A 144,179-nucleotide genomic window follows, 5' to 3' on the forward strand; every position below is an offset into this window, starting at 1 on the left:
TGATAGCAAAGATTGACGAATATCATTTTTGGGTTTCTTAAACGTTACCGACTTTGGAACTTCATGTTTTAAACCCTTTTTGTTTTTATAAAATTCAAGATTTGTAGAATTAGAAGAATTTTCCAATCCTGAAGATTTGACAAATTTAATGTGTTTGAAAACATTAATTTGAGATTTCACTTGAACATTAGCAGATTTTGATTGAAAGAATTTTTGTTCAAGTTCGGTAACTTTTGAAGTATCATCTTGATATAGACTTTCAATCATTTCAGGTTTAAGAAGGTTCAAAGGAATTTCCTTGTCTGAGAACACTTTTGATAATCCCTTTAATTTAAAAATCTTTCCACTTGAAGATTTCGGTTTAGGATTAATGAATCTCATTAACTCCTCATCAGACACCGAAGGCTTGTCTGATTGAGATACATTAGATGTTACCTTAGAAATTACCTTAGGTATTTCTGAAGGGTTTGATGAAACACCCAAGAACTTTGAATCATACACTGCTTGTTCAAAATCTTCGGGTTCACACAGAATGTGATTGTCAACTGGTATATCTTTGTTTTTGACAATCTCATTTGGTTCAGTCAACTCCTCGATTGAACCATCCAATTCAGTTTTGGTGAAAACATTTTTACTTTTGACATGAATTGGTTCACGAGTAGTGTCAGTTGTATCAACATTCTCAGATTTAACAGTAGACATATCTAAACATTTTTCCACATCGGGAATGCTAATGTAGTCATGCTTAAAAGGAGGTGGAATTTCGACATATCCCAAACCTTGTTTTCCATTTTTCTTATGTGAATGGTTAACTTCGATTATTTCATTCAAAAGAAATGAAGAATCTCTGAATTTTCCAAGCTTATTTTTAAGTTCCATTACTTCATTTTCGAGATTGGAAATACAAGTTCGGAGTCGAAGAATCTCCTTAAAATGTTGATCAACTTCGATGATCTTACACTGAACCTTAGCTTTAAGATCATGATTGCTTTCAGACATTTTTTGAATTTTAAGAGTTGATTGCTCTAGCAATTTTGTTTTTTGTTTGTAGCATTCATTGATCATAAAGTGATCTTTTGTGAGAGTATTGTTTTGTTTTAATGCTGTTTCAAGTTTAACTTTCAAAATAACACACTCAGCACAAACAACCACTTCAAATGAAGGTTCAGATACATTAGTCTGGGATTGAACACATACCTCATCAATCTTAGCCATGCATGCATAAGATTCAATTTGATCAGGGATTGATTTAGTTTGAGAAGACAGGCTTTGATCAGTATCAGTCTTAGAATCAGATGAATCAGTTCCCTCAGATACATTATCATTGCTAGCATCTTCGAATTTCTCTACTGGTACAACAATTGCCACATTTGTTTGATTTCCCAACAACCGTTGAGACCAATCAACAACTTCATTAACCACCAGAGCTTGAGTAGCATGAGACTTATCTTGTTCACCACTAGATACAGTCATTATACTCTTATCCCCACCAGATGAATTTTTTCCTGAAGATCTTTCTGAATTGCGTGGCCCAGACTATTCTTTTCTTGGCTTATCACATTCCTTGGCAAAATGGCCAAAGTCCCCGTAATTGTAACATTTCACATTCAGTTTATCAAATCCGACCCTTTTATTCAAAGCAGGAAGATCTTTCCCAGTACGCTGCATGAATCTCTTTACCTTTCTAATGATCATAGCCATGTTCCACTTGAGATCCATTAATTCAAGATCATCCGGGTCAATTTGATCATAATCTTCATCTGTTAATTCACTCGTAGCAATCTTGCTTCCAACAAGCTGTTCATATGAAGTCATGAAAGCACATAAAAATAAAAACTGTTTTTCAGCCTCTTGAAGATTTACTTTAGGCAAGCTTGATGATGGAGCACTTGTGTTTGCATTAGTTCCATTTTCCATAAAGCATACATTAGGAGAACAGTTTACATTAGGAATTTCTTCTTGAGATTGAGCAAAGAAAGCATTGATTGGTACAGAACTTGAAGAATGATTAGCTGGCAAGGCACCTCCATAGAGTGAAGGGTTTTGAGTTGAAGATTGCTGATTTTGATTTTCTTTCAACGAGTTTTGACATTTAATATCAAATTCCCTTTCTTCAATCTTGTTGATGAATTGCACAGCTGTGAGCTCGGTGCTTCGAAAGAAACCGTTTTCTTTCAACACAAACAGAAAAGTTGAATATGAAGGAGGTAAGGCATTCTTCTGTGTATCAATCTTATCTGTTTCAGTTGGTTCAAGATTGACACTTGACATCTCCACAATCAAATGACTAAATCGGTTAATCATCTCTTCAACTGTCTCATTTTTCATCAAAATAAAATTTCTAAATTGAAATTTTACGAGCGTCTTCTTACTGTCAAGTGTGTTCCCCAAACTTCTTGTTTTCAAAGTTGTGAACAAAGAAGCACAAATCTTAATTGTACTGTATTGATGAAAATTTGTTCTGGTAATGCCATAGTAAGAGTTGAGTAGGCTTTAGTTTCACTTTCAAAATCTTTCAATTCTTGAGTTTCATACTCATTGAATTCATTTGGTGTCCATCCTATGTTGTCACTACCTACCAAAGTTGTCGCTTTGTTAGGTAGTGACAACATAGGTGCTTCTACTTTTACGGATCATGCTTTGATGTGGTGGAACACTACGGTGCAGATAAAAGGTCAAGATACGGTGAATCGCATGACATGGGCTGAACTCAAAACACTGATGCTGGAACATTTCTGCCCAAAGAACGAGATACAAAGGTTAGAACATGGAACTCTGGAGTTTGGAGATGAAAGGAGCGGATCATTTGGGATACACGAACCGCTTCAATGAATTGGCCCGCTTAGTACCATGGTTAGTAACTCCTGAAAATAAAAGAGTTGAACGTTATATTTGGGGTTTAGCCCCGAAAGTGAGGAGTTTGGTGAACTCTGTGGGTCACACTTCGTTCGAGAATGCCGTGACTCAAGCCGGCATTGTGACTTTTGACTTGGTAAGAAGTGGAGTGTTGAGAATGGCCGGGGAATCATCAGGTATGAAGCGAACCAATTATGGATCAGGATCACAAGGAAGGCCAGCAAATAAACGTGCACGCCCAACAATACAAAATTATGTCATGAGTAGTTCTGAGGTGAAACGAGACAGATACAGGGGACCGTGGCCAAAATGTGATAAATGTAATTTTCATCATGTGGGTGAGTGTAGACCGATAATATGTCAATGGTGGTCCCAATTGCCGAATCGGTATGGAGATTGTAAACCGACTAGCCCCGACAACCCAACCCCGTCATCCCCAACTACCGAGACCACAACCAATTCGTCAGCATCTAGCTCAACAAAACTCAACTGTAGTGAATCGCCGTGCTTGTTTTGAATGTGGGAGCACGGAGCACTTTAGAAGGGACTGCCCCAAACTGAATCGAGGAGCAGTCACCGGTCGAAACCAAGCATCGACTTCAAGTGCGTCTCGGGTATGCGCGTTCGTTATTCGGTCTGGAGAAGCACGACAAGACCCGATCGTAGTAACAGGTACATTTGCTGTTTCTGATCAATATGCTTCTGTGTTATTTGATACTGGTGCCGATAGAAGCTTTGTTTCCTCTAGTTTTGTGTCCCTGGGTAACATGCCAGTTAGTGAACTAACAAATCCCTATACTATAGAGCTCGCTAACGGTAACTCTATAACTGTCAACCAAATAATCCAAAACTGTTCCATTATTCTTAATGACCACCCATTCCTTATTGACCTACTCCCGGTAGAGTTAGGATGTTTTGATGTAATCGTTGGCATGGACTGGTTAACCAAGTATAAGGCAGAGATTGTGTGTAACGACAAAACGGTTAAAATTCCACTTCCGAATGGTGAAACGATTATGGTACAAGGAGAGAAGTCTGGTTCGATTTTACCTCTCGTGTCTCATCTCAAAGTGTTGAAATGTTTACGCCAAGGTTGTATAGAATTCTTGGCAAACGTGACTATAAAGAATCCTGATGAGAAACGCATAGAAGAGATTCTCGTTGTACGTGAATACACCGATGTCTTTCCTGAAGATTTACCCGGATTACCACCGAACCGACAGGTTGAATTCCGCATAGACTTAATTCCAGGATCAGCCCCTATTGCTAAGGCACCTTATCGATTGGCACCCTCTAAAATGCAAGAACTATCCAACCAGTTACAGGAATTGTTAGATTAGGGTTTCATTCATCCTAGTTATTCTCCTTGGGGAGCACCGGTATTGTTCGTAAAGAAGAAAGATGGAAGTTTTAGCATGTGCATTGACTACCGGGAATTAAACAAAGTTACCATCAAGAACCGATACCCTCTTCCACGAATAGATGATTTGTTTGATCAACTCCTAGGGGCAAATTATTTCTCAAAAATTGACCTTCGATCCGGTTACCATCAAGTTAAAATCCAAGAGGAAGACGTGTCTAAAACGGCGTTCCGAACTCGTTATGGCCACTACGAATTCTTAGTTATGCCGTTCGAACTGACTAATGCTCCCGCAGTTTTCATGGATCTTATGAATCGAGTTTGTAAAACGTATCTTGACAAATTCGTTATCGTGTTTATTGATGACATTTTGATATATTCGAAAACCAAGGAGGAACACGAGCAACATTTACGAACTATTTTGGAGCTATTGAGGCAGGAAAAGTTGTATGGCAAGCTGTCAAAATGTGAATTTTGGCTACAAGAAGTACAATTTCTATGGCATGTTGTTAACCGACACGGTATTCATGTAGACCCGAGCAAGATTGAGGCCATCAAAAATTGGCAAGCCCCAAAGTCACCGAAAGAAATTCACCAATTTTTGGGTTTAGCTGGGTATTATCGGCGTTTTATTGCTAACTTTTCCAGCATAGCCCAACCTTTAGGTCTTTTGACTCAAAAAGATCGTGCTTATGTTTGGGGAGAAGAACAAGAAGCGGCTTTTCAATTGCTGAAACAGAAACTATGCCAAGCCCCGATACTGAGTCTTCCAGAGGGAACTAATGATCTGGTAGTTTATTGTGATGCGTCCCAGAAAGGTTTAGGGTGCGTACTTATGCAAAGAAACAAAGTCATAGCATACGCTTCTCGACAATTAAAGGTGCACGAGAAGAATTATACCACCCATGATTTGGAACTAGGCGCGGAAATTTTCACACTCAAGATCTGGAGGCACTATTTGTATGGCACCAAGTGTACCGTATATACCGACCACAAAAGCCTACAACATATTTTCGACCAGAAAGAACTAAATATGAGGCACAGAAGATGGGTAGAATTGTTGAATGATTACGACTGTGAGATTCGATACCATCCGGGCAAGGCTAATATAGTAGCAGATGCTTTGAGTAGAAAAGACAGGATCAAACCACTACGGGTCCGAGCACTTGGAATGATCGTCCAAACCAGCCTCACCAAGCAAATTCGTATTGCTCAGAACGAAGCTCTGAAAGGAGATCACTTGGAAAATGAAAACTTGCAAGGAACCGAACAAAACTTTGAAGAAAGAACTGACGAAATTCTATACTACAAAAATCGAGTTTGGATTCCCACTTTCAGCAATCTGCGGGATTTGATCATGGACGAAGCCCACAAGTCCAAATACTCCATTCACCCTGGAACAGATAAGATGTACAAGGACTTGAAGGAGTATTATTAGTGGCCCGGTATGAAGAAGGATATAGCCACATACGTCAGTAAATGTTTAACGTGTGCGAGAGTTAAGGCTGAATATAAAAAACCTTCGGGAATGCTGCACCAACCGGAAATACCACAATGGAAATGGGAACAAATTACCATGGATTTTGTAACACATCTCCCAAAAACCTCCCGAGGAAACGATGCAATATGGGTGATAGTTGACCGATTAACCAAGTCTGCACACTTCCTTCCAATCCGAACCACGTTCACAACCTAAAAACTTGCTCACATCTACATCAATGAAATCGTATCCCGACACGCGTACCCATTTCAATTATTTCTGATCGCGATAGCCATTTCACCTCTCATTTCTGGCAAGCAGTACAAGAAGCTTTGGGCGAATTGACCTAAGTACCGCCTACCATCCCCAAACCGACGGTCAATCTGAACGAACCATTCAAACCTTAGAAGATTTGCTTCGCGCTTGTGCACTAGACTTCGGTGGAAACTGGGATCAACATCTTCCACTGGTCGAATTTTCGTACAACAATAGCTATCACAGTAGCATTCAAGCGGCACCGTATGAAGCGCTGTACAGACGGAAATGTAGATCACCCTTGTGTTGGACTGAGGTTGGAGATACCCAAATTACACGATCTGACTTGATTCAAGAAACCACCGAAAAAATCCGTACAATCACAAGCAAATTGAAAATCACCCGAGATCGACATAAAAGCTATGCTGATGTTCGTAGAAAGCCGTTATCCTTTGAAATAGGCGACAGAGTTTTTCTGACAGTATCCCCATGGAAAGGCGTCATTCGATTCGGAAAAACCGGTAAACTAGCCCCGCGATACATTGGGCCATATGAAGTCATTTCTAAGATAGGTCCGGTAGCTTACCGACTGAAACTTCCTGTGGAGTTGAGCTCTATTCACGATGTCTTTCATGTTTCGAACCTGAAAAAGTGTCTTACTGACGAAACCGAAATCGTGCCATTAAAAGACTTAAACATAAACGAAAAACTGAATTTCGTTGAAGAACCGGTGGAAATATTAGAGGGAAAAATAAAACAATTAAGACACAACAAAATCTCTCTAGTAAAAGTTCGGTGGAATTCACAAAGGGGACCCGAATTCACGTGGGAGCGGAAATCCGAATTCAAAAAGAAATACCGCACCTGTTTCCAAACAAAGAAAAAGTTGAATAATCAAATTGCGGGGACGAAATTTTCTAATGGGGGGAGAATGTGACATTTGAGCCAAAACAAGGTACACCTCAGTATGTATTTACCGATTAAGCAAATAAACGCCTTTTGCGTAACAAACGAACGATCAACCGAACGGGTCGGGTTATAACCCAGATATCTCGGGGAGCCATTTATAAGTGATATACGATCTATACAAGCTAAAATGTTAGAAATATGGTCTTTGTTTGATAGCAAACAAATTAAACAAAAACATGCTCGTTTAACCACCCGCTATAGATTTAAACGCGAAAGATAGTTACAAACCAAGCATTGTATCATCCATTAAGCCGAAAAAGACTTACTAAACACTTATTTGAAATTTTTTAAGCGATCCATGAAAATATTTTTGATTTTTACAAACATATAGTATGTTTTTATAATTTTACACAAAACTAGCCGAAAAACACTCGTTTTCGCGTTGTTTAACGCACCCGATAAGTTTTTCGCGCCAAAAACCGAACCCGAACTAAATTTGGACCGGGCTTTTCGTATTGGGATTGAGAAAACAGATTGTTGGGCCAAAATGGGCCCAAGGGGGCCCAAACCATCCTTCCGATCGGACCAGCCCACCCCACCCCCCATTTTTTTTATATAACTTGTTTAGGAAGCTTGTTTATCCAATTTGGTTTATAAAATCTGAGGTCCAAGCAGCTGCATCCTAAAATTACAGAAAATCTCCAAACCCTAAGGTAAAGGGCTTAAATAAGTAGCTTTTGAACTTGTTTAAACTTGTTTAATACCATAAAAACATGTCTTGGTTACTAAAAATCATTCCTAAACGTGTAAAATCCTAAAAATGGTCCATAAACATGTTTTGATCATACACATGGTAAGGAACCTGTTTTGATAGTTTTTTTGGCCATAAACACGGATTAAAGGGTTGAAACGACGTTTTTACCGTTCAAAAGTTCGTTTTTGTACACTAGCCGAAACCCTAACTTAAGGGCTGTTATTTTGATGAAATATTGCTTGGTTTGGGATATAGGACTTGTACCTAGCTTTCTTAGAAGCACAAGAACCTGAAAACTTGATTAAAAGGTCGGAAACGAGCCAAACCCGCTAAGGTAATGCCGAAACACTCGCTTACGGGCTATTTTAGGTTAAGGTTGTGATATGCATATTTTTATGACTTGAAATTTTTTAGGGACATCAGGGACCATGTAAATAAGTCCCTGTTCAAATTTGGTAATTTTTAGACCATCCGAGAATATTTGGCGAATTTATTACTGAATTGGGATGTTTATTTGGGAAAAATAGCTAAAATACTTCAAAAGTTATGAATTTTTTCTGGGAACTCATATTTGATGTATTTTGATCACATATGAATTTTGGGATCATTTGGAGAAGTTTTAAGGTGTTTTGTTTATTTGCGTTCGTGTGAGTTTTTACAGCCGATTTTGGGCCGAAAAGAATATTGCACGAGCTTTTTACATTCTAGAATTGATACAGGTTGTTTTGGGACATTATTTGAGTATTCAGGAATTTTTGTGGAATTTTTGGAAATTGTTTGGGGTAAACGGACGATTTTCAGGCGAAATATAGCTGATAAAATGAATTTTTATAAATTAATAAATCAGTAAATAAATTCCAGAAATATTTTTATAAAAATATAAATATTTTAATTGATAAGTGGTTAAATTTTCAAAATTTATTGATTAACGGTTAATTAGTTATGCTAATCTGAATATTAAACAAATTCAGTTTTTATAAAAACCGGCAAGTTCGCGACTAGTGAATTTGCGGGAATATCAAAACACCAAGAGTGATCAAAAATCATATTTTTGAGCTAATTAAGTAAAAATGAACTTTTCTATGAGAAACCTAGACAATCTGGGTGGATTGTGCGCGTTTCTTCTCAAATCAAACTGTATAAACGGAAACGGGCCCCGTGGCTAATCCGGGACCCCAGTATGTGATCTTTCTTTATAACTTAATCATTTTATTAACCAATACATTTACCCAAGCTTATTTTCCCATAACTGTTTTCTGAACGCGTAAACGAACAACTTGGCCCAGCTGGGAAAACGGGAACCTGAGCCAAGTTCAGTTTTAAGTATTAGACATTGAACAACATCACAACCTAAGCCGATTGCCACTTTCTGGGCGTTCCAACTACACCCAGATTAGTTATACAGCCCAGATTAGTATTGAGATTATAATAATATTAAAATATTAATATTATTATAATACTGATTATAGGAACTACTGATAGCAGACCGAGCAAACCACGAGCTGATACAGTACTGAATATCTACTAAACCGTGAGTTTCATGACCCCGCTATTAAACTGTTTTACGAACTTTTGGGGTGAAAAGCATGTTTGCTTATATCTATGTACTTATCTGAAACATGTGGTGATGTGAATTATCTAAGTGCTAACACACGAAAGTCCCCACGATCACAGTGATTAACTTCGAGCCGGTGGCTTGTGAATAGTACTATTGGTTTGACAAACCCAAACGGAGCCGACACTGTTTGCCGAGACACCAAAACCGTTTGCACCTGACCATAATTTTTACGAACCAGCTATGTAGTGTTAGACATAGCTACCGGGGCATGTTGTGGGCGGAAAGGGGCCACAGTGGTTAATTGAGCGTGGGAAATGGAGGCACGCAGCACGAACAGTCCAGGCTTCACTGTAGCTTAGCATAATTACATCACATACATCATTTACATACATACATACTTATTTCATGATTACAAGTGTTGACTTGTGAATACTCATTACTGATTTCTTGAAACTCGTGAAACTCACCAACTCTAGTAGTTGACCCATTTTAAACTGCTTTTCAGGTGTACCTAAATCGGAGTAATTTGATGATCTGTTACTTACCTGAAGTGTGTGGTTGATGCTATGTTAATAGAGGCAAGGATGTTAGTAGTAAGAATGTATAGTTAATGAACTAGTTTTGTTTATATCACCTAGACTGGAAAACAACGATAGAACAAAGAAATGTAATATATTGTAAATTAGTTTGTAATGTTTCTTTATAAACAATGTGTTGATATCAGAGGTGTCTGTTACATTCCCGTTTTACGCTTCCGCATTGTGCTAGTCGGGGTGTGACACGTCGTCTAGAAAACGCACACTACTTGGATGCACGGATCCCAAGTGAGCACGGAACCTCGGTTCCCAGAGAGCAAAGTCTGACAATTTCAACAATTTGGGACATTTGTTGTGACTTCCAACTTCATTATCCATGGTTAGCATCTGCTACAGTAATACATTCTAAGAGGCTAATGCATAGTAAGACATGTTTTGCGAAGTCATGATGGAACACTGGTTAAACTTCAAGGACTAAACTTGTAAAACTTTAAACTTAGACTTACTGTTCACACGAATGTGATCACAGTAACGAATGAGATGATTAACGAATGAATAGATATTCGTTAATACCTTACCCTGAGTAACGAATGGAAGATTAACGAATGAGTGATATTCGTTAAATGAGAGTTACGTTAACGAATGAGTGATATTCGTTAAATGAGAGTAACTTTAACGAATGAGTGATATTCGTTAAAGATTTTCACAAATGAATGGCTTAACGAATGGATCAAAATTCGTTTAGTGAATGAGGTTGAACGAATGAGCAGTTAAGTATGAACGAATGGGCAGTTAGGTATGAACGAATGGACAATTATCTTAACGAATCAGTCTTCATCATAACAAATGAGTGTTCAAATCTTCATCCAATCTGAAAATCAATTCAAACACAAATCCGTCCAAATCAAGCTTAAATCACCCTAAAACTTTAACAAACTTGTTCCCAAACCAAATCCGAACCTCACTGAACTAGTCTGAACTCACAAACAACTATCAATCCAATCAACTAAACACTCTGAATTTACCAAACCATTTCGAACTCAAGCCATACTATCAATACCTCAATTAAACCTCAATTCCGATCAATTCATCATGAATTGAATTTAATACACAATGAATTATACGATTAGCATCAAGAGAATCATTGAAGATTAGGTCACAAGCTCTTATACCACTTGTGAGATCATATGACGGATCTAGACCTCGTTGATTATCCATACGATTAGGTAATATTACTTTAGTGTATGTTGTGTGTGTGTTGAGAGGAAAAATGAACAGAGTAACGAGAGAGAATAAAGGATAAATCAGAACTGTTATAGATAAAATAGATTACAGGGGTATATATAGGAAGATGACGCTATTCGTTAAACTGAACTTAACGAATAGGTCATTCGTTACAAAAACTTTAACGAATAAACAAGCTTACTCGTTAATACATTAAGTGATAGCGAATGGCCCTCATTCGTTATCTTATTCGATAAACAGGGTTAACGAATGAGCTTACATTCGTTACGGGGTAACGAATGTAACTTACAATAGAGAGAATGGCCTTTTAACCATATTTACATGAACACCCCTATACATTAATCTATTACATTAAAAACCCTGATAAAGATCGAGACGTACAAAACATGTATTAACAGTATTTTAGTTATATTAGTTTTTGATGTGTGTCTAATAACCCTATAATAATGACCCTCACAACTAAGCTTTAAAAACGAAAATCCTAAAACCACACACAACCGGCAAGTGTACCGATCGCAAGTAGTATAGAACTAGGAAGTCCCAGTATCGAACACGCGGACACGTTAGAACGTTAAAGATCACTAACCCTAGACAAGACCTACCTTAGAATAATGTTTAATTGATTTTTGATTTTTAATTACTTAACTGAACTAACTAGACTGACTGACAAAACTTACAAAAAATAGAAAACTTAACGGAAAACTAACTGAGTTGACTTCGGATGGAGAAAAACGTCTACCTAGGTCTGAATCAAATTGTAGGCCTAACAAGCTAATGGATTGAATGATATCTAGACACCGGTCCCTAAAGATGACACGACTAAGGATCGCTCGGGCTCACTGGATTACCTCTCGGTCTCACACAACAAACCCTAACTAGTCAAAATCGCCTAAAACGACCAAACCGGGAAACAATTGCTAACGTGTTCTGTAACGATTCCGACGAAACCCGGTATACCCTAACCGGTGGACAATAGTTACGTCATATTTAATGTCGGGTACATGAGTTACCATAGTAATTATACGAGAATACATGGTTCACTGTATTGATTGTACGTGAATATATAATTCATCGTATTGAATATGCGATCAATCGATCGATAGTTATTGAAACCCGAACGAATCGAGGGTTCAATTATAGACGATATCTATAATATTTAGTGATGTTTAGGAAGTATTAAAGCTTCGGGATAAGTGAATTAAAGCACAGAAAAAGAATTTTTGATTTAATGTACGTCGGTACGTTAAACGAAACCTTTAATACCAAACCGAGCAAGAGACGATCGATCAAGCCGAAAAAGATGCGCGATAATTAATAATATGATGTTTTAAGTTAATAAATGTCATGGTTTAAGTTTTTAAAGTTTTTAAATCGGTTTTATATAAATTTCATTTTTAAGCCGAAAAACGACCGTTTTAGCCTCGTTTTAAGCCGAATTAAACATTTAACCGAAAAACGAACTGAACCAGATTATCCAAAACATTATCCGGATTACGAGAATCCAAGTGTGTGGATAGAAATGGAGAGGTGGGTCCCACCCCACCCCCCTTGATTCCGATCGGAAATAAGGAACAACCCCAAGACCTTTATTTCTTTTTTCATCAAACCATTTCAACAATCTTCATCTTCTCTCAACATTATGATCCAAAAACCGAGATTTTAGCAAGAAAACCGAGGTAAAAAGTCGAGTTATTTACGTTTCCATCTTAGTTTCTTGAGTTCATTTGCAAGAAAATGAGGTTTCAAAGATGAAAACCGATTCTTGCATGATCAAGTGATGTATACGGGTTATACAAGGGATCTTGGTCCAAGAAAGGAGTTACACGAACCAAAAACGAATTTTTACGGTTTAAACTTTAGTTTTGAAACAATAACCGAAACTATAGTGTAAGAGGCTTGATCGTGAGTGTAACTTGCTTGGTATTGTGGTATGTTGGTTGTAGGTTCTGTGTTTAGTGGTAGATAAGGCGGAAAGACGAGTTTGTAGCTTGTAGTGGCGGAAAACGAAAGGTATATTCGGTTTATGTTCGGTTTTGGAGATTTGGACAGATTGTTGATGGTTTAGAGTTAGGTCATGAAATTTGACAGAGGTGTTAAACACATGAAAATAAGAGTTCTGTGAATTTTTGGTAATTTTTGGACAAAGGATGAATATTTGGTGAATTTAATGCTCGGTTTTGGCTAAAAATGGTGAAAAATAGTTAAATATCATGAAAAATTCTGGAAAATTGCAGATAAGCTTTTTATATCATGTATATGTCACACAAAAAAGTTTAGGTCAGTTGGAGAAGTCTAAGTAGGCTTTCGGTTAAACGAGTTCTAGGGCTTTCTAGCTCGGTTTTAGTGAAAATGGCATGTAAAAAGAGATTTTGGTTCTGGAAAAATTACAGGGGACTATGTGGATGGCAGGGGACATCCAGGAAAAATTTGGGATTTTTCTAAGATCGTTTGGTATTTACGACATATTTAGTGTTTAAATGGTGATTAAAAATAGATAAATAAATTTTAAATATAAAAATTAATTCTGGAAATTTTTTTATAAAATTCCCCACTGTCAAAAAGTGATTTGGGCAAAATTTCAAGATCCGAGACAAAACGGATAATTAATTGTGCAAAAACAAGCTTTTAAAGTTTAAAACGCGTAAACCGGTAAAGTTCGCCTAAGCGAACTGACTGGTGTATAAAAACCCTAAAAATGAACTATTTTCATATAATTGAGTTAAACAAGTAAAAATGAATCATCCGAAAATAATTTGGATGATTTGGGTATTTTTAACCGATTTAACAGTTTCCGGTACGCCAAATACGGAAACAGGTCCCGCGGCCAATCGGGGCGTCTAAACCGAGCTCTAAATTCACATCTTTAATTAAATTATCAGTCAACAACCATTTTCGGGTCGTGTTTGACCAAACTCATTTTTGGAACGTAAAAACGGATAACCGTGCTAGGCACGCAAAACGAGAAAAAAACGACTAATAGTAATTGTGACCATGGAACTCTAAACGATATCACAATCTGACTCCGGAGAAGTGTTTCTGGGTTAACATTACCCCCGGAACGGTTACAGTACTGGGTTAACAGTGTCCCCAGATGTACCGGTTGATACGGTTAAGGATTATATAAACAATAATTGTATAATAACGATCGTAGGGATCATATTACAGATTGGACGTGTTAACTGATAATGATTGTCGTTACCTGCTTGCATGTGCTAAGGTGAGTTTCACGAGCCCCTTTTTCTGAACTGTTTTCGAATATTTTCTCGGGGCGGAAGCATGTTACTACTGAAATGTTTAAGTACATACTGAACGCATGGAATTGCGTGGATTTATATATATTTTATTGTACGGGAATCGTACGGAAATGTAAAAAGATGGTAATTGTTTGAGTTGCTAACATTCTAAGGCCCCGGAACACGAGTGATTAACTGAAAGCCGGTAGAGTGTGGATAGTACTATTGGTTCGACAAACCCAACTGGTCCGGCATGGATTTGCTGATGTTTCTCAGCCAGTTGCACATGTGTATTTTGTTGTTGATATATATTTTGCTATGTAATGTTAGACATAGCGGTTTGGGGCAGGTCCGTGGGCGGGGAATATGCCACGGGGGTTGTGTGTGATAGTCAGAGGTTTCACTTGTGGGCTCAGCATAATTACATCGTGTTTCTGGGTTAACATTGCCCCCGGAATGAGTACGGTACTGGGTTAACAGTGTCCCCAGATAATATTATTTTATGATAATGATTTATCATGGTTTACTCGAATTGTGAAACTCACCAACTATTCGTAGTTGACCCGTTTTCTCACATGCTTTTCAGGTCAACTAAGATGAAGTGATTGCTTACGTGCTAAGTGCTTGATGTGTGTAAGATTTGCGTGCTGGATGTTAGGATACATTATAATAAATAGAATTATGTATCGTATTGTATGTTGTGTGTATCACCTAGACGGTAATGAAATAAGAGATAATGTAATTTGAAGTATATTAATGTATTCAGTTTTCTTTATAAACAATGTGGTTGATATCAGAGGTGTCTGTCGCATCCCGTTTACGTTTCCGCTGCGGTTTTGGGGTGTTACAGAACTTGGTATCAGAGCCATTGGTTATAAAGAATTAGGATGTCTTTAAAAGATACGTAAAATATAACCACTAGCTCAAGTATTATAGGATCTGAATATCAACTAATAATATATAGTGACGAGATCTGGATGAACTTGGATGGACAAGTGAGTTATTATGGTCCGGAACATAATAACAGACTTGTCCGCACGAGGGAACTCAGGGGAAGTCATGGGGAACATTAATAGGTAAAAATGGCCACATATGTGTAAAGTATATAATATTACTTATGCGTGCTAATGTGTATATATATATGTGCGTATCTTGTGGGTACATGTGTTGAGAAATAGGACCCGGATAAGGAACCGGGGGATGAAATAATAAAAGTACCGAGGATGCTGAGATTTCTAGAGCATCGGTTGATGATGAGTCAGACTTATCGGGCTATAGTTATGATAGTACCAAGTTAGATCTCCTGTTTGACATTAACCAGAAATATCTAGTAACCGTCACTCCCAACCAAAATTGATAAATCCCTTACCCTACCAACACCGGTACCGTATATCCTAATAACCCCATATGTTCACCCGAACCGACGACCCTCACGTACGGACGGATCTGTACCTGAACCCATTCTTATTCCATTGAGGTAGAAAATAAATAAATAAATAAAATAAAGTAAATAATAATAATAATAATAATAAATTTGATAATAAATGAGCAGATAAAAATAATATAAAGAAATATATATATGTATTTCTCACTCTCAAACATATGAGTCATACCACCTCCAAATCGAGAATTACTGATTTTAGCAAACCTAGAACGCCTGAGGACATTGACTGAGCAAGTGATAGAGTTTCCCATAATAGTAATTAATAATATTTGAAGGCAACCCATGTTGCGCGATTACCTTGAACCTTGCAACTCCCTATGTTAACCTTACATCCGTTAGATGCCTATACCCATGTATACTCGAATAGAATGATTACCCATACACAAAGAGGTGTTGGAATCATTATAGCCTAGTTGGTTGTTCGTTCGTAGGTGGTATACCGTATATGCCGGATATACGAATAGACACGGATATTATAACTCCGTGGTACGTAATCGTTTGGTGCTCACGGTGAGCATGTATCGGTTATGCTGACATGCAGAAGGATATTGAAATCAAGCATATTAAACATTGATCTTTGTTGAGAAAGATCTATATGTCAGTTGGTGACAAGGGTTATGAAACATATTTAAACGTTAACCGACGTCAGGTTAAGTCCGTATGTTATTATATTGTGGGATATATATATATGCTAGATACTGGTATGTGTAATTTGTATGATAATATTTGGTGTGTATGTGTACCTGCCGTTATGATTGAGCTGGTAACGAGTTATACGGTGAGATTAGTATTGATTACTGCGTACGGGATGAGTACGGCAGAATGACATAAAAAGAGTAACTCCAATGATGGAGATTGATATGATTCAGTTAATTGCTCAAAGATAGCAGATGATGATACCGAATGTCGTATCACAGATCACTGCTAGTGTTGATGCAAATGTGATCGTAGAATTATGGATCGAGCAATCACATGAATATGAATATTTCAATTCTTAGTGGTATTACTAAGAGTGATAATGTCCCACCGAATACTATTATGACTACAAGTATTAGTTATAAACTAAACATGAATAGTAGTCGTAATGAATTAGATCCGGTATGAAGGCTATGTTTGTTGGTTGTGTTAAGGAAATTATTAATAGTTTACTGATGGTAAAGGGAGGAATAGATTAGCGAGTGGGTAGAAAAGATTGAAACGGTTAAGGATATTGGTAAGAGTCCGGAACATTGTGTAGTGAAATATGCTACAGATATGTTGGTAGATTATGTTGTATCGTGATGGAACACGATGGTACAAAATTATAGTTAGAAAATTTTTACTCAGATGATATGGTCGGAATTTAAAATTCTTGGGCTAGAGCACTTTTATTCGAGTAATTAAACTCAGAAATTGGAAACTGAGCTATGAAAGATAGAAATGTTGTGTGCTGATCACTTAGAACACGCTAATCGTTTGAAGGAATTGTCATGTCTGGTAACATGGCTAATTACTCCTGAAACTAAGCGAAGTGAGCGCTATATTGGGGACTAACTCCATCGATAAGGAGTATAGTCAACCCTGTAAAATATACAACCTTTGGAAGGGTTGTGTCACAAGCCAGCATTGATATATTTGACTTTATGGGAAGCGGAATGGAAGGACGTTAGGTGAGACGTCGAGTGTTAAAGAAGAGAAATGATAAAGGTATAGTGCAAGATAGGCTTTTGACTAAGTAGGTATGTCCTACAACCCAGAATTATACAAAGACTAGTTCTGGTGTGAAAGCATGAACCGCATGAAGGGTCCTTCCCTAAATGTGGAAAATATGGTTATCGGCAGGAAGAAGAATGTCGAGTGATAGTAGGCCACAGGTGTGGTAAAGATGGACGTAATGCCCTAATTGTAGAACCAATTGAAGCCATGTGAACCGACAACCCCAACCCATTCGTGTACAACCACTCCGAACCCAACAACTTCAATAACAATCCATCCAAAGAAATCAAATTATGCCAAACAGTTGTACTTGCTATGAATGTGGCAGTACAGAACGTTTCAAGAGAAATTGCCCAAAGTTGAACCAAGGTGTCGTTGGAAGATGAACCTCATGACAAGCATCAACCTCTGATCAAGCAAGGAGCCGTGCTTTTGTGAGTAATTCAAATAAAGCACGTCATGATCCAAAGGTGGTATTAAGTATGATGTAGTTTTAAATCAATAGGCTTCAGTGATGTTTTTACGGTCGTCGATAGAAGTTAGTTCCTGTTAACCTCCAATCATTTGGAAAGATACCGATTAGTGAAGCTATAGAACCCTATACTGTAGAATCGCTAACGGTAAACCCCTAATGGTTAACTAAATTGTTCGGAATTGTCCTATTATTCTGAACGATTAACCTTTCCTTATTGACCTACGACCAGTAGAGTTAAGAAGTTTGACGTAATAGCTAACATGGATTGGCTAACTCGACATGAAGCTGAAATCAAATATGAAAAGTAGACGATTAGAAGCTCTCTTTCGGACGATGAAGCGATTAGATACAGAGAAAAGTGTACGGTATTATGTTACCACTCTAATCTCATCTTGAGATGTTATAATATTTACGACAAGAAGACGTGGTGTATTTAACAAACGCGATTGCCAAAGTATTTAAAGGAAAACATATAGAAGATATCCCGATGGTACGCGAATTTCCACAAGTTTTCCCAGAAGAACTTCCTGGATTACCGCCAACTCGACGGGTTGAATTCAGAATCGATTTAATACCTCAAGCTGGCCCTGTTGCTAAGGCACCCTACCGACTTGCACCGTCCGAGATGCAAAAATTATCCAATAAGTTACAAGAATTGTTGGATAAGGTTTTATACGACCTAGTTAGTCACCATGGAGTGCACCAGTGTTATTTGGGAAATGAAGGACGGAAGTGTTAGGATATGCATTGATTAGAGAGAATTGCATAAAGTGACGATCAAGTATAGGTATTCACTTCTTCGAAGTGAATGATCTGTTTAACCAACTGGAAGGGGCGATTTATTTTTAGAAAATTGATCTTAGATATAGTTATCACCAAATGAAAATCCAAGAGGAGGACGTTGCAACAACAGCGTTTCGGACTCGCTACGGCCATTACGAGTTCTTAGTTATGCCTTTCGGGCTAACCAATGCGCCGGCAGTGTTCATGGAACTCATGAACCGAGTCTGTAAACTTTATTTTGACAAATTTGACAAATTTACCACTTTACCAATTTCATTATGGTTTTACCGGGCCGAGCCACCCCAACTTGACTTAAACCTATTGCCACATGATTAAAACATTTCGACTCATATACAACCTATAAACTCTAGCTTGGTCAAGATCGACCGACAGTAGTTTCCTTCATGGTGGTTTTAATTTAAAATGTATTATTATATTTTTTTTTCTGCCTTTGGGCTTTTTTTTTTTTTTAATATACCATGTTGGACGAAACTACAGAAATGCATTAAGGCTCAGGTCTGCGCCACCGCGCAACAGAGGGCCGAGCAAAACTGTCTTCTGCTAGCATCAACATTCAGGTCTGCGCCACCGCGCAACAAAGTACGGAGCTTCACAGGAATGGACACATATACAAAAGATTATAATATACAGACGATCATGCGACTCGAGGCTTGAGTATGACCCGACTTTTCATTCCAGTCCTGTCACGAGCTTAGTTAAACAAACAAAACCCATAAGATGTTTCCCACTAAAGTCAGGCCATTTAAAAGGTACAATTAGGTCAACAACCAAACTGCCCTTTCATTCTTAAAGGCTGAGCTTACCGACACACGGTTACTGAGTCTAAACCGTTCGGTTACCATACATTACGTGCGGGTTTAATGGGCGCTATTCTTATTTATTATATATATATTTTTGAACCCATCAAGAATTTATAAAATAACCACTACTCGGTAATAATATCATTTCCTGTTTAACATAGAGAAAACAAATTTCAAGGGACTATTTTTTTAATTTTTCAAATTTTTATTTTTTTATTTTTTTTATTTTTTTTTTCAAAAATTTTTCTACAACTAAGTAAAATAAACCACATCCCCACAGTTAGAACGAAATCGTCCTCGATGAGTATAAGGAAAAGAAATAAAATAAAATAAAAATAAAACAGAAAATAAAAATAAAGTATACAAGAGCAAAAACAAAGAACGGGTTACTCCCCTGGTTTGTGTGCAGAATCTTCAACAGCTGAGTTGTATCCAAACGACCGTATAGCATTTCATTCGCGGCCGCAACCTCGAGAGAACCTGTTCCACAATGCCACCATAGCTACCATGCGGTGTAGCACGGTGCTCAAGAAGCACAGTGCTCTAACTCAACAGGCAGGTGGCAGGCCTTCCCATAAATCATCCAAAACGGTGTGGAACCGGTCGGAGTCTTATAAGCTGTACGGAAGGCCCACAACGCGTCATCCAGCTTGTCGGACCAATCCCGACGATTCGAACCAACCGTTTTCTCAAGAATACGTTTGATCCCCCGGTTACTCACTTCTACCTGCCCACTAGTCTGTGGGTGGTAGGCGGTTGCAAGCCGATGGGTGACCCCATAGCGACGCACGCCTTCTCCATCTGCGCATTGCAGAAGTGAGTTCCTCTATCACTGATCAACGCCTTCGGGACACCAAAACGAGCAAAAAGGCTCTTGAGAAAACAGAGTACAACTCGGGTATCATTAGTGGGTAAGGCCTTGGCCTCAACCCACTTCGAGACATAATCAACCGCCACGAGTATATACTTGTTCCCACGCGAAGATGGAAACGGTCCCATGAAATCAATGCCCAAACATCAAAAGCCTCACAAACCTGAATTGCATTCTGGGGCATTTAATTTCCGGAAGAAATGTTGCCGACCCGCTGGCAACGATCACAACTCCTCACAAACGCGTGCGCATCCTTAAAAATCGAAGGCCAATAAAATCCACAATCAAACACCTTCGTTGCCGTCAAACTCGCACCATGGTGATCTCCTGTCGGTCCAACATGGCAATGGCTCAGAATCTGCCATCCCTCCTTAACGTCAACACACCTCCTGATCAACTGGTCAGCACCTATACGAAAAAGATACGGGTCGTCCCACAGGTAAAACTTGCCATCAGAAAAGAATTTCTTCTTTTGCTGGTAAAACATCTTTGGGTAGTACCCGTCAGCAAGATAGTTCGCAAAGTCGGCGAACCATGGGAAACCCTCATCCTGAGCCGAAACAAACATAAGACTCTCTGTCGGAAAGTGGTCATTAATCCTGACCCCCGGCTCTCCTAACTCAGCTCCCTCAAGACGCGAAAGATGATCGGCCGCCACATTCTCGGCCCCCTTCTTATCACGGATTTCAATATCAAACTCTTGAAGCAAAAGGATCCAACGGATAAGACGTGGCTTAGCATCCTGTTTGCTAAAGAGATAACGAATGGCAGAATGATCCGTGTACACAATCGTCTTGGACAGAACAAGATAGGACCTGAATTTGTCGAATGCAAACACCACAGCTAAAAGCTCTTTCTCGGTGGTGGTGTAACTCTCCTGTGCACCATTCAGGGTCCGACTCGCATAGTAAATCGGATGGAAGTGTTTATCCTTCCGCTGTACAAAAACCGCTCCGACTGCGAAGTCGCTCGCATCACACATCAACTCAAAGGGAAGCGACCAGTCATGAGCAATCATGATCGGGGCGTTAACGAGTTTGTCTTTTAAAAGATCAAACGCCTCGATACACTACTCAGAAAACACGAATGGGGCATCCTTCTGCAAGAGTTTAGTCATGGGTCTCGCAATCTTAGAAAAATCTTTAATGAACCGGCGATAGAACCCAGCATGACCCAGAAAACTATGGATGGATCTCACGGAAGTGGGCGGGGGAAGATTAGAGATGGTATCGACCTTCGCTCGGTCGACCTCTATCCCCGCACTCGAAATACGATGCCCCAAAATGATGCCCTCGCGTACCATGAAGTGACACTTCTCCCAGTTAAGAACTAGGTTCGTGTCAACGCATCGGGCCAACATCCTCTCAAGGTTGGAGAGACACCGATCGAAAGAGCTCCCAAATACAGAAAAATCGTCCATGAACACCTCCATGGAGTCCTCGATCATGTCATGAAATATAGCCACCATGCACCTTTGAAATGTGGCTGGAGCATTACAAAGTCCGAACAGCATAGGTCGATAGGCAAACGTACCGTATGGGCAGGTAAACGTGGTTTTCTCCTGGTCATCGGGAGCAATAGGAATCTGAAAGTACCCGGAGATACCATCTAAGAAGCAGTAGTACTACTGTCCTGCCAAATGCTCCAACATCTGATCAATGAAAGGTAGAGGAAAGTGGTCTTTCCTCGTGGCATCATTCAGTCTGCGGTAGTCGATGCAGACTCTCCAACCGGTCACAGTCCTAGTGGGAATGAGCTCGTTCCTCTCAATGGTGACGACAGTCATGCCACCCTTTTTGGGAACCACTTGGACTGGACTAACCCACGAACTATCGGAAATGGGGAAAATGATCCCCACATCAAGGAGTTTTATGATCTCCTTCTTCACGACCTCTTGCATCTTCGGATTAAGCCGCCGCTGTGGCTGAACGACAGTCCTATAATTATCCTCCATGAGGATTTTATGCGTGCAAAACGAAGGGTTGATACCCTTGATGTCGATAATCTTCCATTCAATGGCCTCCTTGTGCTCTCGAAGCACCCTCAACAATCTTTCTCTCTCGACCTCCATCAAAGCAGATGTGACAATAACCGGCAGCTTCCTCTCTTCATCCAAAAACGCGTACTCCAGATGTGCAGGTAACTCCTTAAGCTGTAAGGAAGGTGGGGGGCTCTCGACAGAAGGTCGGTCCATCGGATCGTCACGTACGATCTCAGCAGACACTTCAGACTCAGGGTGATGTGACTCGGCGTCATCTTCCGTTGACTGATCGGTCATGGAAACCATCTCAATCTCTGGAATGTCCCTATCCAGAATTTGAGTGTCAGAGGCAGATCCTCCACAGATCTCGCTGAAAAACTCCCCAACATGCTCCATGATGGTGTCAATAAAGTACAAGGAGTCATCAGCAGATTTCGGGTGTTTCAGTGACTGTCTAACGTCAAAGGTGATGTTCTCATCCCCAACTCTCAAAATCAACTTACCCTCGCAGACGTCGATCAACGCCTGTGCAGTGGCAAGAAATGGTCGGCCTAAAATCAGTGGTACGCTATCATCGTCGTTCATGTCCAGAATGACAAATTCCACCGGGAAGATGAACTTGTCGACACGAACCAGCATGTTCTCGACCACCCCTCGAGGGTATTTCACAGAACGATCAGCAAGCTGGATACTCATCCTGGTAGGCCTCGGTTCACCTAAACCCAACTTGCGATACACAGAATACGGCATGAGATTAATGCTGGCACCGAGATCGGCCAGCACATGAATAACCGTATCATCACTCAAGATGCAGGGAATGGTGAAACTCCCTGGATCGGCCATCTTTTCCGGTAATTTCCGTTGTAAGACAGCAGAACAGCTAGCACTCAATGGGATGGAAGCAACCTCAGCAAGTTTTTCCTTATTCGAAAGGATATCCTTGAGGAACTTCGTGTGTTTAGGCATCTGAGTTAGTGCCTCAAGGAATGGAATGTTAAGGTGAAGCTGCTTCAAAAGATCAAGAAATATGGAACTCTGCTCCTCATCGCTGTCTCGGCGGAGTCTTCCGGGGTATGGTACTCTGGGCTTGTAGACTCTCGGCGGCTCGCTCGGTAGCTGCTGTCTCTCGGCCTGTGCTGAACTCCCTGGGCTGCTTCTCCGATGCACCTGGGCCGGTGGAGACTCCATCTAAATCTCCTCATCCACCTGCTCCTCTACAACTACTGCAGGCTCCTCGACGACTCCTCTCTGCTGACTCCCTGGCTCCTCTCGTGCCCCTGCACCGCTCCTCGTTGTCACAGCTTTAGCGAATCCCTTTGGATTCACCTACTCGCTATCTCTCCCATCTACCGCTCGAGACTCTGAATTGACGCTCCTTGATTCCTCATGAACTGCTCGTGCTCGCGAAACTTCTCCTGCGTCTCCTTGTGTCGGGATTCCTCTCGTGACATAAGCTGTGACAGCATCTGTGTTTGTTGCGCCATCATCTCCTCCAAAGTAGGCTTCTTCTCCCCACTGCTCGCTCCCTCACCGGCATCCTGAAATAGGCTCTGACGCTGCTGAAAACCGGACTGGTCGCCGCTCCTCCAGTTGGAGTTCTGATTGCCTCTCCATCCCGAATTATAAGAATTGAAAGAATTTGGATTTCGGTTTGGATTTCCTACGAAGTCTACGGCCTCCTCTTGGAAACTGACTGGGCATTGAACGGTATCATGCCCACCTCTGCAGATCTCACACAACTTGCTCTTCGTCTGCATGTCCTTTACCATCTTCGCCAACGCCTCGACCTGTGCCGTCAGTGCGGTGGTGGTGTCCACCGAATGCATGCCTCTTGAGATGGAATCGACGGTCTTACCTCCTCTGGCGGGTGGTCTCTGGTACCCACTCATAGCTAACCCATTGAATAAAGCGATACACTAATCGGGGTCCTTGGTTGTCAACAGATTTCCTCCCGCCGCCGTGTCGAGCATACTCTGCGTCGCGTATGTCACTCCATTATAAAATTTCTCGACGACCGCCCAATCTTGCAAGCCGTGGTTCGGGCACAATGCTAGTAGATTCTTGAATCGCTCCCAGGTATCATAAAAGCTCTCTGTGTCCTCCATCTGGAAAGAATGTATCTGGTTACGCAAGCGAGCGGCCTTAGCCGGAGGATCGTATTTTTCAAGAAATTGGGTCTGCATGGCAGCCCAAGTAGCTATAGAGCCCTTTGGGAGGGACTCGAGCCACAGACTCGCTTGATCAGTGAGAGAAAATGGAAAGACGCGAAGCTTAACGGTGTCTTCGGAAACGCCCGCAAGATGGAAAGTGTCGCAGATACGCACGTTGCGGGTGAGATGAGAGTGCGGGTTCTCATGAAGCAACCCGTGAAACTGAGCAGAATGAGCAATGGTATTTAGAATTTTCGACGGGATCTGCCAGTTCGTCGCAACTCCAATGGCGGGTGATGCGATGCTGGATCTCGCGCCAGCATTGGCTGGTCGGGCCCGGTCCGCAACTATCCTCCTCTGTGGTGGAATGTCGCCCATGATCATCTCCCTATCGTCGGGGTCAACGGATGAAGAAGTGGATGAATGTGAAACGGGACGACGTCTCTCACGAAACTCTCTCTCTGGCTTGGGAAATGCTTCCGTGTCGGGTGGTCCTAGAGATCGAGTCTGTCGCATAGAACTATAATTAGGAATAATATTATCTAAACTATTCTAACAAATAAGCAAAATAAAACAAAAATAATTACAAGTAACACAAAAGGTAAGTCCTAACTCGGATTGCTCTCAAAACGCCTAAAACCGTGTCCCCGGCAACGACGCCAAAAACTTGATGTGTGTCTAATAACCCTAAAATAATGACGCTCACAACTAAGCTTTAAAAACGAAAATCCTTAAACCACACACAACCGGCAAGTGTACCGATCGCAAGTAGTATAGAACTAGGAAGTCCCGGTATCGAACACGCGGACACGTTAGAATGTTAAAGATCACTAACCCTAGACAAGACCTACCTTAGAATAATGTTTAATTGATTTTTTATTTTTAATTACTTAACTGAACTAACTAGACTGACTGACAAAACTTACCAAAAATAGAAAACTTAACGGAAAACTAACTGAGTTGACTTCGGATGGAGAAAACGTCTACCTAGGTCTAAATCAAATTGTAGGCCTAACAAGCTAATGGATTGAATGATATCTAGACACCGGTCCCTAAAGATGACACGACTAAGGATCGCTCGGGCTCACTGGATTACCTCTCGGTCTCACACAACAAACCCTAACTAGTCAAAATCGCCTAAAACGACCAAACCGGGAAACAATTGCTAACGTGTTCTAATGAAGGATCACCTCTCAGTCTCACCAACACTCGACCCTAATGGCAATGAATACTACACAACCAAGGATAGAGGAACAATTCAACTTAAACCAAAATAGATCAACTAGTCGCTCAAAACACCTAAACCTGACAAGAAACAAACTCGCTCTCGCGCAATCCTTATTCTAGCATGCAAAGGCAATGAGACAACCCTAACTTCCTATCACCTCTCGGTCTCAAGGAAGGTGTTTAACCGCTGTACTTATTCCAATAAATCATGCAACAAAACCCTACGGTTGTTCCTACCGCAAACAAACCCTAAACACCAAGTCTAGAATCAAACAATACACCGATCAATCAATACAAAACTAATCAATCAACACACGGGGTTTATGCAATAATTCACCAAAATTTCCAGCCCTTAAACACAACCTATTTCATGTCTAAATCAAACTTTAAAATAACAATTAAAGTCTATTAATCAAACAATCCAACAAGCTCATCAAACACTAACAAGAATCATCATTCCTAGGTAGAACTAACAAGATTAGCCTAGCATATTAATTGGACAGCCATGAACATTGAATAAAACCATTAATAAACTCATACCAATCATCTTAACAATTTTCCAATGATCAACAATAATCATAAACACTTCAATCTCTAACACAATTGCAAAACAAATTAACAATTAAGCAAGAAACTAAAAGTGTATGAACAATGAAAAAGATGTAAGGATATGGATGTTTCCGGGGCTGCTCCTTGCTGTAAAATCTGATGATAATCGATCCCGAGGCTTGGTTCTTGCTTGTTCTTCCTTCCTTAGCCGTCACAAGCTCCAAACCCTAGCACACAAAACCTTTTTTTCTTTTCTTTCTTCCTGCTGAAGTCCGATCGGACTGTTGCTGCTAGTCTAGGGTTTTTTATTTTTTTTTATGTTATAATATAATATGGTCTTGGGCCTCCATGATGCATACGGATTGGGCATTGAGCTTTGTCTTGAACTTGTATACGTAAAAAGGCTCGTAGAATGCTCGAAAAGTCCCGGTTTTCTTCTTTCTTTCACCCAAAACCTACAAGATTAATAAATGTATGTAAAACCTATCTAAAACGAGTTAAAACATATAAAATATAATATAATACGTAGATAAAACGTGCAGAAAATACGAGTGTTTTACAACACAACAGTTTTCTTGGAGCTTAATTCACCCAATTTATGCCTAAAATAAGTGATTTGGATGCTAAAAACGAATTAGGAAACAAAATAATCAATTAATAACAAAATCGAACAAATTAATAATAAAAATTCGTTTTTAATATTTACGATAAGAAAATTGACATGTTATAATATTATATAACTTATCTTGGGTCATAAGTTTCGAGATTTGGGTCAAAAATAGTCCCTGTACTTTTATAAATGCGACTTTTAGCCGTTTTAACTGATTTTAAGGGTTTTTAAGAGCTATTTGGCATAAATGAAAGTTATGAAATTACAAAATAAGTTAAACCAAGTTAAATACCAATAAAATACAAATTTTAAATAGTTCGAAAGATCCAAATTACGTTCCCGAATCGGTTTAAACTTAAACGAATACAAATACGAAAAATCCGAGATGTTACACCCCTGCACAAACAACAAACGGTTTAGTGATACAAGGAAACCCAAGTCTTCTTAGTCTTGGGCTGTTTAAACTTCTTAGACAACATTTTCACATCTTCTATATCTGATTCACTACACAACAAATCACTACTTGATAAATGTGAATTAGATATATATTTCTTGTCTTCTTTAAAACTTGGTGGATTTTCATTAGACACGGTTTTGGCCACCCAGTTCTGACCGACATTTTGTTTCTTGAGATAAAAAGTGGATGGTGTAGACTTAGAACTATCAATTTATCACACCAACTTTTTACATTCTCTTCATGTTTCAAAATCCTAACAGGCTCGGATTTCAAAACAACCGATGGTTTCTCAACATGCCCTAATCCTACTTTTCTAGAAACAACTTTCTGAGGCTGAACGTGATCATGCTTCAACCTGTTTGGACAAGCATAGAATACATGCCCAATCTCATTGTAGTTGAAACATCTCCTCCGATCAACAAATTTTGTGACATGAGGTGCTGCTTCAACACGTTCCCGCTCGGCTATTAACCGAAAGAATTCTTAATTTGATTGGTTTCTAAAAATAGCCTCCTTTTTGGACTCAGAAGCTTTTCCATGAACAAACACAATCTTTTTAACCGGTGTTGGTTTTTTAACTCTATGAGATTTCTTATGATAAAAACTTGTTTTAGAATAAGGAAAATTCTCATTTTCCGACACATGAACTTTAACAAGTTCCTCGGTTAAAACGGATTCAGCAACTTTTATCCCGGTTGAACCATCACAACTAGAACTTTCATGCTCCACATTCTCAGAAGCAATGATACTATCATTAACAGACATGGTGGAATCATTGAGTGGAGTTTTGACTACCACGTTCAACGCCTTTTTAAAACCTTTCGGTTTCTTAGGAATATAAGCATTCCACATTGGTGGCAGAACAGCATGATAATCCACTGATGAGTTTATGTTCTCAGTCACATCATCCTCAGATTTTCAAGATTTTCTAGGCATGATATGATCGAGAACATATGAAGAGGCAGCATAACTAACTAATTTCAAATTTACTCTTTCAGTCTCAATCTTGAGTGTTTCCAACTCAAGTTTGAGGGCTGAATTCTCATCAACATGTCTATTAATGGCAATTTTCTTATCTTCAACCGTGTGTTTAAGCATTAGTCATCTTGTAGGATTTTCTCCCACACCTTCTTTTCACAGGTTTGTAGTTTAGCATATGCTTCGTTTACATATTTTAAATCTAACAATGTATTATCATAGTGTTTTCTAAGTTCTCTGATTTCTAGATCTTTGAAGTCACACTCATCACATGGTAACTCATATTTTTCACAAACATTAGAGTTTAGTGTTACCTGGTTAGCCATGAGTGCATGCTCTGTTGGTAAGCTTTCATCAGTCGAGACCTTAGAATCTTCATCAGTTAGATCTTCAATATTCCTTCAACTTGTTCCTCTTGAACATTCTCCTTAGCTGATTCCTCAATATCCTTTGATTCCTCCACAGCCTCTGATTCCTCCACCACAGCTGGTTCCTCCTCATCGTCTTCTCCAAAATCAATTTTGCTGAATGGTACTTCCTCACCATTGAACCACCCTGCAAAACTTTCAACTATGTCAGGGGGGAAATAAAGAAGTAAGGTAATTAGATGGAACCGGATGAATCTTATCATAGGTTCGTTGTAGCTCATCGTTTGATTCATCAACTGGATCAACAACTTGATCAACATCCCTCTCATTCTGTTCATTCCCAGTAACAAACACCTTATCATTTTCATCACATAAACTCTTATCACCCTTACCAACCATACCTTGTCCTCATTTATACCCAAATCAAACATGACCTTTTCCTCTACCATATCGACATTCTCAACCTTGTCCTTTTCTTCACAATCCACACCAACTACTTCAGCCACGTTTGTTTGAAATACAACGTTCCAGTTGAAACCTTCATCCATTTGTGTCGTAGCTGCTTTTGCTGTGACGTGGATGCTTCAGTAGGTTTCTTTCCTTTGGATGATTTAGCTTCGCTATGTGTGGGACGATGGTATATGGCCTGTTGGTAATAGTCTCTACCAGAAGGATTCACCTATCACCCACTATCTTGCTAGTGCACTCCCGCATGAAATGACCTTTCTCTTTACATCTGAAACATCTAACCTTTGACTTATCAAAGCCAAGCTTTGATGGTGACCCTTCTAGCACATTTTTACCAGTAATCTCCTTAAAGCATTGAGCTCTTCGGATAACACTTTCCATACACCACCTGATGTTGATCATCTCCATTTCTTCATGATAAATTTGATCATAGTCTTCCTTTGTTATATTGTAGTTGCGAATCCTCCCGGCAACTAAGCACTCATACGATTCTAAGACTGATCCCAGAAATGCCATGTGTTCATTGATGGATTATGTAGTTAGGCCACCTGAATTCTGTAAGTTCACCGCTATGTTGCATTGGAGAACTTCGGGATTAGATGCTTGTGTGTTTGAAGTTGATGCTTGAGATACAGGAACAGTGCCTGAAAAGCTACTACTGTATTGTGGTGTAGTAGGTACATTGGTCACAAAGGCATGTCCTGTCGGTTCGGCACTGAAAGCGGTTTGTATCTTTGGACTGGAAGACACTACAGATTGTGAACTTCTGTAGTAGAGTCTTATATCTTGAGATACGGCTGTAGTCTTCATCTTCTGTTTCTTTCCTAATTCCAGTTCATGTGCTTCAAGCTTTTCAATAAACCTTGCTAGATTTAGTCAGGCATAAGCAACCGGATTAGTTTGTTGTATCATGATGAATGTGCTCCATTCTTCGGGTAAAGCATTAGCAAGTTTATCGACGTATTCGTACTCCGACTTATCAATCCCAAGTCTTTTCATCTCATTAACAAGATGGCAGTAACATTCTTCGAGTTAAGCAAATGGTTCTCCCTTCACCTGTGTGAATATATTAAACTCCTTTTTGAGCAACACCATCTTTCTCTTTCTCATGTCGGGATTACCTCTGTCCTTTTTTAACAGAGCCTGCCAGATTGAGTAGCACAATCCATTATGTTGTAGAAGCTGGAAGATCTCAGTTTTGATAGCTTGCTGAAAAAGATTCAACATTTTCTTCTCTTTTAAGAATGAAGCCTTGTCACGTTCCTCGATTTTTGATAATCGATAGTTTCTTCCATTCTCATTTTTAGGAATAATGTATTCCTCCTCCACCGTAGTCCAAGTTTCATACTTCAATGCTTGGACGTATGTTTCGAACTTGTCTGCCCACGATGGGTAATCTTCCATTCTGAGAAGCTTCGGGGGTTTGTTGGAAGTCCCCATCCCATTTTCCAAGTTGATATTTTGAAGTAGAGTAGAAGGTTGAGACACGTAGGCACTTAGATTATCCATGATTGCAAAATCAAGGGTAGAACAAGATACAAGACAACGAATATGTTTGTGAATAGGTCAACGGATATGTTCAGAAATGGTAAACATATATGTCTTGTGAGTAGGTCAACGGATATGTTTGTGATTGGTCAACGTATAAGTCAAACGGATAAGTTGTGAATGATCAACGAATATGTCTTAAAGTCAACAAACAGTCAACGTATATGTCCTTCAGCGGATATGTTTTCAACGTGTAACATATACGGCGTATATGTTAGGCACCGTATATGTTATGCGTTCAAAACATATGCGTTGAACAACATATGCGTCCAGAATGATCTATGATGATTTTTGACAATTTGAATCTGAAAATGATGATGAAATGGAATGAGTTTTTGAAGGATTTGACATGGATGTATAAGGAACACTTGATGAAATTTGTAGGAAATTGAACGGTCAAAACTAAAGGTAGAAAGAAATGAGTAGAAATATTGTGTTTTCCAAGCGAATAATGAGCCCTAAGGCTCTGATACCACTTGAGATGTTATCCCTTATACCTTGAGGTGCGAAATACAACAAGGTCGGAACAACGCAAGTAACATTAAGTCCATTCTCATTATAATAATCAAAGGATTACAAAGATATGACATTTTAAAAGCACTGTCTCTCTCTTGTTTCTCTCTCTAAGATCTGACACTAATGACCAAAAGCTTTTGAATCACGCATTAGTACACCTATATATAGGTTTGACATTGTAGTACACTCGGGCGTATATGTTACACGGCGTGCCACATAACATATCCGTCCAAGGATACTTATGCGCTATCAGTTACAAAACAATCAAATACAACTAACATTCAAGTTATACAATCAAAATTAAGACCCTAGCAATATGCACTATGCTCTTACAGAGCGCAATTGGTGTTTCGTATATTATAATAAGATTATTTAATTCTGTCAAGTAATTGTAATTATCCTATTTTTTTATTATTGTTATCCACTCATGGCATTTTGCTCCCTCGCGTTTCTTTCTTTTCAGAAGGTTATCAGGGATGAAGGGGCTAGGTGTTACAGTTATGGTATCAGAGCTACGGCTCTTTCTTGTAAAAAACTTTAACTAAAAACAAACCTGTGGGTTAATGGGTAGATACTGGGATAGGTAATCTAATCTTGGGCTTTTCAATATCGATATTCTTATATGTTCTTTCCTTACAGATGCCTCGTTTAAGACCCACTCGTCGGAAATCAAGTCACTCTAAACGACGTAAGTTTGATGACACGGTGCAACGCTCTTTCGAAAGAATACTGCCTAATATTCTACAAACTGTCGACCAACATATACATGCACCGGTTAATAACATGATTCCTCCACCACCTCCACCTCCACATCTTACGCCTCCTCCGTCTCCACCTAGAAATGACAAAGTAGAAAACCATGATGCTAAACAGTTTAAAGGGATTCATATTTGGAACAAGAGATTCCAAAAGCAAAAACCAAGAACATTTAGCAATGCAGCTACAATAGTGGATGCTAGCAACTGGACATCACACATAGAGAAGATATTTGAATTCCTGAGAGTAGATGATATCTTTAAAACAAGGTTAGCATCTTACAAATTGGAAGATGACGCTCATATATGGTGGGAAGGAATTAAACTTGCTAATGGGGGAAATGGCTATGCTGCTACTCTTCCTTGGACTTGTTTTCGCATAATCTTTCTCAAGCAGTACTTCTCTGAAGTAGAGAAAAACGAATATGCCTGAGAATATGCATCTATCGAACAGCGCAATAACGAACCATGGTCAGAATCCATGGCTAGATTCTGTAGTCTGGCTAGTTTCTTCTAGCCAACTGCTGGAACCCCAAAAGTTCAGGCAGAAAAGATGAAATTGACAGTTTGTAAAAAGAACAGAAGAACAGAATATGCCTGAGAATATGCATCTATCGAACAGCGCGATAACGAACCATGGTCAGAATTCATGGCTAGATTCTGTAGTCTGGCTAGTTTCCTCTAGCCAGCTGCTGGAACCCCAGAAGTTCAGGCAGAAAAGATGAAATTGACAGTTTGTAAAAAGAACAGAAGATGATTAATCACACAGAAGTTCAGCAACACTACAAAGGTTGCAGAAGCGGTAAAAACACTAGAAATTGAAAATAAGAAAAGGTTGACTAAATCTGAAGAAAACTGCAAGAGAAACCAAGATGACAACAACATGCCTACTGCGTAATCGTCCACCCAATACCACTACACCAGAGATCGAAGAAATCAATTCAAATGCAACAATAACCACCAAATTAATCAATGGCAACCAAGGAACCAAACTTTTACTCCTGTTTACCAACAACCCCAAAGTTATCCAACTCCTAACAGGAATCCCTCTATCAATCGTTAAATTTATTAAAACTAAAACCAAATCCTGATTTGCAGTATATGTGGAAAATATCACCAGGGCGTATGTCTCCTAGCATTGGGAGCTTGCTTTAGATGTGGGGAGACTGATCACATGCTTAAAGAGTAACCAAAGCCTGAGTGTAAACGAACCAATGTTGGGAATGTTGCTCGACCCACTCTTGGAGGACGACTGTTTGCTCTGAATTCCACGGATAATGCCGCAGACACTGTGGATGCACCAGGTACAGTTTCTGGCACTCTTCGTTTGGGCTTACATGATGTTGAAGTTTTATTTGATATGAGAGCAACTCATTCTATAATCTCATAGTCTGTCATTAAAAATCTCACCACTAAACCTACATTATTAGAAAACACTCTTACTATTTCAACATCGGAAGGGCATTCCGTCGCGATTTCTCATGTCTTTAAAGACTATCCTATACAAGTTAAATCTCTTGTACGTAAAGTTGATTTGTCCCCCATGAAAATGGGAGATTTTGACGTCATATTAGGACTAGATTGGCTGTCTAAACACATCGTCACCGTCGAATGTTGAACTTGGCATATAATTTTCGGAGACCCTCAATCTACCGAACTCGTTTACCAGGGTACTCAACCTCGGAAAGTCTTCAAAATTATCTCTGCTATCAAAGCCCAGAAATTTCTATCGCATGGTTGTGCAGGATTTTTGGCATCCTTTAAATCTATTTCATCTGAAGAACTAACCATTGATAGCCATCCGGTTGTTCATGAGTATCCTGATGTATTTCCAAAAGAATTACCTGGACTTCCGCCAGATTGTGAAGTGGTGGTCACCATTGATCTTATTTTTGGAGCAGAACCAATTTCAAAATCGTATGCTCTCCTAGAATTAAAAGGATTCAAGGAACAATTGCAAGAGTTGCTAAATCTAGGATTAATTCGAAAAAGTGTCTCACCCTGGGTTGCGCCAGTCTTATTCGTGAAGAAAAGGACGGGAGTATGAGATTATGCATAGATTATCGAGAATTAAACAAAATCACAACCCGAAATCGTTATCCTTTACCTAGGATTGATGATCTTTTTGTCCAACTCCAAGGAGCCAAATTATTCTCAAAAATTGATCTAAGATCTTGTTATCACTAACTAAAAATCAAAGATTCTGATGTTTCTAAAACCGCTTTTCGAACTTGATACGACCATTATGAATTTCTAGTTATGCCATTTGGGCTAACTAATGCTCCAGCCGTATTTATGGATCTAATGAATCGTGTCTTTCATTAATTCCTAGATAAATTTGTCATAGTTTTTATCGACGATATTCTAGTTTACTGTAAAAGAAAGGAAGAACACGAGACACATCTACGAGCAGTTCTGGAGGCCCTGAGACAATAGAAACTATACGCAAAGTTTTCCAAGTGTGACTTTTGGTTAAACTAAGTTGTATTATTAAGTCGCGTTATATCCACAGATGGTATAATGATGGACCATGCAAAAGTCGAAGCTATTACCAAATGGCCTAGACCTACATCGGTTGCTGAGAATCGAAGCTTCCTAGGTCTAGTAAGCTATTACATACATTTTGTTGAAGGATTCTCTATATTTGCTTTACCTATTATGCAACTTCTAAGAAAAAGGTTAAATATACTCGGAACGATGAGCAGCAAAAGAGCTTTAAAGAATTAAAGAAACGACTTGTATCTACTCCTATACTCACTCTTCCATCAGGCTCTGGCGGATACCAAGTTTATAGTGACGCCTCAAAGAAAGGCCTTGGGTGTGTGCTCATGCAACACGGGAAGTTATTGCATATGCCTCACGACAACTTAAGCCCTATGAAGTTAACTATTCAACACACGATCTTGAATTAGCAGCTGTAGTTTTTGCTCTTAAAATCTGGAGGCATTACTTATATGGAGAAACGTGTGACATTTTCACCGACCATAAAGGTATCATGTACATTTTTCTCAAAAGGAGATTAATATGAGACAAATAAGATGGTTGGAACTTCTGAAAGATTACGATCTCAACATTCAATATCACCCAAGCAAGGCCAATGTCGTAGCAGATGCATTGAGTAGAAAAAGTTTAGGAACGGTAGCATGCGTCACTATTCAACCGAAGATTGCCATGGATTTAGATAAGATGGGAATTGGCATTCAGATTGGAAAGTCCAATGGTTGTTTCGCTAGAATGAAAATCGAGCCTAATCTTATCTTAAGAATTAAGGAAGCTCCGAAGGAAGATGGAGAAATAAGGGCAATATCACAAAATCATGAAATAGGCAAGCAATCAGAATTTCAGATAGACACAGAAGGTGTCATTTGGTGTGGAAAGCGATTGTGTGTCCCGGCTGATTCCACCCTTCGTGAGTGATTATTATTAGAGGCACATAGTTCACTGTTTTCTATTCATCCAGGATTAACAAAAATGAATCGTGATTTGAAGCAAAATTGTTCGTGGAATGGCATGAAAGAAGATGTCGCCCAGTTTGTGGCAAAGTTCCTTACCTGCCAACAGGTGAAGATCGAACATAAAAAGGGCTAGTGGTTTATTGCACCCTCTTGATATACTTGTTTGGAAGTGGGATGAAATTACTATAGATTTTGTGATATGCCTACGAAAGACCTTTAAAAAAAATTATGCTATATGGGTCGTGGTTGATAGATTTACAAAGTCAGCCCATTTCATACCTATTCAACAAGGTTACTTTATTAGTAAGTTGTCAGAAATATTTCATCAAGAAATTATTCGTTTACACGGCACAATATCATCCATCGTGTCATATAGAGATCCAAGATTGACATCACGGTTTTGAAAAAGTTTTCAAAATGCTTGGGGCACATGTTTGAAGTTCAGTACTGCATTTCACCCTCAAACAGATAGGCAATCTGAAAGAACCATCCAGACCTTAGAAGATATGCTTAGAGCATGTGCTTTAGACCAGAGTGGCAATTGGGATGAATACTTGTGTCTGGCCGAATTTGCATATAATAGAAGTTGGCAAGTAAGTATAGGTATACCTCCATTCGAATTATTATACGGTCGTAAAAGCCGAGCACCGATCTGTTGGGAAGAAGTCGGGGTAAAGATTATTGAAGGGCCAAAACTCGTTTATAATACAAATGAAAAAGTCACCACCGCTCGAGAACGATTGAAACAAGCGCAAATACGACAGAAAAGTTACGCAGATCAAAACCGCCGTTCGTTAGAATTTAAAATTGGAGATCACGTCTTTCTTAAAGTATCACCTTGTTGCGGTTTTCCTAGATTCAGAATTAAAGGAAAACTAAGTCCTCGTTATATTGGTCCATTTGAAATTCTTGAAAGAATCGGTGAAGTTTCTTATCGTCTTGCTCTACTGACACAACTTTCTCATGCACATAATGTATTCCATTTATGTTTACTATGAGGATACAACTATCACCCCATTCAAGTTATCAATTATCCAATGTACATTATTCAAGAAAATCTGACCTATGACGAAGAACCTGAGGCTATCCTTGACCGTCAGGATCGCGTGACAAGGCAAAAGACAATACATTTCGTTAAAATTCTATGGAAGAATCACTTTGAACAAGAAGCAACATGGGAAATTGAGGATTCAATCCGTTCTCAATATCCTAATTTATTTAAAAGTTAGTATTCCGAAACTCTTAACTGCATTTCTGTTCAGTTCAACGTAAATATGAAATTAAATGCTATTACTACTCCTTATGTTAGGTTCGTTAGTTAGGTTTGCCTAAGAAATTTCAAGGACCAGATTTATTTTAAGGGGGGTATAAATGAAATATAATAATAATAATAATAATAATAATAATAATAATAACGGAGATCCTGTGAAAAAATGTAACTAATAGTTGGCATATGCATCATTTAGGGTGTTCACTAAATAATTATGGTAAATAAATAAAAAGCAGAGCAAGAAATAAAGTAACACTAGTAAACAAATTAAATAAAACTAATAAATAAATAAACAACTATGCATGCACATGCAAGAAGGAAATAAATAATATATATTTTTTTAAAAGAGTAGATAACACTTTAGAATATATCTTGAAATATAATTCATCAAAATACATGCATAATTTCAAATTTTCTTAACTCTGAACCAATAACCACGACCACCGTCCACCCCTTTTATCATCTCCGCTCATTGTTTTTCTGACCGAAATAATTTCCGGCAACATCGTAACGTACCACCAAAAATCACGAACCAAAATTCTGTTAACATCTCTTTTAATAGTCTCCTAGGTTAGCGCTAACCACTTCTCTAAATCCTTTTTGTCAAACAAACCGAAACAACTTTCCGGCAAATCATAAACGGAAGGATTTCGTTTTCCGGCACAACTTCGTAGCATATATTAAGTTCGTTTTACTTCAGAAAGGTATAAAAATAATAAGCACTCATAATACCTACCTATATTATAACTAGTGTATACATTAAAAACATAATCGATGAACTTTCTGATGAACTGTATAGGAACAAAGATGGTGATGGGCAAAATTGTTGATTTAATATCCAAATAAATAAATAACTAGTTTAAGTAGGGTAGTGGGAAATTATTAATTGAAAATGAACGATTAATTTTTTTTCATTTTAATGTTTTTAAATGATAAATTTGTTTTACTTTAAATTATTGTTAGCACCTTAGTTAGAAACAAGTGCATGCGTATAATGGAAATTACTTTAGAGAAATAACATATTACAAAAAAAAAAAGGTTACGAATAAATAACTATCTACATACAAGTTAACGGAAACTTTTACTTATGTGAATATTCATTTTGATCATTTCTTTTTCAAAATATTCATAAGCAATTAATAACTATACTAATTAAAATCCCATCAAATATGTATAGGTTCTTACAGACGTTCGTAACGAGTATCTATTTGGAATATCACGATCAAAAAATGTGCGAATATCTTCCTTTACTATTTGCATAGTATAGGCTTTTTAACTTCATTCGTTAATCCTCTTTTACAAGTTATTATCTCACACCATATACTCGTTCATGTCGTATTCTTATTCGGACATTTGTCTGTCTCCATCTGTTTAACTCTGAAAATAAAATTAGAACTATATTACATGCGATATTATTTTAAATTAAATTGTATTCATTATCGCATTCTGGTATAAAATAAGATTGGCCATACACATTGAATTATGTCTGTTAATATATTTAAAAACAACATATATATATATATATATATATATATATATATATATATGTTAATAGTGTTTAGTCTTGTACTCTGATACCCGAGCGCACCCCTACTTGTGGGGGTGATCACAAGCATGTCATTGCGGCATCGGCGGCGTGGCACCGACTATGACGGTGAGCCTAAATCACAGTGTCTCACCTGCTTAATTTAAACTGTAAGGAGTGTCGGTTATATGTTTCGAGCGTATGGATCGATCCTAGGATATTATTATTTCTGGTGAATGGTTTGTATGTATGCCCATACAGCATTAAACATAGGTTATCAGGCTAGCTACCCGGTTCCTCCTGTTCTGTTATATTATGTATTGGGCTCAATGGGTATTTCGTATATAATAATTGATGGGTTTCATAGGCCTTTTGGTGTACGCTCGGTTTATTAAATGAAGTCAAAAGAGAAGACGGGTGCGGGCGGTCGGGCGCAAGCCCAGCGCGGTTTAGATTTTATTGCTTAATAATTTATTAACCATACTTCAATCTCTATTTAAACCACATTATGTATTATGTACTTGTAATCGTTGTCACTTAATAAAGAATACCTAGTTTCCACCCGTGGACGTAACTCAGTTTAGACCGAACCACGCTAAAACCTCATGTTCGTTTATTGCTTTCGCGTTTGTGTTTAGTTTCGTGTATGCATTTAATCCAAACAAGTGGTATCTAGAGCTTAGGTTCTGCATCACACGAAGAACACGTTGAACCGGTTCCGCTCATCGCCGCTGCACCGGAAATCGAAACTAGGGTTCCATAAGTTTCTGTATGCCGCTGTCACAGTCGTTTAGGGATTTTCCCAGCCACCGACGTTCGTTTTTAGGAGGTTCTGTTTCGAAAGCCGAAGAAGCCAGCTATCTCCACCGCCGCCGTGTAGGGTTCCGCCGTGATGGAATCCTGTTTAATACCAATCGTGTGCCACCGCTCAGCCGTAAAGAGTGCAGAAGTGAAAGGTCGGGCGAGTTCCTTTTTTTGGATCGTCGGATTGCTGAAGAACGAACAGAAATATTAAAGTTTTCATTGGTGGTTGCATTTGACCAGAAAGATGAAGAAGAAAGAAGATTAATTATTTCCTTCTTTGTCTTGGAGTTCACATCAAGAAAAATAAAAAGCATTCTTTATTTTATTTGTTTGGTGTGTTGGTTCTTTAACCAAAACTTGACTATTTTGTTGTACCCCACTGAAGAAGAAAAAAAGCGAAGCAATAGCTTTTTTCTTTAGTTTTGTCTTCTTTTGGGTCTTTAAATTAAAGATGGATTTAGGGCATATTGCGTTTTTTGGCAGTTTAGCCTAGAAATAAATAGTTGGATTGAGATCCTTTTCTGCAAAGTACAAGCCAAGAACCGTTGAATCAAGATCTTATTTTTGTTGAAGAATCGTTGTTAATCAGAAGAAGCGTTAAAGCAACCAAAAAAAAAGAACCAGTGCCATCCGCGTTTGTCAGGTTTTATCGTTTCAGTTTAAAAGTTTCCATTTCTAGTTTTTAGTTCGTTATTCAGTTGCGTTTAAATAGGTTGATTGTTTAACAGATTTTAGAAGAATAACCGTTAAGTTCAGGCCTGTCCCATTGCCGTGTCTGCCTCTGTTTTTATCCACGTTTTCGTTTTCGTCATTGTAATGGCAGAAGACGGAAAGTTAAACAGCTCGCATCTAATGAAGTTAAGCTGAAATCAGCAGCCTTATCAGTCTTCTTAGGTGAAACGTGTGGTTCTTGTGCTGGTGGTGTCGGCTGTACAACAAGAGCCTTCAAAGTATTGTCATCTCCTCCCAAATCAACAACCGGTTCATCAACTATAAACTCTGGATTTATAGGAGTTTCATAAATCTCTGGTTGCTCAACATCGGGCTCATCGATTAACTTTAACTTTGGAGAAGCAACCTTCCTAGAGTTCTTCTTGATTCGTATAGCCTTCTTCTTGACAGGCTTATCTGCTATCACCTTAGGAATATACGACTCGTCATGATCGTCAGTCGATTTCCTCTTCTTTGAACTAACAGCCTTTTCCTCAAAACGGGCTCGTGGATTAGCCAGAGCTATACATCTACCCTCAGAATCCGACTCCGTTTCTTCCTGATCCTTATCCGTTGTGGCAGAATAAACTTCCTCCTGTGTGACTAGAGTTACCACCTCTTTCTTTACAATCTTCCTCTTTTTCTTCATAGGAGCAACTGGTTCGTTATCTGATTCTGGCTCGATCTTAATGAAACATTTACCTCCTCCCACAGGCTTATAATCAAGCATCATCCTATACCCTATTTCTTGATCAGAATCGCTCCTGTAGTTCCTCCATTTATTATATGTAGGAGCCACATAGTTAGGATTTGACAGATGTCCAAAAAAGCCCCTAAACTTCGGTATATCCTCTTCTTTGACATTATTCTAAGATACCAACTTCGCCAAACTATTACCAGCCATATGACTTTTGGTTAAATCAAGTTGCATTTTTATGTCGCGTTATATCCATAGATGGTATAATGATGGACCCTGCAAAAGTCGAAGCTATTACAAAATGGCCTAGACCTACATCGGTTGCCGAGATTCGAAGTTTCCTAGGTCTAGCAAACTATTACCGGCGTTTTTTTTTGAAGGATTCTCTATATTTACTTTACATCTTATGAAACTTATAAGAAAAGGGGTAAATATACTTGGAACGATGAGCGGCAAAAGAGCTTTGAAGAATTAAAGAAACCACTTGTATCTGCTCCTATACTCACCCTTCCATCAGGCTCTAGCGAATACCAAGTTTATAGTGACACCTCAAAGAAAGGCCTTGGGTGTGTTCTCATGCAACACGAGAAAGTTATTACATATGCCTCACGACAACTTAAGCCCTATGAAGTTAACTATCCAACACACGACCTTGAATTAGCAGCTGCAGTTTTTGCTCTTAAAATCTGGAGGCATTACATATATGGAGAAACGTGTGACATTTTCACCGGCCATAAAAGTCTTAACATTTTTACTCAGAAGGAGATTAATATGAGACAAATAAGATGGTTGGAACTTCTAAAAGACTACGATCTCAACATTCAATATCACCCAGGCAAGGCGAATGTCGTAGCAGATGCATTAAGTAGAAAAAGTTTAGGAATGGTAGCAAGCCTCATATTCATCCGAAGATTGTCATGGATTTAGATAAGATGGGAATTGGCATTCAGATTGGGAAGTCCAATGGTTATTTGGATATAATGAAAATCGAGCCAAATCTTATCTCAAGAATAAAGGAAACTCAGAAGGAAAATGGAGAAATATGGGCAATATCACAAAATCATTAAATAGGCAAGCAATCAGAATTTCAGATTGACAAACAAGGTGTCATTTGGTGGGGAAAGTGATTGTGTGTCCCAGCTGATTCCACCCTTCGTGAGTCATTATTATCGGAGTCACATAGTTCACTTTTTTCTATTCATCCAGGATTAACAAAAATGTATCGTGATTTGAAGCATAATATTTGGTGGAATGGGATGAAAGAAGATGTCGCCCAATTTGTGGCAAAGTGCCTTTCCTGTCAACAGGTGAAGATCGAACATAAAAAGGGCTAGTGGTTTATTGCAGCCTCTTGATATCCCTGTTTGGAAGTGGGATGAAATTACTATGAATTTCGTGATATGCCTACTAAAGACCTTTAAAAAGAATGATGTTATATGCGTCGTAGTTGATAGATTAACCAAGTCTTCCTATTTCATACCTATTCAACAAGGGTACTCTATAAGTAATTTGTCAGAAATATTTCTTCAAGAAATTATTCGTTTACATGGCACACTATCATCCATCGTGTCATATAGAGATCCAAGATTTACATCACGATTTTGAAAAAGTTTTCGAAATGCTTGGGGCACACGTCTGAAGTTCAGTACTGCATTTCACCCTCAAACAGATAGGAAATCTGAAAGAACCATCCAGACCTTAGAAGATATGCTTAGAGCATGTGCTTTAGACCAGAGTGGCAATTGGGATGAATACTTGTGTCTGGTTGAATTTGCGTATAATAACAGTTGGCAAGTGTAACGATTCCGACGAAACCCGGTATACCCTAACCGGTAGACAATAGTTACGTCATATTTAATGTCGGATACATGAATTACCATAGTAATTATACGAGTATACATGGTTCACTGTATTGATTGTACGTGAATATATAATATATCGTATTGAATATGCGATCAATCGATCGATAGTTATTGAAACCCGAACGAATCGAGGGTTCAATTATAGACGATATATATGATATTTAGTGATGTTTACGAAGTATTAAAGCTTCGGGATAAGTGAATTAAAGCTCAGAAAAAGAATTTTCGATTTAATGGTACGTCGGTATATTAAACGAAACCTTTAATACCAAACCAAGCAAGAGACGATCGATCAAGCCGAAAAAGACGCGCAATTATTAATAATATGATGTTTTGAGTTAATGAAAGTCATGGTTTAAGTTTTTTAAAGTTTTTAAATCGGTTTTATATAAATTTCATTTTTAAGCCGAAAACGACCGTTTTAGCCTCGTTTTAAGCCGAATTAGACATTTAACCGAAAAACGAACTGAACCAGATTATCCAAAACATTATCCGGATTTCAAGAATCCAAACATGTGGCTAAGAATGGAGAAGTGGGTCCCACCCCACTCCCCCCTTTACACCGATCGGACCCAAAGGTCTAACCCCATTCCCTCATTTCTTTTTTTTACACAAACACTTCAACAATCTTCAATCCTCTCCATTTCATGATCCAAAAACCCGGAATTGTAGCAAGAAAACCGAGGTAAAAGTCGAGTTATTTACGTTTCCATCTTCGTTTCTTGAGTTTATTTGCAAGAAAATGAGGTTTCAAAGATGAAAACCGATTCTTGCATGATCAAGTGATGTATACGGGTTATACAAGGGATCTTGGTCCAAGAAAGGAGTTAAACGAACCAAAAACGATTTTTTACGGTTTAAACTTTAGTTTTGAAACAATAACCGAAACTATAGTGTAAGAGGCTTGATTGTGAGTTTAACTTGCTTGGTATTGTGGTATGTTGGTTGTAGGCTCTGTATGTAGTGGTAGATAAGGCGGAAAGATGAGTTTGTAGCTTGTAGTGGCGGAAAACGAAAGGTATATTCGGTTATGGATTTTTGGACAGATTGTGGATGGTTTAGAGTTAGGTAATGAAATTTTACAGAGGTGTTAGATATATGCAAAATATGAGTTCTGTGAAATTTTGGTAATTTTTGGACAAAGGATGAATATTTGGTGAATTTAATGCTCGGTTTTGGCCAAAAATGGTGAAAAATAGTTAAATATCATGAAAAATTCTGGAAAATTCCAGATAAGCTTTTTATAACATGTATAAGTCACACACAAAATTTTAGGTCAGTTGGAGAAGTCTAAGTAGGCTTTTAGGTTAAACGAGTTCTAGGGTTTTCTAGCTCGGTTTTAGTGAAATGGCATGTAAAAAGAGATTTTGGTTCTGGAAAAATTACAGGGGACTATGTGGATGGCAGGGGACATCCAGGAAAAAGTTGGGATTTTTCTAAGGTCGTTGGGTATTTACGACATATTTAGTGTTTAAATGGTGTTTAAAAATAGATAAATAAATTTTAAATATAAAAATTAATTCTGTTAATATTTTTATAAATTTCCCCACTGTCAAAATGTTATTTGTGCAAAATCTCAAGATCCGAGGATGAACGGATATTTATTTGGAATAAAAGTGAACTTTTATAATATAAAAAGCGTAAACCAGCAAAGTTCGGGTAGACGAGCTGACTGGTGAATAAAAACCCTAAAAATGAGCTATTTTCATATAACTGAGTTAAACTAGTAAAAATAAATTATCCGAAAATAATTCGGATGATTTGGGTAATTTTAAACAATAAAACAGTTTCCGGTGCACTAAAGACGGAAACGGGTCCCGCGGCCAATCGGGGCGTCCAAACCGAGCTCTAATTTCACATCTTTAATTAAATTATCAGTCAACCACTATTTTCGGGACGTGTGTGACCAAACTCATTTTTGAAACGTAAAAACGGATAACCGTGCTTGGCACGCAAAACGGGGAAAACAAACTAATAGTAAATTGACTATAGAACTCTAAACGATATCACAATCTGAGTCCGTAGAAGTGTTTCTGGGTTAACATTGCCCCCGGAATGGGTACAGTACTGGGTTAACAGTGTCCCCAGATGTCCCTAGAAGTGTTTCTGGGTTAACATTGCCCCCGGAATGGGTACAGTACTGGGTTAACAGTGTCCCCAGATGTACCGGTTGATACGGTTAAAGATTATATAAACTATAATTGTATAATAACGATCGTAGGGATCATATTACAGATTGGACGTGTTAACTAATAATGACTGTTGTACCTGCCTGCATGTGCTAAGGTGAGTTTCACGAGCCCCTTTTTCTGAATTGTTTTTAAATATTTTCTCGGGGCGGAAGCATGTTACTACTGAAATGTTTAAGTACATACTGAACGCATGGATTTGCGTGGATTTATATATTTTTTATTGTACGGGAATCGTACGGAAATGTACTAAGATGGTAATTGTCTGAGTTGCTAACATTCTAAGGCCCCGGAACACGAGTGATTAACTGAAAGCCGGTAGAGTGTGGATAGTACTATTGGTCTGACAAACCCAACTGGTCCGGCATGGATTTGCTGATGTTTCCCAGCCAGTTGCACATGTCTATTTTGTTGTTATTTATTTTGCTATGTAATGTTAGACATAGCGGTTTGGGGCAGGTCCGTGGGCGGGGGATATGCCACGGGGATTGTGTGTGATAGTCAGAGGTTTCACTTGTGGGCTCAGCATAATTACATCGATCATATTATATTTTGATAATGATTTATCATGGTTTACCCGAAGTGTGAAACTCACCAACTATTCGTAGTTGACCCGTTTTCTCACATGCTTTTCAGGTACAATTAAGATGAAGTGATTGCTTACGTGCTAAGTGCTTGATGTGTGTAAGATTTGCGTGCGGGATGTTAGGATACATTATAATAAATAGAATTATGTATCGTATTGTATGATGTGTGTATCACCTAGACGGTAATGAAATATGAGATAATGTAATTTGAAGTATATTAATGTAATCAGTTTTCTTTATAAACAATGTGGTTGATATCAGAGGTGTCTGTTGCATCCCGTTTACGTTTCCGCTGCGGTTACGGGGTGTTACAGAAGTTGGTATTAGAGCCATTGGTTATAAAGATTTAGGATGTCTTTAAAAGATATCTAAAATATAACAAGTAGCTCAAGTATTATAGGATTTGAATATCAACTAATAATATATAGTGACGAGATCTGGATGGACAAGTGAGTTATTATGGTCCGGAACATAATAACAGACTTGTCCGCACGAGGGAGTTCAGGGGAAGTCACGGGGTACATTAATAGGTAAAAATGGCAACATATGTGTAAAGTGTATAATATTATTTATACGTGCTAATGTGTATATATATATGTACATATCTTGTGGGTACGTGTATTGAGAAATAGGACCCGGATAAGGAACCGGGGGATAAAATAATAAAAGTACCGAAGATGCTGAAATTTCTAGAGCATCGGTTGATGGTAAGTCTGACTTATCGGGCCATAGTTATGATAGTACCAAGTTAGATCTCCCGTTTGACATTAACAGAAATAACTAGTAACCGTCACTCCCAACCGGAATTAATAAATCCCTTACCCTACCAACACCAGTACCGTATATCTTAATAACCCCCTATGTTCACCCGAACCGCCGACCCTCACGTACGGACGGACCTGTACCTGAACCCATTCTTATTCCATTAAGATAAATAAATAAATAAATAAAATAAATAATAATAATAATAAATTTAATAATAAATGAGCAGATAAAAATAATATATAGAAATATATATGTGTATTTCTCACTCTCAAACATATGAGACATACCACCTCCAGGTCGAGAATTACCGATTTTAGCGAACCTAGAACGCCTGAGGACATTGACTGAGCAAGTGATAGAGTTTCCCATAATAGTAATTGATAATATTTGAAGGCAACATGGGGTGCGCGATTACCTTGAACCTTGCAACTCCCTATGTTACCCTTACATCCGTTAGATGCCTATACCCATGTATACTCGAATAGAATGATTACCCATACACAAAGAGGTGTTGGAATCACTATAGCATAGTTGGTTGTTCGTTCGTAGGTGGTATACCGTGTATGCCGGATATACAAATAGACACGGATATTATAACTCCGTGGTACGTAATCGTTTGGTGCTCACGGTGAGCATGTATCGGTTATGCTGACATGCAGAAGGATATTGAAATCAAGCATATTAAACATTAATCTTTGTTGAGAAAGATCTATATGTCAGTGGTGACAAGGGTTATGCAACATATTTAAACGTTAACCGACGTCAGGTTAAGTCCATATGTTATTATATTTGTGGGACATAGATACTAGATACTGGTATGTGTAATATGTATGATAATATTTGGTGTGAATGTGTACCTGCTGTTATGATTGAGCTGGTAACGAGTTATACGGTGAGATTAGTATTGATTACTGCGTACGGGATGGTACGGCAGAATGACATAAAAAGAGTAACTCCAATGATGGAGATTGATATGATTCAGTTGATTGCTCAAAGATAGCAGATGATGATACCGAATGTCGTATCACAGATCAATGCTAGTGTTGATGCAAATGTGATCGCAGAATTATAGATCGAGCAATCACATGAATATGAATATTTCAATTCTTAGTGGTATTACTAAGAATGATAATGTCCCACCGAATACTATTATGACTACAAGTATTAGTTATAAACTAAACATGAATAGTAGTCGTAATGAATTAGATCCGGTATAAAGGATATGTTTGTTGGTTGTGTTAAGGAAATTATTAATAGATTACTGATGGTAAAGGGAGGAATAGATTAGCGAGTGAATGGAAAAGATCGAAATGGTTAAGGATATTGGTAAGAGTCCAGAACATGGTGTAGTGAAATATGCTACAGATATGTTGGTAGATTATGTTGAATCGTGATGGAACACGATGGTACAAAATTATAGTTAGAAAATTTTTACTCAGATGATATGGTCAGAATTTAAAATTCTTGTGCTAGAGCACTTTATTCGAGTAATTAAGTTCAGAGATTGGAAACTGAGCTATGGAAGATAGAAATGTTGTGTGCTGATCACTTAGAACACGCTAATCGTTTGAAGGAATTGTCATGTCTGGAAACATGGCTAATTACTCCTGAAACTAAGCGAAGTGAGCGCTATATTGGGAACTAACTCCATCGATAAGGAGTATAGTCAATCCTGTAAAATATACAACCTTTGGAAGGGTTGTGTCACAAGCCAGCATTGATATATCTGACGCTATGGGAAGCGGAATGGAAGGACGTTAGGTGAGACGTCGAGTGTTAAAAAAAGAGAAATGATAAAGGTATAGTGCAAGATAGGCTTTTGAATAAGTAGGTATGTCCTACAACCCAGAATTATACTAAGACTAGTTCTGGTGTGAAAACATGAGCCGCATGAAGGGTCCTTCCCTAAATGTGGAAAATATGGTTATCGGCAGGAAGAAGAATGTCGAGTGATAGTAGGCCACATGTGTGGTAAAGATGGACGTAATGCCCCAATTGTAGAACCAATTGAAGCCATGTGAACCGGCAACCGCAACCCATTCGTGTACAACCACTCCAAACCCAACAACTTCAATAACAATCCATCCAAAAAAATCAAATTATGCCAAACAGTTGTACTTGCTATGAATGTGGCAGTACAGAACGTTTCAAGAGAAATTGCCCAAAGTTGAACCAAGGTGTCGTTGGAAGACAAACCTCATGACAAGCATCAACCTCTGATCAAGCAAGGAGCCATGCTTTTGTGAGTAATTCGAATAAAGCACATCGTGATCCAAAGGTGGTATTAAGTATGTCGTAGTTTTAAATCAATAGACTTCAGTGATATTTTTACGGTCGCCGATAGAAGTTAGTTCCTGTTAACCTCCTACCAATTGGAAGGATACCGATTAGTGAAACTATAGAACCCTATACTGTAGAATCGCTAACGGTAAATCCCTAATGGTTAACTAAATTGTTCGGAATTGTCCTATTATTCTGAACGATTAACCTTTCCTTATTGATCTACGACCAGTAAAGTTAAGAAGTTTTGACGTAATAGTTAACATGGATTGGCTAACTCAACATGAAGCTGAAATCAAATATGAAAAGAGGATGATTAGAAGCTCTCTTTCGGACGATGAAGCGATTAGATACAGAGAAAAGTATTTAAAAGAAAACATATAGAAGATGTTTCGGTGATACGTAAATATCCAGAAGTTTTCCCAGAAGAACTTCCTGGATTACCGCCAACCCGACGGGTCGAATTCAGAATCGATTTAATGCCTCAAGCTGGCCCTGTTGCTAAAGCACCCTACCGACTTGCACCAACTGAAATGCAAGAATTATTGGATAAGGTTTTATACGACCTAGTTAGTCACCATGGGGTGCACCGGTGTTAGTTGGGAAATGAAGGACGGAAGTGTTAGGATATGTATTGATTAGGGAGAATTGAATAAAGTGACGATCAAGAATAGGTATTCACTTCTTCGAAGTAAATGATCTGTTTAACCAACTGCAAGGGGCGATTTATTTTTAGAAAATTGATCTTAGATATAGTTATCACCAAATGAAAAATCCAAGAGGAGGACGTTGCAACAACGGCGTTCCGGACTCGCTACGGCCATTATGAATTCTTATTCATGCCGTTCGGGTTAACAAATGCGCAGGCAGTATTCATGGAACTCATGAACCGAGTCTGTAAACCTTACTTTGACAAACTTGTCATAGCATTCATTGATGATATTTTGATATATTTGCAACGTAAAGAAGAGCACGAAAGACGGTTAAGGAAAATTGTGGAAGTGTTAAAGCAAGAGGAGTTGTACGCGAAGTTTTCGAAATGTGATTTTGAATACAGAAAGCATAATCCCTTGGTCATGTTGTAAAGCAACAAGGATTTCACATAGACCCAATTAAGATAGAAACCATTAAAATTGGCAGTCACCCAAGGCGCCAAAGGAAATGCGCCAATTTTAGGACTAGCCGGAGACTATCAGCGGTTTATTGAAGAATTTTTAGCATTACCCAACTCATAATCCTTTGTACGACGCAAATGTACAAATTTTATAGATGATAAGAGACCGCAGTCTCATATTCATCGAAGATGGGTCGAGTTGTTAAGCGATTATGACTATGACATCCGTTATCACCCCGGCAAGGCTAACGTCGTAGCCGATGCCTTGAGTAGGAAAGATCGGGTTAAGCCATTGCGAGTGCGAACACCGGGGATGATAGTCCAGTCGAACCTTTCTGACCTGATTCGAGTCGCTCAACGTGAGGCGTTGAAAGAGGAACAATTGGAAAAGGAGGAACTTTACGACAATGAGAAGAATTTCGAACAGCGCGTGGACGAAATTCTCTACTTCAAAAATCGGGTTTGGATCCCGACCCTCCATGACCTTCGTGATTTAATCATGGACGAACCGCATAGATCGAAATATTCCATACATCCGGGATCGGATTGGACTATTGATGATACGAATACCTGAAAGGATTTTATTAATGGCCAAGTTTGGAGAAAGATATGGTTACGTATGTTGGTGAATATTTAAGTTATGCAAGAGATAAGGCTGCACACCGAAAACCCTATGGAACGCCACAACGACAGAAAATTCGCCAATGATAGTGGGAATAAATTACAATGGATTTCGGGACACAAATTCCCAAGGTATATCAAAGGCATGATGTAAATTGGGTAATCGCGGATCGATTAACCAATCCTCACATTTTATCCCAATCCATGACGATTACCACAATGAATTCTCGCCCAAATTCATGATGGTGAAATGGTATCTCGTCGTGGAGTACCATTTTCAATTATCTCAGATTGAAATAGTCATCCTACTTCCATTATTGGAAGGCGGGGAAGGAAGCATCGAGAGCTTGAAGCTTTCTATGGGTGAAGTAATTATCACCAATTTGGTAAATTGAAAATGGACGTCAATCAAGCCATAAGATTTGAATTGATTCGAGAAACAACCAATTGGATTTATAATATTTAAGATGAGTTGAAAGCAGCGCGAGATTGGCAAAGGATTTATGCCAACATTCAAAGGAAACCATTGTCACTGGAAAGTGGTGACAAGGCATTTTTAAGGCATCACCTTAGAGATGTGATATGAGGTTTGGCAAAACCGAAAATAGCTCCTTAATATATTGGACCTCATGAGACTATCTCCATGATTGGTCATTTAATTTATCGATTAAAGTACTCCAGGGGCTAAGTACTATACGTAATGTTTTGCCATGTATACGAATTGAAAAGTACCTAAGCGATGAGGCAACGAGAGTACTAGTAATGGAGGTACTCATAGAAGACATGCTTGATATCATAAATAATTACGTAGAGTTAGTAGACGGGAAAACTAAACGGTTTGGACACACCAAGCTTTATTGATTAAGATTAAGTGGAATTCATAGCGAGGACCAGATTATACCTGGTAACGCGAGGGTGAATTCTGAAGGGAAAACCCCCACCTTTCTCTCGGAAGGGGATAGTGGGCGTGTAAAATTTCGAGGACGAAATTTCTTAACGGGGGGAGAATGTAACGATTCCGACGAAACCCGGTATACCCTAACCGGTAGACAATAGTTACGTCATATTTAATGTCGGATACATGAATTACCATAGTAATTATACGAGAATACATGGTTCACTGTATTGATTGTACGTGAATATATAATTCATCGTATTGAATATGCGATCAATCGATCGATAGTTATTGAAACCCGAACGAATCGAGGGTTCAATTATAGACGATATATATGATATTTAGTGATGTTTACGAAGTATTAAAGCTTCGGGATAAGTGAATTAAAGCTCAGAAAAAGAATTTTCGATTTAATGGTACGTCGGTACATTAAACGAAACCTTTAATACCAAACCAAGCAAGAGACGATCGATCAAGCCGAAAAAGACGCGCAATTATTAATAATATGATGTTTTGAGTTAATGAAAGTCATGGTTTAAGTTTTTTAAAGTTTTTAAATCGGTTTTATATAAATTTCATTTTTAAGCCGAAAACGACCGTTTTAGCCTCGTTTTAAGCCGAATTAGACATTTAACCGAAAAACGAACTGAACTAGATTATCCAAAACATTATCCGGATTTCAAGAATCCAAACATGTGGCTAAGAATGGAGAAGTGGGTCCCACCCCACTCCCCCCTTTACACCGATCGGACCCAAAGGTCTAACCCCATTCCCTCATTTCTTTTTTTACACAAACACTTCAACAATCTTCAATCCTCTCCATTTCATGATCCAAAAACCCGGAATTGTAGCAAGAAAACCGAGGTAAAAGTCGAGTTATTTACGTTTCCATCTTCGTTTCTTGAGTTTATTTGCAAGAAAATGAGGTTTCAAAGATGAAAACCGATTCTTGCATGATCAAGTGATGTATACGGGTTATACAAGGGATCTTGGTCCAAGAAAGGAGTTAAACGAACCAAAAACGATTTTTTACGGTTTAAACTTTAGTTTTGAAACAATAACCGAAACTATAGTGTAAGAGGCTTGATTGTGAGTTTATCTTGCTTGGTATTGTGGTATGTTGGTTGTAGGCTCTGTATGTAGTGGTAGATAAGGCGGAAAGACGAGTTTGTAGCTTGTAGTGGCGGAAAACGAAAGGTATATTCGGTTTATGTTCGGTTATGGATTTTTGGACAGATTGTGGATGGTTTAGAGTTAGGTCATGAAATTTTACAGAGGTGTTAGATATATGAAAATATGAGTTCTGTGAAATTTTGGTAATTTTTGGACAAAGGATGAATATTTGGTGAATTTAATGCTCGGTTTTGGCCAAAAATGGTGAAAAATAGTTAAATATCATGAAAATTTCTGGAAAATTCCTGATATGCTTTTTATAACATGTATAAGTCACACACAAAATTTTAGATCAGTTGGAGAAGTCTAAGTAGGCTTTTCGGTTAAACGAGTTCTAGGGTTTTCTAGCTCGGTTTTAGTGAAAATGGCATGTAAAAAGAGATTTTGGTTCTGGAAAAATTACAGGGGACTATGTGGATGGCAGGGGACATCCAGGAAAAATTTGGGATTTTTTAAGGTCGTTGGGTATTTACGACATATTTAGTGTTTAAATGGTGTTTAAAAATAGATAAATAAATTTTAAATATAAAAATTAATTCTGGAAATATTTTTATAAATTTCCCCACTGTCAAAATGTTATTTGTACAAAATCTCAAGATCCGAGGATTAACGGATATTTATTTGGAATAAAAGTGAACTTTTATAATATAAAACGCGTAAAGCAGCAAAGTTCGGGTAGACGAGCTGACTGGTGTATAAAAACCCTAAAAATGAGTCACTTCTTTAATTAAATTATCAGTCAACCACTATTTTCGGGATGTGTGTGACCAAACTCATTTTTGAAACGTAAAAACGGATAACCGTGCTAGGCACGCAAAACGGGGAAAACAAACTAATAGTAAATTGACTATAGAACTCTAAACGATATCACAATCTGAGTCCGTAGAAGTGTTTCTGGGTTAACATTGCCCCCGGAATGGGTACAGTACTGGGTTAACAGTGTCCCCAGATGTCCCTAGAAGTGTTTCTGGGTTAATATTGCCCCCGGAATGGGTACAGTACTGGGTTAACAGTGTCCCCAGATGTACCGGTTGATACGGTTAAAGATTATATAAACTAAAATTGTATAATAACGATCGTAGGGATCATATTACAGATTGGACGTGTTAACTAATAATGACTGTTGTACCTGCTTGCATGTGCTAAGGTGAGTTTCACGAGCCCCTTTTTCTGAATTGTTTTTAAATATTTTCTCGGGGCGGAAGCATGTTACTACTGAAATGTTTAAGTACATACTGAACGCATGGATTTGCGTGGATTTATATATTTTTTATTGTACGGGAATCGTACGGAAATGTACTAAGATGGTAATTGTCTGAGTTGCTAACATTCTAAGGCCCCGGAACACGAGTGATTAACTGAAAGCCGGTAGAGTGTGGATAGTACTATTGGTCTGACAAACCCAACTGGTCCGGCATGGATTTGCTGATGTTTCCCAGCCAGTTGCACATGTCTATTTTGTTGTTATTTATTTTGCTATGTAATGTTAGACATAGCGGTTTGGGGCAGGTCCGTGGGCGGGGGATATGCCACGGGGATTGTGTGTGATAGTCAGAGGTTTCACTTGTGGGCTCAGCATAATTACATCGATAATATTATATTTTGATAATGATTTATCATGGTTTACCCGAAGTGTGAAACTCACCAACTATTCGTAGTTGACCCGTTTTCTCACATGCTTTTCAGGTACAATTAAGATGAAGTGATTGCTTACGTGCTAAGTGCTTGATGTGTGTAAGATTTGCGTGCGGGATGTTAGAATACATTATAATAAATAGAATTATGTAACGTATTGTATGATGTGTGTATCACCTAGACGGTAATGAAATATGAGATAATGTAATTTGAAGTATATTAATGTAATCAGTTTTCTTTATAAAAATGTGGTTGATATCAGAGGTGTCTGTTGCATCCCGTTTACGTTTCCGCTGCGGTTACGGGGTGTTACAGCAAGCAAGTATTGGTATACCTCCATTCGAATTATTATACGGTCGTAAATTCCGAGCACCGATCTGTTGGGAAGAAGTCGGGGAAAAGATTATTGAAGGGTCAGAACTCGTTCAGATTACAAATGAAAAAGTCACCACTGCTCGAGAACGATTGAAACAAGTGCAAAGATGACAGAAAAGTTGCACTGATCAAATCCGTCGTTCATTAGAATTTAAAATAGGAGATCACGTCTTTCTTAAAGTTATCACCTGGTCGCGGTTTTCTTAGATTCGGAATTAATGGAAAACTAAGTCCTTGTTATATTGGTCCATTTGAAATTCTTGAAAGAATAGGTGAAGTTTCTTATCGTCTTTCTCTACCGACACAACTTTCTCATGCCCATAATGTATTCTATTTATCTTTACTACGAGGATACAACTATCACCCCATTCGTGCTATCAATTATACAATGGAAATTTGAGGCTATCCTTGACCGTCAGGATCACGTGACGAGGCGAAAGACAATATATTTTGTTAAAATTCGGTGGAAAAATCACTCTGAACAAGAAGCGACATGGGAAAACTGAGGATTCAATCCGTTCTCAACATCTTAATTTATTTAAAAGTTAGTACTCTGAAACTCTTAACTGCATTTCTGTTCAGTTCAACGTAAATATGAAAGTAAACGCTCTTACTACTCCATATTATCGTTATCTTCGTTAGTTAGGTTTGCCTTAGAAATTTCGAGGACCTGATATATTTTAAGGGGGATATAAATGAAATACCCATAATAATGATGATGATGATGATGATGATGATGATGATGATGACGACGATGACGATGACATAACGGAGATCCTGTGACAAAATGTAACTAATACTTGGCATATGCATCATTTAGAGTGTTCAATAAATAATTATGGTAAATAAATAAAAAGCAGAGCAACAAGAAATAAAGTAACACTAGTAAAAATTAAATTAAATAAAACTAATAAATAAATTAACAACTATGCATGCATATATGAGAAGGAAATAAATAACATTATTTTTAAAAAGAGTAGATAATTACAAGGTGGAGTTACAGAGTACATTGAGTCATGAACATGCATCTTTATCTCAAGGTATGCATCTCTATCTCAAATTGTTTTCCTTTTCTACAAAGCAAATAGAAAGGCATGGCTATATAACACTTTAAAATATATCTTGAAATATAATCCATCAAAATACATGTATAATTTCAAACTTCCTTAACTGTAAACCAATAACCACGACCACCGTCCACCCCTTTTATCATCTCTGCTCTTTGTTTTTCCGACCCGAAATAATTTTCGGCAACATTGTAACGTACCACCAAAAATCACGAACCAAAATTCTGTTCACATCTCTTTTAATAATCTCCTAGGTTAGCGCTAATCAATTCTATAAATCATTTTTGTCAAACAAACCAAAACAACTTTCTGGCAAATCATAAACCGAAGGATTCCGTTTTCTGGCATAACTTCGTAGCATATCTTAAGTTCGTTTTAATTCAGAAAGGTATAAAACTAATAAGCACTCATATTACCTACCTATATGATAACTTGTGTATATAATAAAAACATAATCGATGAACTTTTCGATGAACTGTTTAGGAACAAAGATGGTGATGGGCAAAATTATTGATTTAATATACAAATAAATAAATAAATAAATAGTTTAAGTAGGTTAGTGGGAAATTATTAATTGAAAATAAACCATTAATTTTGTTTGATTTTAATGTTTTTAAATGACAAATCTGTTTTACTTAAAATATTATTAACACCTTAGTTAGAAACAAATGCATGCATATAACGGAAATTACTTTAGAGAAATAATATATTACAAAAAAAAAAAGATTACGAATAAATAACTATCTACATACATACAAGTTAACGAAAATTTTACTTATGTGAATATTTATTTTGATCATTTTTTTTTCCAGAATATTCTTAAGCAAAAAATAATTATTCTAATTAAAATCCCACCAAATATATATAGGTTCTTACAGACGTTCGTAAACGAGTATCTATTTGGAATATCACGATCAATAAAGGTGCGAATATCTTCTTTTACTATTTACATAGTATAGGCTTTTAACTTCATTCGCTAATCCTCTATTACAAGTTATTATCTCACATCATATACTCGTTCATGCCGTATTCTTATTTGGACATTTGTCAGTCTCTATATGTTTGACTCTGAAAATAAATTTAGAACCATATTACATGCGATAATATTTTACATTAAATTGTATTCAATATCGGATTTTGGTGTAAAATAAGTTTGGGCAGACACACTGAATTATGTCCGTTAATATATTTAAGAACTATATATACATAGTTAGAGCATAATGTCTATTGCTAGGCTCTTAGATGTATTAGATACGATTGTATAAGGCTAAAAATGTCAAATGTATACTTTGTATGTGGTAGTCAACGCATAAGTCTTCAAGTCAACACATATCTTATGTGGCGTATATGATATACGCTGTATATCATATACGGACTTGATGAGCTTATGGATGTTTCCTATAAATAGGGGACTTATGCGTTTCTACTTAGACTTTTGGTGATTTGTCAGAGTGAGAGACTAGAGAGAGAAAGTGTGCAAAGTGTCATATCTTGTAATCTTTCATGATATATATGAGAATGAGCTTAATGTTTACTTGTGTGTGTTCAATCTCAACGGATTCCGCACTTTAAGATTCAAGCTGTAACTTTCAAAGATCCTAATTGTAATCTACTCAAGATCACAGGTCATTTCAAGTAGTATCAGAGCAGTATCGCTCGTTACTAGCTTGAACACTTCAAGTTTTCTAAGTTTTTCTCTCTACATTCAAATTTCACCGTCAAAAGTTCTCCAAAATCTCACACATTGTTCCTTACCTATCCGTGACAAACCCTACCAAAATTCATTCAATTCCTACATCATTTGCACATTTAAACTTCAAAATTACCAAAATGGAGATCTTCACCGTATATGTCATGACAGCGTATATGTTCTTCACGTATAACATATACGGCGTATAACATATACGACACATATGTTATAAGATGAAATCCACAGCGTATCACAAGATATGGGTTTGTATTACAAGGGTTCTAATTCAAGTATTACTCCAAATCCGAAGATTCACATTGCATTTTGTGCTAAGTCAATCAGTCAAGCTTGTGTTACAAATGTCACTCCTCAGTACAGTAGTAGTTATTCAGGAACAATTCCGAATGCTTAAGCTTCTAGTTCAAAGGAATCTGATGTTATTCACTGCAACATAGCAGTAAATCTGAAGAATATGGGAAACATGACCATTGACACTATCAAGGAACACATGGCTTTTCTAGGATTTGTTCTAGAGTCATATGAGTGTTTGGTGGCGGGTCGCATTGAAAATAATAATATGACTAAAGAAGATTATGATCAGATTGATCCAGAGGAAATGGAGATGATTGACATAAAATGGTGCATGGCTAGTGTGATAAGAAGAGCACAAAGATTCAAAGAAATAACTAGTCGGAATGTGCTGGATGGTACAACTTCTAAGTTAGGCTTTGACAAGTCTAAAGTTAGATGTTTTCGTTGCAAAGAGAAAGGACATTTCAAGAGGGAATGTACTAGTAAAAGTGTAGATGACAATGCTGCTAATCCTTTTGGACGAGATTACTATAAACAGGCTATATATCATCATCCAAAGGGAGAATCATCAAAGGGGAAGAAAACTTCTGAAGCATCAACCTCGTAGCAAAAGGTAGCTACAGCCCAATGAAGGTTTTAATTGGAATTCAGTACTCCAAGCTAATGTGGCTCAAGTGGTTGATGAAGACAAACAGGAGGTTAATGATGAGAATGTGGTTAAAATGGTTGTTGGGATTGAAGATAAGGATGGTAATGAGGTTGAGTCTAAGATTCAAGAGTATGAGGAAAAGGTGAAAAGTGAGATTGAGATTGAAGTTGTCAAGGATGAGGACTTGAACAAGAATGTGAATGAAGATAACAACAATGAAGTTGATCGTGATACTTCCGATGACGAACTTCCTCAAACATATGATAAAATTCATGAGGTTCCTTCTGACTATCTTATTTCATTGTTTCCACCTGATATTATCGAAAGTTTTGCAGGTTGGTTTTATGAAGAAGATATTCCACAAGGAAAAATTGACTTAGGAGTGGAAGAGGATGAAGAAATTCCAAAAGTCAATAAATCTAGAAATGAGGAGGAATCAATTAATGATGATGGAAAGATCGTTGAAGAAAAATTCGTTGAAGGGGTGGTGGTAGACATCACTGATAATGACTCAGAAACTTCAAGTGAGAAACTATTGGATCAAGCATTTATGGAAAATGAGGTAATTCTTAACTTAAATATTTATGAAAAATGTGAGTTGCCTTGCTATGAATGTGACTTTAAAAATCTTGAAATCAAAGAATTAAAGAGACATTATGATAAGTCTGTATTTGATCTCAATGTTTTTAATGAGGCATACATGAAGCTTCAATCGTGTGAAAAGAATTTATGGGAAAAGATTTTACAAAATCAAAAGACAATTTCTATGCTAAAGCACACGGTTGAAGACAAACAAATTGCCATTAACAGACACATTGACGAAAACGCAGCACTCAAACTTGAGCTTCAAACACTCAAGATTGAGACTGAAAGAGTTAATTTGAAATTAGTAAGCTACACTGCTTCGTCATATGTACTTGATAACATTATCACCAAAACATCATCAAAAAATAAGGATAATGAGACCGAGAACATAAGAGAAGATTATCATGCTGTGCCTCCACCTGTGTGGAATGCTTATCTTCCAATGAAACCGAAAGGTTTAAAAATGGCACTCAATGTAGAAATCAATTTACCACATCAAGATATCTCCAAGTCTGTTGATGTTTGTGAGAAAAACGAGAGTTTTGGTAGTGATTCAACAACTGGAGTGAAAATGGCAGAATCGGTGCTATTTGAGGAAACTGTTAAACCTCATGGGTTAGGTAAACAAAATGAAGTTGAGAACTCGACAAGATTTGCTAAAACAAGCAATCTTCTCGAGTTAAGCAATTTCAAGAGAAAAAAATAATGTTTGTGCATGGAAAAACATTACAATCTGAAAAAGAAATTGAATTTAGAAATCAGTCAAATGATGAATTTTATCGTTTGAAAGCAGAACGTGAACACGTTCTTTGATAGGAGACGTTTTTGTTGTAATGAGGTTGGGCATGTGTATTACTCTTGTCCCAATCGATACAAACAGGATCATAATCTGCTTCAAAAGACTGTGAGCAAGAAACCTGGACTAATTTATGTGAGTGAAAAGAAACCAGCCTGTGTCACAGAAATGTGAAAATCTTGAAAAGAGATGAGTCAAATGATATTAGAAAGGTTGTTAAAAAAGATGTTTTAAAATCAACAAATTCAAAAACAAGTCAAACATCGTTTTATAAAAAAACACAATCTGCTGGTCAAAACTGGGTAGCAAAAACTGTTGTTAAACTACCTGATTGTGTTGAGAAAGTGAAATCTGAATCTGACTCACCAACATTAAATGAAAATTCATGTGTTTCAGAAGATGAAAATGATAGGTTGTTGTTTAAACATATTAAACAACTCAAGACCAAGAAGGCTTGGGTTTCCTTGTTTCACTGATTCATTAACTGTATGTGCAGGGGCTTCCAAGATCCCATGATTCTCGTTGGATAATGGATAGTGGAACTTCAAGACACATGATGGGTACTCTCTACGTGCTAAATTATGTCAAATCAATAAGAGGAGGGTATGTCGAATTTGCTAGAAACCAAGGGGGACAAATTGTTGGTGAACGAACATTAACAAATGGGAAAGTGACTTTCGAGAATGTCAACTACATTTCAGGATTGGAGAATAATTTGCTCAGCATATCAAAAATTTGTGATAATCAGTACTCTACTCATTTTACTAACCGAGAATGTCTTATTTTGAAACCGGGTTTCAAAATTCTAGAAGAGTGTATCATTATGCGTGCTCCTCGGGTGAATGATCTTTACGTCATGAACATGAGCAATGCATCAACGTCATCAGAGTCTGCTCAATGTTTCATCTTAAGAGCATCTGAACGGGAATCAGTATTATGGCATCGGAGGATGGGATATATTAGTTTGAGGAAAATGAACCATTTGGTTCACAAGAATCTGGTAGAAGGAGTTAACTTGAGGAATTTTCAGTTAAGTGAAGAGTGTTTGGACTATAAGAAGGGAAAGCAAACGAAGAAATCTCATCCAAGAAACCGGTCAATTCCATCAATTTACCCTTTGAACGTCTTCATATGGATCTATTTGGTCCAGTGAATGTCAAAAGTATCACGGGAGAAATTTACAGTCTCGTGGTTACTGATGATTATTCGAGATTTTCATGGGTGATGTTTTTGGAAACAAAAGATGAGACATTTGATTCCCTCATGATATTATTCAAGAAGCTGCAGAATCTTTATAATCTACCGATCCGGCGAATAAGAAGTGATAATGGGACGGAGTTCAAGAATAACAGAATAATTGAGTACTGTAATGACCGGGGAATTCTTCATGAATTCAGTGCACCGTACACTTCACAACAAAATGGGAGCGTTGAACGAAAGAATCGAACTTTGATTGAAACAACTCAAACTATGCTCTCAGATTCAAAATTACCAGTTAACTTTTGGTCAGAAGCAGTGGCGGTAGCTTGTTATACACATAACCTGGTACTTACGGTAAAGAAGTTTGGAAAGACATGTTTTGAGCTATTAATCGTCGCAAACCAATTTTGAAGTGGCTTGAACCATTTGGATCAACATGTACCGTTCTTGATCCAAGTGGGAAATTTGGTCTAAAATCTGTTGAAGGATTCTTTGTGGGGTATGCTAGTCCACTTAGACGTGTCTACATTCCTAGCCTCCACAAGATTATTCAAGTCCAAAATGTCGATTGTCAACGATACACTCCTACCATGCAATGACCAGGAGACTCAAGGCTGTTTGATTATGATAGTCTTTGGGAGAGCTTCAAACTTCTTGAGGAAGATTTTTCTGAAGAAACTTTGACGATGATCTACAATCAACAATTATCGAAAAATCAAGTGATTGTGCCTGAAGAACCTGTGTCTTTTCCTCCAAATATTCTTGATCATGTTCAATCCGATGATGTTCTAGAAACTGTTCCAGTTTTTTATGACAACGATGATTCAGATGAGGAGATTATTGAAGCTATTTCTCCATCCACTGTTATTCCTGAAGTGTGTGTTAACAATCTCCAATCTGAAGTGATAGTACCTATTGAGGTGGTCCCGAGAACTGTATCTTATCATCCCGAAGAGAATATTATAGGAGATCTGAATGCTGGAGTACAAACGAGACCTCAACTTGATGAAAATCTTCAGTGTTTCTATTCGAAGGTTTCTCCTTTACAAAATCAATTCTCATTTAAATGTTTTATTTCTCATGTTGAGCCGAAAACATATAAAGAGGCCCTAACAGAAGAAAGCTAGGTGAATGCTATTCAAGAAGAGCTTATGCAGTTTGAGAAGCATGGGGTCTGGAAATTGGTGGATTTACCTGATGATAAAAAGCATATTAACACCAAATGGGTGTTCAAGTGTAAAAGGGATGAAAATGGGATTATTGTTCGAAACAAGGCAAGACTTGTTGTGTTGGGATTTAATCAGAGGGAAGGTATCGATTATAAAGAGGTTTATGCACCAGTTGCAAGGCTAGGGGATATTTGAATATTTCTAGCTTTTGCTTCTTGGAAAGGGTTCAAAGTTTATGAGTTGGATGTGAATTCAGCATTCCTTAACGGGAAGATTAGTGAAGAAGTCTACGTGGGACAGCCACCGGTGTTTGTTGATCCGATCCACAAAGACAAAGTGTACCTCCTTGATAAAGCCCTTTACGGTCTCCATCAAGCCCCCGAGAGTTTGATATATATCAACGATATAATCTTTGGGTCGACAAATGATGTTCTGTGCAAGCAATTTGAAGAAGTCATAAAGAAGAAATTTGAAATGAGTGCTATGGGAGAGATGAAGTTCTTTCTTGGACTTCAAGTTGAACAGTTGTCAGATGGTATTTTCATCCATCAGACAAAGTATGTCAATGACATTTTAACTAAGTTTAACAGGACTGATGCATCGGCAATCAGTACTCCTCTACCATTGAATCATGGTATCGGTCCTTATCCCAACGGGGAGAAGGTTGACCAAACTTTATACCGATCCTTGATAGGCTCATTGATATATGATTGAGCCTGTTTGGATCTAGATCTTATGATGACATCTGTTTTTCGTTGCTACGGTATACGATTCAGGTAGATTACGTTATGTGTGTGTACTGTGTGTGTTGAGAGTGAATTTGGCAGAGTAACGGCACAAGAGTGATAATGATAAGAACTGTTTCATTAATCATTAAGTTATAGGGTATATATAGAGGATGACCTCATTCGTTAAGATAACCTTAACGAATGAGTCATTCGTTACATTAAAGACTAACGAATGAGACAATTCATTCGTTTAACATTACATATACCGAATAGCCCCTCATTCGTTATGTTTCATTCAGTAAGCAGGGTTAACGAATGGAGCTTACATTAGAACGAATGTGACACATTCGTTACAAGGTAACGAATGTGCCTTACAATTAAGGCGAATGGGCAGATTACAATTACCAAAATACCCTTTACATTAAACCATAATATAATAATACACAAATAAAGACCGATACGTACAAAACATGTATCAACAAACTCCCCCTCGTCTCGAGCTCTTTATTCTTCAATACTGGAACATCTTTGTCGTCCAGTCCACACAACTATGAATCTTGTATGCATAACAGACTCGAATAACCTTCTGAAACTGCATCGCAAGCTCATAGTCGCATACGTTTGCGAATATGATATTACTAGTAAATAAGGCATCGTTGTCAGACTCAGATAAGTTAACGAGCCACATCGGATCGATTACATGAATGATCTTCGTGTTCGACCCGGAACCCAATACAATAACCGCTTTACTCGTTTGATTATCATAATACTAGTAGTTGAATGAGGTGAACAGACTCTGAGGGAAAGTCTTCATCGGTGCCATCTTCATCGTCTTCAGCGGCTTCACCTGTAAGATCATCTTCATCCAGCCCGTGCGCGGATCAATTTCGTCTATATACTTATGAGTAGGCACTTGCGGCTTGAAGAACTTGAAACCATAACGGGTTTCATGTAATAAATGAGCATAGAACCACTCAGCCCACTGATCTTTCCCACGATTCACAAACGGTCTGTTGGATAGTGTTCTAACATCCCACCTTGGCATAGATAAAATATCTTGTGGGCGTTTAAAATAATAAATACCATGCTCCCACTTCACGATATATACCTTAAGATCAGAATCAAACTGCCAAGCAACCAAATCACCTTTAACATATTTGACAGGCTTGTACTTCTTAATCTGGTATGCAGACGCTCGAGCCTTGGCCAATTTTACTTCCTCCTATTCATGATATCGAAAGGCCTCGATCATCTTGTTCATTCTCTTCATATCATGCTCAAACATACCCTCCAAAGCACATTACTGTTTCCTTTCTTTAGCAGACAGGTGACTTGTCTCTGCAACTTTATTCCATTTCTCGATCTCTTCTCATAAATGACGTTCTGCTGAATCAAAATGTTCTGTAGTAAAAAATGGAATACCTGAGTCGTTGTTGTTGTTAGTGTAAAACTCAGGATACTCCTCAGCAGTAACATCCTCAACCTCCATTTCATCATATTCAGGCACATTCCCATGTGGAATGCCTTTATTTGTACTCTCTTCAAATTTAACATCCACATTCACACTCTTTCCCAATTCGTCAACTTCCTCTTCATTTAGATCCAGAAGCAAGGCTATTTGTTCTTTAGTCAACGAATGGTCAACAAACTCGCCTTCTTCGATCTCATCCGCGTTCCCCTTACTATAAATAATACCGTCCATTCCCACAAATAAAATCATATTTGCTGGTACAACGTCAATCGGTTTCGCACTCATGTAATCCTTGTACAACACAATCTGCAACTGATTACCTTCTCCTTCATTACCACCACTCATACTTGTATCACCAGATTGGTCACCAAAACTGGTGTACTCCCAGCATTAAGCCGACGATGTACCACCGCCCGGTTGCTGATCACCCACACCTCCCGCGTCCGGATCTTCTTCATCATTCCTCAATATTTTCAACTCGTTGTCTTTGCACGTGATTTGAAGAATGATCTCGTCTTGTTTATCCCTTCTCTCCCCCTGAGTAGCAACAAGGGCTTTAAGTTCCCTGTTCTCTCATTGAATAAACTGAATATGTCGGTACATATTCCGTTGTGCTAGCTCATGTGCAGCTCTGTCAGCCTACATCTGTGTCTGTTGAAGATGCAACAGATTCATCATATGAAACCACTGAGCTTGGGGAGACATACCAAAGAAATTAGAATGCACTAGTTACATGGGACCCTGAGGACAATTAAAAGCCATAAAGGAATGCAAAGGTCTTGGAAACTGTGTAGGAGTAGCTGGAGTCACTAGAGTAGTTGGATGTGGTGTAGACATACGAGTTGTCACATTCGTGACAAAACCGAATACACCTTGGTATTCACAAACCGAATAAGTGATTAACCGCTTATTGCGTATCGAACAAACGGTTAACCAAATGGGTCTGGTTATGACCCAGATATCTCGGGGGGGGGGGGGGGGCATCTATAAGTAATATACGTTTAATATAAGCCAATATATTAATATTATGGCCTTAGTTCGATAGCAAATCAGTTAAAAGAAAACATGCTCGTTTAACTACCCGCTATGCATTTAAGCGCGAAAGAGAGTTACAAAACAAGCATTGTATCATCCGTTAAGCCGAAAAAGACTTACAAAACACTTAGCGGGAATGTTTTCAGCGATCCGTGAAAATATTTTCGATTTTTACAAACAAATAGAAAGTTTTTCTAATTTTACAAGAAAATGGCGGAAAAACACTCGTTTTCGCACTGTTTGTTGTACCCGATATATTTTTCGCGCCAAAAACCAAACCCGAAATAAATTTGGACTTGGCTTTTCATGTTCGGGCGCGCGAAATGAGGCATGTGGGCCAAAAGAGGCCCAAAGGGACCTCTTTTTGGACTTCCGATTGTAATAAGTGGAAAATCCCCCATATGGGTTTCCTTTTTATTATTATAACCTCAAGATATTTTGTTACATCAAAAACATAGCTAATGTCACACCCCGTTAAGCGATTTGCGGAAGCGTAAAACAGAAATGCAACAGATACAATTGGTATCAAATACATTGTTCATAAAGAAACATTACTAACTAATTTACAATATTTTACATCGTTCTAATATCTTTTACAAACTAACTAATACAATCAAACAAGCTCTTCAATTACTTTACTTTTAACTCAAATGCTCACAGCATCGATCACAATCCAACAAGTAACACATAATCAATTTACTCCACCTTTTTGATTACCTGAAAAGCATGTTTAAAGAAAAGGTCAACTATGAATAGTTGGTGAGTTTCATAGGTTTTAACAAAATCAGTTCTGCATACCACACTGTCGTAGTTTGCATGTACGCGTATATACAAAATTTTATTTACATTTGTATATATGTACAACTATGTCTCTGGGTGTACATATGCATGCAGGTAAGTTTATAATATAAGGTCGAAATTACGATAAAATCGTGATTGTTTGTTCGTATTATGTGTTTCCAATTTCCGTGTTTAATCAACCATTATGGACCCCCTTCCTCCCACAACGGTTCCACACAAAATCATCCACTATGACCCGCCTTCCGCCCACAACGGTTCCGCGTAACATCAACCACTATGGTCCCCCTTCCGCCCACAACGGTTCCACGTGAAATCCAACATTACACAATGTATACACACAAATAATTAGCATTTCCTATACCACGTTATTTCCTACGCCTATTCACATAGCATGTATATGGACATACACATGTATATATAATTATGCTCATATATAGTATTTATCACGTATCACCAAACACTGTGGCCCTCCTTCCGCCCACAATATCCTCGTGGTCTCCACTGCCCACGTTATTTCCATGGTCGTTACAAACCACGTTATTCCCCATAGCCTTTACAGACAATGTAACATGGCCATTACAGACCACGTTAGTCACCCATGGCCATTACAGACCACGTTATTCACCCAGGTTTTTGTGTTTAACAGTACACAACGTATTTGTATAAACGTGTTTTCATATGTAATTTCATTATGTTTTGTTATTCGTACAAGGTCCACTTAATTTGTCATTCAACAATACTATTCACCATTCAATCGCACGTAATAAATCGTTATGTTTGTAGGGACTTTTTGTATGTAAACGTTCAGGTGATTTATATCCTGAACCATTTCCAGATAGATAACGTATGTAACTATGCTTTTCACCCCAAAACGTTCATAAACAGTTTGAAAATAGGGGTCATGAAACTCACGGTTTGCACTCAGTGCGAGATCAGCTCGGGGTTCGTTTCCCTTGGTATCACCTAGTCCCTTTGGTTAATATTATAATAATATTAATATTTTAATATTATAATAATCTTTATACTAAGCTGGGCCATATATCTAATGTGGGTGTAGCTGTAACACCCAAAAAGTGTTAATAGGCTTAGATTGTGATGTTGTTCAATGTCTAATGTTTAAAATCGAACTTGGCTCAGTTTCCCCGTTTCACCAGCTGGGCCAAGTTGTTCGGTTATGCGTTTGGTAAACATTTATGGGAATGTAAACTTGGGTAAACGTGTAGGTTGATGAAATGATTAAGTTATAAAGAAAGATCACAATTTAGTGGTCTGGATTTGTTACGGGGCTCGTTTCCGTTTATTCAGTTTGAGTTGGAGAAAAACGCGCACAATCTACCCAAATTGTCCGGATTTCTCACAAAAAGTTTGTTTTTACATTATTAATCTGAAAATATGCTTTTTGATAACTCTTGATGTTATGATATTCTAACATGTTCGTTAATCACGAACTTGCCGGTTTTCGTCAGAATTAAACTTGTTTAATCTTCAAATTAGCATTATCAATTATCCGTTAATCATTAAATCATGAAAATTTAGTCACTTATCAATTAAAATATGTAGAATTTTATAAAAATATTTCTGGAATTGTTTACTTATTTATAAATTTATAAAAAATCCTTTTATATGCTATATTTAGCCCGAAAATCATCCGTTTATACCAAATGATTTCCAAAAAATCCCCAAAAATTCATGAGTGACCAAAACATTTTCCAAAATGACCTGTAGAAATTTCAAAAGCTAATAACCTTGTCAAATATCATTTTCAAGCCAAAAACGGCTATGAAAATATGAATAAACGCAAATGCACCAAACATACCTAGGGTTTTCCAAACGACCCCAAATTCAATATGTGATGATAATATATCAAATATGAGTTCCCCAAAATATTTCATAATATTTCAAGCATTTTAACTATTTTTCCCAAATAAACACCCTAATTCAGTAATAAATTCGCCAAATATTCTCATATGGTCTAAAAATTACCAAATTTGAACAGGGACTCAATGATATGGACCCTGATATCCCTGTAAAATTTTATAACCTAAAAATATGCACATCACAATTGAATCCTAAACAGCCCGTAATCGAGTAAATCGGTATTACCTTTGCGGTTTTGGTTCGTTTTCGCTTTCTTAATAAAGTTTCCTGGTTCTTGTGCTTCTATGTAATCTAGGTACAGGTCCTATATCACAAACCAAGCATGTATCATCCATCAAACAGCCTCAAAACTTAGAGTTTCGGTTAGGGCTTTAAACCGAACTTTTGAACCGTAAAAACGTCGTTTAAACCCTCTAATCCGTGTTTATGGCTAAAAAAGAGTATGATTCTGATTCCTAACCATGTGTATGATAAAAACCTAATTTTGGACCATATTTATGATTTTTGCATGGTTAGGAATGATTTTTGGTAATCAAACTATGTCTATATGGAATTAAACTTGATTAAACAAGCATAAAATTGATTAAATAGGTAAAATACCTTAGTTTTTTTTTTTGGTGTGATGAAGAACAGCAGATGAGGCTCACATTGCTTCTGGAATTTTGGGTAAAAAAAATCTTGTTATATTATATGAAAGAAAAGTTTGTTTAAGGGGGGAAAAACCCCTTGCATACAGAAAGTCAAAAAAGGGGGTCCTTTGGGCCTCTTTTGTTCCACATGCCTCGTTTTACGTGCCCGACGTTAAAAGCCAAGTCCAAATTAATATTGGGTTCAGTTTTTGGCGCGAAAACGAGTGTTTTTCGGCTATTTTTGCATAAATTTATAAAAATATACTATTCGTTTGTAAAAATCGAAAATATTTTCACGGATCGCTTAAAACATTCCCACTAAGTATTTTGTAAATCTTTTTTGGCTTAACGAATGATACAATGCTTGTTTTGTAACTCTCTTTCGCGTTTAAATCTATAGAGGGTAGTTAAACGAGCATGTTTTTGTTTAACTGATTTGCTATGGAACTAAGGCCATACTATTAATATGTTGGCTTATATTAAATGTATATCACTTATAGATGCCCCCTCGGGATATCTGGGTCATAACCAGACCCGTTCGGTTATTCGTTTGTTCGTTACGCAATAAGCGGTTAATCGTTTATTCGATAAACAATTTCTAAGGCATACACGATTTTTTCAAGAATGTCACAAATAACTTCTGGAATTTCCACGGTTCTTCAACAACCACTCAAAAAACTTAAGGTATTTGATTTAATTTAATCAATTTTGTACATGTTTAATCTCGTTTAATATCATATAAACATAGTTTGATTACCAAAAATCATTCCTAACAATGCAAAAACCTTAAAAATGGTCCAAAAAGATATTTTGATCATACACATGGTTAGGAATCAGAATCATACTCTTTTTTGGCCATAAACACGGATTAGAGGGTTTAAACGATGTTTTTACGGCTCAAAATTTCGGTTTAATACCCTAGCCGAAACCCTAAGTTAAGAGGCTACCATGTTGATGAAACTTGCATGTTTTGTAATATAGGACCTATACTTAGCTTACTTAGAAGCACATGAACCCAGAAATTGGATTAAGAGAGCAAAAACGGGCGAAAACCGCAAAGGTAACGTCGAATTGGTCGAATACGGGCTGTTTAGGATTCGATTGTGATGTGCATATTGTTAGGTTATAAAATATTTCAGGGACATCAGTGACCTTATGATTGAGTCCCTGTCCAAATTTAGTAATTTTTTCGACCAACCGAGAATATTTGGCGAATTTATTACCGAATTGGGACGTTTATTTGGGAAAAATACTTAAAATGCTTGAAAAATTATGAAATTTTGTGGGGAACTCAAATTTGGGATAATATGATCACATATGAAATTTGGATTCATTTGGAAAAACCTAAGTATATTTTGTGGATTAGCGTTTATTCGAGTTTTCGTAGTCGTTTTTGGCTCGAAAAGGATATTTGGCATGATTGTTAGCTTCTGGAATTGTTACAGGTTGTTTTGGGATATATTTTGTTGACTCAGGAATTTTGTCGGAATTTTTGTAATTCGTTTGGTATAAACGGGATGATTTTCGGGCTAAATATAGCATATAAAATGAATTTTTAGAAATTAATACATCATTAAATAATTCCAGAAATATTTTTTATAAAAGTCTACATATTTAGTTAAATGACAAAATTTTCATAATTTTAGGATTAACGGATAATTAATTGTACTAATTTAAAGATTAAACAAATTCAATTGTGATAAAAACTAACGAGTTCGTGATTAACGAACCTGTTGAAATATTAGAACATCAAAAGTGATCAGAAATTATATTTTAGATTAGTTAAGTAAAAACGAACTTTTTATTAGAAATCCGAACAATTTGAATAGATTGTGCATGTTTTTCTCCAAAATAAAATTGAATAAACGAAAACGAGCCCTGTAGCGAATCCAGACCCCCAATGTGTGATCTTTCTTTATAACTTAATCATTTTATCAACCAACACATCTACCCAAGCTTACATCCCTATAACTGTTTTCTGATCGCATAAACGAACAACATTGCCCAGCTGGGAAAACGGAGAAACTGAGCCAAGTTTGGTTTTAAGTATTAGACATTGAACAACATCACAATCTATGTCTACTGACACTTTCTGGGTGTAACAGCTATACCTAGATTAGCTATACAGCCCAGTCTAGTATAATGTTTATAATAATATTATTACAATATTCATTACAGGGCCTAGTGATACGAGTCAAACGAACTGCGAGCCGACGCTGTACTGAATCCCAGTTAAAGCGTGAGTTTCATGACCCCACTTTTAAACTGTTTTTACAAACTTTTGGGGTGAAAAACATGTCGATACATATCTATATACTCTGAATTGTTTGATGATGTGAATTATCTAAGTGCTAACACACAAATGTCCCCACGAACACAGTGATTAACTTCGAGCCGGTGGCTAGTGAATAGTACTAATGGTTTGACAAACCCAAACGAAATCGGCCTGGTTGCCGTGTCACATAGCGCCGTTTGCGCATGACCATACTTATACAAATAGGCTATGTAGTGTTAGACATAGCTAGACAGTCAAGGCTTCACTGCAGCTTAGCCTAATTACATCTTAAACATACAAACAAACATATTTGTGAACGTACATACATACATTCTTGCGTATTTACAAATTGTGATTGTTGTATGTACAACTGATTTCTTGAAACTCGTGAAACTCACCAACTATTTGTAGTTGACCCGTTTTAACATGTTTTTCAGGTATTAGATTGGATTAGAAAGTCAATGTGCCACGTGTTTGACTTGCGATCAATGCTGGGTGAATTGATGCAAGTATGCTAATAAGAAGTAAAGCCGCTTAACGGGCTGAATTTAATTTGTATTACCTAGTTGTAAATGAAGTTAGATCAATGTAAATATTGTAAAGTAGTTTGTATTGTTCTTTACAAACAATGTGGTTAATACCAGAGGTGTCTGTTACATTTCCGTTTTACGCTTCCGCAAATCGCTTAACGGGTCATGATAGAAGTTGGTATCAGAGCCATTGGTTATAAAGGATTAGGTTATTCCTTAGGATACCTAAAATATAACCGTAGGGTTGATTAACACTGGGAAAATAAATAAGAATCTAATATTATATACTGATGGATGCCGGGATGAACTTGTAGGGCAAGTGGGTTATTGTGGTCCGGAACATAATAACAGACTTGCTTGTACGAGCGAATTCGGGGAGAAGTCGCGGAACGTACGGGTAGGTAAAAATGACAACATATGTGTATAAAAGGTAATGCTGAATACGTATGTATATAACACGCATACGTGCTTATCTGGAACATGGTGCACAAATACGTGTACGTACTGTACTGTCGATAACAATCAATATTAGTTTAAAATTATATTTTATTAAAAATAATATTATATTTTATCATAATTAATATTGTATCTAGTTATAACAAATAAAATATTTTATTTTGCCTTAAGTAATGATACTCTGTACTCTGATTCCTGTTATCGAAAAAAATATATATTATTTTTATGACAAATTTTTGAACCGAAGGATGTCGAGATCGGTAGCCTCATATCGGATGAAGAACCGGTGCTACCCATAAGTGAGAATTTTGATAAAGCTTTAACGAGTCCAAATTGAATCTTATTGTATGATCGAACCACAGATCGAGCATAACTTCAAGGTCCAGAAAGTAACCATGAATGGTGTGATCTACTTACGCTCACCTCAAGGAAACACAACACTTCTCGATTCAGGCCTAATCTTCGTTTCATATGCCAAATTCTAACGGTAAACTGAACTGTTTTCTAGTTATCCATCCACTTCCGTTGTGAAAAAATAAACACTACTCCTAAGAAAATACCTATTAAAGAATACGATTTATCAAAATTATAAATATAACAACTATTCTATCGAAATTTTCAATAATATAACAAACCGCGGCCACCTACATATATCATACACCAACTATAAAAATGATATTTCCTTATACCTCACCAGTACCACCGAAAATAATGAACCCTCCTCAATTAATAAATTCATCAAATCATCTATGTATGAGTATCCCTAATCACTCCCATATTGTTGCCACTCCGATCAGTTTGTCATAAAGGAGAACCCTCACGTTTGTAGACTGATGATGTGTCGTGGCTTGTGATAATTAATAAATTATCACTTTTAGTAGACCTAGCACGCTTGCGTATACTGAATGACCTGATGAAAGAATATTCTGTAATTATACTTAATAACACCCAAAGGTTAAGGGGAGTATACAAATGCCTCTCGATTATAACATATGGTTTAAACTTGTAATGAACAAATGTCTAGTTACGGGAGAGACAAGTTAAAGTAGATAACCAATAGTGGGATTATATCAAAATAATTATGGTACAAGTTGTGAACTATTCATGATTATTATAATGTGTGCTCAGATAGACAAGGATAGTAAGACAGCGATGTGTATAGTTTTGATAATCCATGCAAGCATTTGGTAGTGTGCTATGCTGATATGGGAGACAAATTGGATCTATTATTACAAACATTGACCCTTACCGGGTTAAAGTTACTTGTCACGGGATGACAATTTTTGATATATATATATATACATGTAAACAAATGGCCTTATCAGGCTAAATCTATGTACTATCCTGTGTATATGGATATCTGACTCGGTGTGTGTAAAACGTATCTGCTAATTGAATTACCTGAATGTTAGCTAATGTGATTCCCTACGCAATGAGTTATAAGTCAAATTACTATTATGTGAAATTTAGTTGTTTGTCATTATAGAATGGTCCGGAAGAAGACGAACACGTAATTTGAGGCAGTTGTGGCCGAAATAATTGTTCGGTGACTGTAGATAGTAACACTGACAATCGCAGCGTGATTCGCTGCCAGCATTATTACAACAATGAATACAAATCAAATGCCAAACACTAATATTGCCGCGAATATTATTTCACCGCCCAATATTAATACAGTCACAAATGTTATTTTTATGATAAATATGAACATGGTCACGAATAATACTCCCCCCATTGAGCACTAATGCTACTATCAATAATGATAATTTCCCCCACTAAATGCCATTGGCAAAAAAAATCTTTTACCGAACATGAATACTAGTCATATCAACCGTGATCCTTCACGACGGGTATACTCGTTTAAAAAATTCATGTCATGCGAATCTGTAAATTCTAGGGTTACTAAAAGAGTAAATGGGTAGTAAAAGAAATCGAAGCGATAAAATCTATTATCAATACCAGAAATTAATCATCACGTATGTGATAGATAACGATTGTACAAATTCGGGAACAAGAGGCAACCAACCGTATGACTTGGACAAAACTTAAAACCCTTTTATTAAAACATTTTCATCCAAGGAATGAAATCGAAAATGAAAGGGCGGGTCAACTTGATTGCACAAACATATCTAATGATTTGGTTCGACTAATACTATGGTTAGTAATCCGGAAGTAGAGACCTTAGTTAATCCAGTTAGCCACTTAACTTTTGAGAATACCGAGACGCAAGCCGGGGTGGTAATTTTGAATTCGGTCAGTAAAGGTGTGTTGAGAGTACCGGGGAAATCATCTAGTACAAAACAAACTAATCACGAAACAGGGGTACAAGAGCTACAACAATCTAAACGTGTGCACCCTACAACTAAAAATAATACGACAATTAATTTTAGTTCAGAATTAAACATATACAATGAACCTTTGCCAAAGGGTATGCCGAATAAACGCATGTCATAAAAGCAGGAAGGTTGGATACTATGCCTGTAGCCGTGAAACCATTATGAACACTGTAAACCGACCGTTTTGACCTCACCACTTACGGTTATCCCAATCGCAACCAATTAGATCACAAACTATGAGAAACCCTCATGTTTACTATGAGTGTGGAAGTACGAAATGCTTCAAAAGGAACTGTCCCAAGTTAAACTAAGAACGAACATCGACGTCTAACTCGACTAGAGGCCGCAATTAGTGATCGAACCCGATAAAACACAGCAAGACTTAATTATGGTGAAAGAATACATCTATAATTACTGAGTAATATACTTCAGCCTCGTTTGATATAGGTACCGATAGAAGTCTCATTCCCACTAACTTCTTATCCCCGAGAAATGTACTGGTTAGTGAACTAACAGATCCTTATGCTATAGACTTCACTAACAGTAAACCTAGAAATGTTAGGCAAATAATCCAAAACTAAACTATTATCCTAAACAACCAAGCATATTATTGACCTGCTCCTGGTATAGTTGGGGAACATCAATGTAATTGTCAATATGGGTTGGTTAGCTAAATACAAGGCGGAAATTGTGTGTAATGACTAAATAGTTAAAATTCCTCATCCAGATGATGAAGCGATTATGGTACAAGGAGAGGAGTATGGTTTAATATCACCTCTCGTGTCTCATCTTAAAGTATTGCGCTTTCGCCAAGGGTGTATGGCATTTCTGGAAAATATAACCGTAAAAACCTCAACGAAACGTATAGGAGATATCCTCATAGTACTTGAATACTTTAATGTCTTCCTGATAAACTACTTGGAATACCACTATCCGACAAGCTGAACTCCGAACTGACCTAAACTTAGGGACAACTCTTATTGCTAAGGCACCTTATTGTCTGACATTCTCCAAAATGTAAAAAATAATTATACAACTACAAGAATTATTAGATAAGGGCTTTATGGGAGCTAGCTATCTTCATTGGGGAGCACCGGTGTTGTTGGTAAAGAAGAAGGATAAAAGCTTAGGATATGCGTTGATTATTGGGAACTACATGAATTGCCATCAGGACCAATATTCCCTCCCATAATTAGACGATTTGTTCAATCAGCTCCAAGACGCGAATTACTTCTCAAAAATCAACCTCTGAACCGGCTATCGTCAAGTTAAAATCCAAGAGAAAGATTTTTCTAAAACGGAGTTTTGAGCTCAGTATGGTCACTATGAACCCTTAGTTATGCCTTTCAAACCGATTAATGCTCCTGTAGTTTTCATGAAACTCACGAACAGAGTTAGTAAATTGTACCTTGACAAATTCTTTATAACGTTATTGATGACCTCCTGATATCTTGAAAACCAAGAAGGAACATGAACAACATTTATGATCAGTCTTGGAGGTGTTGAGGCAGGAGGAATTGTATATTAAGTTGTCCATGTATGAATTCTAGCTACAAGAAATACGATTCATAGAACACGTTATTAGTTGACACGGAATCCACATACACCCGAGCAAAACTTGTAAGCACCAGAGTCACCAAGAGAAATTCGCCACATTTTAGGATTAGCCGGGTATTACCGACACCTTATTGAAAACTTTCCAGTTTAGCCCAACCTTTAACCCTTTCAACCCAAAAAAAAAAAGAAAAAAAAAACTGAATTTATGATTGGGAATGAGAACAGAATGGCTTTTAATCATTAAAACAGAAACTTTGTCAAACCCTTATGCTAAATCTCCCAGAAGGGACTGATGATCTTGTAATCTATTGTGATACATCCCGAGAATAATTAGAATGCGTACTAATGCATAGAAACAAGGTTATAACATACACTTCCTAACAATCAAAAACGCACGAGAAAATTATACTATCCTTAACCCGGAGTATGGGACAATTATTTTTGCATCTAATGCATGGGCATGCTACTATTATTCCATCAAACGCACAAATTGCAGGAATCACAAAAGCTTATAACATTCAATTGATCTGATAAAATTGAATATGACATAAGGAAGACGAGTAGAGTTGTGGAACAAGTGTAATTGTGAAAACCGATGCCTCAAGATGAAGGGATGAAATTAAACACTGGAAGTACGGGCATTTGAAACGATTGTTTAGACAAACCTTATCGGGCAAATTCATATCATCCAAGAGAAAAACCTAAGAACCTAACATTTAGAAAACAAAATCCTGCACGAGGACGAGCAAAACTTCGAAAGAAAAACCGATAAACATCTATACCTCAAACAAACCGAGTTTATATTCCAACTTTTGGTAAATTGTGTGACTTAATCATGGACAAAGTACATAAGTCCAATGATTCTATTCATACAGGTGCTGAAAAGACGTACAATATTTAAAGGAATATTATTTATGGTCCGAATGTATGAGTCGGGTTAGAATTAAAGCAGAATATCAAAGGCCCTCGATAATGTTACAATAACCGGAATCACCCAGTGGAAGAGGGAACATAGTACTATGAGCCTCGTAACACTTTTTCGTAAATCATCCTGGGAACACAATGTAGTTCTAGTTCTAATTGACAAGCTAACTTTAATTACACATTTCCTCCCGAATTATGATAACTACATAACTGAAAGGCTCGCCTACCATTATATGTTTATCTATTTCGATTACCTTATACTGAGATAATCAGTTCACCTATTAATTTCTGTCAAATTTAAGAAACCGAATCGGTTTAAGCACGGCCTGTCATTCCCAAATAAACGATCAATCTGGACGAACTATACAAACATTGGGAGAATTACATTGTAATTGAATATTAAATCTTGGAGAAAATTAAGGCCAGCTTTTTTTCCACTAATAGTTACCTTAGTATATTACGAGCGACACTATAACTGGTACGATACAAGCAAGAATATAAATCGTTACCTTAATTGGCTAAAAGTTAGCGACACTCAAAACGCAAAATCCAATTTGATTCCGGAAACCATAGATAAAACTCGTAGAAATCAAAAACAAACTAAAAGCCACATAAATATAATAAAAGAACTATACCGATGTACGTAATGAATTGTTGACCATTGAAAAGTGTTGAGGAAACTGATAAGTTGGCATCAACATACATAGAATTGTACGAGGTTGTCTCGAAAATTAATCCCGTAGCATATTGAACAAACTATCTCGAGAATCGAGTTCACTCTCGATTTTAGTTCTACTGACAAATTTCTTATATACAAATTTCTTATATTTAATAACGAAAACAATACTCTTGTTTGTCCCTAAGGAGCGTAAAGTTGGCATATCGAATTTCGGGGAAAAAATTTTCTTAACGGGGGGAGAATGTGACATTCGTGACAAAACCGAGTACATGTTGGTATTCACAAACCGAATAAGCGATTAACTGCTTATTGCGTATCAAACAAACGATTAACCAAACGGGTCTGGTTATGACCCAGATATCTCGGGGGGGGGGGGGGGGGGAGGGGGGCATCTCTAAGTGATATACGTTTAATGTAAGCCAATATATTAATATTATGGCCTTAGTTCGATAGCAAATCAGTTAAACGAAAACGTGCTCGTTTAACTACCCGCTATGGATTTAAGCACGAAAGAGAGTTATAAAACAAGCATTTTATCATCCGTTACGCCGAAAAAGACTTACAAAACACTTAGTGGGAATGTTTTAAGTGATCGGTGAAAATTTTTTCGATTTTTACAAACAAATAGTAAGTTTTTCTAATTTTACAAGAAAATGGCGGAAAACATCGTTTTCACACTGTTTGTTGTACCCGATATTTTTTGTGCCAAAAACCGAACCAAAAATAAATTTGGACTAGGCTTTTCCCGTTCGGCCACGCGAAACGAGGCATGTGGGCCAAAAAAGGCCCAAAGGGACCCCTTTTTGGACTTCCGATCGTAATAAGTGGAAAACTCCCCATATGGGTTTCCTTTTTTATTATTATAACCTCAAGATATTTTGTTACATCAAAAACACAGCTAACTTCTGGAATTTCCACGGTTCTTCAACAACCATTCAAAAAACATAAGGTATTTGATTTATTTTAATCAATTTTGTACATGTTTAACCTCGTTTAATATCATATAAACATAGTTTGATTACCGAAAATCATTCCTAACCATGCAAAAACCTAAAAAATGGTCCAAAAACATATTTTGATCATACACATGGTTAGGAATCAGAATCATACTCTTTTTTGGCCATAAACACGGATTAGAGGGTTTAAACGGCGTTTTTACGACTCAAAAGTCAGGTTTAATACCCTAGCCGAAACCCTAAGTTAAGAGGCTGCCATGTTGATGAAACTTGCATGTTTTGTGATATAGGACCTGTACTTAGCTTACTTAGAAGCACATGAACCCGGAAATTGGATTAAGAGAGCAAAAACGAGCGAAAACCGCAAAGGTAACGTCGAATTGGTCGAATACAGGCTGTTTAGGATTCGATTGTGATGTGCATATTGTTAGGTTATAAAATATTTCAGGGACATCAGGGACCATATGATTGAGTCCCTGTCCAAATTTGGTAATTTTTCGACCATCCGAGAATATTTGGAGAATTTATTACCGAATTGGGACGTTTATTTGGGAAAAATACTTAAAATGCTTGAAAAATTATGAAATTTTGTGGGGAACTCAAATTTGTATAATATGATCACATATGAAATTTGGTGTCATTTGGAAAACCCTAAGTATGTTTTGTGGATTAGCGTTTATTCGAGTTTTCGTAGTCGTTTTTGGCTCGAAAAGGATATTTGGCATGATTGTTAGCTTTTGTAATTGTTACAGGTTGTTTTGGGATATATTTTGTTAACTCAGGAATTTTGTTTGAATTTTTGTAATTGGTTTGGTATAAACGGGACAATTTTCGGGCTAAATATAGCATATAAAATGAATTTTTAGAAACTAATAAATCATTAAATAAATCCAGAAATATTTTTATAAAACTCTACATATTTTAATTTATAAATGACTAAATTTTCATAATTTAAGGATTAACAGATAATTAATTGTGCTAATTTAAAGATTAAACAAATTCAATTCTGTTAAAAACTGACGAGTTCGTGATTAACGAACCTGTTGAAATATTAGAACATCAAAAGTGATCAGAAATTATATTTTAGATTAGTTAAGTAAAAACGAACTTTTTATTAGAAATCCAGACAATTTGAATAGATTGTGCGCGTTTTTCTCCAAAAGAAAACTGAATAAACGAAAACGAGCCCCGTAGCGAATCCAGACCCCCAATGTGTGATCTTTCTTTAAAACTTAATCATTTTATCAACCAACACATCTACCCAAGCTTACATCCCTATAACTGTTTTCTGAACGCATAAACGAACAACATTGCCCAGCTAGGAAAACGGGGAAACTGAGCCAAGTTTGGTTTTAAATGTTAGACATTGAACAACATCACAATCTATGTCTACGGACACTTTCTGGGTGTAACAGCTATACCCAGATTAGCTATACAGCCCAGTCTAGTATAATGATTATAATAATATTAAAATATTAATATTATTACAATATTCATTACAGGGCCTAGTGATACGAGTCAAACGAACTCCGAGCCGACGCTGTACTGAATCCCAGTTAAAGCGTGAGTTTCATGACCCCACTTTTAAACTGTTTTTACGAACTTTTGGGGTGAAAAATATGTCGATACATATCTATATACTCTGAATTGTTTAATGATGGGAATTATCTAAGTGCTAACACACGAAAGTCCCCACGAACACAGTGATTAACTTCGAGCCAGTGGCTTGTGAATAGTACTATTGGTTTGACAAACCCAAACGGAATCGGCCTGGTTGCCGTGTCACATAGAGCCGTTTGCACATGACTATACTTATACAAACAGGCTATGTAGTGTAAGACATAGCTACCGGGGCATGTTGTGGGCGGAAGGAGAGCCACAGTGGTTGATTGGGCGTGGGAAATAGATGCACGCTACACAGACTGTTAAGGCTTCACTGTAGCTTAGCATAATTACATCATAAACATACAAACAAACATATTTGTGAACGTACATACATACATACTTGCGTATTTTACAAACTGTGATTGTTTTATGTACAACTGATTTCTTGAAACTCGTGAAACTCACCAACTATTTGTAGTTGACCTGTTTGAACATGTTTTTGAGGTACTAGTTTGGATTAGAAAGTCAATGTGCCATGTGTTTGACTTGCGATCAATGCTGGGTAAATTGATGCAAGTGTGCTAATAAGAAGTAAAGCCTCTTAACGGGTTGAATTTAGTTTGTATTACCTAGTTGTAAATGAAGTTAGATCTATGTAAATATTGTAAAGTAGTTTGTATTGTTCTTTATAAACAATGTGGTTGATACCAGAGGTGTTTGTTACATTTCTGTTTTACGCTTCCCCAAATCTCTTAACGGGGTGTGACACGAGCCAATACAATCTGAAGTAAATCACCAAACACTGGATCTGTTCTTGAAGTTGTAATCAAAGTCATAGATGGAGGTACTGGAGACACTGGCATATGAACCGGAGTTGGTGACCTTGGAATCCTTTGAGGCATAGGAGAAGTAGGAACAGGAGCTGAAATAGATACCGGTGGAGTTGATCTTTCGAACGTTGACTTGGTATCTCAATTCCCGAACCACGTCGAACACGTTGCTTCTTTGGTTTCTCACCCTTATCAACCATCGGTTCTTTCCCCTTACGCTTACGTTTCTGCTAATACGTTAGCTCAGCTTGTGGTCCCGGACCACCATCACCATCATCACCGTTATTTCCACCAGAGTCGGAATCATCATGAGCCCAACGATCATTAGGCGGTGCAACATAATCAATTTTCGCAAGGCGACCAATCAATCACTTATACCTCGGTCGATCTTCAAGACTATACCTCGATAAGATCTCAATCATCTCATTGTTTCTGAATTCATGTGCTCCAGCTTCAATACATCATCTTGATCTTTAATCAAGTTAGGTTGAAGATCATTTATCATCATCTGCAGAAATCTCAGATACATAAGGAACTTGTGACGGCTAGTGAGATTCTCCTTCAAGTGATAAGAAACCAATTCAGAGAAATTGAATGGTTTATTCAACACTACGGCAACAAACGCAGATTGTAACATCACTCGGCACTCATAGAAACCACCTTTACGTCGACCGAGACAATGTATCCACACGTGAAGAAAATACTTGTAATGTTCACACAAGTTTGCTTTGTTGTACATTGATTTATCCAAATCACCATTATACTTTACCCGTCCAAATAATCCTCTAATCAAATCCTTATCGAACTCACACCCATCATCCACCGTATCACGGAACCCCAATGAATCTCGAATAACTCCAACATCGATTACGACACGTTTATCCTGAATAACCGCTTCAATCTGATTCTCGACCTCATTAAGTCTGGCGGTGTTCCAAAAGTCTCGGATAATGCTTTGATAAACAACAATCCGTGTAGATATGGCCTTGTAAATCCTGGAGCGTATTAAGAAATTAATCATGCCCCCGAAGATCGGTGAGTCTCCAAAGTTTGTCTCCAGAAAAGCACATATGTTATGGCTTTTGTTCCAAGATAAAAGAACTGGAGCTTGTTTAGGTGCAGCTTGATCTTGAGCTTGAGGTTGTTGTTCAGGATTAACCTCAGGATTTTGCTCGGGAACAGGGTTTTGAATATTTTCTTCAGCCATTTCTGTTTGAACAAACATTAATATTAGTAAACTGTTCAATTACTACTATACTGATTAACGAATAGACATCTCATTTGTTATTACATATTAAACGAATGAGACATTCGTTCACCAGTTAATGAAGTACATTCGTTACAAATAACGAATCATACTTATACATTGAATCATTCGTTATAATACGAATATGATCTTATTACTTTAACGAATCACTCTGAGTCGTTATACTTCTACTTATTCGTTATTGGATTGACCATCTATTCGCTACCTTAGCGAATCAGATATTCATTCGGTAACAATAAACGAATCTGATATGCTCATTCGCCAAACAACTAACGAATCAGATCTGTCATTCGTTATATGTATTGCGAATATACGTTAATTATTCATTTGACTAATCATAAGTCAAATTACCATTTATTTGACTGATTAAAGTCAAAAACTATGAACATCATCTAATTAACCTGAATTTTCCTATCAAATGTTACGATTAACCTTAGTGACAACGTTCGGAAATAAGTTTAATGCACTAGACACATATCATCAGTCACAATTTGAGTCGATTATGAGGTTTAATAGACGTTTAACTGTTCGATTAATATGCGAATATAAAACTAATCAGTTAACCCAAAACCACCGATGAAAGTTCATGAATGTCATATGGTTGTTAATCGATTGTGATAATAAGCAGGTATAGGATTCTGGAAAAATTTTGCAATAGTTTTGCTTAGGATGGCGATGAAATAGGAACATGCAAATGAAAGGTCATTCGTCTGGTCTTGGGATTATAAACCCCAATAACTTCACACGCATCGAGGTCATTAGTTCAAATTTGAACTAACGAATGGCCTCATTCGTTAAGTTACAATCTGATTCGTTCAAGATATTGAACGAATAAGATATCCATTCGTTAAAATTTTAACGAATATTACATTAACTCTTCCATTCATCAACTTTATAACGAATATTAGAGTCATTCGTTAAAATCTTTACGAATGATACATTAAAATCATTCTATTCGTTAAATGTTTAAGCGAATGTCTTCCATTCGTTATGCACAACGGAAGCGAATGTCATTATAAATAATGAGAGACTCATTCGTTATGTTTAAATAAAGAGTGGCATTACATTCGTTAAACCAATTAACGAATCACCAACAATCCTTAGCGAAGTAAACAAAAATTTCATTAAGGATTTAAATAATATTAAAAACCAATTAGGGTTTTTTAATGATTTAAATAATCAATTAAATCCAATTAGGGTTTTAATTGTTTACATTAAAATACCTGATCAATCCATGGATCGGCAAGGTTTAACTTAAACGGATTTTTACGTTAAAAACTCCAACTGATACCAGTTGTGAATTACGTTTAAGCACGATTAACTTAGATTTGGGGTAACAAAATTTCTTATTTGTTTTGGATTATTCGCGATCTCGGTAAATCGAAAATAAAGCAGAAAAAGCTAAAATATTTTTGGATTTTGGAAATTTTAAAATAAAATAAAATGAAGTAAATGTAAAGCAGTAAAGTAACTAACATCTAACAAAGCAGTACATATTTTTGTGAGTTTAAGCAGGGAATCATATTGACGAAAACATCACTAAGTAACACTTCAATTTCGATGGTTATTATACACATAACCCAACGATGATTGCAGATATAATTGTCCTCTTAAACTTTTCACAGACTTTTCGGTAACTTTACAATATGATTTAATTTTGTTCAATTAGGCACGAACCTTATGTGGATCCCATCTATCAGATGTAACATTACTATCTCTTATACAGTGAATTTCACATGTACGTTTTTCTTTTATTTTTCAAATTTCGATTAATTATGACTCATGCAAAAATAATAAAAAGAAAATAAAGCAGAACATTGAAATTTTCCCTTAAGATCGGTATTACTACACGCAGATAAGGTTCCATTTTAACAAAATAAAAAGATAAAAATAAGCAGAAGTTGCATAAAATCTAAACTCTCAACTCGGATAATACCATATTATCGCGCGGAGAAAGTCCAAGATTTTATACGAAACACCAAGAAAATAAAGCAGAATATTCAAATACTAACCCTCAGGTCGGATAATCTTATCGCGCAGGAGAGGATCCAATATTTGAATAAAAATAAAGAAAAAATAAAGTTGAATTTCTTTGCAAAGTAAAAGATAAAACAAAGCATAATTTTCTTCAAAAATGAACGCATGTACACACAGTAATCATTTTGACTTTTTGACTTTTCTTTAAACAAATATAGTATCAATCTTTCAAGATGTTATACCACTAGGCTCAGCATTCGTTATCTTTAATCTTATCATTTCCTATATAGTCTGTCAAGCCTATCTTTCCATATTATATTGCTGGCCTTACGGTAATTTTTAATCTAGTTTATTCATGTACTAGATCAGCCCCGTCAATTTACTATCATTTTCCCTTTTTGCTCAAAAACTCATTTTGATGAGCATTTTTCAATATTTTTGTATTTTTTAATATTTTGCATGTTTTTGGAGTTTTTAATTTTTCTGTACAAACTGAAAATCCCAATCTTTTTGGATTTTATATATTTCTCCCAATAAAAATGACAAATAAACAAAAAATAAGAAAAAGATGAAAATAAAAATGATTCAACCGAGCTGTTGAATATATGTTAATCTTTTAAAACCATTTATACCTAGCAAGTATTGAAAACGTGTTTATCAAATGCCTTGGTATAAAGATCAGCCTTTTGAAAATCCGTGTGAATTTTATCGATAGAAATCAATTTCTTTTCAAAGCAATCATGTATAAAGTGACAATGAATTTAAATGTGTTTGGTTTTCGAATGATGAACCGGATTTTGGTGATAGAAATAGTGGCCAAATTGTCAATAAAAATAGGAGTAGTAAGAAACTTCGTACCGTAATCCCGCAAATGTTGCTGGATCTAGAGAACCTGTGAGCAGCAACTCGAGGCCGCCACATACTCCGCTTCGGCTGTTGAAGTTGAGACCGTCGTCTGCTTCTTACACTGCCAGGAAACAAGCCAGTTTCCTAAGAACTGACAACCCCCTGTTGTAGACCTGAAATTGATCTTGCATCCTCCATAGTCCGAATCAGTAAAAGCGGTGAGATCAAAATTTTCGTCCTTGGGGTACCACAACCCAATGTCAGGATTTCCCCTCAGATAATGTAAGATGCGCTTTACTGCCGCCAGATGAGTCACTCGGGGACTCGATTGTTACCTGGCACACAAATAAACAACAAACATGATATCAGGTCGAGATACAGTCAAATACATAAGAGATCCGATTATTGCTCTATACAGGGTTGGATCTACGGTATCCTCCAATTCATCCGGTGATAAATTGTGGCCCACGGGAAGAGGTGTCGAAGGAATCTTGCCGTCAGATATCTTGAAACGGCTCAAGACATCGGTCACATATTTGGTCTGATGGATAAAGTTACCGGAATCAGACTAGTGAACTTGGAATCCTAAGAAAAAGCTCATCTCTCCCATCGAACTCATCTCGAATTTGGTTTGCATCGTCTTCTCGAAATCTTTGCACAGACTGTCGTTTGTCGAACTGAAAAATAATATCGTCCACATAGATTTGGACGAGGAGCAGATCATCACCAACGTTCTTGTAAAACAAAGTACAGTCCACAGTTCCCCTTTTAAATCCACTTTCGATCAAATGGTCAGCCAACGTGCTGTACTAGGCTCTCGGGGCCTGGTGTAAACCATAAAGAGCCTTGTTTAATCGATAAACACGCTCTGGAAGTCAGGATCCTCAAAACCAGGAGGCTGCTTCACGTACACTTCTTCATGAATAGCTCCGTTTAAGAACGCCGATTTCACATCCATTTGATAAACCGTAAAATTCTTGTAGGCTGCATAGGCAAGAAAAATACGTATAGCCTCTAGTCGTGCCACAGGAGCATATACTTCAGTGTAATCAATGCCATTGTAACCAAAAACGACCAATCGTGCCTTGTTTCTCACGATTATCCCGTGGTCATCCTTTTTGCACTTAAAATCCCATTTTGTCAGAATAGCCTTTTCACACGGTCGGGTTTGTTAATTAAGTCCCATACACCTAGTTTAACAAACTGTTGCATCTCCTCCTGCATCGCTTTAACCCAAGACGATTCCTTGAGTGCCATCGTGACACTTGTCGGTTAAATCTGTGATAGGAAGCTGGTGTATCGTGCAATACTAAGGATACCCGAAGAGTGCAAATCCGCATAAGCACATACAATCGAATCCTCAGTAGGAGATAAGTTACAGTCAACCTTATCATCACATACATTATCTAATTGGTGTCTTGTACAGACCCCGTTGTTCACATCACCAATTATCTGTTCTTACGGATGATTAGAATGAATCCTTAAGGAAGGATTAGCAGGTACAGATACGTTATCACCCAGATTGGTGATATTTTCCTCCGCTGTGTCTAAAGAGACAGGTGAGTCATCAACAATAAGAATTGGCTCGTTTGTTTCTGGAGCTTCATCTAATTGGACTGACGATGAATCATCAAAATCAGCATCATCAGAAGAGTCTAAACGATCATGAGATGTCTCAGATACATTAAGAGAGTCATCTACATCAACCGAAGAAGACCTAATAAAATCTTCAGGTACTTCTTCAACCACTGACGTAAACGAATTACAAAACCTGTCGTAATCGAACATCCAATCGGGACCCGTACCAGTTGGAGGAGTAGTATAACTTTGGCAATTAACGTGATACCATTCTTCCACACAACCTGAAGAGATATTGAAGATCCGCTTCTTAGGAGAATTGTATCCCAAAAAGTATCCCTCAAAAGCCTTTTCATCAAACTTCCCGGCATCTCTCTCCAATACAGTACACGGACACCCGAAAGGTTCCAAATACTTTAAGTTCGGCTTACGATTGTTCAGAAGCTCGTAACTTATCTTCTTGAACCTCTTTACAGTTAGTACACGATTCAGCGTGTAACAAGCTGTATTCACAACTTCGTTCCAGAATTTAACGGGTAGCTTAGAATCAGTAAGCATCGTTCTCACAGCCTCAATCAACGTACGATTCTTTAGTTCAGACACTGAATTCTCGATGAATTCCCTTCTGAATGCAGAAGAAATCCAATACATTATTCTTGAACTCAGTTCCATTATCACTACGAATTCGTCTCACTTTCAGTTTGTAAAGTGATTCGATCTTCGTGATAAGGTTCTGAATTAACAAAGGCGTCTGATCTTTCGACCCCATAAATAACACCGAAGAATAACGTGAGAAGTCATTTATCACGACTAAGCAATAAAAATCCCCCGCTATACTAGCACGATTCACAGGACCAAACAAATCCATATGAAGTCGTTCTAGTGGTGTAACAATCGAGTTAATTAATTTATACGGATATGACTTCTTCTTTTGTTTCCCCTTCTTGCAAGCGACACAATGATCATTCAACTTGAAGTTCTTGAGGGTTACACCATCCACCAATCCATTAGAGATCAAATGATTCATTTTGCAAATGTGAATGTGTCCCATGCATTGATGCTAAAGTATTGAGTCTTTCTCCATGGCTTTGGAGACAAAACAAGTTGCCGAGGGCGAAACGTTTACATTACAACTCATGTCAAGTACATAAATATCATTTGATCGAGGTGACCGCAAGACAACCATGTCTTTAGGAATCGTGTATCCCGGTTGAAGGATAACACATTTCGTATCTGTGAAATCTGTGGTATACTTCTTATCACATATCTGTGAAACGCTCAGCAGATTATGATCCACCTTTTCACAATAATTAACCTTTTCAAACGTCACTTTTCTGTGTGAAACTTTTCCTTCCTTTGTAATAATCCCACCGTTATTACCCACAAAAGCTACATAACCCCCTGAATATCTTTGATGTTATTGAGAAGATCCGGGTTGCCGGTAATATGTCGAGAACACCCACTATCCAATATCCACTTTTGACTAGACACGGACCTGGATGAACTCTGCATAAACAGGTAAAACGATTAGTTCAAAAAGGCAGCCCAAGCCTCAGTCTTGGGCTCTCTTTTTGATACTTTTGGAGATAAATTTAAATTAACAATAGCATTCGGTACTTGAGAACAGGTGACAGTTTTCTTGGTTTTCTTCTTTAAGTATCCGTCACGTATTATTCCCGAATCAATGTTTTTGCAAATTGGTTGAGCACAGTCAACGAATTTGTTTGATACATTAGATGATTCAACCCGAACGACTTTCTTTTGATTGACATTTGAATACATTATAACACACTCATCAATTTGGTTTTCTTTTATATTCTGATTCATTTCAGTCTTTTGGGTTGATGACGACTTGATATCATCAATCTTTGCTTTACATTTCTTTGAAACAAGACCCGGTTCACCACATGTAAAGCACAAACGTCAGTCTAACGATTTTTCGGGTGAAACTCTTGGTTTGCTTTCATGCATAGGTTGAGGAATATCAATCTTGGACTTTTCAAAAGTTACTCTCTTTGGAACATCACATTTTAATCCCTTTTTTATTTTGATAAAACTCCAGATTGGTGAAATTTGATAAATTCTCCATACCGGATGATTTTACAAATTCTATAGGTTTAAACTTGTTACCATTTGAATTTTCTTGAACATTCTCAAATTTTGATTTGATAAATCTTTGTTCAAGCTCAGTAACTTTTGACGTGTTGTCTTGAAAGACACTTTTAATCATTTCAGGATTTAGAAGATTCAAAGGAACTTCCTTATCCGAAAACACTTTCGACAATCCTTTTAACTTAAAAATCTTCCCACTTGAAGATTCAGGTTGAGGATTGGTGAACCTCATTAACTCCTCATTAGACACAGAGTGTTTATCTGATTTAGGTACTTTAGGGGATACCTTAGGAGTTTTTGATGAATCACCCGAAGGCTTTGAACCATACACTGCTTTTTCAAAGTCCTCGAGTTCACACAAGATGTGATTGTTAGCAGGTATGTTATTGTTTTTGACAATCTCATATGGTTCAGTCAACTCCTCAATAGAACCGTCCAATTCATTTGTGGTAAACACTGATTTACTTTTAATGTGAATCGGTTCTAAAGTTGGTTTGTTTTGTTCAACATTGTCAGATTCAACAGTAGGCATTTCTGGACATTGTTTCGCATCAGGAATGCTACAGTAATCTCCTTTAAAAGGAGGAGGAATCTCGATGTACCCTAAACCCGCTTTCCCATTTATCTTTTGAGAATTACTAACTTCAATAATCTCATTTAAAAGAAATGAGGAATCTCGATATTTTCCCAGTTTTTTTTTCAGTTCTAAAACTTCATTTTCTAGGTTTGAAATGCAGGTTCGGAGTCGAAGAATCTCCTTGAAATGTTGTTCAACAACAATTATCTTACATTGAACTTAAGCTTTGAGATCATGATTGCTTTCAGACAGATTTTTATTTTTTAGTGTAGATTGTTCTAGTAATTTGGATTTCTGTCGATAGCATTCATTGATCATGAAATGATCCTTTATGAGAGTAGTGTTCTGATGTAAAGCTGATTCAGGTTTGATTTTGAGTTCAGCACATTCAGTACACTCAGTCACAATAGCTGAAGATTAAGATACATTGATTGAAGGTTTAGGACACACCTATTAAATTTTTTCCATACATGCAAAAGATTCGGTTTGCACAGATGAACTCTGATCAGAATCATTTTCCGAATCTTAGGTGTCACTTTCTTCAGATACATTATCGCTGCTAGCATCTTCAAACTTCTGAACAAGTTCAACAATAGCAAGGTTGGCTTGATTTCCCAATAAACGTTTAGACCAGTCTACACCTTCATTTGCGACGTGAGCTTGAGTGTTGGACGACTTATTCTTATCACCCTCTGATGAACTTTTCTTACTTTGATCACTTCCCGATGAATTCTTTCCCGAAGTTCTCTTAGCATTGCGTGGACCTGAATACTCCTTTCTTGGTTTATCACATTCTTTAGCAAAGTGGCCAAAGTCCCCGCAATTATAACACTTGACCTTCAGTTTATCAAACCCAACTCGCTTTTTAAGAGTAGGAAGGTCTTTTCCCGTTCTTTGCATAAACCTTTTAACCTTTCTGACAATCATTGCCATATTCCACTTGAGATCCATCAGCTCAAGGTCATCGGGATCAATCTGGTCATAGCCTTCATCAGTCAACTCACTTTTTGCAATTTTATTACCAACCAGTTGTTCATATGAAGTCATGAATGCACACACAAACGTAAACTGTTGTTCTGCTTCTTGAAGATTTATTTTAGGCACCGAGCTTGAGGCATTTGCATTTGTTCCAGAATTGGCACCAGTTGCCATGAAGCATACGTTAGGCGAACCATTTACATTAGCAAACTCTTCTTGTGCTTGAGTGAAAAATGCTGTGATTGGAACTAAGCTTGATGAGTTATTTGCCGGCATTTCCCCACCATAAAGAGAAGGATTCTTGTTTCGATTCTCCTTTAATGAGTTCTGGCACATTAAATTAAATTCTCTTTCCTCTATCTTGTTAATAAATTGCACGACAGTGAGTTCTGTGTTACGAAAGAAACCATTTTCTTTTAACACAAAAAGGAAAGTAGAATATGATAAGGGCAACGCGTTCTTCAGAGTATCAATTTTGTCAGCTTCAGTCGGTTCAAGATTCGCACTTGACATTTCCACAACAAGATGACTAAAACGATTAATCATCTCCTCCACAGTTTCATTCTTCATTAAAATAAAATTTCTAAACTAAAATTTTAAGAGAGTCTTCTTACTCTCGAGCGTACTTCCCAAGCTTCTAGTCTTCAGGGTTGTAATTAGAGATGCACAAATCTTAATAGTGCTATACTGGTGAAAGATTTGCTCTGGCAAAGCCATTGTGAGAGTTGAATAGGCTTTTGTCTCACTTTCAAAATCTTTGATTTCTTGTGCTTCATAGTGCTTAAATACATTTGGAGTCCAACCAAGATTGTCACTTCCTACAAGAGGTGCTGCATAAACATCATCTAGAAACCGGACACTGCTTGGATGTACTGATCCCAAATGATTACGAAACCTCGGTTCCCACTGAGCAAAATATGATAGCTTTAGAAGTTTAGGACACTTGTTATGACTAACAATCTCGTTGTCCATTTTCAGAATTTGTTGCATTAAAGCATTCTAGGAAGCTAATGCATAGTACGAAGCTTTCTGAGAAGCCATTAGATAACAATTTTTGAAAATTCAGGGACTAAACTTGTCAAACTTAAAAATATGGTTACCGTTCAAACGAATCAGAACAATAACAAATGTGAGGTACAATGAGTAATGAATGAAAGATACCCGTTAATGATTCAAGTGAATGTGTGGATAGCGAATGATACAATGTTTAAACTAGTGGAAGGTTTAGCGAATGTGTTGAACAAATGGTAAATGTGATTAACGAATGTGAGATGTAAAGAATGAGTATCACGAATGATGAACGTTTAGCGAATGAGATGGTTTAAGCGAATGACGATAAGGTTTAACGAATATGAGATGAACGAATGATCAGTTAGTTTAACGAATCAATCTTCAACCATTAACGAATCAAAACTCATATCTTCAAACATTCAAACATTCAAACTTAATCCAAACTCGTCTGGAATCAATGAAACTTATATCAAACGATCCATAACACTAATCCGAACATCACTAAGTCAGTCCGTAATCAAGACCACTTCAATTCGGACCTCAATTGTCCAAATAACCAACCGCCATGAATATCCGATTCAAACTTCAATTAACTAACAATTGAATCAATCACTTAACCAATTCACCTCAATCCGACCTCAGATATCCATATCCAAACTCAATTACCTTACAAGCAAATCTAGTTTCTATTCAATTTCAATTAAACGAACACTCTGTTTATCTGAGACGTAAACAAAATCAATTTATGTCAATTCATACTGAAATTGATCCAATACGTGATGAATAAACTCAATTAATCAACGAAATAGTACGAAGATCAGATCAGATATCTCTGATACCACCTGATTGAGCCTGTTTGGATCTAGATCTTATGATGACATTGTGTTATTCGTTGATACGATATACGATTTAGGTAGATTACGTTATGTGTGTGTTGAGAGTGAATTTTGGCAGAGTAACGATACAAGAGTGATAATGATAAGAACTATTTCATTAATCGTTAAGTTTTAGGGTATATATAGAGGATGACCTCATTCGTTAAGATAACCTTCACGAGATAACTTTAACGAATGAGTCATTCATTACATTAATGACTAACGAATGAGAGAATTCATTCGTTAAACATTACATATACCGAATAGCCCTTCATTCGTTGTGTTCCATTCGTTAAGCAAGGTTAACGAATGAAGCTTACATTAGAATGAATGTGACACATTCGTTACAAGGTAACGAATGTGCCTTACAATTAAGGCAAATGGGCAGATTACAATTACCAAATAACCTTTACATTAAGCCATAATATAATAATACACAAATAAAGACCGAGACGTACAAAACATGTATCAACAATGTATTTGACTACTTCTCAGCCAGACATCATGTATGCTACCTTTTTGTGTGCCCGATATTAGTCAAATCCGAAGGTTTCATATCTCATGATCGTCAAAAGAATTCTACATTATCTCAAGGGATGTCCGGGGGTCGGTCTCTTGTATCCAAAAGACGATGAGTTTGTGTTAAGGGCATTTTCTGATTCGGATTATGGAAGCTGTAAGCTGAATGCAAAATCTACAACGGCAAGGTGTCAGTTCTTTGGCAAACGACTTGTCACCTGGCAATGCAAGAAACAGACCACAGTTTCATTGTCTACTTGTGAAGCTGAGTATGTAGCTGCTTCTAGTTGTTGCTCTTATGTTCTTTGGATACAACAACAGATGCGGGACTACGGTTTGAATTTTTTTACTACCCCTATCTTTGTAGATAATAATGCAGCTATCTCGATAACTAAGAATCCGGTAAATCACTCTAAAACTAAACATATAGAGATACGGTATCACTTCATTCGTGATTGCTACGAAAAGAAGTTTATTACAGTACACAAAATTCTCACCGATGTACAAAAAGCATATATTTTCACCAAAGCTTTTGATAAGTCACGATTTCATTAACTTATTAAAACTTAATGGTTTAAAATTTTTGGGTGGTGTTGATAAGGGGGTTACAGAGATTACAGGTGTGTTGGATACCTAGTGATCCTGAACATCAGAGTCATATTTTTTTTGTAAATAGTTTTTCATATAGTTTTTGATTTTAGGGAAAAGAAAAACCAAAAACATTGAAAATTTTGAAAAAGCCAAAAACATTATAAAATTTCAAAAATTCAAAAACATTCAAAAATGTTGCTCCTCAGAAAATGAGTTTTTGAAGCAAAAAGGGAAGATGATAGTACATTGATCATCTGGTCCCAAATCCAGTAAAAAGTAGGCATAAAAGGTTGTGTGCTTAACTGTATTGGTGCATTGGTAGGCCTTTAAAAATAAACAAGTAAGGAAAAGTAAGTGATATAAACTAAAATTGCAAAATTGATGGGGTATTAGTTTCTAACAAAAGTCTGGATAATGATGGCTGAAATGTAATAGCAGGAAATACTCAAGCCTTTTAATCAGAATCATTGTTTAAAATTGTTAAAACATAGCTATCAGTAAGTGGTTAACGCTTCAACGATGTATGGTTTTATGGCCTTAAATCCTGTATTGATGGAATGCTTTAAGGTTCCTGGATCCATCGGGTCTTTATGTGGTTTATCATCTGGGTATTCATTTCGATGAATATTTAAACAAGCTGTAAAAAGCAAACCCGCAGATTAAGCTGCTTTATAAGTCATTAAACTTGATCGCACAAGTACTTAGGTACTAAATTCATTACTGACTTGATCAAAAATCCGCTGTTAGACACACGTTGTCCCCTTGCTCGCGTCTTATTACCATTAAGAAACGAACCACTAGGGACACAACATTTGCATTCTGATAGATTATATTGTGCATACTCATCCATGGTGAAGGACCTTAGGGTATTGCTTGATAACGGGGGTATGTCTTGTAATTATTTGCTGATTTGCTTAAAATAAAATCGTTTTTATCTTCTGATTCTAAGGTTTAAGTCAAGTTGGGGTGACTTTGTGAAAATCAAATTAAGCCTGACTCAAAATTAGAACAAATAATTACCTGATATTTTTTGCTTAATTGAATCAAATTAAAAGTATCACAGAAATTCCTGAATCATTTGTTTTTAAAAGGTTTAGGTGGACAACAATACCAATGACTGACTTAAGATCAGTCATAATAAACGCTAAAAATAAAACTGTGATGGAAGGGCAATTTGGTCAATATGATTCCCTACTTAAACTCAAAAAAATATGAGATTTCTGTATAAATTTCAATTTTGAATTTTCATTTGTTTGATTTTAAATTGATTTCTTGTTTCTATCTGAAAAATCAAAAAGATTTTCTTTTTGATTGAGTTTTTGACTCTTGATGGGCGGGTGAACTATCTTTCTGGGTGTTTTCATGAGACAACAAATCTTGTTTTGCAAAATCAATAACAAAAAATTCAATGTTTATCTGTTTTATTCAAGGTTATTAATTTGGACTTGGTAAAATGGTGATTTTTCAAAATTGAGCTTAATTAAGTTATTATTCTAATGTACAAGGACATTAATTTGTACTTGTGACATTACATTGGTGTGAACAGTACATGAAATCAATGTTTGATTGGACATACTTTTGCAACGTATAAGTATGAGACTTATACGCCGCATAAGTAATGCGCCGTATAAGACTTACACTTATACGCCGTATATGTCAGAGTATATATAAAAATGTTATACGCCGCATATGTCACTTATGCGTTTGGTTTTTCTGATTTTGCTCTGACATCGATTCACATTTCACACAAAATCTTCCTGTTTCATTGATTGTTGACATCTATTGTGGTGATTTGCACACCATTCCAGATCTTGAAGGTGAAAATTTGTTTTCAGATCTGAGTGTGAACAGTAACATGAATAGGGATATGTCATAGATGAGTGAATTAGACATGTTTTTTAAACAATTAATCATCACAGAAGATTACGAGTGTGTAGATAACATTTAATTAGGTTTATATGGACTAATAATGATTAGATCTGAAAGTTGAAACTTATCCGTTCATATATATAAACATTTTTACCATTTAAACATGATAACTTCATAAAATCGAGTTCAAAATGTATTAAATAAACATAGTCGATGCTTGTATGATTAGTTGTAATATCCAAATGTGTCGCAGATCTGAAGTTTGGATTTTGGTCAAAGTTCAGGCTTATACGTCGTATATGTTTAGACATATACGGAATACATGTTCTGAGTTTACCAAAGTCAAAACTCTCATCACATATGCGTTGTGATTAACATATACGTGAAATCTGGACTTATACGCAAACTTAGAACATATCCGTTTGTAATATACTTATACGACTTATACTCTATGTTAGACTTATACGTGGATATAAACATATACAAGCATATACGCTGGATGAATTCAATATTAACATGATTATGTGTTTGTTTTTGCAGATGGGCAAGAAAAACAAGATTACTGATCCAAAGCACAATATCTGTGCTTACTTGAACGGGGAGGATCCAAAAGCTTCAAAGTTCAAAGTCATAATGCATTTCTGAAAAGATCGAGAATTTTCAAGGCAATTACACACGTGGTTGATCCATATGAGAACATTGTCACTGATTTCTGGAGTACAGCTAAGGTGTTTGGTACTGAGATTCATTCAACAGTTCAAGGACAAAAGATCGTTGTTAATGAAGCCTTGATTCGGAAAGTACTAGAGTTTGGAGATGAATCGACAGATCCATTTGATTTAGATGAACGTATGGTGAAAAGATGTATTCTCAGGGTGGGATATAGAGATTCATTGAACAGATTGGCTTTAAGGAAGACTACACTATCAAGTTCATTTAAATATCTCATTCATATTATGGTTCATTGCCTTGGACATAAAAAAGGTGGTTACGAGGAGATCTTGGATTACCAGATGAGTATGATAGTTGCTTTATGCTTGAACATAAAGTACAATTTCTCCCGTATGATTTTGGACAATATGAAGATGAATTTCGGAGATAACCAGTGGTTGCAGTATCCAAGATTTGTTCAAATGATTATTGAAGAAGTATTTCCTGGAGTCAAAAAGGAGGGACCAACGATATATCTGGATCATGTCACAGGGAATAATTTGTCAAAGCTGGCTACTTATAAGAAAAACAAAAAAGCTGATATTCCAAAATTCAGAGGGTTATTCGGACATTTGAAGAATCCAAATTATGTGGCTCCGACTGATAACAAATGGAGGAATGATGGAAGTGACTCTGATAGAGCTGAAGAAGAACGATTAATTTTAGAGTTTAAACCAGTGTGTAAAAGGTTTATTAAGATTGAGTCGGACTCTAAAGGAGAATCGGTTACCCTTAAGAAGAAAAAGAGAAAACTTATGAAGAAGGAAGTAGTCACGCCAATAATTGAGGATGAAGTATACTCAGCTACTTCTGAAAAGGATCCGGAGGAGACTGAATCTGATTCAGAAGGTAGGAGGATGAGATTAGCCAATCCCAGGGCTAAATTTGAAAAGCGTGCTGAAAGTTCGAAGAAACGTAAGTCTATGAAGAGCATGATGAGACTTATGTTCCAAAGGTTGCTGTTGAGACGTCTAATTTAAACAAAAAAGGTTCGTATCAAGAAGAAATCAAAGAGAGCTACTTCACCAAAGTTAAAGTTATTTGATGAGCCTGATAGTGAAGAACTTGAGATTATCGTTACTCCAATCAATCCAGAATTTATTTTGGAAGAACCAGTTGTGGACTTAGGTAGAGATGATAATGTATTGAAGACACCAGTGGTGGAACCATCTCCTCAAGTACAAGTGCCACATGATTCACCAAAACCCACTAACAAAGTTCCTGATTTCAGCTTACCGTCTCTGGATGCAAGTTTTTTTGGTGATTTTCCTACTTTTCGTGATCAGGATTTATTAAAGGCTATGGTTACTGAGCAAGGAATAAGGATTGACAGTCTAGTAGTGGAGAATGAAAGGTTGAGGAATGAAAATGCTGAACAGAAGAAAATTATTGAAGATGGTGAGTTGAGGAGAAAACAACAGGCAGATTTATTGAATCTTCATATGAGATATTTCACGATAATTGGTAGATAAATTGGGCATTAATCTGATTGAGGAACTTGGATGATCAGAAGATAAAGTATTCACCAGAGTATATGGTGGTGAAGCTCTGCCTGAAGAAAGTAATTTCAAAGTACAATATGATCAAGACCGAGTTGAAGCTAAGGGTAAAGGGAAAGTTGATGAACCAACAGTTCATTTTGAAATTCCAGAGGTTGGTGGATCATCATTAGGATTTGTACATGAACCAGAGACAGTGGTTGAACAAGTAATTGATGAACCAGTGATAGAACAGGTTGTGATTGAACCAGTAGTTGTAGAACCTGTTAGACCTAATGAACCAGAAGAGGAAGAAGAAAAAGAAGATAAAGAGTTATTGGATTATGGTGATTCTCCATCTCATGATGATCATTATGATGATGATCAAGATGATCCAAGTTCTGGTGGTGGTTTAGGTGTATTAATTGGTGCTGGAGCAAGTACAAGTGCTGAGAATGTGATTGAGCCTGTAACTGAAAGCGAATCTACTCAAGAAACTACTCATTCTGTTGGTAATGTTTATGAGCTAGAGATACTCGATGTCGATCCAATTGCTTATAAGCCTCCTGTGAGATTTTCATCTATTGGAGAAGAATTAGAAGAAGGTGAGATCGAAGTTACACGTGCAGATTTAGCTCGTATGCTAAATATTACTGAAGAAGAGTTTGAGTTTGATTTTGGTGGGTTTGATTCAAGAAAATGTTCTAGTGAATGAACATATTGTTGAGGAAGAATTGGACAATGAGCCTGTAACATATGTAAATGTTGCTAATCAAGTGTTTCCTGAGTTTGATGAGGAATTCGATGAAGAAACTGAAATGATTAGTCAAGAATTTGATGATCAAGGTAACCCTATACCTACTAAAAACAATACAACTGAAGAAGCTGAGGTAAACAGTCAGGAGCAGGAGGAATGGTTTGAAAGGAAGAAAATTGAGCCGAAACGTATATACTTGAATCCAGTCAAGTACTATAAAAAGAAAGAAAAAGAGGTAAAGTTAGGCAAAGTTGTGAGTATAGCCTATCTGAAAAAGATTTGAAAGATTGCTGTTCGTAAAACATATGGCGTGCAGTATTTTGAGAGCCTATGTGAATTAAAATCTTTGCCATGGATGGATGTAGTGGATATAGTTAAGAAAGAACTATTATACTGTCCTAAACGTGGAATGGTGAAAGATATCTTGGAGTTTATTAAACGTCAAGCTAAGTGCAGATTTAGAAGCTGGACTCCTCAAACTCCATAAATGCAACAAAATAAAATACTTTATATTTCACTAATATACCCTTGCATATAAATAATCCGAAAATAAAAAAGAAATTCTGTGATTAGTTAGAATGTCTTCTCGCACTTGTCGCAATAAGAAACACTTCTGAAGTGAACCTAATCATATATATATATATATATATATATGATAAGGATCCTAACAGAACCCTTGGCAAATTGAGAACTTTGAGAACCATTTTGGACCACTAAAAAACCTCTAAAAAGGTATTTAAAAATTTATAAAACGAAAAAAACAAAAATTTTAAAAAATTAAAACAACCAAAATTCTTATATTTCATTCATGTTTCATAAAAAAAACCCGAATTTTTTTTAATTCGTATTATATCTATACACATATGTATAATTTCATTTAATCTCTAATTACGTAATGTACGTATATGTACATTATCATTTACCTTAAATTATACATATGTGTATAAAACGAAAAACATACGTGTACATATATGTACATATTATACATATACGTATAATTTAGCTAAACGAGAATTTTTTTCATTTTTTAAGAAACCGGGATGATAAATAAGAGTTTTAGTTTTTTTACATTTTCAATTTTTGTGTTTTTTTTTTGTTTTATGATTTTTTTTATTTTTGGGTTTTTTTTTTATCCAAAATGGTTCTCATAGTTCTCAAATCAAAAAGTTCTCACGTGATCCTGATCATATATATATATATATATATATATATATAAAATCCAAAACCCTAAAATCCTACGTGTCGCGATGTGGTCGCTCCCCCCTTTTATGGAAGCCATCAGATTGCTTAATTTTTAAATGGAGGCATCTCATTGATTTAACCCAAATTCATGGGTATGGGTCTTACCAAAACCAGATAGCTCTTAAACAAATTATAACATCTCATTAAATTAAAAATTAATCTTACCAATTATTTGATATAAAAATCCTATAAAATAGGGAAATACTAAAATTTAATATCCAAATTAAAAAGAAAAATATATTATTTATAAGTAATAAAAAATTTTATAGTAAAAAAACATAAGAGGGTCATGGGTCATGAATTCCAGATAGCTTTTAAACAGGTTATAACATATCATTTATTTATAAAACTCTTTCATCATCAATGGTGCAACAATGTGGGAGAATCACGTACATAACGTACAATCTGTATAATGATTCAATCACTTTGAGAAACGAGTCTGGAATACCCATTGCTGTGATAAGACATGATGAAGATCTCAAATTTGTGCATCCACAGGACCTTCAGGACTTGATCACTGCAAAATTTCCATTTGACTCCTCTGATTCCGTAGAGGTAGACATGATTAAACAAAAGGCAGCCTACGTAAAGAAAAATGAAAGAAAATGTTGATACGGGGAGCAGGAGAAGAAGATAACAGAATGGAGCTCAAAGAAAATCAATTTTATTTCTGTTTATCTTTGTATTTTTGTTTAATTTGTCTTTGATGTAAAAATTTACTGTGCAATGCCCAAAAGACAGAATACCTAATTATATAATGAAATGACATGTTCTTGAATGATATATATTTGATGTCTGATACATGTGTAACTCTATGCAGGTATGTTTTGGTGCATCTGAGCTTGTTCCAATCTAGGGGAAGATTGTTTGGTCGGATTTATGATAAGGAAGATTAGAATCTTCTCAACCTCCTCAGAAAACAGCTAAGTATGGACTTCGAGCAAGCATAGACGAACGAGCATGGTTTTACTACTTCGAGCAAGGTCTTCAGAACCTTAAATGGTTGATTCTTCTAAGTGTTAAGGCTTCGAGCAAGCTACACTTCAATGAGCAAGAGTATTCTTCTATCGAGCATGGAAAGCCAATCGAGCAAACAGCTTGATCATACAAGTTTTAACCAAGTGTTACGAGCACAGGATTATCAAGCACATGGGAACAAGCATGGATGCAATAAGAAGATTTCACGTGATCAAAGAAAGGACTTCGAGCAAAGTTCAGTTCCCGAGCAAGATTTACATCCGAGCATGCGAAAGATTGCTGAATAAGTATAACTGAAGACATCAAGAAGAATGAGCTTGCTCGATGGACTAGTTCGAGCAAAGCATGGACCAGTCAAGAAGGATGAAATCTGCTGGAAGGGAATATCTTCACTGAAGATATTCTAAGTAAAGTATGCTCGAGGACACTCATCGAGCATACCTAGCATAGTGAGTTTGCTCGAGCGAGATTGTTACCTTGCTCGAGGACTCAACACTTGTATTATTTTGTATTTCGTTATGTAATGGTTAGGAACTTCTAGAAGAAATGCCAGGGTCTATAAATAGGCTGGCACACACACTGAATACGAAAAACATTCCAAAGAATATTCTATTTGTTTTTCCTCGTACAGCCGCCGCCACCGCCGCCGCCGTCACACGAAACCCTAGACATTCCTTTCACTGTTCCATTAATGATATATTTAATACAGTAAATCGTTGTCTTTGAGTGAGCTTTTATTGATTATCTATTGTTGTTTTGTGTTTGCTCTTTTTACTCCTTCGTTCCCACTCGTTAGATATCCTGATTCCGCCGGGATATTCAACAGGCCTTTTGGGTATTCGAGTCGGTGTGTTCTTGTCAACCTTTCTGAAGGTTTCACCCGACTCCCGGTCCTGAAAAGTGGTATCGGAGCTTGAGTAAGCTCGCTGAAGGCCACGGGACAGAAGGTTATGAAAAAGCTTGAAGCTTTTCTCCGTTTTCACTACTGCAAATTCCAGATCTGCTGAAATGGAAGACCAAGAAGTCTCCACCAACAAGATTCCAAGACTGCTAGGACAAGAAAACTTCATCAAATGGAAGGTGCTCGTCGAAGCAGCTGTGAACTACAACAACCCAGAGCTCTGGACTTTCATCACTGAAGGAAACTATGTTCCTTCAACAGCTGCAAATAACACTACCATCGTTGAGCTAAAAATGAAGAAACGGGATGATAAAGCTTTGTCTATGCTGAAGTTAGGGCTTTCTTGGGAGATTTTGACAACTGTTAATCATCATAAGACTGCAAAGGGTATGTATGATGCAGTTATCGAAATGTTTGAAGGGAATACTAAATTAAAGGACATCAAGAAAGATAGACCGAAGCAGCAACTAGACAGGTTCAAGTTTAAGGACGGGGAAAGACTGAAATTAGTGTTGCAGAGGTTTATAACAATTGTTAATGACATAAGAACAACTAATTTGTAGATCTTTGACTTTGAGCTGAACAAAAAGTTTCTATCATCTTTGTCCGGAGAATGGTACACTGCCAGCAAGTTTATCAAAGAAAAGGCCAGTTTTCCCAATTTCAAGTTGGATGATGTGATTGCCTTTCTCAAGGCTGCAGAACATGAGATGATAGAGAACCATATGATTACGGAGGACAAGCTAAGTTTTCAAGTGAACAATGCTCTTGTAGCACCTATGGGCAACCTCTCAATCAAGAGCCAGTAGCCTATTATTGAGGAACTATCAGACACAAGTTCAACTTGCAGTGGCCAATCAAGATTCAATGTTCAGCTGATTGAAGATGACACTCCTTCTGCAGCAAATGGGCAACCGACACTCATATAGCACAATCCAAATCAAGGAGCAGACTACCAAGCCTTGTTCTCCATGTTTACCGAGTCATATCATTCCTTTGTGGCCAAGAATCTGATAACCACAATCATCGTGCAAGAAGATCTAGAACAAATAGATGCTGATGATCTAGAGGACATGGACATAAAGTGGCAAGCAGCCATGCTAGCAGTAAGAAGCAAAAGGTTGTATAACAAGACTGGTAGAACAAGCTTCAATGGACCAAACGAAAGAATCGGCTTTGACAAATCAAAGGCTATATGCTATAATTGTCAACAACCAGGACATTTTGCTAGAGAATGTAACATGCCAAAGCAGGCTAGTAGTCAAGTAAACCAAAATCAATTCTACCAGAACCAGAATCAGAATTTCCAGCAACAAAGAAATTAGATCACCAACCAAAACCCCTATCAGAATCCAAACAAACTCCCTCAACAAACATTTCAACCTCAAAGAAACAATTAAATGCAGGTTCACACAAATCAACACAGAAGTAATCAGAACAATGTGAATCAGCAGCGAGACCAGGGAAATGTTGTCGTAACCAGGGTGCCACAGGATAGGGAATTTGATTGGAGCAATCATGTAGCTGAAATGGAGAAGGCAAATGTTGCATTTATGGCCAAAGTGCATGACAAGGCTGAATCCTCAAATGCTCAGGTACAATCTGATATCTCAATTTCTGATCTTCTTATTACTATTGATGAATTAAATCAGGAGATTGGAAAATGGAAAACTGAGTATGGGAGAAAGGAAGTCTTCTTGAATGTCTATGAAGCAAGTGAGGCAACTTATGAAATTCAAATCAAGGGGCTTGAAGAGAATTGTATGATGGCATACCAAACCCAATCAAGAATGACAATTGAAATTGAAGGGTTGAAGAAGATGTATGCAGCAGAAAAAATGAAGAATGCTGAATTACTAATTCAAATGGAATTTTTGAAGAACCTTGTTTCTACAGGAAATTTAGTGGGTTATGTTGATAAAATGACTGAGGAAGAGAAGTATAAAAAGGTGCCACCACCTTTTTGTGATAGCTATCCACTGAAAGTAGACAAGGAGAGCATAAATGAATATCTTAAGTAATTCAAAAATGTCTTTGATGATAAGGATGAGTTTATGAAGCAATATGCTGATGTATTTGTAGACAAGAATGGAGAGTTTGTAGTGAAGCAGAGTGAGGAGCCAGAGATTGAGAAGAATGAAAAATTGGAAGGACAGAAAAAGAAGTGGAGTGAGTACTCCAGTGAAGATAGTAACTGCAGCTGTGGAAGCTCCAAGTCAACTAAGGGCAAGAAGAAGAAAGGGTCAAGCAAAAAGAAAAGTGAAAAGATTCCTCTTCTGCAAAATATGACTACAAAGATGAAAAAGCACTATGAGAATATGAGAAGAGAACATGTAGTGTTTGACATCTGTGCAAGACCACAGCATGATATCAAGAAAAGAACAGAAGAAACTGTGAAATCTTCTTATTGTCAGTCACATCCTCCAATCTATCCAGTCTTCTCAAACCATGAACTTTCTTACATTGGAGATGTGGAGTATGCTTCAAGGAAAAGATCTATTAAAGATGAAAAGGGAAGCAGTTCAAGAACCCTTTCCAAGCTCAAGCCTGTTGTATTTGTTAAAGAAAAATATCATCTGGAGCCTGATCTGAACAAATCAATCAAGATGGACTTCAGCAATTCACTATGTCCTAAAACCTCACTAGGCTTTGATTTCCCCAAACCCAGTGACAAAATTAAACACAAGCAATTGCTTGAAGATATGGGGAGTTATGCAAAGGTATGGTGCAGGAAGTGTGATGCATATGGTCACCACACTGACTCTTGTTGGTTTGAAGAGGACGAATTTGAAGTTCCTGATGTAGTTTGTGGGTTTGATATGAAAGGATTCAAGAAAATGTATCAAATATATTTAAATGAAGAAAGAGGAAGTTCAGATGATGAAAAGAATAGTTCAGTACTTGAAAAAAGACTGAAACAGATATTAAATATCAAAGATGAACCAAGTGGATCTGGTAAACCTGCAAAGATAAATTAGATAAATTAGAAGGTCTAGTGACAAAGGTAAAGAGAATATTAGAACTGGTGTTCTCAATAGAGATGAGAAATTTCTGATGAAGCAGGGCTATGAACCAAGAGGGTTCCAATGGAAAACAAAGAAGGAGTTGAGTGAAAAGAAGAACTATGTGATTGAGCAGACTGAAGAATTAGTCAAATCACAAGTTGTGAAGGATGGGTCATGTTGGTGCACATTTTGTGGCCGTCGCTTGGCGAATAGTTTAGAATGTTTATGTTGTATGCTGTACACCTAGGTAGTGGTTCACGCTGAAAGTGATCCATTTGAAAGAGCATTTTCAAATGGATACTCATTCGATCGAACCAGTTTCTGATTCGATCGAATGAGTCTGCCATTCGATCGAATAGGACTCATTCGATCGAATGAGTCTGCCATTCGATCGAATAGGACTCATTCGATCGAATGAGTCCTGACCGAATGGCAGCGGGTATAAATACCAGCTTTCAGTCGTGAACAGGTAAGGTTTTCGAGGTTTTTGCGTGCCCGGAGCCCAGGTGCTGTCCGGATGAGGGGGGAGGCCATGCTCGACCTCCCCCTGCCATAGATCGTGATTTCAGTGTTTAAACAAGCATGTAATCTTTCGTTTTTATCAATGAAATCGTTTGTTTCGTGTTTGTTTCTGTCCGTCTTTGGTTATCAAACCTTCCGTCTCGAACGCGCTCGGATCGTCTCGGTCCCGGCTGATCCTACAGGTCAGATTCTAACACAGAGGAAGAATGTGAAATTGTGTCCGAAGACCCACTTCCAGTTCCAGTTCCAACTCCTGATGAATCTTCAACTGATACTAAATTACAAGCTGATGCAGTTTGTAAATCAGAATCCAACTAATTATGATCTATATGTTTGTGTAGGAACAGTCCTTGAACAGCAATGATTTATGGTACATGGACAGTGGATGTTCCAGGCACATGTCCTGTGACAAGAGTGCACTAATCAACTATGAAAGAAAATATGAAGAGCCAGTTGCCTTTGGAAGTGATGAAAATGGAGGGAAGATTGTTGGAAGAGGAACACTCACAAATGGCAAGGTATCCTTTGAGAATGTTATACATGTTGAAGGACTTCAACACAATCTGTTGAGCATTTCTCAAGTACGTGACAAAGGATACAAGGTAGCCTTCAACGATGAACATTGCCTGATTTTGAAGCCTGAGTTTGTGATTCCAACTGAAATGATAATGATGATGCTCCAAGAAACGGCAACCTCTATGAACTAAGAATGAATACTGCAACTTCAAGAGGTAGTTCATGCTTTATTTCCAAAGCAACTGAAAATGAAACCAAGCTATGGCACAGGAAGATGTGTCATGTGAACTTAAAGAACATGAACAAACTTGTAAAAGGTGAACATGTTGTTGGCCTTCCCACAAGAGAGTTCAAATTGGAAGAAAAATGCACATCTTGCCTAAAAGGAAAACAACATAAATCCTCACATAAGAGCAAAATGATGAACACAATTGATAAGGTCTTGGAACTGTTACACATGGATCTATTTGGTCCTGTAAGTGTTCCAAGTATTGGAAAGAAGAGATACTGCCTGGTGATCACTGATGATTATTCAAGATTTACTTGGGTATACTTTTTGGGCAGCAAAGATGAAACCTCAGATATGATCAGATCCTATATGCTAAAAGTGGAAAATCAGCTTGAAAGGAAAGTAAAGGTCATTAGAAGTGACAATGGGATAGAATTCAAGAATGGAATTATGGATGAATTCTGCACTTCTAAGGGAATCTTTCAACAATACAGTGCACCAAGAACTCTGATTGAAGAAGAAATAGAACATTGATTGAAGCTGCAAGGACCATGATTGCTGATGCAAATTTGCTAGTCACTTTTTGGGCATAAGCAATCAACACTGCATGTTATGTGCAGAACAGAGTTCTACTGAACAAGGCGCAAAAAAAGACTTATGTGAAGTTGTTGAAGCCTTTTGGATGCAGATGATCATTGTTGAATACAAAGGACTATCTAAACAAATTCCAGTCAAAATCACTGGAATGTTTCTTGTGTGGGCTACTCATCTCATTCAAAGGCTTATAGATTCTATGTGAATGAGCACATGGTGGTCATTGAATCTTCTGATATAATATTCAATGAAAACCATTTTAACAATGTTGAAGGACCCAAGTGGTTGTTTGACATGGAAAAGATGATCAAATCTTTCAAAATCTACATTGAATATGTGGAAGACAGCATGTACAGAACCAGCTTTGAAGATAAAGGAAAACAAAGACAAGTTGATCTGGACAAGCTATGGTCACCTGTTACTCCTGAATCTCATGGATTTAACTTTGAAAGAAACGACAATCAAGCTTCTGAAGTTGATATGAATGGACAAGATGATGCAGTGGAAGTCTCTAATGAAGGACCAAGTGAAGTAGAGAGTGAACCCAATCAAGGCCAACAACCTGTTCAGACTGAAGGAATAAATCAATTTGAAGATAGGTTCCAGTCTTTGTTTGACTCTCTACAATTTGGGTCAACTGAAGCATCATCATCAGATATCAATCAAATTCAAGCAAATGAAGAATCTCAAGAGAGAATTGAAGATGAATATGCTAAGTTGAACATAACAAATCTAGGGACAGAAGTATCTGCACATCAAGTTGTGCAGACCATCTCTGTTGAAAGAAACCACCCTGCAGAAAACATAATAGGAGACTTGTATGAAAGAGTGACAAGAAGATCTTCTGAAACGGAAAACATTTGCCTGTATGCCTGCTTCTTATCTCAAGTTGAACCAAAGAACATTAACCAAGCTTTGAAAGACAACAGCTGGGTAGAACCTATGTAGGAGGAATTAGCCCAATTCAGAGACTTACATGTATGGGACTTGGGTGACAAGCCCATAGGGAAGTATGCTATTAGTACAAAATGGGTTTTCAGAAACAAGAAGGAGGAAAGAGGAATTGTAATAAAGAACAAAGCAAGATTGGTAGCTCTAGGATGCTTACAGGAAGAAGGAGTGGACTTTGAAGAAGTTTTTGCTCCAGTTACACAGCAAGAGGCTATCAAAATCTTTCTTGCCTATGCAGCATCAATGAACATTAAAGTCTATCAACTTGATGTAAAATCTGCATTTTTAAATAGAAAAATTGATGAAGAAGTCTATGTCACTCAGCCTCCTGGATTTGAATATCCAATGCATCCCAACAAAGTTTACAAGCTCAGCAAAGCATTGTATGGACTATATCAAGCACCAAGAGCTTGGTATGATGAGCTTTCAAATCATTTATTGAAAAATGGTTTTTGCAGATGAGCAATTGACAAGACTCTATTCTATAAAAGGAGAAACAAAGATCTGCTGCTGCTGCAAGTGTATGTGGATGACATTATCTTTGGCTTTACAAATGAACAAATGTGCAAAGAGTTTGAGCAAGTGATGAAGTCCAAGTACAAAATGAGTTCTATGGGGGAAATGAATTTCTTCCTTGGACTTCAAGTGCAACAGAAAGCAGAGGAATCTTCATAAATCAATCAAAATATGTACAAGAGATTCTTAACAAATTCAAGTGCCAAGACTTCAACACAGTGTCCACACCAATGGACACATATGAGAAAATGGTACCTGATGAAAAGGGGGAGCCAGTGGACCAGCATGAATATAGGGCCAAGATAGAATCATTGATGTAACTCACAGCATCTAGGCCAAATATTATGTTTGTTGTGTGCGTCTGTGCAAGATTTCAAGCTAACCCCAAAGTTTTTCACATATGCTAGCAATCAAGAGGATCTTCAGATATCTAAAGGGAAAACCAGATTTGGGGATTTGGTATCCAAAGAATCCTTCATTTGATTTGATGGCCTACACAGACAGTGATTATGATGGTTGCAACATTAGTATAAAATCAACTTCTGGTGGATGCCAGTTTCTAGGAAACAAGCTAGTGTCTTGGCAATGCAAGAAGCAAACTACAGTGTCAATTTCTACTGCTGAAGCTGAGTATATTGTTGTTTCTGCCTGCTGTTGATGTGCGTCGGATAACCCTATAACAATGACCCTCACAACTAAGCTTTAAATATAAAACGAAAATCCTAAAACCACACACAACCGGCAAGTGTACCTATCGCAAGTAGTATAGACCTAAGAAGTCCGGGTATCGAACACGTGGACACGTAAGACGCTAACGATTACTAACCCTAGACAAGACCTACCTTAGAATAATATTTAATTGATTTTTGATTGTTAATTACTTAACTGAACTAACCTAACTGACTCTCAAAACTTACCAAAAATAGAAAACTTAACGAAGAACTAACTGTGTTAACTAAAGATGGAGAAAAACGTCTACCTAGGTCTGAATCAAATTGTAGGCCTAACAAGCTAATGGATTGAATGACTTCAAGACACCGGTCCCTAAAGATGACACGACTAAGGATCGCTCGGGCTCACTGGATTACCTCTCGGTCTCACTCAACAAGCCTAAACTACTCAAAATCAGCTAAAACGACCAAACCGGGAAAACAATTTAGATGATGATGCGGGTTTTCATGACGCAACTCGTGGAATTGAGCAGAATGAGAAACGGTGTTCAGAATATTCGACGGAATCTGCCAATTCGCGTTAACTCCAATGGCAGGTGGTGCGATGCTGGATCTCGCGCCAGCATTGGCCAGTCGGGCCCAGTCTGCAACTGTCCTCCTCGGTGGTGGATTGTCGCCCGTGATCCTATCCCTATCGTCGGAGTCAACGGATGAAGAAGTGGAAGATGGTGAAACGGCGCAACGTCTTTCACGAAACTCTCTCTCTAGGTCGGGAAATGCTTTCGTGTCGGGTGGTCCACGAGATCGAGTCTATCGCATACAACTATACAAATCAATAAAATTAGCCAAATTATTCTAACAAATAAATAAAACAAAAATAATTACAAGTAGCACACAAGGTAAGTCCTAACTCGGATTGCTCTCAAAACGCCTAAAACCGTGTCCCCGGCAACGGCACCAAAAAATTGATGTGCGTCGGATAACCCTATAACAATGACCCTCACAACTAAGCTTTAAATATAAAACGAAAATCCTAAAACCACACACAACCGGCAAGTGTACCGATCGTAAGTAGTATAGACCTAGGAAGTCCGAGTATCGAACACGTGGACACGTAAGACGCTAACGATTACTAACCCTAGACAAGACCTACCTTAGAATAATATTTAATTGATTTTTGATTTTTAATTACTTAACTGAACTAACCTAACTGACTGACAAAACTTACCAAAAATAGAAAACTTAACGGGGAACTAACTGTGTTAACTTAGGATGGAGAAAAACGTCTACCTAGGTCTGAATCCAATTGTAGGCCTAACAAGCTAATGGATTGAATGACTTCAAGACACCGGTCTCTAAAGATGACACGACTAAGGATCACCTGGGGCTCACTAGATTACCTCTCGGTCTCACTCAACAAGCCTAAACTACTCAAAATCAGCTAAAACGACCAAACCGGGAAACAATTGCTAACGTGTTCTAATGATGGATCACCTCTCGGTGTCACTAACACTCGACCCTACTGGCAATGAATACTACACAACCAAGGATATAGGAACAATTCAACTTAAACTAAAATAGATCAACTAGTCGCTCAAAACACCTAAACCTGACAAGAAACAAACTCGTTCTCACGCAATTCTTATTCTAGCAAGCAAAGGCAATGAGACAATCCTAACTTCCTATCACCTCTCGGTCTCAAAGAAGATGTCTAACCGCTGTACTTAATCCAATAAATTATGCAACAAAACCCTATGGTGGTACCTACCGCAAAAAAACCCTAAACACAAACTCTAGAATCAAACAATGCACCGATCAAACAACACAAAACTGATCACAAGGGTTTATGCAATGAATTACCAAAATTTCCAGCCCTTAAGCACAACCTATTTCATGTCTAAATCAAACTTTACAATAGCAATTAACGTTTTTCTCCATCCTAAGTTAGCACATTGAAATTAGACATCATTTCATTAGGGACTGTAAGGAAATAGGTTTAATAGAAATGAAAAGGGTAGATACATCTGATAATTTGGTTGATTTATTCACCAAGCCTTTAAATAAAACCAGGTTTCATTTAAAGTGCCTAGGAATGATAAATGTTGATGGAGTCTGATTTACGATGTGTGCTTAAGTGACGTGCTTACTGATCATCTGTGTTACTCACCTTGAATGTTATGCATGATGAATTGCTATGCTTGAATGATTATTCTAATTGCATGAATCACGTATGTGACTGAATTGTGTGAAAATCTCGTTGAAATATGTTGCTACTGTTCTTCACAGCTTTTGGTACTTTGATCTGTGCTTGCATTATGTATTTTTCTGATTCTAAGTACTTCAAGCATGAATCTGTGCTTGATAATTTGCATGTTGCTCCTCGAGCACAAGCAAAGACTCTTGAAAGACTATTCTAAGTCATTCGAGCGCAGATATCATAGCTCAGCTGCTCGAGTATAGAATTTTGTCTTCAAAAACTCCTCCAAGTATTTCGAGCATAACTCTGTGTTGCATGGTGTGTTTAATGCTCTTCTAGTACAAACAAACCATACTTGAGGTTTCTCAAGTAACTAGAGCACAAATGATGTGTTACTTATTATCCAGCATGGACATGTGTTCTGGAAAACTTTCTATGTATTTCAAGCACAAGTACACTGCTCGAGCACTCACCTAAGTCTTTCGAGCACAATACTTGAAATGATAAATCTTAAGTTTGCTCGAGTGACTTTCGAGTATGCTCGATGAACTTCTGAGCATGCTCGACAGAATCATGTGATTTTCTGAATGATTTCTACTGTTTGAATGAACGTGTTTTGATACTGTGATAATGTGTGCTTGTTAAAATATGCTTAAATTACAACACTGTTTTTTAAAATCAATATTTCTCAATTGAACTTTCAAAAGGAAATGGTTTTAAAATGGTAAAAGTTTTGACTAAGCAACACTGTTTTCGGTGAATATTTCATAAGAGACATGATAATATTATCCAAGTTCCTAGCTTCAAAGAAGCTAGAAACTACTTTCTGTGGAGATTGAATCCAACCTAAAATGGGAAATGATAGTACATTATCTAATCTCCTATACAGATATCCGACTTCAAAGTTGAATGTTGGACTTACAAGCCATCCGAACTTACATGCCTTGCATTCTGAGTGTTTAGGACTTATTTGAATGCCTGTAATTCCCTTGGTGCCCCTTAAAGTCAAGATATTTTATTTATACTTAATAATTAATATTTTTTTTTAACGCTCACATATTATTTTATAAAATTTTGATTTTGATAGACCAAGACAGCAACAGGCTCGTGTATGATCGGGTAATCACCTTTCTTCCTATCATTCGAAGAGATACGTAAGGAAACATACCTTGATCTTTGGATGAAACACCACATCAGACTTAGCACAAAATAAATATTTTGATCAAGGCATCAGGGGGTTTGAAGTCAAATTGGGGTGATTGGGGAAAGCTAAATAAGCTTTGAGAAGAGATTAGGAACAACCTGAAGTCCAAGGTGTAACCATTCCTACTCAAGCTCTTAATTGAATCTTAAGCATATCACGAAAGTTATAAGAATCATGTTAAGTGCTTCCACCTAGTGTCAACCTGATTGAAGTTATAATAAGGCTGGAAATGAAATGGTGTGACAGTAATTAGATAATCTGATCCCATGTTGAGATCTTTCCAAATAATCTAAAATGAATTTTATTTTGAACTGGATTTTGATCTCTTATTTCACCTTAAACTAACTGTTTTGGTCCGCTCATCAAATTGAAATGATTGTTTTTAATTCGAGCAGAAGAACTTTACTTACTAAGCATGATAACGTTGTGTCAAGTATCTTATGTGACTTGTATGAATCATCAAGTGTTTCGAGCATGCATCTTACTTACGAGCATCTGAAATGAAGTGAATAGTAATGTATGTGTTTCGAGCATGATCTATCATTGTGTTAAGTGTTCCGAGCATGCATTTTATTTTCGAGCATCTGATACGACATATCATTGTGTTTCGAGCATGTTTGCATGATTGCATGATAGGAAACATTTAAGTGTCTCGAGCATAGAGGAGTTTTAAAAGGTGTTGGCATGAGAGTTCGAGCTTAAGGAAATGGATCACTTAAGTAGTTCGAGCAAATTAGTGGACTAGACACTTAGGTTATAAGTTTGAGTACAGGCATAGGAATGATTTAATATGCTAAGGATTTCGAGCATTAGGGTACATCAAGCACAATCGATCTTTTATAATATAAGTTAGTCGAGCAAAGGCTCTAACAAGAATGCATCTCGAGCATAGGCCATTGTCATGATATATTTTTAAGTATCTCGAGCATAGGCCATTGTCATGATATATTTTTAAGTATCTCGAGCATGATGTCTAGTCGAGTAAGGTTCGATTACAGGTGTGTCAGAAATTTGTATTGAATGAATTTTGATAAGTTTATTCGAGCACACGTTCACCTGTGCACTAGTAACCAAGGACAATATTCCCAAGTACATTGAGCAAAAGTTGTACCATGTACTCGAGTATAGTTGGATACAGCTGTTAATTTGGCTGTATACTCGAGCAAAGGAGGTACATTAAATTTGAAAATTAAATGACAACTATCATGTGCTAGACGACAAAATGAGGTACTATACCACCCAAACGTTAGGTATAAAAGGGGGACTTAGAAACTTTTTCACATATTTCTTCATCTTCCTCTTAAATCTAGACGAAAAACCCCTTTGCTCGTGCTATTTCTTACTTGCTCAATTACACAATTTTACTTCGATTACAGCCATTAGCTCTGTTTCGACTTCGGTAAGACATCGTTATTCGATTATCTTCGCACCGATTTCGAAATTAGGGTTTTCAATTGATTTTCGGACTAACTGTTTACTTGTTTTTACAGGTATGCATATTACTATGGAACAGGTTATTGATGACACTAATATCATCTACTCATCTCTGTGACTGTTAGTTCTGCAATTTTGTATACTGACATATGTTTTATCTTGCAGGACTAATGGCCTTAAAATTTGAAAAGAGGCACAATATATGTACTCAGTTAGAGCTCGATGAGGAGAACATGGAGTTAGAAGTAATGATAAATTTTCTAAGAAACTCCAATTTAAGAATGGCGCTGACAGAGAACCCCACAATCTACATGAACCATCTTACAGACTTTTGGCAGTCAGCAACCTATGTCAACGATGTGAAAGGGAAGAGGATCGAGGCATCTATTTTAAACGATGACATTGAGTAACAGAAGCATCTAGACGAGCTGCTTTGGAACTAAACGATGACTTTAATGCTCAGCCATCTTACTCGGTCCCAAGGTTGTTAAGAGTCTTTCAAGAGACTATGGGATACCAAGGGATGTAAAGGAGGGACAATTTTAGAAAGGGGGTTTTCCTTTGATCTATAGGTTCCTGATTCATCATGTGATCTAGTCCTTATCTCCTAGGAGAAGGACTTGGACTTTGTTGAGTAGAGAGATTGGGACTCTCATAGTAGCCATACTCTACCAGCAACCCTTCAACATTTCCAGACTAATCTTTTAAGGGTTGCCATCAAATGCAGAGAAGCAAGTCAATCAAAGATTTCTTATGTATCCACGCTTTCTACAGATCTTAATAAACAGAGCTCTACCAGAAATTCAGAGGACAAGACAGATTTTGAGGTTGTAAGATCTAAATATCTGCAAACGCATGAAAGATGCTAAGAGTAAGTTTATTGATAATGATGAATAGGATATCCTCCCATGGTTGCTCGTACCAGCTCTAGGTGCTATTAATGTGCCTAGAACCCCAGGGAATAGTGATGATGAAGAAGGTGATGATGGAGATGATGATGGTGCAGATAATGATGATCAAAATGATGATGGAGACAATGGCCCGAAAGTTGGAAATGACATGGTTGTTGGAAATAGTGATGATGCACACGAAGTGGTTGTGGGAAATGTGCCTTTGATTGAACAATTTGCACATGAAGGGGATAATGCAGAGGTAGAGGTCCATGAGGAGATAAATGAACCAATTGTGATTCCGATCACTCGAGCTACAGAACAAGTGGATGATGATACATTTATAGCAGGTGTTGTATCAGATGTTGCTGCAACCATACAGAAGATAACTCCACCAGAATCACCACCACCTGAGGTTTACCATGATGACACAGATTCTGTGGAGCTAGATGATGCTAATAATGATATTCCTTCTTCACCAGCCACCACTGAACCTGCTTTATCTGACACTGCACCAACTGATAACATTCCTATCCCCACACCAACTACCCAACCCATTCAAGATCAACCTGCTACTGAAACTACTCCACCAACTCAACCAACCCCATCCTTTAAACCATATAAGGTCCTATCTCCTGAAACTGCAGAATCTGAACCGTTCTATGAACCCACCTCAAAGCCAAATCAAGAAACCCCACCATCAAGCCCTAACCTATATGATATTGTTTGTGAGAATGCCAAACTTGAGTTTGAAAACATAATTTGGAAAGAAAGAAATGCCATACTGACTACAAGGAACTCGGCTTTGGAAGCTGCACTGAATGAAGCTCTATTGAAAATTCGAACCCTAGAGGGGCAATCTGAGGTTGAGAAGACCTCAGATGCACCAAAACAGGGGGAGAAAACTGAAGGTGTAGACAGCTTAAAAGTGATTGGAGAGATATATGAGAGTTCTGAAGAGGAAGTGGTGGAGGTTGGACCATCAAATGCCTTAAACATGCTAAATCAAGCATATGATGATGGAGATTCGGATGTTGAGGAGGAGGATAAAGAAGAAGAAGAAACTGAAGAAGAAATTTTGAAAAGAAAAGAAAAGGGAAAGGGGATTGCATTTACTGATGATGATCTACATCCCCTTCCCCAACACAATGTTCAATCTGATGACATATTGCACAGAGAAAATATAATTGTTCCAGACATAGCAGAAGTTGAATATGTGAAGACTGCTATGAGATTGATAAATGAAGATTTAGAGTCTTTAGATCAAGAGGAAGAGGAGGAAATACCTCAGCATGTGCTTGAAGCACTTATAAACATGAAAGAGAAAGAAGAGACATATAAGAGGAGGTTGAAAGAGGCAGATGAAACGATAAAGGCTACACTTGATGCCTTAAGAGAAAATATGAATATTAATGAACATGAACAGGACAAAACTGAAGAACCTGTGACAGCTGAACAGGAAGAGCCTGCAATAATTGAACCTGAAATGCCTGAAACTGAACCCATCAACATTGATATGGAAATAGATAATGAACAAGAGACTGGTCTGGGATTAAGGGAAGAACCTAAGAAGGATGAGGGACCAAAGATGCCATGGAATGTATATGTGAAATTTATTGCTTAGTTGGTATGCTCAGAACGTATTATGATATTCTTCTACATCCTGAAGAATACAGTTCAGCAACTGTGGCTGCAGCCAGGAAGGCCCAAGAGGAGCAAAGACAAGAACAAAGGGAGAAAAGCCAATTCTTGCTGACAGACACATCTGAACCAATCATAGAAGAAGTTGGTGATAAAGATAACCATGAATCAGAAGAGTCTATAAGCTCAGAGTCAGTTGATGAAGAAATTATACTAGAAGGACCAGAAGTGGAAATAAATCAGCAGAACACTCCCACTCCATCTCAGTCACACTTGAAACGAAAAGATACATCTGATACAGAAACACCAAAGTCCAAGAGACAAAAATCAGTAAAGAGGATGATATAAAAATTAAGGAAAGACAAATTAGAAGAAAGAAAGAGAGCTGAATCAGAAAGAAATGAAGAACCAATGATTGAGGCTCTCCATAATCTTGAAGACATAGTTGATTTAGAAGTTGAGAATGAAGATGATGAGGAGTTAAAGTAAAAGGAAAATGAAAACAGAGACTATCTGATCAGCCTGAACTATGATCTTAAGTATCTTCAAAGACTAACAAAAGAAGACATAGCCAGAGAAGCTGAAGGGTGGAGGATGATGAAGTCTAGAAGAAACTTGATTAAAGCCGGTCACAAGCCTGAATTCCTAAACTTGCAATCATTTGATTCAATAGACAGACTTTATAGAAACACTCTTGTAAGTGAAGTTTCAGACTATGTGAAGAAGATATAGAGGAAGAAGAATCAAGGGGAGAAAGTGTTAATGGAGACGGATAGTAGCAAGAAGAGAACTGAGAAGAAAGCAAGTGATGAAGCAGAGTATGAATCTTTGAAAGCCAAACACAATGACATAAAATTTCTTCAATTGTATGGATACAGCTATGACTTCTGGATTAATCTTTCTCTTGAAGAACTGAAAAGAAAAATCCATCTTGTGAAAAAGTCTCACAAAGATAAGAAAAGTCAGGAAGCATATGAAAGAGAACAAGTGCTAAGAATGAGATTAGCAAGAGAAAGAGAAGAGGACAAGAAGAAGGAAGAAGAAGTGAAAAGATGGTTTGAGGATCCTCAGAGAGTATAAACACTGAAGAAGATTGTTATGGAGAAAGGAATGACAGAGGCACAGTTTCAAAACATGCCTCACGAACAATTAATGGAAATATACAATAGAGAGCAGAAACTGTACTTGGAGACACAAAGAAAATTGCAGGAAGCAAAGCTGAGAGCCGAAGAAGAAGTAAGAGCTGAAATGATGAGTGCTCTACACAAGAAAGGAGTCAGTATGTCAAGGTTGCTAATACAGACCGATGAAACTATCAAAAGATGGTATGAAGAAGAGGGGCTGCATCAAACAAAGACAAACACACAAGGAAGCTCGAGCAGAACCCCAAGGTCTGAGGTTGTGAGGCCTGAGCCACCAAGGAACTTAAACTTGCCCACACATCTCTTCTTTGATAAAAGATCAAAGACCTTGAGGGTTATAACAGAGGATCAAGAAGAAACTCTCATCATCTTCAGAGATGATTTGAGAAATTTTACAAGAGCTCAATTGACAAAGATGGCTGAGTTGACATTACATGACAATCAAATCAGAAGTCAGCCATCTAGTCAGCAAAGAAATGATATCTCAAGATTTTTAAAAGAACAGGCAGAAAGGGAGTTCCCATTCTTGCAACAAAAGAGAAGAGAAATATGAAGCCAAGCAGAGAGAGAGAAAAGAAACAAGAGGATTAGTAAAGTGCACATCTCAAAGCTCTCACTCTTTGATACCAAGAAACAAAAGTCCCAGCAAGCTGCTCACACTATAAATGGAAGACATTGAAGGAGTGTTTGGCGATGAGAGAAGTGATGCAGGAACCAAACTCAATGGTGCAACAATATGGGAGAATCACGTACATAACGTACAATCAACATAATGATTCAATAACTTTGAGAAACGAGTCTGGAATACCAATTGTTGTGATAAGACATGATGAAGATCTCAAATTTGTGCATCCACAGGACCTTCAGGACTTGATCACTACAAAATTTCCATTTGACTCCTCTGATTCCGTAGAGCTAGACATGATTAAACAAAAGGCAGCCTACGTAAAGAAAATGAAAGAAAATGCTGATACGGGGAGCAGGAGAAGAAGATAACAGAATGGAGCTCAAAGAAAATTAATATTATTTCTGTTTATCTTTGTATTTTTGTTTAATTTGTTTTTGATGCAAAAATTTACTGTGCAATGCCCAAAAGACAGAATACCTAATTATATAATGAAATGACATGTTCTTGAATGATATATATTTGATGTCTGATACATGTGTAACTCTATGCAGGTATGTTTTGGTGCATCTGAGCTTGTTCCAATCTAGGGGGAGATTGTTTGGTCGGATTTATGATAAGGAAGATTGGAATCTTCTCAACCTCCTCAGAAAACAGCTAAGTATGGACTTCGAGCAAGCATAGACGAACGAGCATGGTTTTACTACTTCGAGCAAGGTCTTCAGAACCTTAAATGGTTGATTCTTCTAAGTGTTAAGGCTTCGAGCAAGCTACACTTCAATGAGCAAGAGTATTCTTCTATCGAGCATGGAAAGCCAATCGAGCAAACAGCTTGATCATACAAGTTTTAACCAAGTGTTACGAGCACAGGATGATCAAGCACATGGGAACAAGCATGGATGCAATAAGAAGATTTCACGTGATCAAAGAAAGGACTTCGAGCAAAGTTCAGTTCCCGAGCAAGATTTACATCCGAGCATGCGAAAGATTGCTGAATAAGTATAACTGAAGACATCAAGAAGAATGAGCTTGCTCGATGGACTAGTTCGAGCAAAGCATGGACCAATCAAGAAGGATGAAATCTGCTGGAAGGGAATATCTTCACTGAAGATATTCTAAGTAAAGTATGCTCGAGGACACTCATCGAGCATATCTAGCATAGTGACTTTGCTCGAGCAAGATTGTTACCTTGCTCGAGGACTCAACACTTGTATTATTTTATATTTCGTTATGTAATGGTTAGGAAGTTATAGAAGAAATGTCAGGGTCTATAAATAGGGGTTGTAAGATTCCATTTAGGGCACGGTTTTCTAGACGGAATTACAGGCTGGCACACACACTGAATACGAAAAACATTCTAAAGAATATTCTATTTATTTTTCCTCGTACAGCCGCCGCCGCCGTCACACGAAACCCTAGATATTCCTTTCACTGTTCTATTAATGATATATTTCATACAGTAAGTCGTTGTCTTTGAATGAGCTTTTATTGATTATCTATTGTTGTTTTGTGTTTGATATTTTTACTCCTTTGTTCCCACTCGTTGGGTATCCTGATTCCGCCGGGATATTCAACAGGGCTTTTGGGTAATCGAGTCGGTGTGTTCTTGTCAACCTTTCTGAAGGTCTCACCCGACTCCCGGTCCTTACACCAATAGCGGGTGGTGCGATGCTGGATCTCGCTCAAGCATTGGTCTGACCGGCCCGGTCTGCAACTGTCCTCCTCGGTTCGGCCATAATCCTATCCTTATCGTCGAAGTCAGAAAACGCAAGAGAAGAGAATCGATTTCCAACGAATGAAGAAGTGGACGATGGTGAAACGTTGCGACGTCTCTCACGAAACTCTCTCTGGCTCGGGAAATACTTCAGTGTCGGGTGGTCCATGAGATCGAGTTGCTCATTCTGGCTCGGGAAAAACGTCTCTCACGAAACTCTCTCTCTGGCTCGCATACAACTATAAAAATCAATAAAATTAGCCAAACTATTCTACCAAATAAGAAAAGCAAAACAAAAATAATTACAAGTAGCAAACAAGGTAAATCCTAACTCGAGTCGCTCTCAAAACACCAAAAACGGTGTCCCCGGCAACGGCGCCAAAAACTTGGTGTGCGTCGGATATGTCTATAAAAATGAATGACCCTCACAACTAAGCTTTAATTTTAAAACGAAAATCCTAACCACACACAACCGGCAAGTGTACCGGTCGCAAGTAGTACAGACCTAGGAAGTCCGAGTATCGAACACGAGGACACGTATAAATGCTAATGATCACTAACCCTAGACAAGACCTACCTAATAATAATATTTAATTGATTTTAAATTTGATTTTTCTTTTTTATAAAATGATTTAACTGGACTAACTGGACTGACTGATAAAAGTTACCAAAAATAGAAAACTTAACGGAAAACTGACTGTGTTGACTTTAGACGGAGAAAAACGTCCACCTAGGTTTGAATCAAATTGTAGGTCTAACAAGCAAATGGATTGGATAATATCAAGACACCGGTTCCTAAAGATGACACGACTAAGGATCGCTCAGGCTCACTGGATTACCTCTCGATCTCACTCAACAAACCTTAACTACTCTTAATCGGCTAAAACGACCAAACCGGAAAACAATTGCTAACATGTTCTAATGCTGACTCACCTCTCGGTCTCACCAACACTCGACCCTAATGGTAATGAATACTACACAACCAAGGATAGAGGAACAATTTAATTTAAACCAAATAGATCAACTAGTCGCTCAAAACACCTAAACCGGACGAGAAACAAACTCGCTGTCGCGCAATTCTAATTCTAGCATGCAAATGCAATGAGACAACCCTAACTTCTTATCACCTCTCGGTATCTAAGAAGGTGTCTAACTGTTGTAATTTAACCAATAAATCATGCAACAATACCCTACGGTTGTACCTTCCGCAAACAAACCCTAAACACAAAGTCTAGAATCAAACAAGCACCGATCAATCAATACAAAACTAATTAACCAACGCAAGGGGTTTAAGCAATAAATTTATATAATTTCCAGCCATCAAACACAACCTATTTCATGTCTAAATCAAACTTTACAATAACAATTCAAGTCTATCAATCAAACAATCCATAAAACTCAAAAAACTCTAACAATAATCATCATTCCTAGGTAGAACCGACAAGTTTAGCCTACAATCATTTTTGGACAGCCATGAATACTCATTAAAAACATCATGTAACTCATCTCAATTATCAATTCAATCATCAACAATAATCATAAACAAGTCAATCTCCAAAGTAATTGTAAAACTACTTAGCAATTAAACAAGAGAATTAAAGTTGATGAATAATGAAATAAATGAAAGGATATGGAGTGATTCGGGGCTGCTCTTGGCTGTGAAAACTGATTGTAAATGATCCCGAGCCTTTGTTCTTGCCTCCTTCTTCTTCCTTTGCCTCCACAAGCTCCAAACCCTAGCTTTTTCTTTTTCTTTCTTGCTGCTGAAGTGCAGATCGGACAGAATAGGGCTGCTTAGGGTTTTATTTTTTTTAATATTATAATTAGTGTAAGACTTGGGCTTGTCCATGATGTAAATGGGCTTGGCTTTGAGCTTTGTCTTGAAATCGTATGCTAAAAGGCCTGTAAGCTCCTTGCAAAGTTCGGTTTCTTCATTCTTTAACCCGTAGCCTACCAAACAAACATTATTATGTAAAACCAATATAAAACAAGTCCAACTACATTATTATAAGGTAAATAAAATATAAAAACATAGATAAAAGGTGCGGAAAATAAGTGTGTTTTACAACACATCAAATCCATACGCCTGGAACATATAACCGAAACCCCTTAGAGTTTAAATTAAGCAGGCGAGATGCTGTGATTTAGGCTCACCGTCACAGTCGGTGCCACGCCACTGATGCCGCAATGACATGCTTGTTATCACCCCCAGAAGTAGGGGCGCGCTCGGGTATCGGAGTACATGAGTAAAAACTATTAATATATATATATATGTATATATATATATATGTATATATATATATATATGTATATATATATATATATGTATATATATATATGAAATGACTTGTGATCTTGAGTGGATTTCAATTAGGGTCTCTGAATGTTACAGCTTGAATCTCAAAGTGCGGAATCCATTGAGATTAAACACACACAAGTAAACATTAAGCTCATTCTCATATATATCATGAATGATTACAAGATATGACACTTTGCACACTTTCTCTCTCTAGTCTCTCACTCTGACAAATCACCAAAAGTCTAAGTAGAAACGCATAAGGCCCCTATTTATAGGAAACATCCATAAGCTCATCAAGTCTGTATATGATATACGGCCTATATCATATACGCCGCATAAGATATGCATTGACTTGAAGACTTATGCGTTGACTACCACATACAAATTATACATTTGACATTTTTGCCTTATACAATCATATTTAATACATCTAAGACCCTAGCAATAGACATTATGCTCTAGCAGACTCCCCCTTGGATGTTGCTAGGTCTTCGATCTTCAATCTTTCAGTCTTTCTTCTTAAAAATCTTTTCTCTATACTCCCTCCTCATATCTTCCCGTGAACGTTTAGATGAGGGGTTAGAATCTGGTTTAATGAGGCATACATCTCAAAAGACGTATCTAACCTTTTTATTAAATTATATGTCATAAATATGTGTTCTTAATTACGAATTTGCCATTAATAATATAGACCACTGATTAAACACAATCAATGGTTCAGATTCATTCTCGCTATAATATCACTTCTCGCATGATCCTTCTCGTATATATATATATATATATATATTTGTGTGTGTGTGTGTGTGTGTGTAAAGGTTCAAATAAAAATAAATGGTTTCCTCATAATAGTAAAAAGGCATAAAATTTAAAGTTAATTAGAAACTGTGTGGACTTGAAACTAAAGCCGTGGGGTGGGTTATATGACACCCGGTAAAATAAAAGGTATTATTATATTTCATATTCAGGATTAAGACATGTTTAGGCCGGGTTAAGTGAAAAATTAAAACCATAAGTTAAAATATTATTTTATTCTCAGAATGAAGGTCATATATATATAAAGGAAATCACGTAAGAAGTCAAGCTAAATAAGGAAATTTTGGTGATAAGCTAGAAGAAACGAACTTTTTCGGTTAAACGTGCGAATATTCAACCCGGCATTCGAGAAAATATCCATGGGTGGATCCAACGGAGTAGTGTAGAGGATTGAAAACCAAGACCAAAGACGAAAACGTGACTCCATTATGAGTTATAGCGAAGCGAGAAAATCCAAAATTAGTATTTTCGAACACGGTCGTTAAAGCACCTGTAACGTTAAGTTTGCAAAAATTAATACTGTAGTCGTATTTTAAGGTTTATTATGCGGATAAAATAAATCAAATAGACACCATAAGTTTGGATGGGCTGTTTTTGGGAAAAAAACAACTACACTAGTTTTATAAGTTTGGAGTAACATGGAACCGACACCAGGAAACGATCGATAATAACTTATTAGAGAAATAACAAGTTAATAAGATAAATTTAAGTCGGAAATGGAATAAATATTTTGACAAAATGTATTTGGAAAATACAACGTCACTCGAAGTAGCGGAATCATTGGAGCGACAGATCGAAACGCGATCGCAAAACGCGTTTAAAACCGCACTATATAAGTGGGCTACCCCCCCCCCCCATATTATTCATTTCCCCTCATTCAGTTGAAATCTAGAGAGAAAGAGAGAGATAGAGTAGAGAGGTTAGAGGATTCTGGTAAAGTGGCCGGCGGTGGTGCGCGGTGGGTGGTGGTGGTCCGGCGCAATCTTCCGGCGGCGGCCAAAGCCCGTGTACTACCCATAACCATTTTTTGAAGTCCCGAACGCGATGGTAAGCTCCGATCGTCCTAATTTTGAGCTTAAGTTCATTAAAAACATGTTTTAAAATCTGGACAAATTGTATAAGTTTTACATGTCAGTGAAGATCGTTCCATAACTGAAGATCTAACCGTCAGATCATCTTGATTTTTTTTACAGACATTTCGTAACCCATATATAAAAATTTTGAATGGTGGAGATGAGAATTGGATTAGTTTAAGTTGGGTTTCTAGACTCGTTTTCGGGTTTGGTCCGCTAGGCAAATTTTGAAAACGCAGCTCTAAAGAAATGCAGATTTCAAGAGATCCGACCGTCGGATCGAGTTGAAATTATCAGTAAGCCTTCCTAAAACATATAACTTTGATTCCAAAAAAGGAATAGATGATCAGATTTCTGGATGGTGAGTTATAAGCTTCGTAAAGTACTGGTCAAATTTCAGAAAATAATTATTTTTATTAAAACGAGTTGCATGTAGGTTTTGAGGTGTCGTACGGACGATCCAAGGCCTTAGAAATGTTCATAATGCAAAAATAAATGTGTTGGTATATCTTGCATGCATTTTTTGAGCAGATTTCTATACTCGAACCATATGTGAGGCGGTATATATTTTATATCTTTAAGTGTTGAAAAAGTTATATAATGAGAGATTAGTATAAATATTGTTATCGAAAATGATTTAGACAATGACAATGTTGTCAATAATTATTTACCTTTAGTTAATATCGAGTGTTAAAAATGGTACAATCGAGACTTCGACGATTTCGTGTAAATTTATGATATAAAAATATATATACGATATTTGAATAAAATATTTTATTCAGATAATTGGTTAATAAAAGGTTATTATATTTTACAATAAATTATACTTTTTATTAAATAACGTCCATGTTTAGTTTCGAGAAATGTACTAGTTATACAACTATTGTTTGAAACTAGGTTGTTAATAATTGCATGATAATTTGAAACATTTGATTCGGTTACGATTTTCTAAAATGATAGAAGTTCGTGATTTAATCATTACAATTGTGAAAAATTAGACATGCGAGGACAAACGAGTTAAATTAGGATACATTCCTACTTGTATACATGTTTACGTGTTAATATATTTTGTATTAAACATAGGAATACAGTTATCATTGAATGCTATTGTTAAGATCTTGCATCAACTGGTTGTGTATCATCTTATATGTGTTAACTGTCCTGTGACAAAGGTGTGTTTCTCACAATCTCCAGTTTTTTAAATGTTTTAATTAATTATAAATGTTTTGGGGGAAGAACACATTTCATCGATTGCATTTTACTTTTATAAACGTATTAAATGGGATGAGTTAAATTAGACTGGCGTGAAATACTCAAGTAAGGAAACAACTGACTAAATGTAGTATGAACGCGAAGGTGAGGAAAAAACCATCCGGTCGTTATAACTGTTAACCTTGGTCTAGGGCACAGAAATATTGATAGATCTATCGGGGTGACGCCCTGCCTGCCGACCAGTTGCTCTGGTTAAGTGTTGGAGGCAAATTTTTGAGTATTGTATGCTTCGGGTTATTGATTTAACAATTATACATGTGTCATATTCTTAGCTAGCTTATGACTAATATGATTTGTTTAAATAAATAAAATGGTAATGTTATACACTTTGAAACAAGCTTTGTTTAAAGGTTAACTTCAAAAGAATTCGAAGAGGATTTTGTGTGAATATGATTGTCACACTTTGGATTTAAGATGCTATATTTGTACGCTTTCGCAATTAAAATGAACGTTGACTTCGGGCCGTATGCACGAAGTGGTATTTATGGAAACAATTAAATAAAGAATGGCTTTGTTTCAACAAAATAAATATGAAATAAAATGCAAGATTTAAAGTTAATAATGATATTCTCATTGATTAAAATGAATAAATAATTTATGTAAAAGTCGAAAGCTATTACATCATGGTTTTTAAATTGAGAACTCGCCAATTTTTTCTATTGACAAAATTTTTAAACATGTTTTTCAGGTAAATGAAAAGTGAATGTTCCGTGGAGATGATGTGGGAAAAACGAGTGTAATAATCGAATGTTGGACATTTATTTTAAACAAAACGTGTACTCTGACACGTGTACTTTATGACATTTTATAATGAATGAAAGTCCAACTTGTATGTGAATATGTTGTGCTTAAATACTGATGGTTAAACAACATCTGTCACCGTCCAAATTAGTTGACTAAGTCTTCCGCTGTTAAATTAATATTTTTGGGGTGTGACTGATGTTGTGTAACATCCCGAAATTTCTAAAGTAATATTTAATATATTATTTTGTCGGGTGAAATAAACGAGTTAGTGGAACGATAATAATAATAGCAAAATATGAAGACTTAGTAGGATAATTAGATGGGATTAGATATGGACCAAAAGGAAATATGGGCCTTCGGTCCATGGGCTTAAGGGAGTATAAATACCCCCTTAAACCCCAATCCTTTCCATTCCATCCATTTATCCATCCTAATCTCTACACACCCCAAAACACACAACCCGAACCAAGATCCAAAGGCGAGGACCCGAGCTCGTTGGTGCTAGATCGTCGTGACGAACCAAAGCAACAAAACCAGCTTGTGTTCGTAGTTCGACTCATTTACGGTACGTTTATATCGAGAACTTGTTCGTTTAGGTTTGGATTAGTATAGAAATGATAGATCTGTGTTTTTATGGTAAAAACGAATCCAACAAAGCTAAACTTACTGAAAATGGTTACGATTTGATGGGTTAATCGATTGATAAAAGAACCCGTAACCTATATGCCTAAATCGCACCCCTTAAACATCGATGTTAGGCCGATTTGATGGTTGGGGTTTGTAGGTGCTGGTCAGACGATTCCGTGGATACCTAAATCGAGTTATTTGGTTAAGAAACGAAGATGATTAAGGACGAACAGTAGCTGCAGCCGACAACTTCGCCTGCAAGCTAAGTTCGCCTGATGAACTTCGCCTGCAAAGCTAAGTTCGCCTGATGACAACTTCGCCTAAAAGCTAAGTTCGCCTGATGACAACTTCGCCTAAAAGCTAAGTTCGCCTGATGACAACTTCGCCTAAAAGCTAAGTTCGCCTGATGACAACTTCGCCTAAAGCTAAGTTCGCCTGATGACAAATTCGCCTAAAGCTAAGTTCGCCTAAGGTTTAACTTCGCCTAGAGTCAAGTCGATTAGAAAATAAATTAAAACGATAAGTAAAAGTAATCTAATACTAGGCCACCAGATTAAATCAGGCGAGTATTGATACGTGTAACTTATACAGTCAGCCGAGCTCAGTTAAAGAAGCGATTTACAACTATCGGAGGAAGAAGCAGAGTTCAGGTGAGTTTCTAGCCCCATTTCCTTGTTATGTTTTCGGGGCTGTGTGCATACTCGATGTGAAGTGTGAATACACTTACCTTAAGTGGTAAGTGTATGCTATAGATGTTATTCGAGGTATATATTTTATAATGCTTGTCGGTACGTGAACGATCTTCGGATATTGCACGTATCGCCAAGGATAGTAAATTCCAAGTGGTTGATAGTGTGTATGAATGTTATGATGTGACTTGTTTATTACGTAAATACTGAACTGATATGAAGTGTGATATAGGCAGGTAGAGGTAGAGGGTGTTAGAAGTGGCAAGAGTCTAGTAAGGGTGTTAGTGGCATAACGTGAGCGCGTGATAGGGAAAGCCTGTACGTGCCATCGTTATTATGTGTGTATGATTGTTGATGTGACTTGCTTATTATGTAAATGATATGAAGCGTGTTGTAGACAAGTAGAGGTAGAGCGTGTTAGATGTGACAAGAGTCTAGTAAGAGTGTTAGTGGCATAACGATAGTACGTGGTAGGGTAAGCCTATACGTGCCTTCGTTATTAAAGTGGCAAAGTGGCATAACGTTTTACGTTATTAAAGTGGCAAAGTGGCATAACGTTATACGTTATTAAGTGGCAAAGTGGCATAACGTTTTACGTTATTAAAGTGGCAAAGTGGCATAACGTTTTACGTTATTAAAGTGGCAAAGTGGCATAACGTTATACGTTATTAAAGTGGCAAAGTGGCATAACGTTTTACGTTATTAAAGTGGCATGGTGGCAAAGTGGTAGGCGTAAATAAGAGGCTAAGTGGTAATGTGAGCAGGTTAGATAGTGGACTACGTGTCTGCAGATACGTATATGATGCATGTAGTGGTTGTATGATAAGTTGCTTGATTAACTAGAACTCACTCAGCGTAGCTGACTTTTAGTATGCACGCAGGTGATCAGACCAAAGAACTAGCATGAGGATGGCACATGGCATGGATTGAACGGCTGGCATCTTAAGATGGAAGAAAAGATGTTTCAAATATAATGATTTGTTTTATAGTATCAAAGAAGAGATTGAGTGTTTTGTATCGAATGCTTCAAGTAAACGTTTCCGCGGAAAGTTTTAATGAACTCTGATTTGCAAGAACTGTGTTTATGAGTAAATCCGACGTTAAAGTAGGGCTACCGGGTTCGGGGCCTTACATGTTGGTATCAGATCCAATGGTTTATAGTGAACTAGAATTTTCGAAGAAAATTTCTTGACTATAACCTAGTATTTGAAACAAGCATTTTCCCACTTCATGAAGCTGAAAAATTGTATAAACAAATTTTCATAAGAAAGGCAAAAGAAGAGTTTGCATTTAATTTGTTTATGTATTATGTGAACTTTGATTGATAAATTGTACGTACTATTTATATTTTATTCTTTTCGGGATTACCTAGTACGGATTATGTCACAAACACCTGATTCACACACTATTAGCGAAGTGCACAGCTCTAACAGTGCGTCGATGGACCGTTTCCACCGACCTCTGTTATGCTGGCAATCGTACAAGCACTTCTATAACCTACTCCCCTACTAGCTTTTGGCTACATGTTGTCTTTCCACACAAGTCAATTTGCGTTTGTTACCGTTGGCTATCCTATGGGTAATTCAAGTAATAAGTTGATTGAGGATGACAATATGACCCTACCTCTACCGATGTAACTTATTTGTGGGCGCTACGCTGTTTTGGTTAAGGTGTTATAACCATTGATGGAGTACTTAGACCTCCAATAATTTTCTCTTGTTTATCTAGATAGGCATCACATGCCTTGGATATTTTTTAGTATGGAAAATTTAAAAACTTGGTGTTGATGCGTATTCACACCTATTTTAGTAGTTATTATATTAACTTCTAAACAAGGATTATAATTTTCCAAGCTAAAATGGCACGATGATCATTGGCTGATTTATTGATTATTGTGCGAATACGATTATTTCCTATATTTAGTCACATGCAATTAATAATTAATATGAATATTGTTTTATCTATGTTTTCCGAAAATAGATTAAATGATAAAATGCAACAAAAAACAAGACAAAATTGTGCTAGTAGAAGATATGGATTACCGATCCACTCTGAAGGATTAGCTCAACTAACCTCTCAGCACGCTAACACTGATTTAGAATAGTGAAATATCAGCCAAGGGTACTAGGACTTGAATATTAAGAACGCCTAATATTTTAGTGTAAATATCCCAATGTGGCGTGAAATCTTGGTAAACTTTAATGTACGCGACTACACAAAATAGTGTTCTTGTATGGTGTAACATCCGTTAACTCCGGTTTGAAGAACTAAAGCTTGTAGAGTATGTATAACTCTCGGGACTTAAACGAGGTTTCTCGGAAGCCTTCACGTCATCACGGTACGTTAAAGAACCTAACTATTCCTTCCATTTTGCCTTACACTTGAATCTAGAAGGACTAGAGTGTAATATCTTAAGTTATAACATAAAAAAATAAAAATAAAAACCCTAGCCACACTAGCTGGGCGATCGGCAGCTTCTCCAAGACCAAGACCCATGTTTTTTTTCTTGTGCAGCCAATTCTAAGCCTTAGAAATTCAATTCAAGGTATGTACTACGATTCCCCAAGTCTTTTTCACGTTAATTGACCCTCATATTGCGCGTATTGATCGAAAAACGTCTTGTTGTAGGCTAACCGGGTGGCTGCCCAATTGAGCGTTTGCGGGGCTGTTTTGAGTGAGGTTTTCGCATCAAAATCCCACTAGGTATGACATGTTCATCATATTATAATTTCATGGTCATTGGACGTGTTTAGGTCGGTTAATCGATTTTAGTTCGAAAACTAGGGTTTACCGGGTGTAGAATTGCAAATTGTTGAGCTTGATGCGTTAGTTGATCGGATTACCGACCGATTCAGTTTGTGCAGCCCTAGGAAGGTTTAAGGGCTGTGGAAAAATTATTTTTTTGGTGCTCGGGGCTGTCGGGGTTAGTGCTTCGTCAATCGAGTCGGCGGTGAGCGAATTTTCGTTTAAATGTTAAAGTAAGTGTTGTAAAAAGGAACCGTCAACCCTATCAACTCGGCTGACATATTTATGATGAATGAAAAGGCTTAAGACGGAATATGGTCCATTCGGGGTTGATTCGGTTAACAAATGGTTTTAAGGACTATTTCACGCGCATTCGACCCGATTTGACTATCTTTGGGCCTTGGGCCAAGTATTGGACCTTGGGCCAAGTTGTTGGGCCTTGGGCCAAGTATTGGGCCTTGGGCCAAGTTGTTGGGCCTTGGGCCAAGTATTGGTCCTTGGGCCAAGTGGTTGGGCCTTGGGCCAAGTATTGGGCCTTGGGCCAAGTTGTTGGGCCTTGGGCCAAGTGTTGGGCCTTGGGCCATGTTGTTGGGCCTTGGGCCAAAGTGTTGGGCTTGTGCGGCCCATTAGGCTAAAGTTTTCCTACAGTCTAGTTTAGTAACGCGTTATGTATAATTTACAGGCCCTTGCTTGTGATTTTTCCCTTTAGAACTTTCTAGCTCGTTGCAAGTATTCGATCGATCTCAGGTGAGTTCCTGATGCCCCGTTTAACTCTTTTTAAGTTTTGGGCTAGCATGCACACCTAAATGTTTTCTTACATGATGAAATGTTTTTAAAATGATTTTATATAGGCTTGCTAGTATATGGTAAGCCTTGGGATGTTAAACATATATATATATGTATATACATTATTTTTTGGCCTTTATTTGGCGAATGTTGTAGTCGTCTCGACTACTGAATGTTGCGTATGCCTACCTTGTGTTTGCACGCGCCGAATGTTACGTGTTTGGGTTGTACGTTTGCTCGACCATGAATGTTTGTAGTCGTCTCGACTACTGAATGTTGCGTATGCCTACTTTGTGTTTGCATGCGCTGAATGTTACGTGTTTGGGTTGTACGTTTTCTCGGCCCTGAATGTTATTATTGAATGTTATATATATGTATAATGATATATATAGGAATGCACGTATAGAGATGCTCATACGTAAGGATGATTATTTATTTGAATGTGGTGACCTAACCGATGTACTTCCGTTTACCGTTTTAAAACCGTTGGAATGATTATTAAAACTATTGCTACTTATTTAAAACTTGAACTCACTCAGCTTAAGCTGACTTTGTGTGCATGTTAGTGTGAGTTTCAGGTTAGGAAGAGGATGTCTTATCGCTTGGACGTGCACAGAGCTACTTGGACGGTGAAGGGCATACTGGAATGAAGAATTACTTATAAACCTTTTATTTCAAAAGACTTTTAAAAGTTATAATTAATTTTGATTTTGGGAACTTATTCATCTATTTACGTTTTCCGCCAAATTATACTCTGTAATGCTATTTTAATGCAAAGAATTGTTTTTAAGTTTATTTAATTTCTCAAGTGTTTTGTATGATTACCAACTGTGGGGTTTCCCGGGGTTCGGGGCCTTACATATGGATTCTAGAAATAATAGGTGGAATACATACATGTATCTAAGTGTAAACTTGTGTTACCTATATTATGACCCACAATACGAGAATACTAGAAAGATCCTGTAAGGTATATTGGAAATTACACTTGATATCACGTAATTGTGAATTTACAGGTACGAGAGAATTCAGGAAAATGCTATTGTGATGACCTATGAGTATAATATGATAGTTAATCACTATTTGGGATGCGATAGTAACAAGTCGTCCATCAATTTGTAAAAGGTTGTGCCCTTAAAACTTTGATTCGTTAAGCAGAAATTCTTTGCGGTTACACTCTGGTTTAAAATCTTAAAGAACCCTTTTTGTCAATCCACAATGATCATTGTATCATCTTCGGGCTTAGTCATGTATATTTTGCGATGATTCTTGCACCATGATTGCATTCATATGTCTTGACTATATCGATCCCTTGATGACTTACGTGTTGGTTCTTATTCCTAAACAAGTTATGCTCCGTATCTAAAACCTTGTTGATCATGTCATTTGGATAAATTCTATGCAAATTCCTTTACGGATTTATGATATTATAGCTGACTCTGGTAGATGCATCAAAGGATTTTGAGAATGAAGGACATATATAATATCTTTGTTAAAGAAATTGTCTCCTTTGGAATAATGTCATGAGTAAGATATTCCTATTTTCCAAACTCAAGGATGACACTACGCACGAATGCATCAGTTCTTTGCGAAATCATAATGACTTCTTTATTTAATATTCCAATCTAACACTTCCTTTTAGCGCCTTTTGTAGAATAAATGGTGTTATCTTTATATGTGTGTGATTCCTAAATGTGGTGTAAAGACTAAAACAAAGACATATAGGCATCGTAGCTCTTGTCAAAATTCTAATACACCCATCATAAACATGCGACCTCAAATCTATAGATGAAGAACTAACTGCACAACTACCTCAGCAGTCACTTAGAAACCTTTATGATTGGAGGCACTTTGAAGATTTTAAGTGTACTGTCATGTCTAGCATATTCATAGTTGCCCATTAAGCTCCAAAGATACAAGTATACGCAAAATTTTGTTGACCTCCATGTTTCAAATTCCCTTTTAATGGACAAAAAATAAGTTATCGTTAACCAATTAATTGTTCATAAAGATTATATAACGATCATGCTATTTCACCAAATAGAGTATATTATCGGTTTCAAAAATATTATTGACGGAATTAAGTTAAGTGTGCTTTTCTCAAATCAGTAACCATACTCGACTTTCGTTAAAAAGGAGTTACAATGCATTAATACCATTAAGGCTAAATAAAAAGTTATTAGGTTTACAAAACCTAGTTACTTGAATAATGCCCATTATAAAAGTCTACGATAAAAATCTTGTAAAATCATCATTATACTATGTTTCATACTACCTAACTTTAGAATGACACGTGATCATTTGACTAATCTTTGGTAGTAATATATATTTCAAACTCTTGCTCACCCTCTACTTGTAGACTTTACTCGCAAACTGAAATTTCAGTCGATTTATCAATTGCCCAAAGCAACAAATATTGTTACTTGGTAGCAAGATTTCGTAACATAGGATTATAATTAACACTTCTCTTCATTGATTCGAATCGAACCTCCTTGGTGCTCGCAGCACTCGAGTTTCTTAGTAGGACTGAATAATATGATCTTAAATAGTTATCTCAAATCCATCCTAACTTCAAATTTGATAATTAGTTACATGACATGCATCACGCTCAGTCATATATGTATGATACACTAACTTTGTATCGTTTAAAGAATGTAACCCCTCGTTAACTTCTTATCCTTTAATGAAAGGACTTGTCTAATTTACATGGACCCATCCTTGTTACTATTATGCCCCATTGAATCTACTATTTCAGAAGTATTGAGTATATACACAAAATTTTGTCATTCCCTCATATAACATTATATTGTTGCCCCCCTTCAACATATAATGATGTTTGTTGCTGACAATAGCATATCAACATCTTATTTTGTCTATGCTTCCTTCCAATTAAAAATGAGTATAGTCTCATAAGACTTAAAAATAAGTGTCATTTACTAACGTTCTATGCTAGGTCGATCTATTCCTTAGCAAGAGAAATGCTAAGTAATCTGGCACGAATGTGTTGTCGTGTCACACCCCACCAAGACGGAAGCGCAGGCGTGTGACATCATGTATACCGTAAGCATATGATTATCGCAAACATAAATTTATATAGGATACTAGCAGTTCAAAACGTTTACAAAACATGAGTTATCCATAGTTATTCATAATACATAATAAGATTTCAAACCACTTTTAAGTTGTAACAATGAAATCCTTCAAAAGGTGGTATCCTACGATGCATGTGGGTCCCTACTTGTATTCCACGACTTCGGTTTTAACCTGAAAAACATACTCGAAAATGTCAACATAATGTTTGTGAGTTCACAAGTTTATAGTTGTAATGTAAAACCATTTTCCAAAGAAAACAATGAGAAGGTTTATGTTTTCGTAATACGAAAACATTCCTGTTGAAAATGTTAGTAGGAATACTGTGTCCATAAACAGAAATATGTTTTTCATAAAAATATCACAGATATTCTGTAACGATTCCGACGAAACCAGGGATACCCTAACCGGTAGACGATAGTTACGTCATATTTTATGTCGGGTACATGAGTTACCATGGTAATTATACGAGAATACATGGTTCACTGTACTGATTGTACGTGAATATATAATTCATTGTATTGAATATGCGATTAATCGATCGATAGTTATTGAAACCCGAACGAATCGAGGGTTCAATTATAGACGAGATATATGATATTTAGTGATGTTACGAAGTATTAAAGCTTCGGGATAAGTGGATTAAAGCACAGAAAAAGGATTTCGATTTAATAGTACGTCGGTGTGTTAAACGAAACCTTTAATACCAAACCGAGCAAGAGATGATCGATCAAGCCGAAAAAGATGCGCGATAATTAATGATATGATGTTTTAAGTTAATAAATGTCATGATTTAAGTTTTTAAAGTTTTTAAATCGGTTTTATATAAATTTTATTTTTAAGCCGAAAAACGACCGTTTTAGCCTCGTTTTAAGCCGAATTAAACATTTAACCGAAAAACGAACTGAACCAGATTATCCAAAACATTATCCGGATTTTGAGAATCCAAACTTGTGGCTAGAAATGAAGAGGTGGGTCCCACCCCACCCCTCCAAGAGGCCGATCGGACACCACCCCCACAAACCCACTTCATTTTCTTTTTTTCTCATCAAACACTCCAACAATCTTCAACTCTCTCAAGATCATGATCCAAAACCGAGAGTTCTAGCAAGAAAAACAAGGTAATGATCGAGTTATTCACGTGTTCATCTTCGTTTCTTGAGTTTGTTTGCAAGAAAATGAGGTTTCAAAGATGAAAACCGATTCTTGCATGATCAAGTGATGTATACGGGTTATACAAGGGATCTTGGTCCAAGAAAGGAGTTAAACGGACCAAAAACGGATTTTTACGGTTAAATCTTTGTTTTTAAAGCAATAACCGAAACTATAGTGTAAGAGGCTTGATCGTGAGTGTAACTTGCTTGGTATTGTGGTATGTTGATTGTAGGCTCTGTATGTAGTGGTAGATAAGGCGGAAAAACGAGTTTGTAGCTTGTAGTGGCGGAAAACGAAAGGTATATTCGGTTATGTTCGGTGTATGTGTTTTGGGACAGATTGTTGATGGTTTAGAGTTGGGTCATGAAATTTTACAGGGATGTTCTACACATGAAAATAAGATTTCTGTGAATTTTTGGTAATATTTGGACAAAGGATGAATATTTGGTGAATTTAATGCTCGGTTTGGGCCAAAAATGGTGAAAAATAGTTAAATATCATGAAAAATTCTGGAAAATTTCAGATAAGCTTTTTATATCATGTATAAGTCGCACACAAAATTTGAGGTTAGTTGGAGAAGTCTAAGTATGCTTTTCGGTTAAACCAGTCCTAGGGTTTTCTAGCTCGGTTTTAGTGAAAATGGCATGTAAAGAAAGATTTTGGTTCTGGAGAAATTACAGGGGACTATGTGGATGGCAGGGGACACCCAGGAAAAATTTGGGATTTTTCTAAGATCGTTTGGTATTTACGACATATTTAGTGTTTAAATGGTGTTTAAAAATAGATAAATAAATTTTAAATATAAAAATTAATTCTAGAAATATTTTTATTAAATTCCCCACTTTCAAAAAGTGATTGGTGCAAAATTTCAAGATCCGAGATTAAACGGATAATTATTTGTGCTAATTATCAAACTTTTAAAGTTAAAACGCGTAAACCGGTGAAGTTCGCTTAAGCGAGCTGACTGGTGTATAAAAACCCTAAAAATGAACTATTTTCATATAAATGAGTTAAACAAGTAAAAATAAATCATCCGAAAATAATTCGGATGATTTGAGTAATTTTTGTCCGATTTAACAGTTTCCGGTGCACTAAAGACGGAAACGGGTCCCGCGGCCAATCGGGGCGTCTAAACCGAGCTCAAGTTTCACAACTCTAACTAAATTATCAGTCAAAAACTATTTTCGGGTCGTGTGTGACCAAACTCATTTTTGAAACGTAAAAACGGATAACCGTGCTACGCACGCAAAACGAGAAAAACGATTAATAATGATTTTGACCATTGAACTCTAAACGAAATCACTATCTGAGTCCGGAGAAGTGTTCTGGGTTAACAGTGTCCCCAGATGTACCGGTTAACGCGGTTAAAGTTATATTAATAATGAGTGTATAGTAACGATCGTAGGGATCATATTACAGATTGGACGTGTTAACTGATAATGATTGTTGTTACCTGCTTGCATGTGCTAAGGTGAGTTTCACGAGCCCCTTTTTCTGAATTGTTTTCAAATATTTTCCCGGGACGGAAGCATGTTACTAATAAAATGTTTAAGTACATACTGAACGCATGGATTTGCGTGTATTTATAAATATTTGATTATACGGGAATCGTACGGAATGGGTACAGTACTGGGTTAACAGTGTCCCCAGATGTCCCTAGAAGTGTTTCTGGGTTAACATTGTCCCGGGAATGAGTACTGTACTGGGTTAACAATGTCCCCAGACAGAGGTTTCGCTTGTGGGCTCAGCATAATTACATCGTGTTTCTGGGTTAACATTGCCCCCGGAATGAGTACGGTACTGGGTTAACAGTGTCCCCAGATAATATTATATTTTGATATGGATTTATCATGGTTTACTCAAATTGTGAAACTCACCAACTATTCGTAGTTGACCCGTTTTCTCACATGCTTTTCAGGTACAACTAAGATGAAGTGATTGCTTACGTGCTAAGTGCTTGATGTGTGTAAGATTTGCGTGCGGAATGTTAGGATACATTATAATAAATAGAATTATGTATCGTATTGTATGATGTGTGTATCACCTAGACGGTAATGAAATACAAGATAATGTAATTTGAGGTATATTAATGTATTCAGTTTTCTTTATAAACAATGTGGTTGAAATCAGAGGTGTCTGTTGCATCCCGTTTACGTTTCCGCTGCGGTTACGGGGTGTTACAGAACTTGGTATCAGAGCCATTGGTTATAAAAGAATTAGGATGTCTTTAAAAGATACCTAAAATATAACCAGTAGCTCAAGTATTATAGGATCTGAATATCAACTAATAATTTATAGTGACGAGAGCTGGATGAACTTGGACGGACAAGTGAGTAATTATGGTCCGGAACATAATAACAGACTTGTCCGCACGAGGGAATTCAGGGGAAGTCACGGGGTACATTAATAGGTAAAAATGGCAACATAAGTGTAAAGTATATAATATTATTTATACGTGCTAATGTGTATATATATATGTACGTATCTTGTGGGTACAAGTATTGAGAAATAAGACCCGGATAAGGAACCGGGGGATGAAATAATAAAGGTACCGAGGATGCTGAAATTCCTAGAGCATCGGTTGATGATAAGCCTGACTTATCGGGCCATAGTTATGATAGTACCAAGTTAGATCTCCCGTTTGACATTAACCAGAAATATCTAGTAACCGTCACTCCCAACCGAAATTGATAAATCCCCTACCCTACCAACACCGGTACCGTATATCCTAATAACCCCATATGTTCACCCGAACCGCCGACCCTCACGTACGGATGGACCTGTACCTGAACCCATTCTCATTCCATTAAGATAAATAAATAAATAAATAAATAAAATAAAATAATAATAATAATGAATTTGATAATAAATGGACAGATAAAAATAATACAAAGAAATATATATATGTATTTCTCACTCTCAAACATATGAGTCATACCACTTCCAGATCGAGAATTACCGATTTTAGCAAACCTAGAACGCCGGAGGACATTGACTGAGCAAACGATAGAGTTTCCCATAATAGTAATTGATAATATTTGAAGGCAACCCATGTTGCACGATTACCTTGAACCTTGCAACTCCCTATGCTATCCTTACATCCGTTAGATGCCTATACCCATGTATACTCGAATAGAATGATTACCCATACACAAAGAGGTGTTGGAATCATTATAGCATAGCTGGTTATTCATTCGTAGGTGGTATACCGTGTATGCCGGATATACGAATAGACACGGATATTATAACTCCGTGGTACGTAATCGTTTGGTGCTCACGGTGAGCATGTATCGGTTATGCTGACATGCAGAAGGATATTGAAATCATCATCATCATCATCGTACTCAGTATATCCCACCAATAGCAATGCTATGGTAGGGTCTGAGGAGGGTAAGATGTAGACAGCCTTACCTCTATCCCATAGAGATAGAGAGGCTGCTTCCGGTGAGACCCCCGGCTCGATAGTAGTTTTGCATCAAGCCTTGGACATAAGGCACATAGCACTCAATCATCGGGACACCGGCTGATTGGTGCATGTGCCCTTGTCTTTCGGCTATCAACACCACCACATGATGCCTGATTAACCTTCCGCCACTTTTAACGTTATTTTCACGAGATTAGTAAAATAACGTCAAAATTAGTGCAATTTTACTTTTGCCCACCCGAGGGTTCACACATACGCGCACCGCAAGCAGGGCGTCAGAAGGATATTGAAATCAAGTATATTAAACATTAATCTTTGTTGAGAAAGATCTATATGTCAGTTGGTGACAAGGGTTATAAAACATATTTAAACGTTAACCGACGTCAGGTTAAGTCCATATGTTATTATATTTATGGGACATATATACTAGATACTGGTATGTGTAATATGTATGATAATATTTGGTGTGTATGTGTACCTGCTGTTATGATTGAGCTGGTGACGAGCTATACGGTGAGATTAGTATTGATTACTGCGTACGGGATGAGTACGGCAGAATGACATAAAAAGAGTAACTCCAATGATGGAGATTGATATGATTCAGTTGATTGCTCAAAGATAGCATATGATGATACCGAATGTCGTATCACAGATCACTGCTAGTGTTGATGCGAATGTGATCGCAGAATTATAGATCGAGCAATCACATGAATAGGAATATTTCAATTCTTAGTGGTATTACTAAGAGTGATAATGTCCCACCGGATACTATTATGACTACAAGTATTAGTATAAACTAAACATGAATAGTAGTCGTAATGAATTAGATCCGGTATGAAGGATATGTTTGTTGGTTGTGTTAAGGAAATTATTAATAGTTTACTAATGGTAAAGAGAGGAATAGATTAGCGAGAGGATAGAAAAGATCGAAATGGTTAAGGATATTGGTAAGAGGATAGAACATTGTGTAGTGAATTATGCTACAGATATGTTGGTAGATTATGTTGTATCGTGATGGAACACGATGGTACAAAATTATAGTTAGAAAATTATTGCTCAGATGATATGGTCAGGATTTAAAAATTCTTGTGCTAGAGCACTTTATTTCGAGTAATTAAACTCAGAGATTGGAAACTGAGCTATGAAAGATAGAAATGTTGTGTGCTGATCACTTAGAACACGCTAACCGTTTGAAGGAATTGTCATGTCTGGTAACATGGCTAATTACTCCTGAAACTAAGCGAAGTGAACACTATATTGGGGACTAACTCCATCGATAAGGAGTATTGTCAATCCTGTAAGACATACAATCTTTGGAAGGGTTGTGTCACAAGCCAGCATTGATATATTTGACTCTATGAGAAGCGGACTGGAAGGACGTTAGGTGAGACGTCGAGTGTTAAAGAAGAGAAATGATAACGGTATAGTGCAAGATAGGCTTTTGAATAAGTAGGTATGTCCTACAACCCAGAATTATACTAAGACTAGTTCTGGTGTGAAAACATGAACCGCATAAAGGGTCCTTCCCTAAATGTGGAAAATATGGTTATCGGCAGGAAGAAGAATGTCGAGTGATAGTAGGCCACAGGTGTGGTAAAGATGGAAGTAATGCCCCAATTGTAGAACCGATTGAAGCCATGTGAACCGGCAACCCCAACCCATTCATGTACAACCACTCCGAACCCGACAACTTCAATAATAATCCATCCAAAGAAATCAAATTATGCCAAACAGTTGTATTTGCTATGAATGTGGCAGTACAGAACGTTTCAAGAGAAATTGCCCAAAGTTGAACCAAGGTGTCGTTGGAAGACGAACCTCATGACAAGCATCAACCTCTGATCAAGCAAGGAGCCGTGCCTTTGTGAGTAATTCGAATAAATCACGTCATGAACCAAAGGTGGTATTAAGTACGTTGTAGTTTTAAATCAATGGGCTTCAGCGATATTTTTACGGTCGTCGATAGAAGTTAGTTCCTGTTAACCTCCTATCATTTGGAAAGATACCGATTAGTGAAACTATAGAACCCTATACTGTAGAATCGCTAACGGTGAATCCCTAATGGTTAACTAAATTGTTCGGAATTTCCCTATTATTCGGAACGATTAATCCTTTCCTTATTGACCTACGACCAGTAAAGTTAAGAAGTTTTGACGTAATAGTTAACATGGATTGGCTAACTCAACATGAAGCTGAAATCAAATATGAAAAGAAGATGATTAGAAGCTCTCCTTCGGACGATGCAGCGATTAGATACAGAGAAAAGTGTACGGTATTATGTTACCACTCTAGTCTCATCTTGAGATGCTATAATATTTACGATAAGAAAACGTGGTGTATTTAACAAACGCGATTGCCAAAGTATTTAAAAGAAAACATATAGAAGATGTTTCGGTGATACGTAAATTTCCAGAAGTTTTCCTAGAAGAACTTCCTGGGTTACCGCCAACCCGACAGGTCGAATTCAGAATCGATTTAATGCCTCAAGCTGGCCCTGTTGCTAAAGCACCCTACCGACTTGCACCGTTCGAGATGCAAGAATTATCCAATCAGTTACAAGAATTGTTGGATAAGGTTCTATACGACCTAGTTAGTCACCATGGGGTGCACCAGTTTTAATTGGGAAATGAAGGACGGAAGTGTTAGGATATGTATTGATTAGGGAGAATTGAATAAAATGACGATCAAGAATAGGTATTCACTTATTCGAAGTAAATGATCTATTTAACCAATTGCAAGGGGCGATTTATTTTTAGAAAATTGATCTTAGATATAGTTATCACCAAATGAAAAATCCAAGAGGAGGACGTTGCAACAACAGCGTTTCGGACTCGCTACGGCCATTATGAATTCTTATTCATGCCGTTCGAGCTAATAAATGCGCAGGCAGTGTTCATGGAACTCATGAACCGAGTCTGTAAACTTTATTTTGACAAATTGTCATAGCATCCATTGATGATATTTTGATATATTCGCAACGTAAAGAAGAGCACGAACGACGGTTAAGGAAAATTGTGGAAGTGTTAAAGAAAGAAGAGTTGTACGCTAAGTTTTCGAAATGTGATTTTGAATAAAGAAGGCATAATCCCTTGGTCATGTTGTAAAGCAACAAGGATTTCACATAGACCCAAATAAGGTAGAAACCATTAAAATTGTGTCGAGCGCCGATTTTAAGTCTCCCCGATGGAGACGATGGTTTTGTTGCGTATTGTGACGCATCGCGTAGAGGGTTAGGATGCGTGTTAATGCAGAATAATATGGTTATAGTCCATGCTTCCCGACAATTAAAAGTACACAAGAAAAATTACACTACTAATGACTTAGAACTGGGAGCGGTTATCTTCGCACTTAAAATCTGGAGACATTATCTCCACGGTACGAAGTGCACCATCTTCACTAATCATAAAAGTTTGCAGCACATATTCGATCGGAAAGAACTGAATATGAGGCAACGAAGATGGGTCAAGTTGTTAAGCGATTATGACTGTGACATCCGTTATCACCCCGGCAAGGCTAGCGTCGTAGCCGATGCCTTGAGTAGGAAAGGTCGGGTTAAGTCATTGCGAGGGCGAGCGCTGGGGATGATAGTTCAGTCGAACCTTTCGGACCTAATTCGAGTCGCTTAACGTGAGGTGTTGAGAGAGGAACAATTGGAAAGGGAGGAGCTTGACGGCAATGAGAAGAATGTCGAACAGCGCGTGGACGAAATTCTCTACTTCAAAAATCGGGTTTGGATCCCGACCCTCCATGACCTTCGTGAATTAATCATGGACGAAGCGCATAGATCGAAATATTCCATACATCCGGGATCGGATTAGTCTGTTGATGATACGAACATCTGAAAGGATTTTGTTAATGACCGAGTGTGGAGAAAGATATGGTTACGTATGTGTAACACCCCGTAACCACAGCGGAAACGTAAACGGGATGCAACAGACACATCTGATATCAACAGCATTGCTTATAAAGAAAACACCACTACATTAATTTACATCATATTACGTTGTTCCGAGTTTAGTTCCCGTCTAGGCGATAGCACATAAGTTTTACCAACATTACATTATCATATTTAATACAAAATGATCACTAAACTTCCACAATTAGCACGCATCATCAAGCATGTAGCACTTACTCCAGTTTGGGAGTACCTAGAAAGCATGTAAAGAAAACGGGTCAACTACGAATAGTTGGTGAGCTTCACTAATTTAAATAAACAGTGATAAATCATTATGATAATCATATATTAGAGGCATCTGGGGACACTGTTAACCCAGTACTGTACCCATTCCGGAGGCAATGTTAACCCAGAAACACTTCCAGAGGCATCTGGGGACACTGTTAACCCAGTACTGTACCCATTCCGGGGGCAATGTTAACCCAGAAACACTTCCAGAGACATCTGGGAACACTGTTAACCCAGTAATGTACCCATTCCATACGATTCCAGTACAATCAAATATTTATAAATACACGCAAATCCATGCGTTCAGTATGTACTTAAACATTTTATTAGCAACATGCTTCCGCCCCGGGAAAATATTTGAAAACAATTCAGAAAAAGGGGCTCGTGAAACTCACCTTATCGTAGGCAATTCAGTAATACAATACTCCAGCTACTAGTCCAAATCTGTAATACGATCCCTAAGTTCGTTACTATACAATCACTATTAACATAACTTTAACCGTGTTAACCGGTACATCTGGGGACACAGTTAACCCAGTACTGTACCCGTTCTGGGGGCAATGTTAACCCAGAAACACTTCACCGGACTCAGATTGTGATATCGTTTAGAGTTCACTAGTCAGATTTACTATTAGTCATTTTTCCCGTTTTGCGTGCCTAGCACGGTTATCCATTTTTTATGTTTCAAAAATGAGTTTGGTCACACACGACCCGAAAATAGTTGTTAATTGATAATTTAACTAAGTTGTGAAATTAGGGCTTGTTGGTGCATGTTTTGTAACAGATGATCCTTTGTGTTTGTTAGAATTGAGAGCAACGGCCAAAGGGGAGACTGTTGGTGCATTTTGTGGCCGTCGCTATGCAATTCTGACCAGCGGATCGCCACAGGCGAAGTTAGCACAACTTCGCCTTAGGCGAAGTTAGAACAACTTCGCCAACGGCGAAGTTGTAACAACTTCTGCCTTAGGCGAAGTTATCACAACTTCGCCTAGGCGAAGTTATGCACAACTTCGCCTACTGAAGCCCAGGCCCGTGAATGTTATCTATATATACATGTGTCATGTTTAGTTTTAGGGATCAAGTAATCAAGTAATCCAGTAATTCGTATTGTGTTATAGTTCAGTTAGAGAGAGCAAGAAAGTGAGAGTCGTGTAAGACGACCCGAGGTAGAGCTCACCTCGGGTCAGTCGTGTTTCTGTTTATGTTACGGTATGTAACGTGATTATTTTATATATGAATCTGCAGATTTGATTATCCATTCTTGTATTTGTTTGTGTATTTGATCGTGTACGTGTTTGTGTTCTTCGTCTATACACCAATAAACGAGTCTAGGAGGATTCCGCACTCCTAGACCTCGTGCGGATCTCGTATCGATCAGCACCGGGACTAACAAGTGGTATCAGAGCCTTAGGCTCTTATGCTATGGTTCGAGATCTTCGTTTTGGTGTTTCTGGCACGTTTCTGTGCGTTTCTGGCCGAACAGCGCCGCAGGCGAAGTTAGTGTTCATCAGGCGAAGTTGCCGTCACTGTTCGTAGGGTTTCAGCGAAGATATAAGATCTGGCGAAGTTATGGACAGGCGAAGTTAGCAGCCAGGCGAAGTTATAGCCAGGCGAAGTTACGAACAGGCGAAGTTGACTTTGGGCGAAGTTGACTTCTCGGCGAAGTTAAAAAAAAAAAAAAAAAAAAAAAAAAAAAAAAAAAAAAAAAAAAAAAAAAAAAAGTCTGGAACGCCCGCTTACACGAAAATTTACCCAAGCCATTTTTATCAGTCGGGAAGTCTTCTGAAAAAGTTTGGCAAAAATAAATTTTTTCGGCAAAATTTCCGGGAAATTTTCGGTTAATTTTCGGGTCTGTGATGAAGATTTTTCTGGACATCCTATACAAGTTGATTACTTTCCAGAAAAAATTTGGTGACAGTGAAATTTTCACTGACTTTGGAGTTTTCGTCTATATGGCCAGGTGTACACGATTATTGTGAGACCAAAGATGTGGTTCCGTCAACGAGTGATCTTGTTATCTTTTGGTCTTACGTGTGAACAAATACGTGTCAACTCTGGATTTGGAGTTGATGTTCTGAATGGGATATTGTTTGGTACTGGATATTGACACAGATTCGGGTGTTTGTGGGCAATGAAATTGTTGTTGTTCGTGGTGACCAACCGAAGAAAGTCAAATTAAACTGAAGGTTTTCGTCATTACTGGATTGCGGTCAGAGCATATTATTTATGTTATTTTCAAGGCGTTCGAGAATTGGATCCTGAAACGTGATGCTTATTGATTAGAGTGAAGATTCTGGAACAAGTTGGATTTAACCGGGAATTAAAGCGTTTATGTTCCGGATCGTTATCCCTGGTGATTGAAGATGCTTCGAATTAATTAATGGTCGTGTGTTTGATTCTGTCAAGGTGGTTTTGTGATGATATTGATCACTTAATGTTGAGTAGTTGAAGATTAAACCTTATCGTATGCCGACGAGTTGGTGAAGTTGTGGAGGAAGCCCAACTTCATGTGTTGGTGAAGTCAGATGGACTCACGTGATTGATTGAGATGATCTATTGGCACGAGGATGCATGCATTTCAAAGACCTCAATCGTTATAGTCGGAGAAGCTTACACTGAAGGGGAGATCTGATATGGAAGACGCTGGGTGATTGGTAGATTTGTGAAGCTACAGGACGGATTCAGACACGGCTGGTTGACTGCAAACAGGGATCATCAGTTAAGGGGGAGACTGTTGGTGCATGTTTTGTAACAGATGATCCTTTGTGTTTGTTAGAATTGAGAGCAACGGCCAAAGGGGAGACTGTTGGTGCATTTTGTGGCCGTCGCTATGCAATTCTGACCAGCGGATCGCCACAGGCGAAGTTAGCACAACTTCGCCTTAGGCGAAGTTAGAACAACTTCGCCAACGGCGAAGTTGTAACAACTTCTGCCTTAGGCGAAGTTATCACAACTTCGCCTAGGCGAAGTTATGCACAACTTCGCCTACTGAAGCCCAGGCCCGTGAATGTTATCTATATATACATGTGTCATGTTTAGTTTTAGGGATCAAGTAATCAAGTAATCCAGTAATTCGTATTGTGTTATAGTTCAGTTAGAGAGAGCAAGAAAGTGAGAGTCGTGTAAGACGACCCGAGGTAGAGCTCACCTCGGGTCAGTCGTGTTT

Source organism: Bidens hawaiensis, unplaced genomic scaffold, assembly GCF_021521415.1.
Source record: "Bidens hawaiensis isolate Kalapana, Puna unplaced genomic scaffold, B.hawaiensis_p1.1 tig00019423_1, whole genome shotgun sequence".
Taxonomy (NCBI): domain Eukaryota; kingdom Viridiplantae; phylum Streptophyta; class Magnoliopsida; order Asterales; family Asteraceae; genus Bidens; species Bidens hawaiensis.